General features: G+C 52.8%; 3 protein-coding genes across 5 annotated transcripts; 2 read left to right on the top strand and 1 right to left on the bottom strand.

Moving 5' to 3' along the window:
- The first annotated feature begins 32,421 nt into the window (after positions 1-32,421).
- Positions 32,422-55,617, top strand: MFGE8 (milk fat globule EGF and factor V/VIII domain containing). 2 transcript variants are annotated; one of them, XM_026510448.4, is made up of 10 exons: positions 32,422-32,875; positions 42,702-42,842; positions 45,406-45,552; positions 45,933-46,064; positions 48,391-48,572; positions 48,981-49,136; positions 49,828-49,972; positions 53,393-53,577; positions 54,535-54,690; positions 54,814-55,617. In XM_026510448.4, the coding sequence occupies exons 2-10, from the start codon at positions 42,770-42,772 to the stop codon at positions 54,949-54,951; spliced, it is 1,314 nt and encodes a 437-aa protein (XP_026366233.1). In that variant the 5' UTR covers positions 32,422-32,875; positions 42,702-42,769; the 3' UTR covers positions 54,952-55,617. The 2 variants fall into 2 exon arrangements, with proteins under 2 accessions (XP_026366233.1, XP_026366232.1); XM_026510447.4 differs by having other exon boundaries at positions 32,608-32,875; positions 45,427-45,552.
- Positions 55,618-58,532: 2,915 nt separating this feature from the next.
- Positions 58,533-74,116, top strand: HAPLN3 (hyaluronan and proteoglycan link protein 3). Of its 2 annotated transcripts, none has more exons than XM_026510446.4 (5): positions 58,533-58,721; positions 66,976-67,158; positions 70,212-70,595; positions 72,081-72,383; positions 73,178-74,116. In XM_026510446.4, the coding sequence occupies exons 2-5, from the start codon at positions 67,035-67,037 to the stop codon at positions 73,462-73,464; spliced, it is 1,098 nt and encodes a 365-aa protein (XP_026366231.1). In that variant the 5' UTR covers positions 58,533-58,721; positions 66,976-67,034; the 3' UTR covers positions 73,465-74,116. The 2 variants fall into 2 exon arrangements, with proteins under 2 accessions (XP_026366231.1, XP_044244337.1); XM_044388402.3 differs by having other exon boundaries at positions 58,552-58,721; positions 70,212-70,580.
- Positions 74,117-75,921: 1,805 nt separating this feature from the next.
- On the bottom strand, positions 75,922-138,309 carry ACAN (aggrecan). The gene is made up of 18 exons (XM_026510275.4): positions 138,011-138,309; positions 112,686-112,762; positions 109,893-110,276; positions 108,827-109,001; positions 107,052-107,179; positions 105,467-105,760; positions 103,637-104,062; positions 101,627-101,801; positions 100,947-101,074; positions 99,661-99,954; positions 97,645-97,857; positions 90,273-94,685; positions 82,109-82,222; positions 78,855-79,013; positions 78,397-78,479; positions 77,606-77,750; positions 76,860-77,042; positions 75,922-76,422 (listed from the first exon to the last, which is right to left on the bottom strand). The coding sequence occupies exons 2-18, from the start codon at positions 112,753-112,755 to the stop codon at positions 76,346-76,348; spliced, it is 7,461 nt and encodes a 2,486-aa protein (XP_026366060.2). The 5' UTR covers positions 112,756-112,762; positions 138,011-138,309; the 3' UTR covers positions 75,922-76,345.
- Between the last annotated feature and the right edge of the window lie 1,811 nt (positions 138,310-140,120).

The following is a 140,120-nucleotide window of genomic DNA, read 5'->3' as shown; positions in this document are numbered from 1 at the left end:
TTTCTGGTTGCTGTGAGGAGGGCTATGTTCCTCACTGCGTGGACCTCACCATGGGGCTTCTTGAGCGTCCTCATGACATGGCAGATGGCTTTCCCTAGAATAAGTGTTTCAAAAGAGTGAGAGAAAGGAAGACCTTTATGATGCCTTTATGACCTAGTCCTGGAAGTTACACACTGTCTCTTCCATAGTCTATTTATAAGATGTGACTCAGTGAGTCCAGTCCATACTCAAGGAAAGGAGAATTCATCATCTCTTCAAGAGAGGATTATCAGAGAATTCATGGACATGCTCTATAACCACGCCATGTACTAATATTCTCTCCTAGTGTTTGAAGATTGTTATTTAAATTCTTATTAATTGGCTTCATGTGAATATTTTGTTCCATTTTCTGCATGTGTATGTTCCTTTTTAAATGGAATATGTACTCCTCCAGTGCCGGTATTTTGGCCCATGAACCCTTGTTGCCTTGTCTTTGGGGATGGTCATGCCCTTTTGTTGCTGGGGATGTTCGTGCCCTTCGGGGATGTTGCATCTCCCTGTGAGTTACAGACGGGCTTGCATAAAGCCAGGCGGAGAGCCCCAGGCACCACACAGTCGCTGCTGAGCCCTGTCCTCCCCTCCCTGTTTGCTCCCGGGCCACCAGGCTAAGCCTCCAGTCAGAGATTCACTCCTAACTCTTAGAAGGAAGCAGTACCGTAAGAGGGAAGCCTCCCCCATGGGGTGCTACCAGCCCTGGTGGTGGGATGAAGAAATGGGGAGAAGCAAATGTCTGAAGGAAGCTGGTCAGCCCACACCTGTTTCCACTATTTCACAACTGTTTTCATTATTGGGGCACTGCTGGGGTGCCCTGATAGTAAGCCTGCCAACACCTGAAACCTGGACTATTGCTCCCAGCTTCTGTCACACAGAGGCGGTGGGGAGGCAGTGACTGTCCCAATGCATGTGGAGGGGCGCCTGGGTGGCTCAGTCAGTTAAGCATCGGACTCCTGGTTTCAGCTCAGGTCATGATCTCAGGGTTGTGAGATCGAGCCCTACATGGGGCTCCGCGATCTGCGCGGAGTCTGTTTTCTCTCTCTCCCTCTCCCTCCACCCCTCCTCCCACTCATGCACGCTCTCTCTCTCTCAAATAAATAAATCTTAAAAAAAAAAAAAAAAAAGAATGAGATCTTGACATTTGTGGTAACACAAATGGACCTAGAGAGTATTATGCTAAGTGAGAGAAGTCAGACAGAGAAAGACAAATAACAGATGATTTCACTTATATGTGGAATCTAAAAGACAAAACAGGGGCACCTGGGTGGCTCAGTCAGTTAAGTGTCTGCCTTCAGCTCAGGTCATGATCCCAGGGTCCTGGGATGGAGCCCTGTGTGGGGCTCCCTGCTTAGCGGGGAGTCTGCTTCTCTCTCTTCCTCTGCTCATGCTCTCTCTCTGTCTCACAAATAAATATTAAAAAAAAAAAAAGACAAAACCAAACAAACAAAAAACAGAAACAGACCCACAGATACACAGAACAAACGGATACCGATGGCTGCCAGAGGGAAGAGGAATGGGTAAAAGGGGTGAAGGGGAGTGAGAGGTTCAGGCTTCCAGTAGTGGAATGAATAAGTCATGGGGATGAAAGGTACAGCATGGGAAATATAGTTAATGGTATTGTAATAGCGTTATGTGGTGGCAGATGGTAACTGTACTTGTGGTGAGCATAGCATAACATACAGAATTGTCAAATCACTATGTTGTACACCTGAAAGTAATGTAACATTGTGTGTCAACTATACTTGAATAATAATAATAATAATAATAATAATAAAAACCCTTTCATTACACCCTCCCACTGATGTACCAGGTTGCTCTATCCCCAGGCTGATGCCCAGTCCTCCCAAACTACCACCACACACATACTAGTTGGTCTTCCTTGGAGTTCTCATGGTTTTTAGGTTTGTTTCTCAAGTTCAGGCTTCTCTTTGCTTCTATAGCGTCTCTAGTGTTTACCTGGTGGACAGGAGCCCATGCTAGATTGCTGTTCCATGGGGAATCAGAGATTCCTCTGCCCCACTTCTTTCCTCAGAGTCTCTATAAGATAATGTGGGCAGATCAGATCAGGGTCATACACTCAAATGCCCTCCGGAGTAGAGAGATTACGATAATGAATGAAGCTGGCTAAGGGTGAGGCAGTAGGGAATGATGAAGCCGGGGGTGAACTGGAGTGTGCATTGCCAGGCAGCAACGTGGACCAGTGTCATCATGAAGCCAGAAAGGCAGACTTAACGGGAAATTTCCCCATTTATTAAAAATGTCTGAGAGTTCATGGCGCCTGGGTGGCTCAGTAGGTTGAGCATCTGACTCTTTTTTTTATTATTAAGATTTTATTTATTTATTTGAAAGAGAGAGAGAATGTGTGGTGGGGAGGGGCAGAGAGAGAGAGAGAGAAAAGCGGACTCCCTGCTGAGCAGGAAGCCCAGGACCCCAAGATCATGACCTGAGTCAAAGGCAGACGCTTAACTAACTGAGCCACCAGGTGCCCCTGAGAATCCAACTCTTGATTTCGGTTGAGGTCGTGATCGCAGGGTCGTGAGATGGAGCCCCACATTGGCTCTGAGCTCCGTGGGGAGTCTGCCTAAAGATTCTCTCCCCCTGCCCCCCTCCCACTCATGCTCTCTCTCACTCTCTCTCTCAAATAAATAAATAAATCTTAAAAAATAAAATGTCCAAGGGTTGAATTCAGCTGGGGGGTCGCTAGTCTGCCTCCCCTGGTTTTTTAAACCCAAAAGGCTCTTTTCAGATTTAACAAGCCAGGAGTCTTGGGGTCTAGAGTATTCCCCTAAGTGACCTGCCAGGGCGAGAACTTCCTCAAAAATGGAAATGAGGCCTGTCTGGCATAACCTGTTCTTAACAAGCCCACACTGGAGCCTTGTCCAGCTCGCCAGCTTGCGCTTCTTGGAATATGCTGGTTCCTCTTTTGGAAAGTCAGAACATTTGCCCATCTCCAGTCAGGTGGAGCCTCGCCGTTCTTAAAAATTCCTCAAAGATTATAAACGCTGGGGAGGCCTTGGAACTTAACCAGAGTGGCCCTTGTTGACTTTAGAAGTTTTTACAAAAATTCTACCGTTTAAAAATAAGCCTCACCACATTCACAACTTTTGCTTTCCCCAAACTCCTTCGTGGCAGGACTCTGTCATCACTTAGACAACATTTGTCTTGACTCTCACATTCACACCAGGTTTCGACCGCTTCTTCTCACATATACCCTTCCTCAACCCACATCAAATCAATATGGAATCCTGTCATAGTTGTGTGGTCTTAGGAAAATCACCCAAACTCTGCACCTCAGTATCCCTTCCACAAAATGGGAGAAGTGAACTGGGTGGCCATCAAGTTTACTTCTACGGCAAAGTTTTCGGGTTAGGGAGCTCTTTGACAATTCGTTAAAAACTATGGACCCCTGGGGCACCTGGCTGGCTCAGTCAGTGGAACATGCAACTCTGGATCTCGGGATCATGAGTTTGAGCCCCACAGTGGGCATAGAGATTACTTTAATAAAAAAAAAAAATCTGTGGATCCTCATTAAAAAAAAAAAAAAAAGATTACGTGGCTTACACTGGTTTACCTTGTCGTGTTTGCCAAGACCAGCATTCTGTTCTCTTTCGGGAGACATGTCTCCCCAGTCCAGCTATTTGGTTCTAGAAGGGCTGCCAATAAAAGTGCCCCGCACTCTGTGCAGAAGAGTGGGCACATCAAGTCCTCTTGTGTTTGTTTCTCTTCTTTCAAATGGAACCAGAAGGGAAGATTTCTTTTCCTCTTTGGTAGAAAGTCAAAGGTATGGGTCCAGATCTGCCTGGGGCCATCTTCCTCCTTTGCAAAGAAAGCCCTTCTGTGTAGGCCATGGGGAGAAAGGGGCTGAGAGATTGGGGGGGGGGGGGTTGGAAGAAGAGGATTGGTATTTCTCCTGGCATTTCAGTCCTGGATCTAGCTGTCCCTGAAGCCCATTCCTACCCTTTCTATCATTTGGTTCAGTGAACCCACAAATTCCTTTCACTTTGTTTAGTTTAGTTTATGTGAGTTTGAGTTGACTAAACTGGCATTTACAGCAAAACTAGTCCTGTTCAGTATAGGTACAGCCTTACCCTCTTTTATACCATTAACCCTTATTCTTTAATACTGTCCCATTCCTTGTCCTTATTGTCTTCCCAAAGTCTAACTTCTTTTAAAGCACCTTTAAAATGCATTATGCAATACCCAAGTGCTCAACTGGTTTTGCTGGAATTAAACAGAATTTTAGTTATTTTCTTACAAGGACACTGATTTCTATTTCTTAAAAGTTCTGAAAAGTGCTCTGCACATAGTCGGAACTCACAAAATGCTGGAAATTGTGATGACAATATGGTCACCTCATGAGAGGAGCCCACTGACCTCATGCACTGTAACATTCTTAAACATGCCACGAATGCTGGCACCACTTGGATCCTGAGTCACACGGATGACAAGGTCACACGGCAACAGAGACCTTTCTGCCAGAAGTCCTAGGGTCCAGCCTGGAAGCCAAGAGTACACACGTGACTCCCCACAGCGTCCCTCTTCCCCTGGGAATTTCAATGAGCCATGACTAAGGAGGACAGCAGCTTCTAGAAGTTCCCCAGTGAAATGGAGCAGCAGCAGTAAGAGCCTAAATACTGACAGGAGTGGCCATCATCACCATTAGTTTTTAACCTGGGAGCCCCTGGCCTGGCTAGTGGGTCCCTGCCCCGAGGCCAGGGAGCTGGGTGGGCAGCACACAGCACACCCAGGCTCTTACACCAGGGACCTCGTTAGCAGACACATAGCGTGCTTTATTTACTTACGTAACTGCAGTTTTTCAAAAACATTTTCTCAAGCAATGGATATGAAAAGCACATTTGCTGTCAGGAGCATGCGGGGAGCTGGGAAGTGTTTTGACTCCGAGGGAGGGTCCTTTCTATCCAGGAACCACAGCTTGGGCGGTGGGAGGGGAGGCGAGAAAGCAGCAGGTCTGGGCAGCCGCTAGAGGGTGCTGGGGAGGCAGGACACCACGAATTTGGGCCACACGTTTCCCTCGCCCACCTCTCGAGGGCCAGAGATGGGGCCACTTCTACCGATCGAGACCGAGGCACGTGGCCAGGGGGGCTGCGTGGGCCCGGACCTGCCCCACCCGGTCGCGTGCTCTGGGCTTCTCCTGGCTTCCGTTACCAGGAAAAGCCGGGGAACTCTGGCCCCGTGGGTGAGCTCCAGCCGCCCCAGGGATGTCTCTTAGCTTCATTACAATTCTAAATCGGGCTTCTTTGTCCCGGCCACTGCTCCCGCCCCCACCCCCCACCCCAGCCGGCTCTGTGTTCCTTCCCCGCTCTCGCTGGGGCACCGAGGGGGTGGGGTAAGAGTGGGGAAGGAGAGGGGAGCCAACCACCTCTCCCTACAAAGAGCTTGTTGTCTCCCCTGCAGGCAGCGGGAGACCCACGTCTGGACCGGAGCCACCTCAGTATTTCCAGGTGAGTGGGCGTCCAGGAAGTACCCACCGAATCGCCTCCAACAGAGTGAGTCACTTTACTGGGAAAATGGCACAAGAATGTATTCGCCAAGACCACAGAGACATTTTGCCCAGGACCTGGAAGTCTCTTTTTCCGATGCTTCCTTGGTGTTGTCTGTCACTGGCAAGGCGACCCACTGCAGAGGCCAAGGAAAAGACTGCTGCCCCTTAAAGAGCCCTTTGGGCCACAGAGCATGGGTGCAAAAGGTTAACACACCAAGGGGTGCTCCCCTGCACTTAGAAGGGTCAACCGAAAGGTAATCCCCTTTTAAATCCTCAACCCCACCCTCTTCTACAGCAGCAGAGCCCATTGCCTTTTTTTTCTTTTAAAGATTTTATCTTTAAGTAATCTCTACCCCCAACCCAGAGATCAAGAGTCAGGAGCTCCACCCATTGAACCAGCCAGGTGCTGCCCCCCCCCCCCCCCGCCTTCCTGATAAATGAGCAGCTACGGAGCCTCTGCTGGGTCAAGAAGCATTTATTAAATGCTCTGCACAGAGCAGATGGGTCCGTGGAATGAATGTTTCCATGAGAAAATAAAAGACCTGGTTAAATTAAATTCTTCGTTTCCTTCCCTTCTTCCTCAGTTTTTCCTTTCTTCCCTCCCTCCCTTCTTCCCTCCCTCCCTCCTTCTTTCCTATCTCTTTTTCTCCTTCCTTTCCCACATATCATCCAATTCACCCTTTTAAAGTGTACAATTCCATGGATTGTAGGGGCGTCTGGGTGGCTCAGTCCCTTACGCATCTGACTCTCGGTTTCATCTCAGGTCATGATCTCCGTGTCCTGAGATCGAGCCTCACATCAGGCTCTATGCTGACATGGAGCCTGCTTAAGAGGCTTGCTCTCCCTCTGCACTTCCCATCCCCCCCCCAAAAAAATAATAAATAAAGTGTTCAATTCGGTAAACTGTAATATTCACAGAATTGTGTTGGAATCACCAATGTCTCATTCCAGAACATTTTTATCACCCAAAAAAGAAACCTCGTACCCATGAGCCGGCACTCTCTACTCCTCCCTCCCTTCAGCTCCTGGAAGCTACTAATCTTTTTTCTGTTTCTGTGGATTTCTGGCTCTGGACATTTCATATGAATGGAACCATACAGTATGTGGCCTTTTGGGACTGGCTTTTTTCACTTAATATATTTTCAAGGCTTGTCCGTGTTGTAGCGTGCATTATTACTTCACTCCTTTTTTGCTGGTGGATAGCATTCCACTGTGTGGATATACCACTTTGTGTATCCATTCATTCGTTGATGGACGTTTGGGTTGTTGCCACTTTTTTTTTTTTTTAAGATTTTTTATTTATTTGTTGGACAGAGAGAGAGACAGCCAGTGAGAGAGGGAACACAAGCAGGGCGAGTGGGAGAGCAAGAAGCAGGCTCCCAGCAGAGGAGCCCGATGCGGGGCTCCATCCCAGGACCCTGGGATTAGGCCCTGAGCCGAAGACAGACGCTTAAGGACTGAGCCACCCAGGCGCCCCTGTTGCCACTTTGATTTGGCTACTGATGAATAATGCTGTCGTGAACATTAGTACGCACGTTTTTGCAAGAACATATGTTTTCATTTCTTTTGGGTATGCACTAGGAGTACATTTGTTGGGTCATATAATAACTCTATGCTTAATCTTTTGAGGAACTTCCAGACTGTTTTCCAAAATGGCTGCCACCATTTTTCATTCCCACAATCAAAGTATGAGAGTTCTAATTTCTCCTCATCCTAACACTTTTTCTCATCTGTCTTTTTGGTTATAGCCGTCCTACTGGGTGTGAAGTGGTATCATTGCAATTTTGATTTGAATTTCTCCAATAGCCGATGATGTCAAGCATCTTTCCATGTGCTTATTGGCTATTTGGATGTCTTCTCTGGAGAAATATCGATTCAAATCCTTTGCCCATTTGCCAATTGAATTGACTTTTTGTTGTTGAGTTATAAGAGTTCTTTGTATTCTGGGGGTGCCTGGCTGGCTCAGTTGGTAGAGCACGTGACTTTTATCTCAAGGTTGTGAATTTGAACCCCACATTGGGTATAGAGATTATTTAAAAAAATTTTTTTTAATTCTTTATATTCTCGATATTAGACTCCTATCAGGTATGTGATCTGCAAGTATTTTCTCCCATTCTGTGAGTTTTTTCACTTTTTTAAAAAAGGATTTTATTTTTAAGTAATCTCCATACCCAACATGAGGCTCGAACTAAGAGCCCTGAGGTCAAGGGTCACATGCTCTACCAACTGAGCCAGCTAGGTGCCCCTCACTTTTTTGATGGTGTTTTCTGAAGTACAGAAGTTTCTGGTTTTGGGGCGCCTGGGTGGCACAGCGGTTAATCGTCTGCCTTTGGCTCAGGGCGTGATCCCGGCGTTACGGGATCGAGTCCCACATCGGGCTCTTCCGCTATGAGCCTGCTTCTTCCTCTCCCACTCCCCCTGCTTGTGTTCCCTCTCTCGCTGGCTGTCTCTCTCTGTCGAATAAATAAATAAAATCTTTAAAAAAAAAAAAAAAGAAGTTTCTGGTTTTGATGAAGTCCAACTAATCTATTTTTTCTTTTGTTGCTTATGCTTTAAGCGTCATATATGAGAAACCGTTGTTTAACCCAAGTTCACAAAAATTTACCACTATGTTTTCTTCTAAGAGTTTTATGATCTTAGCTCTTCCATTTAGATTTTGATCCATTTTCAGTTAATTTTTGTATATGGTATGAGGTAAGGGTCCAAACTAATTGTTTTGCATATCAACCTGCCCTAGCGCCATTTGTTGAAGAGACTTTTCTTTCCCCCATTAAATGGTCTTGGCACCCTTGTTGAAAATTAATTGCCCGTATATATATTTCTGGACTCTCAGTTCTCTTCTCTTGATTTATTTTACTTCATATAATGCCCTCGAGGTCCACCCGTGTTGTTGCCAATGTCAGGATGTCCTTTTTTATGGCTGAATAATATTCCATTGTGTATAATATACCACATATATTTTACTCATTCATGCTTTGATGGACACTTAGATTGTTTCCATGTCTTGGCTATTGTGAATAATGCTGCAGTGAACATGGGGATGCAGATATCTCTTTGAGATAGTGATTTCATTTCCTTTGGATAAATACTGAGAAATGGAATCGCTGGATCATACGGTAGCTCTATTTTAAATTTTTTGAGGATCCTCTATATTGTTTTTCACAGTGGCTGCAATTTACATTCTCACCAATAGTGCACTGGTGTCTCCTCCTCTTATAAGGGACCAATCCAAGGGCTTCAGCGGGGAGGGGGCTTGGGGGATTGGGATAGGCCGGTGATGGGTATTAAGGAGGGCACATATTGCATGGAGCACTGGGTGTTATACGCAAACAATGAATCATGGACACTACATCAAAGACTAAGGATGTACTGTATGGTGACTAACATAACATAATAAAAGATTTAAAAAAATAAAAAACAAGGAATTGTAACAACAACAACAAAAAAGGGACCAATCCTATTGAATTAGAGTCCCACCCGTATTAACTTATTCAACCTTAATTACTTTCTTCCAAGCCCCATCTCTAAGCTATTCTGCGGGTTAAAGCTTCAACATATGAATTTTGGGAGACACAAGCATTCAGTCCCTAATATCACCTGTTTCTTTTTACTTTTGTAATGTGGCTACTAGACCATTTAAAACTACATACGCTGTTCACATTTTATTTCTATTGGCAGCACCAGTCTAGATGTTGGTTTTAAAAACGTAGAACCAATTGTAGTGGGCTGAATGGTGTCCTTCCCCCAAAATCTATTCATGTCTGAAACCTGTGAATGTGACCTTATTTGGAAAAAGGGTCTTTACGGATGTAAAATTAAGCTAAGGATCTTAGATGAGAGGGTCATCCTGGATTAACAGGGTGAGCCCTATTTCCAATAACAGGAGTCCTTATAAGGACCCACAGAGAAGACACAGAAGAGAGGAGAAAGCAATATGGCCACAGAGGCAGAGACTGGAGACACACAGCCATAAGCCAAAGAACATCGGAGGTATCAGAACCTGAAAGGTGCAAAGAAAGACGAGCCTTTGGAGGGAACATGGCCTTGCTGACACCTTGATTTCAGATTTCCGGCCTTCAGACCTGTGAGAGAAGACATTTCTGTTGTCTTAAGCCACCAAGTTTATGGTCATTTGTTATAGCATTTCTGGGAAACCGATATACCGATAAATATCACTTGTAATATTCAGACAAAAATTTGTTCTTGGATCCCTAAAGAAGGAAATGTGGTTTTTTTGCACTATACTTGTGTGGCTTGAAAGAGCTGTTCGAAGGACAAGGTCAAATGGACCCTTGTTTATTACATTCCATCTCAGTATTAACTTGTCTCAGATCGGTGGTTGCTTCTGCGTGGAGAGGCTCAAGGAGGAAGAGACAGGACCGAATTTCCTGGGGTGATACTGATGTTCTTCATCTTGATAGTGATGTAAATGAGTGATGTTACATGAGCATTGATGTTGGTCACAACCGAGTAGAACTCTTAAGATCTGAGCCTTCTCCTTCATGTAGGTTGTATCTTAATTAAAAAAGAAAAAAGTATGGGGAGCCTGGGTGGCTCAGTTGGTGGAGACTGTGACTCTTGATCTCCAGGTTGTGAGTTGAGCCCCACGTTGGGTGTAGAGATTACTTAATAATAAAATCTTTTGGGGCGCCTGGGTGGCTCAGTTGGTTAAGCGTCCGACTCTTGATTTCGGCTCGGGTCATGAGCTCAGGGTTGTAGGATCGAGCCCTATGTTGGCTCCATGCTCAGCATGGAGTCTGCTTGAGATTCTCCCTCTCCCTCTGCCCCTCCCCTGACCTGTACACTCTCTTCTCTCTCTCTAAAATAAATAAATAAATATTTAAAACATATGTGGGTCATAACTTTCTTATACAACTTTTTGATTTTCCCGGAGTTTTTCTTATTATTGGTTTCTTTGTTTTTAAGTGAGGTGGAGACAAAGATTATCCTCTGATTAATATTATGGGTTTTTTTTTTAAGTTTATTTCTCTTTTTTTAGTAATCTCTACACCCAGTGTGGGGCTCAAATACAACCCCGAGATCAAGAGTTGCATGCTCTTCTGATCGAGCCAGCTAGGCGCTCCTAATATTACCTGTTGATTTGAATCTGCTTTCTCTTTGAAAGCATTCTTCATGTAATTCCCTGACTTCCTACTCCAGCTGAGCCACTAATTTACAGATCTGTGGACAGCTGCCATTCTGGGATTTTTATCCCCTTATTGTGTTCCTCAGTTGATTTCACTTTCCTTCTCCCGAATTCCATTTTCATTTCACTAGGGAATGTACTGGGATTTTTTTTTTTTTTTCCAGAAAAGGCATGTGGGAAGTCAATGTTGGGTCCTTCTACATCTGAAAATTTTTTATTTGATCTTTTGGCTGGGCATACAATCGCAGGGTCAAAACAACATTTCCTGAGAAGTTGGAAGGTATTGTTTCAATTATATTCTGGAACCCAATATTGCTGATGAGAAGTTTGAGGCTCATTGGATATTTACTTTGCAGGCGACCTGTTTTCCTCTCTCCAGAAACTTTTAGGATGTTTTTCGTTATCCTTAGAGAGCTAGAATATCATCAGGCTGTGTCTAACGATTTTACTGGGCTTTGATTTTGTTTGCTCATCTTACTTGATACCTGAGCCTTTTCAATCTGAAGATTCAGGCCTTTCTTCAGCTTATGGATGGATATTTTCTTCTATTATTTCCAGCTTCTCTGTCCTTCCTTTCTTTCTTCTCTTTCTCTGGAACTTCCAGATGGGCTGCCACTCCTGTGCCTTATTTTTTTCTCTTTTCTGGCAGCTCTCAATCTGCTAGTCCTTTCAGTGCCGGAATGTCCCCAGCAGTCAGCCCCAACACCTCCTGTCACTCACCACTTCCTCTCCGGCCGGTCACATGGGCTCCCACAGCTCTCCCTCTCCCGTGTGTTGAGGCCTGTCCAAACACACCTTCTCCACCACTCTCATGAGCTGCAGACCCAATCATGAGCTGTGGACCTCAGTCCACACTGATGTCTCAAGGTAACTTAAAATCTTAACCACAGTCAGGGTGCCTGACGGGCTCAGTCCATAGAGTATGTGACTTTTGATCTCAGGGTTGTGAGTTCGAGCCCCACTTTGGGCGTAGAGGTGACAATCAATCAACCAGTAAAAAAGGAAAAAAAAATCTTAACCACAATCACTTTCTTCCACTTGTAAAAATAAAACACTCCTGTGTGGGTCACCTGGGTGGCTCAGTCAGTAAAGCGTCTGTCTTCGGCTCAGGTCATGATCTCAGGGTCATGAGATGGAGCCCCGCATTGGGCTCCACGCTTAGTGGGGAGTCTGCCTGAAGATTCTCTCCCTCTGCCCCTCCTCCCACTCCTGTGCTGTCTCTCACTCAAATAAATAAATCTTAAAAAATAAAAAATAATGGGGCACCTGGGTGGCTCAGTCAGTTAAGCATCTGCCTTCGGCTCAGGTCATGATCCCGGGGTCCTGGGATGAGCCCTGCATTGGGCTCCTTGCTCAGCAGGGAGTCTGCTTCTCCCTCTGCCTGCTGCTCCCCCTGCTTGTGCTCTCTCTCTGACAAATACATAAATGAAATCTTTAAAAAAACCCAAAACACTCTTGTATGTCTCCTCTACCCTCAGTACCCCACTACAACTGCTGACACTTCCAGTCATCAAATATGTGTGTATATGTGAGGGATGGGGTGAGGGAGCCCCACACTGAACAATTCTGCGACCCCAACCAGATGTCCCACAGTTAACTTAGTTCTGACACTGTCCACCTGGGAATGACATCAGTTGCCACAGGTTAGGGGCTCAGTCCCAAAAGACCGCCCCCTCCTCAGACACCAATCGCCAATCATGGGTCCAGATTATTACCTATGATTCTGACCCACTGGCTATAAATCAGGTTCCCACGACCCCTTCCTCAAGTTTGATGATTTGCTAGTGTGGCTTACAGAACTCAGGGGAACAGTGCGCTTACTAGATCACCGGTTCCTTGCAAAGGATGAAGGAACAGGTGGGTGAAGAGAGAATACACAGGTGAGGTGCAGAAGGGATCTGAGCACGGGAGCTCCCGTCCTGTGGGGCTGAGAGGACCACTCTCCTAGGGTGTGGGTGGGTTCTCGTTCACTAACCCACCCTTCTGGGTTTTGCGGGGCGGGGCGGGGGGGGGCTTCGTTACAAAGGCACAATTGCTGAAATCATTCACCGTGGGCGATTAAACTCGGTCACCATCCGTCCCCATCCCCAGAGGTGGGGGTGGGAAGGTGGGGCTCTAATCTGTAAGGTTGGTTCCCCTGGCTACCAGCCCCCTTGTCCTTAGGGGCTTTCCAGAAGTCACCATTAACATAAACTTGTGTGATTGAAAGCAGCTTGCTATGAATAACAAAGGGTAACCTTATTGCTCTTCTCACTTTAGGAAACTCCTAGGATTTTTTTTAGGCGCTAGGTGCCAGAATGCATGAAAACAAAATATGTATTATTATAAATTACTGTGTCGGGGCGCCTGGGTGGCTCAGTCGGTTGAGCGTCTGCCTTCGGCTCAGGTCATGATCCCAGGGTCTTGGGCTTCCTGCTCAGAGGGGAGCCTGCTTCTCCTTCTGTCCCTCCCCCTGCTTGTGCTTTCTCTCCCTCTTCCAAATAAATAAATAATATCTTTTAAAAAAATAAATAAATCACTGTATCACATAACCCCTTCACCAACTCTCTCCCTATCCTTTGTCTCCTGTGTCAGTAGAGGGGTTCACCCCCCAGCCAGGCTCTCGGACACTGCCAGACCCTGGGTTCTGTCCCCTGCGTTTCTGGAGTATCTCCAACACCTGTGCCTGTCCCTACCTTTCTGAGCCGGGGGGGCTGGCTTGGTTCCCACCCTTGTTCTTTACGATCACCTCCCAGAGCACTCCATTTCTCAGCCCCACCATATTGATTGTCCTCACTTTTGTGTAAATGAGAGAAAATTTGGAGAAGAAAGAGGGAGGAAGAAAAGGCAGAAGGAGGCAGGGGAGGGAAAGACAGAAAAAAAACAAAAACAAAACAACCCAGAGACTCAAAGGATAGGTCATTCCCTAAAGGATAAAGGCTGCCCATGAATCTTTGATCAGAGACTTGCTTTTAGGAGAGCCTGGGTGGCTCAGTTGGTTCAGCATCTGACTCTTGATCTCAGCTCTGGTCTTGATCTCAGGGTCATGAGATTGGGCCCCATGACCCCACGTTGGGCTCCACGCTTGGTGTGGAACCTATTTAAAAGAGGTGGTGGGGGGGAGACTTGCTTTTATACTGATGAAATGAGGGTGCAATCACATTCAAGGACAGTTTTAAAGGGGAAAAGAAGTTAGCAAAGGGTGACTGAATATGGAAGGAGGTTGAGGAGGGAGCAGGGAAGAGGGGGAGCGGGTCCCCAGCTCACTCGGTGCAGAGCTTTTCCGGAGGCAGGGGAGCCCCTCCTGGCTCCCTCACATCCCCCAGTGTAAACAGTACAGGCTGAGACCAGGGGCCTCAGTCCCAGAAGCCCCACACAGAGTGAGAACAATTCACATCTGGTAATACAGCAAAACCTGCATTGGTTCGTGATGGGGAAGAATGGGACGAGGGAGAGAGAGAGAGAGAGAGAGAGAGAGATTGATTGGAAGGACCGGGTTGGTTAGTCTAAAATCCATAGGGCAGCCTAGAAACTCAGGCAGGAATTGGTACAACAGAATTCCTGCTCCCAGAAAACCTCCGTTTTTGTCTCGTGGCATTTCACCGACTGGGTGGGGCCCACGCGCATAAGCAAGGATCATACCCTTTCCTGAAAGGCAGCCCCATCTACAAGACACCTTCACCGCGACACCTAGGTCGGTGCTGGATGAAGTAATTTCGCTACAGCCTAGCGAAATTGACACGCAAACCTTACCGACATCGGCACAGGAGTAAAACTGAGCCCCAAAGAAATGACCAAGGCAGGCAGCTTTTCTGCTTTTTGAGACAAAGAAACAGCAATCTTTGAGGAATTGACAACAAAAACAATCCCAAACCACGTATATTTGGGAGTTTCCACTAGTGAGGAATCCTAAACAAAATTTGGCCCTGCCAAGTGAATGGCCAGTAAATGAATAAAAGTAACAAGGTCTGTGTAAATGGACCTCTTCAGCTCTGGATTGGCCTTCTCCCATGGTACGGATCTCTCTTCCCGGATCTCTCTTCCCATGGGAGGAAGATTTCTTGCTTTCTGGAGGCGAAGGGGAGCCAGAGCGTTCTTCCTGCCCCCGGCTCTTTCTTAAGTAACTCACATTCAAAATAATCAATATACCACCGTGACAAATTTGGGGGTGACCTTCCCCAGGCTGCCACAGAAGGTAAGATGGGAAACAGAGCAACCAGATTTTGTGTTTATGTTGCAAGAGAGCAGAGAGTCGTGTGGAGTGGAAAACAGCACTGCCCTCACACGACTCACCATTCTGAATCGAAGTAGGGCAGGGTCCTGATGTTTAGCTGCTGTTGATTTGAACGCTGGTTAGAGTTGCTTTTACAGAAGTCCTGATGCTCCTATGACCGGTGCTTCCCAACCAGGGGTCGAATAATGATGAAATGGGGACTCAGATTATTTTTGGTGATCACATTTTCTATGTTCAAATCCTTTCTCCTATTTCACCCATCCCCCCACCCCGCCCCTCTGGCAACCACCAGTTTGTTCTCTGTATTTTTCTTTCCTTTCTTCCTTTCCCTTTCTTTTCTTCCCTCACTCACTCCCTCCTTCCTTCCTTCCTTTTTTCTTGTTTGTTCATTTATTTTGCTTTTTATGTTCCACATATAAGTATTTGTCTTTCTTTGACTTATTTCACTTAGCATGATACCCTCTGGGTCCATCTGTGTTGCTGCAAATGGCAAGATCTCGTTCTTTTTTATGGCCGAGTAATATTCCACTGTGTGTATGGACCACATCTTCTGTATCCATTTGTCTGTTGATGAACACTTGGGTCCTTCCATATCTCAGTTATTGTAAATAACGTTGCAATAAACACAGGGTATATGTCTCCCTTTGAATTAGTGTTTTCCTATTCTTTAGTGAAATTACCGTATCACAGGGTAGTTCTATTTTTAATATTTTGAGGAACCCCATACTGTTTTCCACAGTGGCTGCCCCAGTTTGCGTTCCCACCCACAGTGCACGACGGCCCCCGTTTTCTCCACATCCTCGCCAACACTTGTTTCTTGTCTTTTTGATTTTATCCATTCTGACAGGTGTGAGGTGGTATCTCATCGCGGTTTTGTTTTGCATTTCCCTGATCATGAGTGAGGTTGAGCACCCTTCCTGTGTCTGGTGGCCATCTCTAGGTGTTCTTTGGAAAATGTCTATTCAGGTCTCTGCCCATTTTTTAGTCAAATTATTTGTTTTTTTGATGTTGAGTTGTATACATTCTTTATCTATTTTTGGTTACATATATCAATATTGATATATACTAATAATATATTAATGATATTAAGATTTCTATTAACCCTTTCTAGGAGATATCATTTGCAAGTATCTTCTCCCATTCAGTAGGCTGCCTTTTCATTTTGCTGATGGTTTCCTTTGCTGTGCAGAAGCTTTTTATCTTGGTGTAGTCGGTGTTCAAATTTTAACATCAACGATCAGGACCGAAAAATTGGCAAGTCCTGATACTGGCTTGGGGTAACATTGCTGGGTGAGTCAGCTTATGCTAGGTTATGATGCAGTAAGAAATACTCCCAAATCTCTGTGGCTTCTAAGAAACACGGCTTGCTTCTCACTCACATTATGTGTTGGTGGCCACAGTTCTGCCTCATATGATCTCTCTTCCAGAATGCAAGTTAAGGGAGCTGCTCTCTGGAACCTGGTGTTCCCCAGGCAAAAGGAAAGAGCAAGACTTCCGGAGGAAACGTGCAATGGCTCTTAGAGCTTCTGCTTGGAGCTGGCCTATGTTAGGTCTACGCTCATCTCTCGGGGCATACGAAATCACATGGCCAGGCCTGACGATGGGGTGGGGAAAATCTGTCCTCAGGGAGGTGCCACCAATCTCATGGCAGGGACTAGCATCCTCCCAGAGGAAGAGGCAGTGGATGATGGGGACCGTTACCACGCCGGTCAGCTTTCCTTTCAGAGTTACAACTGGCCTTCGACTAGCATTATTTAATTAATGCCCCTGACAGTAAAGAAAGTCATTTTACTCCAAGGAGGCCATGGGAGCACAATAATAGAAACAGGCACTGGGGTGAAGAGGTCAGAACCTGGACGAGAGGGTCTCTGGCCAGTTCACGGTATTCTATCTGCGGCATCAGAAGGGGCCTAGCCCTCCCTAGGCCACTGGGGTTTCCTCTTGGCACAGACTCAGGTCACTGCCTTCCCTGAGGTCACGGGTTCAGCCTGTCTGGGATCTTGGTAGTAGGATTTTTCGGTGGTTTTTCACCCCCACTAATAAACAAAGCCAGGGGTCAGTTGGGATGAGCTGGCTGCGCTGAGACCTACGGAAGAGCTGTGGTTTCAACTGTTGTAAACATCGGCGTGCAGGAGGTGGTGTGGGCAGAAGCAGGCTGAGAGGCGAACCACCATCGCCAGAAGCCACAGGCCCCCGATTTCTCTCTCCCACACCCCCTTTGTTTTGTCAAAAGAGTCAGATTGTTCAAATACTAGCATTTCAGATCAAAAATAGAATTATACAGCCACAAAATGTGGAAGGGACCGTGGATATCATCTGGGTGCACCCTGTTGAAAAATGAAAGCCCAGATGTGGTTAAGTGAAGAGCCCGAGGTCCCCCAGGAAAAGTTGGGCATGCCACATCCCCTTGATGACATTGTGCAATATAGGTGAGGTTCAGTGAGGTGGAGTCCGGAGCCAACGACCAAGAAAAAATTCTTGAGACGTTTTTGGTGCAAAATGGTGGGTTATTAAAGCACGGGGACAGGAGCCCTGGGCAGAAAGAGCTGCTGCCCCGGGTTGTGAGGGGCGGCTGATTATATACCATGGGGTTGGGGGAGGTGAGGAAAAAGGGAGGTTGAGAAAGGATTTTCATATGTTAAAGAAGACTCCCAGGGGCGCCTGGGTAGCGCAGTCGTTAAAGTGTCTGCCTTCAGCTCAGGGCGTGATCCTGGCGTGATCCTGGCGTTCCGGGATCGAGTCCCACATCAGGCTCCTCCTCTGGGAGCCTGCTTCTTCCTCTCCCACTCCCCCTGCTGTGTTTCCTCTCTCGCTGGCTGTCTCTCTGTCACATAAATAAATAAAATCTTTAAAAAAAAAAAAAAAAAAAAAAAGAAGACTCCCAGGATACGGAGGCCTTGCCATTGTCAAGTTAAGGCTGTTTACCCCTCTAGTAAGGCATTAACATGAAGATAGTTGGGAATTTACTGGATTCCTGGAAGCATCTGTCTATGGCCTGCAGGTTATAAGGACATTTAATTGTATTTACATTCCCTCTGGAAGCTGGGTTATTGATAGAAATGCTTTGTTCTTGTAAACTGCTGAGACACTTGTAAACTGAGGGAGACTCGAGACTTGCAGGAGTGTGGTCTCTACAGGTTAACTATTTCTTTGTCTTTTAGGGCAGCCAGGAGTGCCTGCGGAACGTCACACACATCCCATGGGGGGAGGGGTTTGCAGGGTGCCAGTTTCTGCTTTGGCCTTAGCTTGCCTTCTGTTCCCGCATCACCCTCGTCCTGGGCCGGCACCACGGGGCACCTGGTGAGTATTTGCTCCACGAGGGGAGAACATCGAAATGGACTCATCCACAGACGCCACTCGAGGATTTCTAGGTGACAGGGCTCCCATGAAAGGTCAGGTAGCAGTCTGAAGGTCTTCAAGAAAGGAGATTGTTCTGTTCCGCTAGTGTGTGGGGGAGGGGCACCGTCACTGCAAAGCCTCTACCGGTTTGTCACTCCAGTTGTTCAAGGTTGTGCCAACTTAACCTAAAAGCATTTCTGAATGCCCTGGGAGGAGTGTGTGACCCACACAGAGAGCAAGCAAATCAGAACATAATCATTCTTGGGCCCACAGGTCTGACATTCCTGCTGGGAAAATGGCAGGAGCCTAGTGGCATGGTCCAGTGGAAGTGAAACTCCCGAGACTCCTTCTTTCCTTCTTCCAGACTTTCCTAAAGCTGAGACTCTGAGATGCCACTTCAGAAGGAGGATGTGTATAGGTGTGAATGGAAGGTGCGGAATGCCAAAGTAAGTGGAGTTCAACCGGTCGTACTAACAGTACCAAAGTCAACCTTTATCGAGCCCTTACTACTCGCCACGTGTTATTCCCAATGCTCTAAATGTGCTTGCCTAACAAAACGCCCAGGAGGTAGGGAATGCTGTTAAAACATTGGGGCACAGAGAGGGTCAGCAACTTGTCCAAGGTCACATAGCTAGAAACTGAGAGCTGGGATTCAAACCCAGGCAATCTGGTTTCAGAAACCCTGTTGGGGAGGAAGAATTTCCTCTGCCTTCAAGGTCCTTCTAGCTGGGCTAAATCAAATTGACATGAGACAGATTAATAGGAGAAAGTAAAATTTCATGGCATATGTATGGGGAAGCTACATGAACACGACAATTCCAAAGACAGTCGGGCAACATGATGCTTATATGAGCTACAGAGAGGGGTGGGGGTCTGAAGCTACAAAGGGGAGGAAGACCATTAGCAGGAAGGTGAGAGCTGTTTGTTAGACAAAGGTTACCCTGTTATGCAGAGACATTTCTTAGGTAAACAGGAATTTCTGTTAATAGCTCTCTTCCTGGTACAAGCAGGCCATGGAGGGGGAGGTGAAGAGCTGTTCCTGAATCTGCTGGGTTTTGATTGCTTTTGACGCAAAGAAACGTTCATGCCAAAGTGGCCCCTCTTGGGGCAGTCTGCCCTGGGCCCCTGCACCCCACAGTCCTAGCCTCTAGCACAGGTTGTCAGTAATGATTGGGCGCTTTGTTGGGGACATTCAGGTAGTGCCTTAGGGCTACCTTATTTCGTTTCCTGCGGAACAAGGGGTTCTCAAGGCGGTCGTTCCCAGGTATTCCCACGGAATGCATCAGGAAGCAAAGATTAAACAACTTGCCCAGAGTCTCAGCGCTAATTCATGGTAGGACTGGAGCTGGGACATCGAGTTGGTTCCTAAATCCCTCCTCCCTCCTGTTCGTAAATACGGATAATTGTTGAAGCCAATTGTTGAATCCAAAGGGTTTATTTTACTATTTACTCTACTTCCAGGTATTTGAAAATTGCCTTTAAAACAACCCCAAAACCAAAAACTGCAACTACGCCCTTAGTCACCATGTCGTCCCAACCCCGCAGGTTACTGTGTGTTTCCTTGACAGATGGGAAAGGGAAGGGAGAGGAGGTTGGATTTGGGTCAGAATTTCCCGAACTTTTCAACCATAAAACTGCTTTTTCTCCTCCTCCTCCTCATTCCTCTTCTATGAGATGTGGATTCTCACTCTCTGGGAGGCTGCTGGGCCATCGGAGACTTGCCTCCTGGTGGCTCTTGTCCTGGGCTGGGTATCAACAGGAAGTTGGAGACATGGCGGGGATGCGTCCCAGGGAAAGGACAGTCAGTGAGACCAAGGCCCCAGGCACTGTCCAACCCGGCACTGAGGAAACCTCTCTGAGCATTGATTGGCCTGGCTTGTACAGATAGACCTCGGGGGGTTAGGGAAAGGGCCCATGCGGCATTTCCAGGTGGCTGCAGGCGACAGAAGGACGATGTGCCAGGTCAGGCTGGGGCTTGAAATTTCCCAAGTTTATTACCATACTCTATCTTCGTTACATACCCTTCCCTTTGCAAGGCACTTTCCCACATAGCAGCTCACTTCATCTTCACGACACTGAAGGTGGGCCACGTGGCTATCACTCCCCCCTTTTTATGGCGCTGAGGGACTGTCAAGGTCATACCAGGGAGAACACCATGCAAGTCCAAGGCATCAGTGCCCGTGCTGCTCTGTCAACCGGCATTGCCAGGGCTTGGAATCATTACTTTTGGTGGATCTGTTTGGTCTAGAAAATGTGGGTGCAGCCCAAGGTCCTGTGCGCATGTCAGGAGGTGGTCACACAAGCCACAGGATGCTGGGTATGAAATGCCCCCTGTTGAAAGATGGGTCCTTCATGCAGGCTCGGGTTTAAGAAGCAAGAGGCTGGACTCATGAGCTAGGGGTGGCTGGATGTGGAGGAGGGAGCCATAGTCAGAGAGGGGACAGAGAATAACAGATCCAGGAGGGGATTCCAGGTTTATCAGGCCTGTCTCTGCTGAGAGCCCTGCCTCCCCAAGGGCCCGCTGGGAGGAGGGGCCACCAAGCCTCCAGGCTGACTCACTGCCTGGCTGCCCCTGTTTTGGATCCTCTCCCTCCCACATTCCATCGGCCACTGCTCCTTTTACTGGTGTTTACTCCTGGCTTTATTTACCCAGTCTTAACCTCCTCATCATCTTGCATTATCCCCAGGAGTTTTGCTAAGAGCGACACCTACCTTCTCTGGTTCTTTGCTTCATTATTTTCTTTAAAAATGTTTTGGAAAGAAAGTCGTTTGGATGTTTACAAAAAACAAAAACAAGGCAGGGTCCTGTCCTCGAGGCTTGGGAAGCTGTGGCCACCCACTCCGCCCCTCCTCCAGCTTTGGGTCTGCAGGTGTGGTAGCACTGGGTACCAAAGGCCTGTCTGTCCCTCTGTTCTCTGCACTTCTCAAAGCACTTCCGGTGTCTCAGTAATCCTGTTTGTCCGGTGGATGGATTCCTGCTTTTCAGACATCAACTAAAAATGTAGAGCCCGGGGTGGGGGGTGGGAGGGGTGTTGTCTGACTGACTCAGTCAGTAGAGCATGTGACTCTGGATGTCAGGGTTGTGAGTTCAAGCTCCATGTTGGGCATGGAAATTACTAACAACAACAGCAACAAAAGTAAAGTGAATGAGTCATTTTATAAGTAGAATGATCATCCTCTGTTTTCTCTTCCAAAATTTGGGTGTTTGTAAATTAGGTTTCCTAAAATGGTAACATACGTATAAAGGAAGAAAAGGAAGAAAGCAAGTTCTAGTCTCCTATGTTCTTACTATATACTAGGCAGGGCTTTCTATGTGCCGGACACTATTTTAAGTCATTAAACACCTTGTCTCATTTAATTTTTATAACCCCCCCAAATGGCATCGCCCTTCTTAGGAATGGACCCAGGTTTTTGAGGCCTGGAAGCTTATAAAATTGGGGGCCCTCTTTTGCAATTATACATTTGCAAATTATATGCAAATTGCAATGATACAATTATAAATCCTGTGCAAAATTAGATACAGAACCTTGGCAAATGAGGGTTCCTAGCTTCATAGCCTGGTTTGCAAATGCACAAATTGAATGTCTGAAAGACTAAGTCATTTGTCCAAGGGCACACAGCTCATAATCGGTGGAGGGGGATTTTATTTATTTATTTATTTATTTATTTGATTTTATTTATTCATTTGAGAGAGACAGACAAAGCACAAGCAGGGGGAGAAGCAGAGGGAGAAGCAGACTCCCCACTGAACTGGGAACCCGACATGGACTCAATCCCAGGACCCCGGGATCATGACCTGAGCTGAAGGCAGATGCTTAATCAACTGAGCCACCCAGGCGCCCCTTAATGGAGGGGGATTTTAAAGCCGGGTCTGCTCAGCTCTCCATCATCACGCTATCCTTCTCTGAGAATGAGCACACACGCCCATAGCACTGTGCAACAGTACTGTTCTGAGCACTTTACATATTTTAAAATCATTTAATTCTCACATAACACTATGATGTGGGTATTATTTTTACCCCCTCTTTTATATATGAGGACACTGAGGCACAGAGAGGTTAAGTAACCTGCCCAAAGTCACACAGCAGTCAATGGGAACCCTAAGAGACAATGAGAAGAATGAGTTTGCTGAGACATACAGTTTGAGTGTGTAGTAAACAGAACCTAGAAGGTGTACCCTCAGCTCCTTCAGTACCAAATGGAAAATTGAACCTGAACTTCTTGTTTCATGGCTTCTCTAAGATCTAACCTCTGACCCCAGCCAAATCCTTGGCTCTCAGCATGACCTTATGGCAACTTTGTTGACTTGTCTGGTCTATAGCACTGGGATTTAAAAGGATTCGAAGAGGCAGGGTGGTGGGTTTATCATAACTCGTACTGTCAAATGATGTGTGTCATGTTCTTCGACCCGATAATTCTTATGGAAATAAGCTCTAAAGAAATCATCTTAGGGGCGCCTGGGTGGCACAGCGGTTAAGCGTCTGCCTTCGGCTCAGGGCGTGATCCCGGCGTTATGGGATCAAGTCCCACATCAGGCTCCTCGCTATGAGCCTGCTTCTTCCTCTCCCACTCCCCCTGCTTGTGTTCCCTCTCTCGCTGGCTGTCTCTATCTCTGTCAAATAAATAAATAAAATCTTTAAAAAAAAAAGAAATAAAGAAATCATCTTAAATATGATGCTTTAGGGGCGCCTGGGTGGCGCAGTTGGTTAAGCATCCAACTTGGTTTTGGCTCAGGTCGTAATCTCAGGGTCGTGAGATCGAGGCCCGCACTGGGCTCTGTGTTCAGTGGGGAGTCTGCTTAAGATTCTCTCTCTTTACTATGGACTATGAGAAACAAACTGAGGGCCTCAGAGGGGAGGGGGGTGGGGGAATGGGATAGACCGGTGATGGGTAGCAAGGAGGGCACGTATTGCATGGTGCACTGGGTATTATACACAACTAATGAATCATCGAGCCTTACATCGGAAACCGGGGATGTACTGTACGGTGACTAACATAATATAATAAAAAATCATTTAAAAAAATAAAAAATAAAAAATAAAACAAACAAACAAACAAAAGATTCTCTCTCTTTGACTCTGGCCCTCCCCCAGTTTGTGTTCATGCTCTCTCTAAATAAATAAATAATATCTTAAAAAAAAGATGATGCTTTATTCACCGCACAGTGAAAACTGGGAAATAATTCAAACGTCCTACCACAGCAGGATGGTTAAACAAATTATGGATGAAACATTACACAACACCGGAGCACGACGTTTGCAGAGAGATAGGTGCTTATGTTGTTATGTTAGGCTTGAACAGTAGTTTATAAAATAATACACATAGTTTATTAATTGTATATTGCTGCATAACACATTATTCCAAAGCATAGCAGCTTAAAACAATGCACATTTATTATCTCACACTTGGTGTGGGTCAGGAATCTGACCCCAGCTGAGCGGGTCCACCGCTTCTGATATCTCACAAGGCTATAAAGTGTCAACTGGGGCTGTGGTCTCATCTACAGACTCACTCCTGTGCTTGTTGGTAGGATTCAGGACCTCAGCGTTGTAAGAATGAGGTTCCCATCTGTTCCTTGCTGGGCGGTCCTTCCTACAAGGGCAGCCCGTGAAAAGAGCCAGAGAGAAAGAATGCTAGGAAGATGGACCCTCATCTCAAAGAGGACATTCTATCACTTTGGCCACATTCTTCTTACAAGCAAGTCACCAGGTCCAGCCCACACTCAAAGGGAGGAGATCACACGTGAGTGTGACTTCCAGAAGGTGGGGATCAGTGAGCCATTTTAGAAGGCTGCCTATCACACATGGCACAATTTTTGAATTTGTCAAAACTGCATGCATAGGACAAAGGTTGGAAGGACATACATGGTCAAAAGACGACTGAGGTTCTTTTGGGTTGGAGGATGAAAGTCTCTGTTCTTTTCTTCTTAAAGTATTTCTGTGTTTGCCAAAGTTCTAATAATGAGCATGTATTACTATGAACAGATGGTGCTCAATTTTATTGACTGCCCAAGCAGAGGAGAGTCTGACCACCGTGGAGCCATGCTCCTGTGATGGGGACAGTCACTGTGAGGACAGTGGGCACAGAGTCAGGCTGCCTGTACCCACTCGCCTTTCCCAGGATCAGGAATGGAGCATTCCGACTTTGAGTTTGAAGCCTGTGAGGCAGTCTTGGGCTTGGCAGCTGGACCCAGAGAGAGGAGGTACACTGATAGCAGTGAGTCGAGAGCAGGAATTCTGGGCGGCCTCTGGCCCAGCCTGGGTGCTGCCAGGGGAGGGCTGCCGAGGCTGGCTTCAGACCCTGGTGCTTCATCTACAGGCCAAGGGGCTAATTCCCCAAAGACAAAGCCTGCTGTCTTGCTTCCCTCCGGCCGCACTCACGCTCACCTATGCCACACTGAGTCTCTTCCTTGGAATATCATCTCCCTTTTTTTTTTTTCAAGATTTTATTTTTGGGGTGCCTGGATGGCTCAGTTGGTTAAGTGTCTGCCTTTGGCTCAGGTCATGATCCCAGGGTCCTGGGATCAAGCCCTATGTCAGGCTCTCTGCTCCGTGGGGAGTCTGCTTCTCCCTCTCCCTCTGTCCTCACTACTCAAGCTCTCTCACTCGCTCTTTCTCAAATAAATAAATAAAATCTTTAAAGAAAAGATTTTATTTTTAAGTAATCTCTACACTGAGCATGGAACTCGAACTCACAACCCCAAGATCAAGAGTCGCACTCTTTTCCAACTGAACCAGCCAGGGGTCCTGGAATGTGGTCTCCTTTTTCCCCTGCTTCAAGGCCCAGTGCAAGCTCCACTTGCTCATGGAGCCCTTCTAGCCTACCCTGGCATTCCCTCTGGGAATCCCAATAATGATAATGCTGGGGCTCCTGGGTAGCGCAGTCGTTAAGCGTCTGCCTTCGGCTCAGGGCGTGATCCCGGCGTTCCGGGATCGAGTCCCACATCGGGCTCCTCCGTTGGGAGCCTGCTTCTTCCTCTCCCTCTCCACTGCTGTGTTCCCTCTCTCGCTGGCTGTCTCTCTGTCACATAAATGAAATAAAATCTTAAAAAAAAAATAATGATAATGCTGTGTAGGCTTACATCACTCATCCACACATTGGTCCTGTCTGTCTTACAATGCATCTTTCCCCTTTCTCTCTTGCACGACAGTAGTAGCTGATAGATTGACGGCCCGGCACTTCCAATGGACAGTTTACATGCCTTCTTAATCCTCAAAACAAGCTAGGCAGCTGCTTTTTTTGATGCCCATTTTACAGATGGGTAAGCAAAGGCCACAAAGATGCGAGGTGGTCACACAGCTAACGAATGGGAGGGCCAGGGATCCAAGAACAGATATTTGTCTGCTCTTCACTTCCAATTAAACTGGAAGCTCCAAGAGGTTCCTTAGACTTCTTGGTGTCCCCATGGCCTCGCTGAATGCCTAGTATACAGTAGGCATGCCATCTCGGTGAGGAGGGGCCTGCTGGGTGAGGGAGGGGCCGGGGGCATTTTGAGAAGGGATTCCTCTCCAGTGGATGCCAAGTGTGGGGCTGGGTAGAGAAAGCACAGAAGTGTGTGTTCTCTCAACGAATGGGCCTCTTGGGGTGGACCAGCTCTGACAGGGGGCTAGATTCTAAGTCCAGGTCCCCTGCCCTTACACCCCAACCCAACGTTCCGCCCTGATCAGCCAAAGGCCCCCCGCTCTTCTGAAGGCCAACCTTGAAAGTCAAGCCATCTCAGAAGGGTCTGATTTTCACCTGGTGTTCATATCTCCAGAGATCTTAGTTTTTCTAGTTTCTACACATATTCCTAGGCTCCTTCTGGGAACAGAATTCTAGTCCAAGATCCATCATCCATCACTTGCAGCTGTGTGACCTTGGGCCTGTCCCTTCTGGACCTCCAGGTTCCACCTGCACCCTTTCGTGCCCAGCAGTGCGGGCTGGTGCCCACGTGTCGTAACCCCTACAGCTCTACCACCACTCCGAGGGCCTGCCACGCACCTGGCATCCTGCTGGCATTTCACTGACGTTAACTCACCCTCGTGGCCATCCAGTAAGATCCATACACAAGGTCTCCTTGTGTTTTGTTTGTCGAATTCAAATTATATTTTTTAATATATAGTTATTGAAACAATTCAAAACTCGAAAGCTCCAAAATGTACACTCTGAGAAGCCTCTGTCCTCTGTTCCTTGGCCGGCCACCCATTTCCCTTCCTGGAGGCAACCCAAACAGCCCATTTCTTGTTTATCCTTCCAGAGATGCTCCCACCCTCTGCCCCCGCCCCCCACAAATGTGCATCAACATTACGCTCCCCGCCCCCGCCTCCTTGAACGGTGGCCTACTAGCCTTGCACTCTGCACCTTGCCTTTTCCACCGTGCGGCAGACCCTATCTTCATTAGTTTAAGAGGACCTTGCCGGTCACAGATGTTCTGCGGCCTGGCTGGTGAACGCGGGTCTCTCAGAATGCAGAGCCCGTGAGGCTGACTCCGGGAGGTCACATCAGCCGGCCAGGGCCTCCTGGATGTGTTTATCCAGGGCCTCTCTCCTCAATGGGCCCCGGGACAGCTCTGATCGCCACACCTCCCCAGAGCTGGGGCAGAACCAACCAATGGCCCAGCCTGGCAGAAGATTCGAGGACCTGGAGAAAAAGGGTTTTGTTCTCCACCCCTTCAAGACTGGCAGAAGTTGGCCTGCCCGGCCACGCTGCCTTTCTCTTTACTCTCTCTATGAGCAAAAATGTTTTCTCTTCCTGCCAAGGCCTGACGGCCGCCCGGCAGGTCCAGCGGTGGCCCGTCTAAGGGCCAGGCTCCCACGCCTCACCTCCTTTTGACGGCCTGCTGGCGACGGGCAGCTGCGGGGGTCCCTGCCAAGGCCTCGGGACCCGGCTCCCTGAGAATGTGCATCTGCTCCCATGTCTGGAGCTAATTGCCGTGCAGGGAAGGAACTCTCCGTGCCCGTGCTCCCTGCCAGCCGGCCTTCTGGGACGGCGTGGGGGCAGGGGGACAGGCAGAGCCCGCCAGCGTGGGCTGATGAGGAAATGTCACCGGTGGTTAAGCGTGTATTTACGCTCTTCTCTACAAAGAGCCCCATTTGCAGCCTCCTCGTTGCCTGGTCTCCGCCAGGCTCTCTGATCCTCAAAAACAACTCGGGCTGGAAGGTCTGCTGGGAGGCTGCAGGCAGCTTCCGGTGCCCCTTGGGTGCTTGCTCCCTGTCCAAGCTTGCCGGCGGAGGGAGGGAGGTCTGGCTGGAGGGAGGACTGGGAACTGCTCACTGCTGACGACTTCTCTTCCCAGGAGAGCCTGTGTCCCAAGCCAGGAGCTCCTCTTTTTGCCCTCAGGGCCTGGGCTTCCAGGCAAAGGGCCCAGCAGCTGGGCCCCCGGAACAAACAACAAATGAGAGGTTTCTCTGTGCCTCGTCCTCCCAACTGTGAAATGGGCACAATAAGGAGATTTGCTGAAGGGAGGGAGCCCCAGTGAAGCAGGAGAGGGGCAGGTGCCACCGCTGGAGTCCCTACTGGGAGAAGTTTTGTTGGAAGAGCAGAAATAGAAGGGCCAGCTGAGGGGTGGGGAGAGGAGAGGCTTTGTGTTGGCTGGGTTCTACCCTCACTCCCAGGGGGCAGTGGGCCCCTAAACCTGGCACCGGGGAGACATGACCCAGGACATCTTTAGCAATGGGCCAGACATTTGGGGGACGATGTAGGGGGCCAAGTGCAGGCCGCCCCAAGATGGGCCACTTCGGCATAAAGATGATTTTGAGTTACAAAGCAATCAAAACCTGGCGGATTCCAGAAAAGCTCTTTACCTCCCCCTCATTGCCTAAAAGAATGGAGATAGAGGGGCTGCCCCAGGAAGAGAGCTATGACCACAGACAGATAACTACATCATAATAAGAACTAGATACAGCTGAAGGGGAGCAACCTGGCACGGCCTAACTCCTCTGCGTCCCATTGTTTCCAAAGGGCCCAGCAAACATTTGTTCACAACACATTTATGCTTTTTCCTCTTCCTATGAATTGCATCCGTTCCCTTTGAAGTCCAGACCCCTGACCTCTTCTTAGGTCAGAATGACCATGTATATACCTCATTTTGCCCGACCATCTTTGGAATGCCCAGGGCTGCATGGATTCTCCGAATGCATGGAACTAAACTTGATATTCTCCGGTTAGTCTCATGTCTGTTTGATTCTTAGTCTGGCTAGAAGGACCTCGAAGGGGGCAGGAGGGGCATGTGGTGCACAGAAGGCAGGGCCTGCCCGCCCCCCTACCCCCGCCCTGAGAACTGAGCGGCGTGGTGGGGGTCAGAGCCCGCTCGAGGGGGGACTGTTGGTGGCAGCCTCGTGGCGGTGGTGCGGGCAGGAGATTTCAATAGCAGCCTCAGGAAAATGGTCGGGGTGCTTGGGGTGAGCAAGAAAGGGGCTGCCGGTTCTCCCCAGGGAGGCCAGGATAGCTGTGACAGTTCTCTGGGAGGGAAGCCAGTGGGGACTGACACCCCAAGGACTCACGAGTCAGGTGCCAGGACCGAACGCCGAAGGAGAGGGCCTTGGGAGATCCCCTCCTCCGCGTTCATCAGGGGGTTCCGGCAACAAGCGGGCATCCGTTTGCTACTTCAGGGAGGAAATGGGCTTAGAGCTCTGTTGGCGTCTCTGGCTTCGAAAGCCATCAGAGCTGCCACCGGAGGCCCTTACACAGAGAGGCAGGGAGCACGGGGTCTGCCGTCTGTCCTGTCTCTGAGAGCCACTGCGGTCTTTGCTAGAACCTGTCATGCGGCCCTTAGCGCAGTTTGCCTTATTAGTCCTGGATGAGCTTGCTTCCCCACTGGGCTTCGCACTCCTTCTGGTCACCCTTGGGCATTCAGTGTCAGGCCTGGCAGATCCTAAATGCTCAGGATGAGGATGGGGAATTTCATGAAGCAGCTGTGACTTTGCAGGCCCACGTCGCAAGTGTGGGTCAGTATCTGGATCAGCCGTGGCTCGTGGTTCCCAGAAAACCAGTCTGACCCCTGCTTGTGTTCCCTCTCTCACTGGCTCTCTGTCAAATAAATAAATAAAATCTTAAAAAAAAAAAAAAGTTCTGCTGTTGTCATCTTGAAATTCTTTGTAATTTTTTTTTTTTAAGATTTATTTATTCGACAGAGAGAGAGACAGCCAGCGAGAGAGGGAACACAAGCACGGGGAGTGGGAGAGGAAGAAGCAGGCTCATAGCGGAAGAGCCTGATGTGGGGCTCGATCCCGGATCACCGGGATCACGCCCTGAGCCGAAGGCAGACGCTTAACCGCTGTGCCACCCAGGCGCCCCTCTTTGTAATTTTTGAACAAACGGCCTGGTATTTTCATTGTGCACTGCGCCCCACACATTATTAGCCAGTTCCAGTCATCCCACTACAGAAATGGCAGAGCCAGGCTCAGTCCCGGTTTGGAGGATTCAGAACAGAACCTCACGGCCTACTCCTGTCCTGACGTTGCCTTATGGCTAGTAGGCACTCAGAACTTCTTTGTTCCCTCCTGCCCCTTCTTCTGCTTCAAGTCTCTGGGGAGTTGGCCAGAGATGAAGGAGGTCATCTTCGCAGAGCCAGGCAGGGGAAAACACATAGATTCTGCCCCTGCCTGTGGCCCCAAGGGGGCACCCCATTTTCATGGGGGGGGGGGCTTGTCACCTTAGAGCTGATGATTTTCTCATATATCTGTTTGGATCAACTAGCTCCCAGGAGCTTTATTTCCAACTGCCTGGATGCCTCCCGAGACATCTCAACTTTACATTCCCAAACACAGAGATCACCGGAAGATTGACTTCCCCTCAGCCCCCAGCCCCAGACAGTGGCAGAGGGGGAGGGCCACCCTCCTCGCTAAAAATGCCGTTGGGCCTTTACGACTGATCATTTCAAAGCTTCGGCCAGGTCTTTGTGTGTGTAGCTGAGGGCTGCCTGTAAAGAGTCTGGGCGCACCAGGATCTTTTCTTGTTTCTGGCAGGACCTAGCGGCAGGAGTAGAAGGGTGTAAAGTACTCAGTATCAGAGGGGCAGCCTGGCTAATTACAGGGCCCTTAGGAACACCGTCCTGTCCTCCCTAACGATTAGGTGTCCTATCTCTGAGGACGAATGTTTGCCCTTCAGAAATGCGGCGTGTCTGATTCAGCAATGACGAGCCGGATTATTGGGGAAACAACAAGGCTTTTCTGCAAGTCACCCTGCTGGTGAGACTTTGAAGGGATCTGGACTCTGTGCCAAAGCTCCTTTGGCCAAAGTTCACCATACCTTCTGGCAAGAGCCCCCAGGGCATCAATCAACATTCTAGATTCTAGAAAGACAAATAGAATCTAGAATCTAATTTCTAGAAAGACAAATAGGCTAGGCCTGTGGTCGTGCTGGGAAAGGAGTGGATTTTGAGCTCAAGACCCACATACCAGGGACTTCCTCTGCTGAGGTTAGTAGATACTTGGAGAGTGAGGACGGCTAGGGAGTAAGGCTAAGGACAGGGACATACCCAAGGGCCCCATGAGAACGGTTTAATGTCTTATGATAGAGGTTGGCAATGCTAGATGAGGGGTTTAGGGGCTCCAGGCCCTACTGATAATTGAAGGGTGAAGAAAGAATCAGTATAAACCACTGCTGGGACAGAAAAAAACTCTTTGCTTCTACCCTCTTAAGTTGGTTCCTGGGGCCCTGTGAATTAAACTGACAAAAGACTGGTTAAATGAAAAGAGTTTATTTACACACTGGAGTGCTTAATGATGAGTAACTCAAAAAGGAAGGTCAGATTTAGGGGCTCCTATGTCTAATTTAGTAGGGGAAAAGGCTCCTATGGGAAGAAGTTTCTTTAGGACAATAAAGGGGACATAAGAATGTTTGTGATAATGTTTGTCTATAAAGGTATGAGTGGTCTTTCTGTCTTCTTTGGGGCCATAAAGCTCCTCCAGAGAGGGAACTTATGGTCGGTTTACTCTTTCCTGGGAGAAGATCTGCCCCAAAGAAGGAACTTATGGCAATCCTTATTTCTTAGTAGTCTTAGTCAAATATGGAAGCTTCCACAAGGCTTTTTCCTTCATCTGTTGAATCTCAAATGTCTTCAGCTTAAAATATTCTTGGGGCACCTGGTTGGCTCAGTCAGTGGAACACGCAACTCTTGATCTCAGGGTTGTGAGTTTGAGGAAGCACTGGGCGTCAAGTTTACTTGAGAAAAGTAAATTAAAATTAGAATTAAAATTAAACGTTCTTTACATCAACTCTGGGGTTCTGAGTGGGTTCTCACACCCTACAACTTGGCACTTGCTCGATAAATATTTTTGAATGAATGAACGAGCACAGTAAGGCTTGGGTAGGGAGGCTGTCGCCTGAGGCCTAAGTATATGGCCCAGGGATTAGGGCAGGAAATGAAGTCCTTATTCCCCTTTCTGGTGAAGAGGTTGCCCCATACGGCCAAGCTGAGCTCCCTCCAGGCTCAGTGGCATAGCTGAACTTTATCAAAGGCTGGGTTGACCAACTTGGTTACCTGGTAGCTTCATGGACGTTCATCTGCTATCTGCTGGGACTCAGGAGGCTTGGAGGCCGGAGCCACAGAGCAGTAGGTTTGGAACAAGAAGTCAGAAATTTTAAGTCTGCCACTCAGTTCATTGAGAGGGTTGACATTTTCTCGGGAGAAATGGCAGAAAGAGTGTCTGACAAGCAGGGCTGCTGGCTCAAAAGGAGGGGGCTAATAGTGAGAGAAGGAAGACAACCAGTTCCCAAACAGGTCAGTGATCTGTGCTTAGACAAGGTTACCAGATCCCTAAAGAGAAGCCCTTCCAGCTGGGGGAGGAGATTGGGGGAGATTGGGTTTTGGGTAGGTGGGGGGGATTAGCCAGTGATAAACCCTCCTGGGCCTAAGGTTTGCTGATCAGCCCCTCAGTCCTGCCCAATCGGGGACTCTGCCTCCAGCCCTCCTTGGGTTTGATTTTGTTCAAAGGAAAACCCTAGGCCCAAAATGGAGTCACTTATGTTAAGGCCTCACATCAGTAAACCAAGACTTATTATGTAATCTAATCACACTTTCAACCCTCCCAGGAATGTAACCTTTAACCAGCCAACATGGAATTTCCCGGTCAGCACTAGGAAATTTACTGATAGATCCTTTCTGAGGAGGACAACCTTGCTTAAAACAGTTCATTCCTTGCTAATAATTTCCTTTTTTCCTGCTCCCTCTCTGCCTTTAAAAATCTTTCCTTCTCTGTAGCTTGACAGAGCTCCTTTCTACTAACTAGGTGGAATGCTGCCCGATTCACAATCATTTAATAAAGCCCATCAGAACTTCAAATTTATTCGGGTTAATTTTGTTTTTTAACAATTTCCAGGGAAGAACTTGATGTTCTTCCGGAAATAGCCTCGCTCTGGTCTCATTCATGAGATGGGTTGTCCAGATGTCCAGCCGGCCCAAGTAGAAAGGCTTTGAGCAGAGCCCTATAAAAATAGATTTTTCTAAAGCATTTCTTCCACACGCTTTCGACTCTGCAGGCCAAAACCCAACCCAGATGTGGACATGTTCCCCGGCAGATGAAGACGCCTAGGACCTCTCTGGGCCCGGGAGGCAACGGTCCCTCAGGTCACTGACCTCCTGGAAAGGAGGCAAGGAGATGAACTTCACATGAAGAAAATAAACGTGCCGAGTAGCCGCTTGGGGAAGATCACCAGGCAGGTAAGATGTGAAGCTGGGGCTTGAATCCAGGTGCCGGGTCTAGATCTTTCTGTACAAGCCCCGGCTGTCTGTCTCAGAGGAGCAGACGATCCAGGTGAGGAGACATCTCAGGGCGCTGCTCCCCTATGAATAGATCTTGGCTGGTTCTGAGTGTCCACAGCTTCCTGTGTTCAGAGGAGGGGAGATTCGTCAGGGTGGAGGGAGTCTCCAGAGAAATCCGCGAGGACAGCAGTGAACTGAAGCCCCAGCCGAAGTATGGAAAATCACATAAAGGAACCTCAGAATCTGGCCCACCCCTTCGGTTTCACTGAGAAAACACTTTTACGTTTTTTAACTGAAAGCATATTTATTCGCCAGCACTGGCCCCTGGCCCTTGGTCTCTGGCTTGGAAACAAAAGGGAGTTGTTTGGTCCCTGGGCTGGGATGTTTGCTCACAGATCATGATGTGTGTTCAGAGCATCTGGTTTGGGAAAGGGGGTGTGCACTTGGAGGGTGGGAGTGTGGGGCCGCCCCGAGGCTCTGCTCAAGCCCACGTGACTCCTGCGTTCACCAATGCTGGAAAGCAGAGGAGGAGGGGCCGGGCCCGGCACCCCGGCCTCCTGTGCACTGGGAGGGTCATCACAAACCAGCATCCTGGAGGTGGTGTAGACCTCTGAGGGCACCTGTCCTCACTGTCCCTCTCCTGCACTGTCCTCCTAACACGTGCCTTTTGCTTCCGTCCCTTCCGGCACAGGGAGCCCACCACCCACGAGGGGAGTCCATCCCCCATTGCATACATAGCCGCCATCACTGGGGAGCACTGCTTTCTCTCACTCTTTTTTAAAAATATATTTTTATTTGAGTATAGTTGACACCCGATGGTACATCAGTGTTAGGGTACAACATAGTGAGTCCACTTCTCACGACGTTATGCCGTGCTCCCCACAAGCGCAGTCCCTTTCTGTCATCACACATCATTACAATATCGTTGACCATATTCCCTGTTCTGTCCCCGTTAATCCCGTGACTAAAGCACTCCTTCTCTCATATATGATCTGCTTTTTGCCGTCACCTCCCACACCCTGGATCTGGTTCTGCCCAAAGGGGGGAGTCATGTCATTCATTCCATAAATATTTTAGGGGTGCTTCCTTTCCTATTGCTGGGCGCTGTGCCCAGGCCTGGAGATAAGGAGCCTCGCTGGTGTGGATGAGGTTAGATGAGTGACAGGCAATTTGTTTCAATAAAAAAGTCGCCGCCATCCACTTAGCTGCTCAGGCCAGAGCCTGGGTGTCATCCTTGACCCCTCTCTTGCCTAACCCCATACAACCTGTCTATCTGCAAGTCTTGTCGACTCCACTTCCAAAATCCTTCCAGTACTTACCCTTTCCTTGACAACTCCCCCCACCACTCACCATCGCCCAGCTCCCAGCCCCCACCGTCCCTCCCCTGGACCACGGCCCTAGCCTTCTAGCCAGTCTCTGCGTCTCTCTCTTGTTTCTCTACAACCCGTTCTCCACAGAGCAGCCAGAGTCAACCTTTAAAAACAATGGCGCTCTTCTTCCTAAAGTCCTTCAATAGAATTTTCTTTAATGTAAAGTTTTCCCAAAGCACAACATATATTCAAAACACACACCTGAGGCATTGTCACATAGTGCACACAGCTGTGTAGCTAGCCACCAGAGCAAGATACAGAACATTTCCAGTCCCGGGAGGCCCTCTACCAGTCCCTAGCCCTCCAGCCAGAGTAACCACTATTCGACTTCTAAGGCATTGGTTACTTTTGTCTTTGTATATGGACAATTACAGCACATGTGCTCTATTGTGTTTGGTTTCTTTTTCTCAGCATTCCATCTTCTGGCCTTTAGTCTATGTGCAAAAGCAAGTACATGAAATCTCTCGGAGGGGTTAGCCACATAGGGTCTACTGTAGCTGAGTACGTGCACGCCTTGTGTTCTAGCAAATCCGAGGTAAATATCCAACAGCTCATCCTATCATTTGGGGCAATGCCATCCACAGGACTTATCGCTGATGCTGTTGACCTTGATCACTGGGGGAAAGGAGAAGGAGAAGAAGGTACCTTCTCTGAAACATCGTTCCACTGAGAGGTTACTTCTCTTCCCATCCTTCCGGTACTTTGGAAACAAGTCTGTGCTCAGTCCATGCTCAAAGTGAGGGGAGGGTCAGGAAGCTCTATTTGCTAGAGGAGGGAGTAGCTACGTAGATTATTTGCAATTTTTCTGTATTTGTTTGTTCATTCATTCATTCATTCATTTGTATGGACCCATGGATATTTCTTTCGTACTTCGGCTTATAGTCCAATAGCACCTTATTTATTTTGTTGCTTACCTTTTTCCCGTTTCAGGTACTGGGAACTCTTCTAGCTTAGGTTTTTATCTGTTCCACATGCCCTCATCCTTTCGTTTTTTAAAGCATTTTCTGGAGGCCCCCGGTTCATCTTGCGTTCTCTCTGCCCTAGCCCTAGAATTGGCCATTTCTCCAAGGAGCCCCAACTCCTTTCATTGGAAACATGTAATACAGACCGAGGTCTGAGCACTGGGCTGTCACGGCTTCTAGTCCCTGTCAGCAGACAGAGCTGGGCAACATGCACACGCATTCTAACCTGTGTGTATGCACATATATACACACACGTCTCTGTAGTTATCTCTGCACCTGTCATCTGTATCTAAATGAAGTTAAGCAGGAACGTGTAGTGACGTCTCTGACAAACCCAGGACCGTGTGCTTTGTTCCAGCCTTGCTCCTTGCTTCCCTCTGACTTCCCTCTCTGACAGTGAGAATCCCGACGCCTCCCACCCACCAGCCACGTCCTTGTCTCGGCCCAGGACACGGGCACAAGCAATTTCAGAATTGTTAACCCATATCCCCGGGAGGAGCAAATGCGCTGCCTCGGGGGTTCAGCGGCACGCACAGTTCCTTTTGTCTTTAGCCTTATGGTTTCTGGTTAAAACACTTTCCCAAAGTTATTTAGGTCAATTCCTCTCCACACCCGTTCCGCCACACCCCAGCACCCCCCCACCCCCCACTGCTTACAGTGAAGTTATTTATACATTTAGATTCTTTTGTCACAGTCTGGACTCTTCCAACATTCTGGATGATTTTTTAAAAAGATTTTATTTATTTATTTGACAGAGAGAGAGGGAGAGAGCACAGGCAAGGAGAGCGGCAGGCAGAGGGACAGGGAGAATCAGACTCCTCGCTGAGCTGGGAGCCGGATGCGGGCTCAGTCAGGACCCCAGGCGAAGGCAGACCCTTAACTGACTGAGCCACCCAGGCGCCCCTCTGGATGATTTTTTTATTTTTTTATTTTATTTATTTTTTTAAGATTTTATTTATTTATTCGACAGATAGAGACAGCCAGCGAGAGAGGGAACACAAGCAGGGGGAGTGGGAGAGGAAGAAGCAGGCTCATAGCAGAGGAGCCTGATGTGGGGCTCGATCCCAGAACGCCAGGATCACACCCTGAGCCGAAGGCAGACGCTTAACCGCTGTGCCACCCAGGCGCCCCTGGATGATTTTTTTAAACGTGCATAGGTTCAAGCTCCATCTTTGGGCGGTCAAGGTCTCTGCATTTGGCAGTTGCTTACGGCTCTGCAGCTACCTTTCCAGGATCCCGCCGTATAATCCCATCCCCTAAATTCCCCCAGGCCTCCCCTCTGCAATTAACCACTTCCCCTTGCCCCAGCCCCGGTCAACCACTCGTCTGGTTTTTTGCCCCCTCCCCCCCCCTTTTGCTTTCCCCAGAATGTCCTGTGAATACAATCACACAACGTGTAACGTGTAGCTCTTTTGATCTGTGTTCTCCCACCTGGCAAAACGCATTTAAGATTTATTCACGTTGTTGTGTGAATCAGTAGCTCAGTCTTTCTATCACAGAACAGTATCCCGCCGTGCGGGTGTTCCGCAGTTCATCCATTCACCTGCTGAAAGACAACGTGCTTGCGTCCAGTTTTTGGTGACGGTGAACGAAGCTGTGGTGAGCACTGGTTTTCAGCAAATAGGTTTCTGTGTTACCCCAAGTTTTAATTCGCCGAGGTAGATGACCGAGGAGTGCGATTGCTTCGGGGTCATATGGCAAGTCTATGTTTAATTTTATAAGAAACTGTCCACCTGTCTTCCAAAGTAGGGGCACCACGGTGCATTCCTCATGAGCAACGGAGGGGCGTTCCCGGGGCTCTGCGTCACCGTCAGCCTTCCGCGTGGTCAGGGCTTCTGGATCTTAGCCATTCCAATAGGTAGGCAGTTTATATTTTACATTTTCTATTATATTTATATTTAATAGTTGTTTGCATTTTTATTTCCTTAATGGAAAATTACGTTGAGCATGTCTTCATAGGCTTATTTGTCATCCAGAGGTCTTTTTTTTTTTTTTTTTTTTGCCTGTTTAGATCTTTCGTCCGTTTTAAAAATTGGGTTGCGTGTTTTCTTATCCTTGAGTTTTTAAGATTTCTTTCCTTATTCTGGATACATGTTCTTTATTAGATTTGTGATTTGTAAATATTTTCTATCAGTTGGCGGCTTATCTGTTAATTCTCTTAGGGGTATCTTTCATAGAGCAAACTGTCAACTTTTTGATAAAGTCCAATTTATATAGATTTTTCTCTCGTGGATTCTGCTTTTGGTCTTGTGTGCATGTAAAACTCATCCCCAAACCAAAGATCATGCAGATTTTCTTCTGTTTTCTTCCAGAAGTTTTATAGTTTTGGGTTTTACCTTTAGGCCTATGATCCATTTTGGGTTAAAGTTTGTACAAGGGGTGAAGTTTGTTTTTGACTTTAATTTTGTGACGTATGGACAGACAGCTGTTCCAGCACCATCTGTCACGAAGATTCATTCTCCACCGTATTGCATGGCTCCTTTGTCCAAACTCAGTGGACTTTGTTGGTGTTGGTCAGTTTTCTGAGCTCTCCGTTCTGTTCCTTTCTCAGAACATTTGCCTCCTCAGATCCTTGTAAGGCTGGCTTCTCACCGTTCAGGGTCTCAGGGCGAGCGTGACCCTTTCAGATGAGGCTTTGCTAGTCACCAACCTAGACTGGGCTCCCTTCTCTCCTCAGTGTTAGGTCGTACAATCCTGTCCTGTCGTCCCTGGAGCACTTGCTAGCGCCTGAAATAGCTTCTCTATTCTCTCGTTTTAAATTGAGGTGTATGTGGGGCATTTGGCTGGCTCCGTCAGGAGAGCGTGTGGCTCTGGATCTGGGGGTCGTGAGTTTGAGCCCCACCCCCTGGGTGCAGAGAGGACTTAAATAAATAAAAGAATAAATTGAGGCGTGCTTGACATGTCACATCATAGTAATGATCTTCTTTTCTTACCTATATAAGGCCCCTGTGGACTGCTGTTCCCTTAGTGGCTCAAATAGTGCTTGGCTTGGGGTTGGTGGAATAAAATAATAATTCAATTCTCTCTTTAAATTTAATTTTATTCATTCATTCATTTATTTATGGACACTCTACCCCCAGCATAGGCTTGAACTCATGACCCCAAGATCAAGAGTCACATGCTCCAGTCAGGTGCCCAGACTCTTGCTCTCTCTCTTTTAAAATTAATTACTTTGTTTTCATTGTGGTAAAAAGCACAAATACAATTTACCATCTAAATCATCTAAGCAGGGTTAATTATGTTTGCGCTGTGGAGAAGCACGAGCTCCAGAACTTCCTAGTCTCGCAGAACTGAAACCTGTACCCTTAAAGAGCAGCTCCCCTCCCCCCCAGCCCCTGGCAACCACCATGCTGGTTTTTCTTTCTATAAATTTGACTACTTTATTTTTTCTTAATTTTAGGGGTGCCTGAGTGACTTAGTCAGTGATGCATCTGCCTTCGGCTCAGCTCATGATCCCAGGGTCCTGGGATCAAGCCCCGAATTGGGCTCCTTACTCAGTAGGGAGTCTGCTTCTCCCTGTCCCTCTGCCTGCTGCTCCCCCTGCTTGTGCTCTCTCTCGTCAAATAAATAAAATCTTAAAAAAAAAATAAATCTGTACCTCCAACGTGGGGCTCGAACCCACAACCCCAAGATCAAGAGTTGCACGCTCCTTCGACGGAGCCAGCCATGTGCCCCTCTATGAATTTGACTACTTTAGATAACCTCATGCAAGTGGAATCATAGGATTAGACATTTTTTTGTCCGTTTCTGACTCAATTCTCTTTCGATTGTTGTCGCCGTGGACGGGCATCCTGCTTGGCCAATGCACATTCTTTCACCTGCAAACTTACGCCTCCTTTTCACGCGTTAAAACTACCCTGTGCTTTGTCTAGCACATTTTTTTAGCTCTTCCCCTCTGGGCATTCTGGACTGTTATCAGTTCGGACTGTCATCAGTTTTTCAGAACCATGAATAGTGGTACCATGAGCATCTTTGTACATTGCTTTTTATTTGGGTAATTTCCTTCCAGTGCATTGGCCCAAAGCAGAATGCAAGGTCAAGTTTTGTAGGTCTTGCTACAGTCAGACTGTGATTCAGACACTGAATCAACTTGTAGCTCCACCAGTTAGGGGTAAATGTTTATTTCCCCACAGCCCCATCAACTTCGAGTTTTGTCAGTGTAATGGATTTTGTTAAGTTTCTGGAAGACAGAGTATGTTCTCTGATTCTGTAGGGGTATGAGTAACTAAAAAAGAAAAGCATACCTGGTTTCCTATCATTTATATGAACAAAATTCTGAAGCTTTTAAGTGGACTACCTGTTTCGATGATTCTGGTAGGATGCTTGTTAGAAAATCCTACCAAATCTTGCACTATACTGGGGTAAGAAAAGTGTTGCACTAGTAGTGGGTAAGAATAGTGTTCAGGCCACAGAGCTACTAGCCCACGGAACTCTACAAGGGTCAGATCATACAAGAAAATCCCCTCCTTCCCTATCCTTCCTTCATCTGTTAACTCCACCCCCCCCATCAGCTCGTGGTCCCAAGGCCAAGGTTTTTTGTCTTTTTCCTCAGTGAGTCTAGCCAGTGGTTCTCTTCTTAGTTTCACATTAGGCTCACCTGGAGAGATTTAAAAAAATACTCATTCCTAGGCTCCACAGGGATTGAGATTTATTTGCTTTGGAATGCATCCTGGTCATCTGTATTTTTATAAAAATCTTCCCAAGTGATGCTAATGTGCAGTGAGGGGTTCCGGCCAATGCTCACCACAGTTACTGCTCAGTAAATGTTTGTTGAGTGACTTACTGATTTGAGACAGAGTTCTGAAGAGTTGTATTCTTTTTTTATCGAGATATGATTCACACAACATAAAACCCAACCTTTTAGAATGTTCCATCGCTTTTAGCATACTCACAAAGTTATGCAACCATCATCACCGTTAAATTTCAGGACATCTTCATCACCTCCAAAAGAAATCCCATACCCATGAACCGTGACTTGTTATTCTGCCCTCACCCCAGCCCCTGGCAGCCACTCATCGACTTACTGTCTTTATGGATTTCCCTATTCTGGACATTTCATGTAAATGGAATCATGGCCTTGGGCGTCTGGCTTCTTCCACCTCGCATCACGTTTTCAAGGTTCAGCTGTGCTGTAGCAAGCGTTAGATCTTCGCTTATTTGTACGGCTGAAGCATAGTCCGTTGGACGGATATACTACTTGGTTTATCCCTCCATCAGCTGATGGACATTTGGGTGGTTTCCAGTCGCGGGCTATCAATGCTGTTAGGAACATTCATGTGTCAGCTTTTGTATGGACATATGCTTTCAGTTTTCTTGGGTGTATATCTAGGAGTAGAATTGCTGGGTCATATGCTAAAACTCTGCTTAAACTTTCGAGGAGCTGCCAAACTGGTTTTCAGTGTCTGCACCATTTTACAATCCCATCAGTAACGTGTGAAGGTTCCAATTTTTCTACATCCTCACTAGCACTTGTTATGATTTTTTTTTTTTTTGAGGATAGCCATCCTAGTGGGTGTGTGAACTGATATCTCATGTGGTTTTGATTTCCATCTTCCTGATGACTAATAATGTTACGCATCTTTTCATGCGCTTTTGGCTATTTGTATATCTTCTTTGGAGAAAGATCTCTCCAGATTCTTTGCCCATTTTAAAATTGGGCTGTCCTTTGTTGTTGAGTTATGAGTTATTAATATTCTAATATTCTGGATATTAGACCCTAATCAGACACATGATTTGTAAATATTGCCTCTCATTTTGTGGGCTGTCTTGCCTTTTTCATAAACATTTTAAATTTTGATACAGTTCAATTAATCTACTCTTTCCTTTGGTTGGTTGTGTGTTTGGGGTCCGGTCTAAGACAACATGCCCAATCCAAGGTCATGATGATTTATACCCGTTCTCTTCCAAGAGTTTTATACTTTTAGCTCTCATATTTAGGTTTTTGATCTATTTTGAGTTAATTTTTATATAAAGTGTGATCTGGGAGTCCAAATTTATTCTTTTGTGTTTCTCCAGTCATTCTAGTATAATTTGTTGAAAAAAATTGCTCTTTCCCCACTGAATTGTCTTGGCACTTTTGTTGAAAATCAATTGACCAACGATGTATGGATTTACTTTGGATTCTTAGTTATATTCCATTGATCCATAGGTCTATCCTTACGCCGGTACCATACAGTCTTGATCAATGTAGCTCTGTAGTACGTTTTGAAACTGGAAAATATAAGTCTTCCAACTTTCTTTTTCCCTACAAGACTGCTTCAGACATTCTGGATTCCATCCATTTCCATATTAATTCTAGGATCAGCTTAACTTCCAAAAAATGACAACTGAAATTTTGATAGGGATTGGGTTAAACTTATATCACTTTGGGGATTATTGCCATTTTAACAAGATAAGTCTTCAGTATCCATGAACAAGGATGACTTTCCATTTATTTAGGTCTTTAATTTCTTTCAGTGATGTTTTGTAAGTGTACAAGTCTTGCACTTCAGTTAAATTTATTCCGAAGTATTTTATTCTTTTTGATGCTATTATAAATGAAGTTATTTTTTTCTTTAAAGATTTTATTTGAGAGAGAAAGAGATGATAAAAAAAAAGAGTCACTTAGATAAAAGTCAAGGTGACCAGCAAGTCTCTCCCCACCCTGGCCCCCTGGCCCCCTGGCCCCCTGGTTTCCTTCCCTTAGGCAACCACTATGCTCATTTCTTGGGAGACTGTCTATAGCTGCTTTCCCGCTACAAGGGCAGAAATGAATAGCTACCCTGGAGACCGTATAACCTGCTAAACCTAAAATAGTTTCCATCTGACCCTTTATAGAAAAAGTTTGTTGGTTCCCTTTTTAGTCTTTTATCATTTCAAATGACGCTGCTATGATAGGCTAGGACATCTTTGTATGTATGTCATTTTACACCGTGAATTTGGATGGAGGCAATGGTAAGCGCAATGGCTACTAGGTCTTAGGGTCTCGGCACCGGTCACTTTGGTAGGTGTTACCAAGTAGCTCTCCGGAGAAGTGGAACCAATTTAGACTCCCTCCAACAGTGCATGCTTGGGCCTGCTCCCCACAGCCTCGCATTAAGAGTGCGCTCATAATTCGACACTTGCCAATCTGATAAGTGAAACCTGGCACTCACTCAACTTTTTAATTTGCATTTTTCTCATTATGGGTAAGGGCTAAGCATCTTAAATCTAAAATTAAAAAAAACCCCGAAACACCAAACAACTCCTCCCGAGCCCTTCCCGGTCTAGGCGACTCAAAGACTCGGGCCCTGGCCATCCGCTCCCCGCGGGGCGCCGGGCGTGGCCGCGGCGGGAGGCGGGGGCGCGGACCCCTCGGTGTCCCCCCACTTCCCGGGCCGGCCGCGGAGCCCCGCCCCGGGTCCGCCTCCCGAGGGCCTGGGCGGAGCACGCGGGCCTGGGCGGTGCTGCGCTGCCTGATTTATTCCCGTCCAGGAGCAGGAGTGAGAGCCCCGCGGCGTCCACGGCCGAAGCGCCCGCTCCCGCGCCCGCGTCCCCACGGCATGCCTGGCCCCCGCCTGCTGGCCGCGCTCTGCGGCGCGCTCCTCTGCGCCTCGGGAGTCTTCGCCGCCTCCGGTGAGTCGATCGCGCCGCCCTCTGGCCCTCGCCCCTCCTCTCCGCGCCGCTCGGAAGTTCGCTGCGGCGCCCTCCCTCCACCTCCACTGTTTACAAACTTGGGCAAAGAGCCGGGGCAGTGCGGAGGGGCTACTTCTCCGGCTGCGCCCCGGCTGCACGCGGGGATGCGCTCGGCCTCTCCTGCGGGCTCTGCGCCCGGGCGTTCTGGGCAGTGAAAGAGGCTTGAGAGTGGGGCGGGGACTCGGGACACCGGGTGACAGCCCAGCTGCCCCCAGGGATGGGGCTTACCCATAACAAAGGAATCTGCTGTGTCGGGCCTCTCTTTTCCCATCTGTAAAATGAGGCCATTGAACTGTGCCCGACTCTGGCTCGTCTTCCACCTGGAAGTTTCTAGGACTCTTGTACTGATAAGCCTTGTCCAGCCAACTTTCCCTGGCTACTCCCCCTCGCCAGCTCCGGCGGCTGGTGTGTTCATTGGAGTTTTGCATCCCCGCTTGTAGGTGTCTGGTGGGATGAGCGAGGGCCGGGAAGGCGGAGGAAGGGGATGGGGCTCTGGGTGGGGCCCAGGAGGGGGGTCAAGAGCTTGGGGAGGGACTTGGAGAGGGCTGCCTTCTGGGCTAGTGGCTTCCGACTCCCTCCCGCGGCCTTGGCGTGCCGCTCTATCTTCCTTTCTCCTCCTCCCCCGCCGAGGCGGCCTCCCGCGCACAGCTGGGCCTCCGGCGGGCTGGTCCTGGGGATGCCCCGTTTCTTCACCGTGGGGCCCACACAGTCAGTTGCCGCCAGGGCTGGGAAGAGGTGCCCATGATCGGCGCGCTTCGGGCACCCCCTCCTTCATTTTCTCCAAGCAAGCAACGCGGGGGGGGGGGGGTCCAAAGCTGAGCCCCGGCGCTGTCTTCCTGTGACAGTCTGACCCCCAGGCCTCGAGCCAGAACCTCAAGGGCCCTCCAAGCTCCCGCTCGCTTGGGAACTCGGAGCTGGTGGCTGTCCAGCGACCCTGAGACCCAGCTGGGGCTTCAAAGCCGCTTTCCACTCCTCTCTGTTCCCACAACCTGAGCCCTGGCTAAATGTTCCTGGAGAAATCACCCAAAAGGCAGGACTCTGAAATCGCCAAGGTAGTTTTGTAGAGGGTGATCTGGCTTTTCCGGGAAAGGGGAAGTACCATGGCTTCTGCGCAAGTGAGTCAGCCTAAGACCTGTGCGTGAGGGTAGGAGCCACCTTTCACTTTACTTTTTCCCCCCAGTGGACCGCTTTGCCCTGGAGAAGAATGGAGAGAGGGTGCGGTTGGTTGGGGAGAAGTGGAGTTGGATTTTGTTGGGACAGGAGCCCAGGACTCTGGCCATTCCCAAGCCTCTGTCTGTGGCAGTGCCCGCAGCCTGCCAGGTCAGGGGAGGGGATTAACCTGCTATTTAAAGCCAATGACTAATAGCTCATTGGGAGACGCCTTAAGCTCCCAGGCGCGGCCGAGGTGGCCCTCTTAGTGCTCCAGTGTTCATTAACGGTGTTCCCTGTTCCCTCTGTTCCTTCTCCGGAGCCGGGCCCAGCTCTCTGGAGCTTTGGGATTTCAGGAGGGTGCCCCCCCACCCCCGCCCCAGCCTGAGGTGGCATGACCCTATGGGGAGGAAAGGCCATTTCTCCTGTCTTACCCCGCATGATGGGGTAGGCCCTTCTGGGATGCGAAGGTCAGGTCAGCTAGAAGATCCCCCATGCGCCTGGCCGTCCTGGTGGGCTGCACTGATGGCTCACATCTGTCCCCCAGGCCCCCAACCAGAAGCGGTGCGCTCCTCTCCAGCTGTCCTCCTCCCTCTGCAGGGTTCCTCAAATCTGCCTTCCTCCTCACCTCTTCACCTGAATTCCTCTCTCACCAGGAGGCCCATGGCAGCCTCTCACCTGAGCCACTCCTGTCACATTCCCACCTGGGAGCCTAGGGATCTTTGTGTAGCCCCCAGGACACCTCCCGGCCCCAGGGGAGCCCATCCACAGCTCTGCAGATGGCCTTTTCTCCATATTCTCCTTCCCAGAATGGGAAATGGCTTCCCCACTCCTACCTCACGCTTGAGAGAGAATCCCTGATGTTTTTGATTTTGTTTTTTTTCCCCGGTAGACAGCGGTGGGCAGCTGAAGGAAGGTTAAGGGCTCCCCGTCTGCAGGATGGAAGGTCTGAGCTTGTCATTCCTAAGGTCCCTGCGGGTCTGGCCCCTACCTACCCTTTCTGCTGTCTTTTGGTTCTCCAGCTTCCCATGGCCCGGTGCTTCTGCCCTTCTTTAGAACATTCTTTCCTCACGACCGGTTTGGGCACACTCCGCTCCATCTCTTAGACCCAGCTCACCTGGCCCCTCTGCGAAACTTCCAACTCTGGCAGAAACCATACCTCCAGTGGCCCTTCCAGCAGGCTTCTCGCAGAGCTGGCGATGCCTCTTCGTTACCCATTGGCCACTTGGCTTTCCTTTGGCTTCTCAAGGCCTGGACCGCACCTGGTTTCCCTGTCTCGGTGACCCAGCATGCACATAGCAGTCACACACCCCCCCCCCCCCCCGTGTTGACTGAAAGACTTGCTATTCTTCAGTCGGAGCTGGTGACATTGCAGGTGACTTCTGTGACTCTAGCCAGTGCCTGAATGGTGGGACCTGCTTATTGGGCCAGGACAACACCCCCTTCTACTGCCTCTGCCCCGAAGGCTTCACGGGCCTGATCTGCAATGAGACTGAGAAAGGTACCTGCCCCGGGTCCCACCTCCCGTGCCACACCCAGCTCCTCGCGCAGCCCGGCTGCTGGGCCCAGTTCGTCCCGGTGGGCAGTGGTCCCCAGCTCCTCTCCCGTTGGTCTGCCAGCATTTCCCTGGAAACTCCCCATGCCACTTGGGAAGCCGGTGCTTCCCTCACTGGGACTGATTCGCCTACACCTGATCCTTCATGGCTCCAGGCTGGCCCAGGCTCCTCTCAGGCAGAGGGGAGAGAGGGAGGGGATGGCAGGGGGAGGCGGGCAGGGGGCCGAGTTTGTGTGGAGGGTCCTCTGGGACATCTGCTGCTGCCTGTCTCTATCCCCGGCTCCTTCCTGATCCCCTGCCCACCTTCCCTGCCTCTCCATTCCCAGGTCCTTGTTTTCCAAACCCCTGCCGTAATGATGCCGAATGCCAGGTGGTTGACGACTCGCACAGAGGGGACGTCTTCACCCAGTACGTCTGCAAGTGCCCTCATGGCTATACAGGTGTCCACTGTGAGACCAGTGAGTATCTGGGTTGCCTGCTCTGACTGGGGGGGCCCTGAGCAGCCCAGGCCACGTGCTGGCCTCATTCCCTGCCTCGGGGCCGCCTCTGGTAGATGGAGTGGGGACAGAGCCTCAGTTGGTGCTTCTGTCGTCCTAGACTAATTCCTGCTTGGCCTTCTGTCCTCAGACTGCAAGCCAGGCCTGATGTCCCCGCAGGGGAGTGAAGGGTGGTGGTGACCCCAGAGGTCATGGGGAGTGCTGCTGCCTGGGTCACCATGAACCAGACACAGGGCGTTAGGGTTAAATCCTGAGCGTTTTCTCCCGAGATGGGGAAACAAACACATTCTTCATCTTAGGGCCCAGGAGGTCCGACAGTAAGGCTGGGGCCTTGCAGTCTGACAGTTCCTGGCCCAAGTTTGACTGCGGCCTCGTCACAGAGCTCAGGGAGGAGGGAGAGGCCTGGGCAGGCCGAGCCGTCCCCTCACGGTCAGGCGGTTGGAGGCCCGGCGTGTGCAGAGGGGCTGACCTGCCTGGCCTGCTGGTTATCCACTTAGCCACAGAATGGCCCTGGGTGGGTGCCCAGCCTCCAGCGCTGGCGGTGACTGTCCACGCTGTCCTCCCTCCTGGCCCAGCTGGAGTCCCTCCCACCAATCTGTGACTCGCCTTCGCCTGCTGTGGGCGGGCGGCTGAGTCCGCATCTCCGGGGTGTCCAGTGTCTTTGGCCTAGTGAGTGGGTCTGCCACTAAGAATCTTGGGCAGGGGCAGGTGGTTCCCCTACGGGCAGATGTGGGGATGCTGAGGTTTGCTGATCTGCAGAAGCAGGAGGGGGTGCTGGGCCAGCTGGGTGGGCGCTGGGGGATGGGGGAGAGCACCTTGGAGGGCCTGTCCCTTGGGCTCGGGGCTGAGGCCAGTGTTTGTTGAGATCCTGGTTGGAGGAATGTGTGCGTGTCTGTGTGTGTGTGTGTGTGTGTGTGTAGTTGGGGGGGTCACTAAGGCAGACAGCCCAGGGTGGGGCCAGGTGTACCCACTAATTACTGTGCTGGGAGCCAAGGTAACCATGGGTGTGCCTGGGTTGGAATTACCCACCTACCCTTTGCGGCCTGGGGTCTACCCCAGGTTGGATGTGGCAGCTCCCGGGGCAGAAGGCAGGAGGCAGCTGCAAAGGCGGGGGAGCCCCCAGAGGGACCCCTGCAGCCCCTCCTTGTTTGTTAGGTGGTGTGTGTCCTTGGAGCCCGCAAGGAGCCCACAGGCCCAAAGAATGCACGGTGGGGTCCCTTAGAGTGTAGACATGTGAGGTGTGAGGAACTGGTTGCTAATCCTGGCCTGTGCTGATCTTGGCTGCGTGGCTGCACTTTCTCGGCGAGACGGTCCTCGTACCGAGCTCAGCAGGAACGTGGGCTGTTGCGGCCAGAATAGATCCGTCCCTGGCTTCTCTGCTTGGGGGATCTCTGGGGGACGAGAGGGGCCCGGCCCCCTGGGACCACATGCCTGGGGTAATGGTGAAGGTGATGGCCCTTGGCCAGGGGCAACTTGGCAAATGGCTGGTTTAAGACCAATAGTTGGAAGGGGCAAACGGTATGAGAGAAATAGGGATGGCATTCACGCCATACCCGGAAAAGTCCTACCAGTGGGACTGTAGAAAATCCAAGCAGTTTTTTTTTTTTTTTACAATTTTACGTATTTGAGAGAGAGAAGAGACATCAAGCAGGGGGAAGGGGCAGAGGGAGAGGGAGAAGCAGACTCCCCACTGAGCAGGGACCCTGACTGACGTGGGCTTCATCCCAGGACCCTGAGATCATGACCTGAGCTAAAGGCAGATGCTTAACTGCCTGAGCCCCCCAGGCACCCCATGACTTGCTTACTGCTTTATGTCCAGTACAAGTACTGTTCGATGCCAGCTGGGTGCCCCTTCTCCCAGAGCCATCCTGGGGAAGCCAGGGGTTGGGCTGGATGTGGTGGTCCTCCTGGTGGGCTGGGGACACTGGGGATCAGGCCACACTGGAATTCCCTCCGGCCATCCGGTCCCTGCCCCTGTTCCCACGAGAATAATGGCTGCTCGACGCCCTCTGAAAACAAGACCGTCTACCACTGCTGGCTGCCTGTCCCAGCGATGCCACGAGTGCCGGCCTGGCCTGGAACCTTCAGGCAGCCCTGGGTCCCAGACCCCTGGCTGTCCAGAACCCCCCCTTCCTCACCATGCACCTTTTCTTGGGCCCCGAGAGTCCTTTGCTGGTCTCTGCTCTGGGTCTCGGCAGAAGCCACACGGTGTTATTTTCTGGGGCTCCGGGGCCCGCGTGCTCGGGTGGCCACCTGACTGCCACCTCCCCCTGTCCCCCGCCTGCAGCCTGCGCCATGCCGCTGGGCATGGAGACGGGTGCCATTTCCGACTCGCAGATCTCTGCCTCGTCTGTGCACTTGGGCTTCATGGGTTTGCAGCGCTGGGCCCCAGAGCTGGCGCGCCTGCACCGCACGGGCATCGTCAATGCCTGGACAGCCAGCAACTATGATAAGAACCCCTGGATCCAGGTACGGAAAGAGTGGCTCTGGGGTGGGCGGAGTGACGGGAGGGGACAAGGCGAGGCTAGTACGCCTGCATTTGGGGGGTCATAACTGAGGTCCAGGTAGCAAGTTCGTGGGTTCCCACAGGTGAAAGTATCTGTAAGTGGAGGGCAGCCTTGCGATGGGGGGGGGCGTGGGGAGGGGTGTGCTGGAGCGGGGGGCCGGATGAGGAGCAGACCCCAGGTTGTGGAGGGGCTGTTTGCCCTGGATGAAGCCTTTGGGGGCCTCGTCCCTCTTCGTGTGCTTCCCTGAGCACTGGACCCAAAGCTCTGAGAGGCCCCGATGAGAAAGCCCCATCCTTTCTGGGTAGGGGGAGTGGAAAGAGTCTAAAGGACCCGAGAGATAAGGGTACTGTGCTCCCTGCCTGGGGTCCAGGTGAACCTGATGCGGAAGATGCGGGTGACGGGCGTGGTAACACAGGGCGCCAGCCGCGCAGGCAGTGCCGAGTACCTGAAGACCTTCAAGGTGGCCTACAGTGTCAGCGGACGCAAGTTCCAGTTCATCCAGAGTACAGAGGGCATGGGAGACAAGGTGAGGGCTCTAAGGGACTGTGGTCCGCACCCCGTGGGGCTCCAGAGCTATTCGAGGGCTCCCAGTGGAGTGAGGGTGTGTACGCTGGATGATTAGCCATGTGGTGGGTCATCAGTTGCCTCTTGGTTCCCAGAAATTGGGAAACCCACGTTATGCCCATGTTCTGTGGTTACAGGTGATAGCTCCTACTTTATAGATGAGAAAAAGGAGACTCTGAAAGGTTCAATGACCTGTTGACGGTGGCTGTAGTGGTGGAGGTCGGATGCATTCTGAGCCTTCAGGGCTACCATGTACAGTTGTGCAGGTTGTATACTGCTCAAGGATGTCATTAGTAAGTGAGCAGCATGCATGATGTAGACATCTTAGGTTTGTGTACTTCTGCTTGTGGGGAAATTAGTATGATAAAGGGTCTTGAGAAAGGAGTGCCTTTTCCTAATTTGCAGAGGCACCCTGTAGGTGATAGGTGACCCTGTGTGCAACACAGGGGTTTATGCCCAGGCCCCATGATGACCAAGAAAGGTGTGAGAAGAGAAAACTGTGTTGAGGGCTGTGGGTGGCCAGAGGAAGAACTGACCCCTGCTGGCTCTGCTGAGCTCATCTCTGCCTCCCAGGCCTGACGGGGGAGGTGAGGCAACGCCGGGAAGCTGGACTGCCCACACTTACCCATTCTTCCAATCTGCTTTCCCCCTAGATGTTTGTGGGTAACATGGACAACAGTGGCCTGAAGGTCAACTTGTTTGACTTCCCTCTGGAGGTGCAGTACGTGCGGCTGGTGCCCATCGTCTGCCACCGCGGCTGCACCCTCCGCTTCGAGCTCCTTGGCTGTGAGCTGAATGGTGAGTACGGGGGCTGCGGTCAGTGCTAAGAAGTGGGCTTCCCCGCCCGCTTCCTTCTCAGCCAGGCTGAGCTGGCTGGCACGGCAGCAAGGTGGGGGACCTGGGCGCCCACAGGAGATGCTCACGGGAGGGGTCACCTGGCCCTCAGGGCGCTTGCCTCTGTGTTTGCGGTCTGCCAACCCTTGGCATTTCGGTTGGTGGGAGAAAAAAAAAATAAAAAAGACACCCCTTCAGTTGTCGAGCTATTTTCTGTTACTCTGATTGGTTTCTTGAGCTTCTAGATCACGTAGCATGAGTTCTGTTTTGCAGATGTCAGCTCCATGAGGTCAGGGAGTTTTGTTCACGGCTGTAGTCCCAGTGCCTAGAACGGTGCCTGGATTGTAGATGTTCAATAAACATTTAATGAACGAGGGAATGAATATGGAAAGGGAGGCCCCGATAAATTATTTATCAAGTGCACACAAGCTGGTAGGTATTAAAACTTGCTCTAGATCCTTGGGCTTTTGACACCCACCCACTTAGTGCTTCCCCCCCCCACCCCCCAACAAACCTACTGTAACTCATTCAAGACAAACATGGGGACTTCTAGAGTCCTGGGGCTGGAGCTGGTCCCTTTCTGCTGCCCTTTCTAGAGAGAGTCCCAGATGGAGTGATGGGAGACACGAGAAAAAGATAGGTTTCTGATGAGCCAGGAAAAAGTCATCCCTGGGCAGGTCAGGCTGAGACAGTGCCTCAGCCCCGGGCTCTCTGAGGGCTGGGTAGTTCCCAGTCTTTGCAGCCACAGCGCCACCTGCCGGCTACTGATGGAACTGCAGGGCTCACTAGGCAGAGCTGCAGAGGGGGGAGAGGTGGCTCTCTGCCTTTCCTGTCTTACTTGAGACCCGCCCTTTTAAAGTATAAATTTAAGTCATTGCATTCCCTCTCCCAGAGTCATTGCCTTTTTGGGCCTTACTGTTTAAATGGGGAGTTAAAGACTGCCTTCTGCTAAAAGGCAGTTTAGGCTGTTGGTACAGGACAGGTCTGGGGACTCTGCAGCCTTTGCCTGTTTAAGTTGCCTGCATGGTTCATGGTCCTATCCCAGCTGGCTCCCTCCTAGGCCAAAAGAGGGAGAACCTGGCAAGTTGTGGAAACTGTCCCGTCTGCTTTCCTCAAGATCTTCTCCTTTCCCTAGTCTGCATTCCAGCTGGGTGGTGAGAGTGTTGGTGTGTGCGTGCTTGTGTGTGTGTGTGTGTGTGTGTGTGTGTACATGTGTGCACATGAGTGGTGCTGAGGTCTGAGTTTGAGGACTCCCCTGTTGGGATGGCTTTTGAGTGGAGGCTTGAATGACAGAGCAAGCCGCATGAAGAACTTGGAAAGAGCATTTCAGGCAGGTGAGGAGCTGGCAAGTGCAAAGGCCCTGGGGCATGCCGAAGGATAGAAGGAAGGCAGGCCAGTGGGGCTGGAGCCTAGAGAGTGAGGGGCAGCTTGCTGGATGAGGAGGCTGGAGAGGTGGATGGAGCCAGATGAGTTGGGCTATATGGGTCATTTTAAGGATTCAGATCTTTATTCTCAGAACAAGGGGCAGCCATATGGGGGTTGGGGGAGTGCTAATAGGACATGATTAGAGTGTGTCTAGAAGGGATCCCTTAGGCTGTGTGGGGAGAATGGGGGCAGAGGGCCATCGTGGGTGAGGGAAGTCTGTGGGAAGATAGGGTGGCTTGGATCAGGGTGGGAGACTCGCTGGGTTGAGCAGGTTACAGCCGTCTACTCAACGTGAGCTCCGAGGACCCAGTAGTATAAGCATCACCTAGGAGCTTGTAGGACCGCGGGCTCCAGCCCCATCCTGCACCTATGGAAGCAGAATCTTCATTTTAACAAGATCCTTGGTTGGTCTATGAGAAGCACTCGTCCATGGGGTCCTTCCCAGAGTGAGGGATGGAGCAGAGAGTCCTGGCCTTTGGCTCAGTGGCCCTCCGACTGGCATTTTCCCTGGAAGGCTGTCTGACTTCGTCAGGAGGCCTAGGAGTGAGGGGGCACGAACTGTGGGGAAGCAGTGGATCTGTAGAGGGCTCCCCCTTGAGCCTAGGATGCCAACATGGCACCCTCTGCAAAGCTGCCCCGGGCCTGAGCCTGCCTGGGAACGACCCGCTCCCCAGCCCAGTAGCCTTTCTCTGTGGGAGGAGCGTGGGGCTGACCTCGCGCTGGACATCACGGGGTGGTGCGAGTAGCAGACATCTGGCAGACATCGGTCTGGCTGGGAGGCAGCGGTCTTCAGTGGCTAGAGTGCAGGTGTCTGGGGAGACGGCGATGTAAAACTCCGTATACCCCAGCCTGCTCCCAGCTGAAGGCATGGCTTTCCACCCCTGCTTCCCCCACCCCCAAGTGCCGAGTGAGGATTCTTCCAGGTGGGGGACACATGCATCGTTCTCCTGGGAGTTTTATCTCCCCCTGCAGGCGGGGTTGCAGAACCGCTGGGCACACCGCTGAGTGGGCAGGCCCACGCAGAGCCCTGGCCAGCTGCCCGGCCCGAGTGACAGCACCCCGAGTGGCCAGTGTTGAGTGTGAAGGCCCCCTGGTGGACTCCGTGGGAGGGGCTTCTGGGCAAGGAGACGGAGCCCCGAGCCCCCCGGGGGTCCTAACTTCTCCCATTTCCACCTGCTGGACGGCAGCCGTGTTGTCCCCTTCATCCCCGGTTACCAGCAGGCAGGCCTGCATGGCTCTGGGAAGGGGCGTTGGTGGTGGTGATGATGTCACAGCCTGGTGTGGTGATTGGGGGTGGGGGAGGGAGGGAGAGTGTGAGTGTGAGTGTGTGTGTGTGTGTGTGTGTGTGTGTGAGTGAGAGAGGGACTTGGGCACAAGGCCTACTGTGTCTCAGCCGGTTTCCTCACGCACAGAATGGAGTTACTGATAACGGCTTTCAGGTTCCTTGTGGTAGATGAAATGGCAGAAGTGAGCGCTGGGTCAATGGGATGCTTGTTCCTGATGTTCTTGGCTAAGATCACAGGCCTCAGCCTTGTTAGTTAGCAGCTGGACCACAGGAGTGAGAGAGAAGTGCTGAGTCCCGTGGAGGCCCAAGGCCCGCCCAAGTGAGGTGGTCAGGGTAGGCTTCTTGGAGGAGGTGTCTCGTGAATCAGGCCCGAAAGGCGTTGGGGACATGGTGGCAGGGCCTGCCCTTGTGCAGAGGGGGCAGGTGGTGGGGGATCTGGGAAGGGCAAGTCAGGGTGGGGGTGGGGATGGAGGGCAGCTGGCCCAGGGGAGGAGTAGGTGAGGTGGGCAGAGAGAAAGCACAACAGTTGGCTCTAAAAGGCAGCAGGGGCTTCTGTCTGTCCAAGAGGATGCCTGGGGCTGGGCAGGATGCACGGCTCCTCCCCGTAGTCGCCTCATGCTCATGCTTTTGGGAGGTTGGGTGCTGATCCCGGTGACGAAGCCCCTTGCTGGCAGGGTGTGCTGAGCCCCTGGGCATGAAGGACGGCACCATCCCTGATAAGCAGATCACGGCCTCCAGCATCTACAGGACTTGGGGCCTGAATGCCTTCAGCTGGTATCCCTTCTACGCGCGGCTGGACAAGCAGGGCAAGTTCAACGCCTGGACTGCCCAGACCAATGATGCCTCTGAATGGCTGCAGGTGGGTCGGGACGCGGGGCTGCGAGGCTGGGGTTGGGTGGGAGCCACGGGGCTGCTGATCTTTGACCTCCGCCCAGCTGGGGCTCCTGTGCCCCAACAGGGAGTGTATGAAAATCCTTGTTCTTCTTCAGCTTTGTTTTTTCTCCTCCCACGTGCCCCACCTTCTGATTCTGCAACTGGGGAGGGGGAGGGTGGGGGAACTCAGGGCTGTTTCCACCAAGACAAGGCCCCAAGCCCCATGCGGAGAAAGGGGTGGGGTGTGTGTGTAGCGGTCGAGCCCTGACCACCAGCTGCCACAAGGTGACAAGGCTGGCCCGGTGTCTGAGAATACACCATGGGACAACCCTTGGATTTCATGAAATTGGGAACCAGGAGAGTCACAGAAAACCGGCGCGTCTGCTGATCTTGTAGACGAGGGAACCGTGTTGGCAGGGCGAGGATTTGCCGGGGCCCCACCTGCTCGTTGGCATAAAGTCGGGTGTGCAAGCCGGGTCTTGAGACTGCCCGTCCAGGGCAGCTGGCAGGCTCCCCAGGGTGGTAGGGACTGGGGGCAGGAGGCTCGTCTCGAGGCCGCCAGTTGGCATTAGGCTGCGGAGCCGGGTTCCGTGAGGAGCTGCCTGCATTTGGACTCCTTCGAGATTCATGCCAGGCTGCGGACACCCTGCAGGACACCTCAGGAGCCGCTCCAGTGTCTCTCCTGTCCTTGTTCTCATCATACCGGGGGTGGGGTGGGGATTGGCTGCGGGTTGGCTCTGCGCTCGAGCTTGACTGCAGTGAAGTGTGTGACAGAGTCTGACCAAGTAGGTGATGTGACTTACGTCCGTTGTATAGATGAGAAGCTTGTGCCAAAGGCAGTAGCTTCCCCCAAACTAGAAGTCGTGCCCCGGCCTGTCTGCCTTTCCCACCTTACTGCGGAGAACGGTCTACACAAAGAAAACGTGGTTGATTTTCCCTGTAGGTTGACCTGGGCTCCCAGAGGCGAGTGACCGGCGTCATTACGCAGGGGGCCCGAGACTTTGGCCACATCCAGTACGTGGCAGCCTACAAAGTGGCCTACAGTAACGACAGCACGAACTGGGCCGAGTACAGGGACCAGGGGGCCGTCGACACCAGGGTGAGTGTCCGGCCGGCTGACCTGTCACCCCTCCAGGGGTGCACTTCGAGGCTGGCCGGAGGCTCTGAGGGCGGGGGCGGGGGGCTGGCCCTGGGGCCCTCCTGACGCCCCCTCTGCCTCCAGATCTTCCCTGGCAACTTGGACAATAACTCGCACAAGAAGAACATGTTCGAGGTGCCCTTCGTGGCTCGCTTTGTGCGCATCCTGCCCGTCGCCTGGCACAACCGCATCACCCTGCGTGTGGAGCTGCTGGGCTGCTAGTGGTCGGCCTGGCCGGAGTGACCGCAAGGGCCCTGGGGCGCCTGCCCCTTACCTGGTCCTCCTGGCCTTCTGTTGGCCTGCTGCCTCCTCCACCCCACCTCCTGATTGTCGGCGACAGGGGGTGGGGGTTTCAGCCACCTCTCCTTCCTGCCTTCCCACCCCCTCCTCCCCCTCCCTCCTCCCCTCCCACGTGGCCCTGGCACCCACCCCTCCTGCCATCCCGTTCTCTTAGGCGCTGTGGGAGTTGAGTAGGTCTGGGATGGACAGGGAAGGGTGGAGTAGGGAGTGTGTGTGGGGGGGGTTACCTGCACCTCCCCGGATCCTGGTTCTAGTCTCTTGTGTTTTCTGGACACTCGCTCCCGCACCCCCCGTTCTCACAGCCGCGGAGGAAGGCCCTGAGGCGCCAGGCTGGAGATAACAGTCTCCTGTCCCTCAGCACAATGCTGCCACTCCTGCTGCTGCCACCTGGCCCCTGACGTGTCCCCCCCCTTATCTCCCTGGAGACCTCTCTTGACCCTTGGCCTAAAAAGAGACAGAAGGGGGTGGGGTGGGCTTATGGAGAGATAGGGGTGGAGGTGGGTGGCCTGGGGTGGTACCCTCTGTGCTGGTTCTTTACCCCAGAGTACACAGGCAGCTTCCAGAATATATTTATGTCACCCCCTGGAACTCTTGCTGTGGTTCATCATTGCCCCGTCCACATGGGCTTTGGGCTGGGCTGGTGCCCCCATCCTCCCCCCTCAGTCCTCTCAGAGGCCAGCACGCTCGTGTCACCTGCCAGCTATGGAGAGCTTAACAGCCGGAGAAGGGAGGAGACTCCTGAGGGGTCCCACTTCCAAGTCCCCATGCCAGGCCTCTTCCCCTCGGTTCTCCACCCCCCAGACTCATCCATGCAGCCCTGGGGCCCATAGCTGCTGCCCGGTGAGGGGCTCAGGGGGCGCCTGGCACAGAGGCTGTCTCCATGAGTGCCTCTGCCTTCTTCCCACACCAGCACCACGTTGCTAAGGCTGTTGGTTTTCCCCTTTGGCGTTTTTCTCTGCATCCGGAGTGGTGGGCTGCAGAAACGACTAGAAGCTCCATGAGCCTGGGCTGCTTTCAGAGCTGTGGGAGGCTCCGGGGTGGGGTGCAGGGTGGGAAGGAAGCAACCAGGGCTCTGCCGAGTGGTCACAAGGCCTCCTGGCTGACCACACTGGTTCCTGGGGGGCTGCTGGCAGGGCGGAAGGGCTGTGGGGCTCGGAAAGCTCCAGGGGTACCTCTCTGCCCTCAGCACCTTGCCCCCTGCAGAGGCCATCAGGAAATAGCCAGTGGGGGGACAGTGCAGGTCAGTGCCCTGGTGATCTGGGAAGGGGACTGGCAGGTGGAGGAGGGACTGACTAGCTGGGAAACTACCCTAGTAGCCCAGGCCTTCGGACACAAGGTGAATTTTCTGGAACAAACTTCGGGAGCCCTGCAGTGATACACAGAGGCGCCTCTTGGCAGCAGATCCTGGCCACGTGGCTGCCAAAGGGAGGGTGTGGCTTTGCTGGAACTCGGTGAGGAAAATTAGTCTGGAAGTGGCTCCTTCCTGAGAGCTGCCCTTGCCAGGGATTCTTAGCGGGGTAGGGACAGAATGAAAGGCCTGGCTGTGGTCTCTGAGTAAACTGGGGATTGGGTCTCCCTGGGGGATCTTTCGGCCCACTCCTTCCCGTTTCAGAGATCTTTTCTGTGGAACTGCATGGATTGTGTCTGGGGTCAGTCTTGCTGGGGGGTTGCTGGTCTCCGGACACCCTTTTGGGAGCATTTCCTAGCCACAACCCTGTTCTGGCCTCTCCTGGGGACTAGCAGACAGTGGGAGAAGCCGCTTTCCCCTGCACCTGTGCTCTGGGATGGCTCCCCCCACCCCCATAATGAACTGCACTCGGGGCCTTGTTAGAACCCAAGGAGTCCCACTTATATGAGGGGAAACAGAGTTTCTCTCCTATCTGTCCGCAATCCCGGTTTGTGGCTTTGAGTGTTTGCTGCGGGCCCGTCTTACCGGCTGTAGTCACAGGTCCCCACCGGGCCCAGGAGCCCTGAGGCCACTCTGGAATGGCCTAAGCCACGCAGGCCCTTCTGCTCATCTCTGTGACCTTGGATGAGTTGGCCATAGTCTTCTGAAAGTCCCCCTCCGGGGAGCCTGGGGTCCTCACTGCTGACCCTCCCCCTGGGCAGCCTCCCCCACTCCCACACGCGTTCACCATCTTCTCCCCAAATTTGCTTTTTTGTTCCTGTCTGGGGAGCCAGTACTGAGTTTCCACCTGCTGGTGCATGAAACTTGGGTTGCTGGAGCAAAGCTGCCCTGCCCTGTGGTCCCTCTCCCTTCCCCTGTGGCTCTCAGCCCTGGAACCCCTCCACCCACCTCTCCCAGGAGTTTGGTCTGTTTCTGGTCTAAATGGGGTGGAGTGATGCGTTCAAGGTCTCAAGTTGGAAAACCTGAGTTCACATCTTGGCTCCAAGCGGCCTTACGCAATTTACTTAAATCTCTCTGGGCCCCAATTCCTTCATCTGTAAAATGGAAATAACAGGACCGGCTCCGTGGCCTTGTGGGGACTAATGGAGAAGAGGCCCGGATGCAAAGCCTGGCTCGTTGGAGGCCTCAACCACGGGTCACGTCATCATCGGAGATGCTTGCAAGAGTTTCCTTGGTAGTACTTGAGTCTTACTTCTCCTTCAGTCCATCTCCACGCGGAGGTCAGTCTCTCCTCTCCATGGAGGAAACTGTACTGGCTCCCTGACGCCTGGCGTTTGCTTCGGCCACAGTGTACCTTCTAGTTCCCTGCAGCTCTTTGTGCTCTGATGTGCTCCTGGCTCTTGTGTAACACACACACACACGTACATATGCACACACATATGCATTCAGGCTTTTTGAAGCGTGTTTAGGAATAGATTCTGCACTCAGTGACCTGTGACCCTTCTCCCGGCCAGGGTTGTAGGACCTCTAGGCTTTTCTGCTGAGGCAAACTGTCCAGCCCAGGACCCCTGTTGACCAGGGTGGACACAAAACACCCTGTCCAAACAAGTCCTGGGAGGTGGTGCCTGCCTGATGGCTGGACAGACAGATGTCAGGATTATAAGGGAGGGCCCTGTTCCTGTTGGAGTACCAGTTAGAAGCCTGGTTGCCCCTGCTGGCTGCTGGGAGCACCCCTCACTTTGCCTTCCCTTCCCCCCAGACCACTGCTTCAAGCCCTTCCTACTAGGGTCAGCATCCTTGTGCCTGACTGAGTTAACAGTCGTTCTGGGAATTTCATGATGGCTAAACTCACGGGCAGGAGGGAGGTCAGCGCCCCCTTACCTTATGCGGGGGTAAACGTACAGAACGTTTACCCTTCCTGCTCCAGAAAGTGGGGGGCAGCCATAGCCCACCTGCAGAGTGGAGAGGGGCTCCCCCCCGTTTAGTCCCACCGTTTTTGGTAAACTAGAGTGCTCTAATGGGACCCTCAATAACGCACCTCTTCCATCTCCCACTCACCCCTCTCCCAAGATGTGACAGCAGCTCCTGGACATTCATTCCCTTTACGGCGCGGCTAGCATCTCAGAGTTGGAGCCAAGTCGGCAGCAACTCTTCCCTTTGGGCCCAGCCCTTGGAGGGAAAGGGGCGTGTGTTCCTTTAAGGGGCTGGCCCGGCGGGAACGCGGGGGTTTGTCCGCAACCGCTTCCTCTCAGGCGATTCAAGAACCCCCAAATCCGCCCGCTTCCTAGAACCCGGACAGTCTTGGGCTGGAGGCGCTCCAGCCGTCCAAAGCCGCCTGGGGACGGTACGTAGCTCGGGGGTGGCCGGGCTCCTGGCCCTGCGGACCGTGTTCCCCTTCCCCGCTTTGGGTCTCCTGCGGGGCCCCACGTCTCCCAGGGTAGGGTCGGGGAAGTGGGCAGGAGGAGCGCGCTGGGCACTGCGGGGCTGGGGCGGAGCTGGGTTGTGATCGCCCCTGGGGCGCGCCCGGGGCGCGAGTTCGGGGGTGGGGGGAGCAGCGTCCGGGCGCGGGCCCACTTGCGCGGGACCCCTGGGCGCGCCATCGGGAGGCACATCCCCAGCGAAATCCGATGCCGCTGAGACCACCGCCAGGTCCAGCGGCTTTGCCAGCGGGGCCCGCCGGATCCCTGCCCGTCTCGTGCCGTCTGGGTCCTGCAGCCTCCGGCACGGTGCGCGGCAGGCCGCGCTCTGCCCCGCGGCATGTGTCGGGTGCTCTGGGGTCCACGGGAGCCCGGGGGTGGGGGTTGGGGGCAACCCGCGGGGCGGCTGGCGGGCCGACCTGCGCCTCTTGGTCTCTGCCGCCCCCTCGGCGGTCCCACGGAAAGCGCAAAGGATGCCCGGGGGTTTCAGGCCTCCGTTCGGGGGGTTTCTGCCTTAGGCAGCGTGACCAGAGGCGCAGAGGGAGGGCGGCGAGCAGCGCTCTGGGTAGGAGATGGGGTCGCTCAGGGAGGCATTTAGGGCCGGTGGGCGGCCAGGAAGGAAACAGCGCGGGCGCTTGGACCCAGCTCTGTCACCAACTCGCAGGAAGGCCCCAGCAGTCTGTGTGACCCGGCCTGGACCGCCCAGCGCCGGGTGCCCAGCGCGGACCCCCGGGAGAGCCTCTGCTCTCTGCAGCAGGGGGAGGTGATTGAGAAGCGCCCTGGCCTCCTTCCCGCGGCCCTGCGTGGGCCAGCGGGCTGGGAATGCTGATAGGAAACACCTCCAGCTTCCACTTTCCGGGGGCCGCAGGTTTCAAAGGCCCCTGTAAGCCTTGTCTAAGCAGGGGGCACCGAAGTCAAATTTCTCCTCGGGAGCCGGGGCTTGTGGAAACCTGGAGGGCAATGCTGCCCCCTGCTGGTGGAGGGGGAACTCTACTTTCCGCCGCGCAAGTGAGAGCTTGGGGGGGCTCCATCTTCCTTCCATGTAGGCGTTCCCCTTACTCTGCTGTGGGGAGGGGTCCCGAGGAAAGTGGTGCTGGGAAAAGCAAAGGATGGGCGGTCAGGAATTTTCTCTAACCTCTGCCTGTTTACCAAAGATAAAGCTTTGGATACTTCACTCACCTCCGTGCCCTTGGCCTCCGTTTCCCCAGCTGTAAGGAGAAGGCGATGGTGGCTGCTTTCTCTCCTTGGCAGTGAGAGGGGAGAAAGATTCACCGAAATAAGGGGAGGCTGCACTTTTTACAATAGTAATAACCGCTTAGATTTTGTGAGTGCCTGCCCTCTTGCCAGGCAGCTAAGGGCTCTGCAGACGGTCTCTCCCTTCGTTTTTATAGAACTCCTTTCTGGTTAGAATTATTGTGACCCCCATCTTACAGATGAGGAAAGCGGAGCTCAGTGACTTGCCCGCTGATACACTGTTAGTAACTGGGGGAACCCAAACCGAATCCCGGTGGCCTGATTCTAGAATCCGAAATCTGCCACTCTGCTCTTCTGCCAATACATATTAGCACCTGTTTGGGGGAACATCTGCTATGTGTTGGAGCTGGACATAATTCACCTTATATGATCCTCAGCCCTAGAGTGAGGTTCTAGTGTCCATCCTTCCCCCATCCTCCCCAGCCGAGGTCATGGAGGCACAGAGAGGTTGAGTAACTTGATCACGGTCACTCAGGGTGCAGCTGTGTCTTTGCCCAGGCAAAGCTCCAGCTGATTTGGGGGAGCCTCCTACAGCCACCAGGGTAGCCAGGGTCGGGAGCCCAGGCTGTCCATTGCTTGCCTGAGTGGTAGTGGTTAGCATTTGCCGAACATGCAGGGTGGTCATTGTCTTTAACCCCTGAGTTTCCCTATTAGTCTGCTCAGGAGACCAGGAAACTTCTGTTCCGGGAAGTGAAGTCAGCCAGCTGGCAGGTGGCAAGTCTAGCTGGCTGTCTCAGGCTTTGTGGGCTGCACTCCTGTCAGAGAGGGCTGGGAGAGGAGGGCCAGTTTCCACCTGGGTGGGAGCTCCTGGACACAGGGCTGATCTTTCCTTCAGGACTCACTTTGTTTTTCTTGGCACCCCTCCCCTCATTCTCAGGTTGCATGACTGCTGGGGATAGCATCCAGCAAAGAGAGGTGTCACCAGATCACACCTCTCCATTTGTGGGAGGGGTTTGTTGGTTTAAGTAGGGTCCACCCCAAGGTGGGGCTCTAACTCCCGACCCTGAGATCAAGAGCCCCACGCTTCACTGACTGAGCCAGCTGGGCACCCCTCGCAGTAGTGTTAATAAACCGGAGAGTAGACCTAGGTGGGTGTCCAGAGTGGAGAGGGGCCGAAAGTGATGGAGAACTAGGGCTATTTTGGGGTGCCTGGGGGTGGGCTCAGTCGGTTAAGTGTCTGCCTGCAGCTCAGGTCATGATCTCAGGGTCCTGGGATCGAGCCCTGCACCAGGCTCCCTGCTCAGTGTACAGTTTGCTTGTCCCTCTCCTTCCCCCCCTCCACTCGTGCTCTCTAAAAATCTTAAAAAAAAAAAAAAAAAAAAAAGCAAGAACTAGGGCTGCCTTTAGCTGGAAAGGAGAAGCCAGGAGGAGGACATGCCCTGGAGCTAAGGGTGGAAGATTGCCAGAATGGTTCTTTTAGAATGTAAATCAGATTCCGGGCCATCCTCCCCAGAAAGGCCCCCCCCCCAAGGTCTTCCGTTCAGCGCCGCACCCGGTCCTGTGCCTATGGCCCGGACATCATTTCCTGCCTCCCTCCCTCTTCCTCCTCATTGGACTTGAAGCCGTTCCTGCCTTTGCAGTTGCCGTTTCCCCAGAATTCTCAAAGCTCACACCCTCAGTTGGTCTCCTTCTCAGGGAGGTCTTCCAGATCCACCCTGTCTCCGGGGGCACCCCTCCCCTGCTTCAGCCTCTTGCAACATCCTCTCTCACTTGCAACACTTTGACCACATGGATGTCCCATATCCTATTTGCTGTCCGTTTCCCTCCCTGGAATGGGAGCTCTGGCAACTTCTGATTTGCATCCTGCATGGGAACTATGCCTGGCCCGTGGCGGATGCAGGATAAATACTTGCTGAGTGAATGAGGCCACATTCCAGCTCCTTCATCTATTTCCTTTTTTTTTTTTTTTTTTAAGATTTTATTTATTTGACAGAGATAGAGACAGCCAGCAAAAGAGGGAACACAAGCAGGGGGAGTGGGAGAGGAAGAAGCAGGCTTCCAACGGAGGAGCCTGATGTGGGGCTCGATCCCAGAACTCCGGGATCACGCCCTGAGCCGAAGGCAGACACTTAACGACTGAGCCACCTAGGCGCCCCCCTTCATCTATTTTCTGGGTAACCTTAGCCATGCAACTTAGCATTTCTTTTCTTCTTAAAGATTTTAATTATTTTTTGAGAGAGCGAGAGAGCGCGCGCCTGTGCACGCACGTGAGTGGGGGGAGGGGCAGAGGGAGAGAACCTCAAGCAGACTCCCCGCTGAGTGTGGAGTTGGACACAGGGTTCGATCCCGTGACTCGGAAATCACGACCTGAGCTGAAACCGAGGGTTGGCCGTCCCACTGATTGAGCCACCCAGGCACCCCCGCAACTTAGCGTTTCTGAGCCTCATTTTCCTTGTTTGTACAAGGGGGATAAAAATTCTGACGTTGTGAAACCCGCAGACAATGACATTGTGCAAGTGCATGGACAAGCGGAGGGCAGGCCTTCTCTAGGACAGATCCTTATGGGGTTTGGCTGAAGAGTTTACAAGAGAGTCCTGCCGCTGCGGTCTCGGCCATGTGACCTTCGGACGCTGGCTTCATGTCTTTGTGCCTCTGTTTACCTGTGGATTAATTGGGGAGAATAAAATTCTTGCTGACCGGGGTGGGAGGGGTTCTTGGAAGGGTCAGGGGAGCTGCTAGACAGGGAAGCCCTTTAAAACAGAGGTTATGAATGTGTGCTGGGGTCTTGGAGGCTGGGAAGGGGTGCCTAGGAGCTCGCTGGAGGACCCAGAAGGTGCTCCAGCCTTTCCTGGCTCAGTGCATGTTTCTAGAGGATGAATGACCTCATCCACGATTGGTAAGAACAGTGGGGGACTGAGGTCAGTGTATCATGGAATAGCGTTAGGCCAGTGATTTTTCTCAGCGTGCTGACGTACTGGAGCGACTGTAACAGGGTCTCTCACAAGCAAAGAGCAGGCGTTAGCAAGCTGTGGACTGTAAGATAAATGCCGACGGTCCTGCCGAAAAGTACACATATGAATGTCTATGATCCGGTCTGTTGCTGTTGAGTGTGCAAAACTCAGGAACCAGATAGATTTGGATCATGCAGCATCCCTACCTACCAAATTGTCCCACCTCTCAGGATCCAAACTCGCACCATCTCAAGGACACAATGGATTTGCGGAGAGAGGGGTCCCTATATGGCAGCTTCACGCAACGTTTTCGGGTAAGCGTAGCAATCAGAGGATGACACTGCAAAGCCATTAACTTGGAGTTTAAAAAAAAAAAAATTGAAAGAGATGGCTCCACCCTGGGTCAGATTCTTAATTTTGGCAAATGTGGTTTCTCTGGAATCCAAGGCCCCCAAAAACCTACATCTCAAAGGAGGAAGCCCTTGCCCGGGTGGTGAAGGCTGCGAAGGGCTGATAGGGCGTTGGTGCCAAGGTCAGTGGAGAGTTCACGGTGCTGGTGTTTGTTTAGGAGGACTCTGCCTGGTTTTGTGAACACTCTGGGTACAAAGCCGCATAGGTTTTAAGTTATCTGTCCCAGCCTTATTTCCCCTCACCTTATTTAATGCGAAAGTACACATTTTTTTCAGGCACCCAAGTATCACTTTGTGGCAGAAACACCTCCGTTTGATCATCCCAGGGAAGCCCTTTCTCACTGGGGGGCATCGGGGCTGCGAGGAGCTGCTGTGAGGCAGGGCACACGGCAGACGGGGACTGGCCAGCCCTACGCAGCCAGAGGCTGCGGGTGCCCAGGGACACAGTGGGGCCTGTGACAACCAGGTCCGTACCAACAGCCTCTGTCCTCGTTCCTCTTCCTTCCTGGTTCCAGACGTGGGACCTCAAGGAAGGGAAAGGAAACTCTCCTAGGAGGTCCTGCTGTGTGCCAGGCCCTGAGCTGTGTGCTTGGCATGTCACTTCCCTGAATTTGACATGGCCATTCTGGGCTTTAGAGCCAGAGTGGGTTTAGATCCCAGCTCTGCCATGTCCTCGCTGGATGACCTCGGGCCGATGATTTAATCTCTGTGCCTTGGTCTTCCCAGCTGTAAAATGAGGCTACTAAGAGGTTCCACCTGCAGGGCTTGTGTTCAGGAGTCAATGAGCTCGTAAGTGCTCGTTAAACTCAGCCGTTAGTACTTTTGTGCCAATGAGGCCAGTCCAAGTGAGGCTCCCCAGCTGGGTTCACAAAGAGACCCAAACGGGGCGGCTTAAGAACGCTAGGACTTTGTTTCTCTCATGGTACAGTGCAGATGGGGGAGGTCCAGGGCTGGTGGGACATCTGTGAGACTATGGTGACTCCTCTGGTCGCCAGCAGGTGGAGGGAAGGAATCCCAGGAAACGGTATCCCTAACTGTTTTGACCCAAGAGCTGCGTGGGGCGCGTGTTATCGCTGCCATTGTCCAGCACGGAGCCCCAGGGCCCCTCCTCGCTGCAGAGGGAGGCAGGAATTACAGCTTTCTGCTGGCCGGTCATCACCTTTCTAGAACCACGTTAGGGTAGGAGAGAAGTAGAACACTCGGGTGAAACATAGGTCAGGGGATTTTAATGAAGTTCATTCCGCAAGTGAGGAAACCTGGCTGGAATCACACAGCTTGTAAGTAGTGGAGATGGGGTTTGAACCCAGATCCTCCTACCCCCAAACCTGTTAGGTTGCCCAGATTTAAGTCCCTGTGAGGCTTTATGGGGGTCACCTGGGGACGCTTCTTAGCCAAGAAGCGAGACCTCAGAAGGGCAGTGTCCTGCAGTGCTTGGCACAGAGGGCAGCTGTGGGCCTCAGGATCTCCGCAAAGGGGTTTAGGAGGGCAGCGGATTCTGTCGACTTCCTCCATATTTGCTCCTTCCTCTCCAGCAGGGGCTCCTAACGGTTGTGAAAACAAGAAGGTTCCCTGCTCAATCCCACTGCCCTTCCTTACAGATTCCATGCTTTCCTTTTTCTTTTTAAAGTTTGTAAGAGAGAGAGCGCGCGCGCGCACATGAGCGGGGGGGGGGGGTTTGGTAGAGGGAGAAGGAAAAGCAGACCCCCTGCCTAGCAGGAGCCTGATGTGGGGCTTGATTCCAGGACCCCAAGATCACGATCTGAGCCAAAGTCAGACACTTAACCGACTGAGCTCCCCAGGCGCCCCATTTTTTTCTTTTCCCTTCCCTCCCTTCTCCCTCCTTTTGCTGTTCTTTCCCATTCTGGTTTACATACAACAGGCATTCACGGGGCCACAGCCTTACAATCATAGCAAAAGGGCAGTTCTCCTGTTGTTTGTCCATTTTAAATTACACCCTAGGCAGTGTTTCCACGTTGCTGCATGATAATCATAGTCATATTTCCAGACGCCCGCTGTGCCCTGGCCTTTACTGCCCCACTGTCCCCCTTCAACACAGCCCCTGGAAGGGTGTTTCTGAGAGGTTCTTCTGACCCTGTGGCTCCTCTGTTTACAGCCGTCACTGGCACCCCAGGGCCTTCGGGACAAAGGAGAGGGAAAAGCCTGAGCTGGAGACCCAAGGGCATCTAGACGCTGGACCGGCTGACCCCTCTCATGGCCTCTCCCCTGGATCAGCCAGGGTTTCAGCAAGAATTCACCCTGGGTGTTTCCAATAAAGAGGCTCTAATTAGGAAGGAAAGGCTGGCTTCTAGAGTGGGGATGGGAGGCAATGCAGAAGGGAGAAGACAGAAGCAATGGCAGGCTCTCCCCCCAGGCCTGGGGTGGGGGGTGTGGGTGGGAAGGGGAAGAAAGAGTGTTACACAGCCCAGGAGAGCAGGTGCTGGGGAGAGGAGCCAGCAGCAGGGCTGTGGTCACTAGGGGGACGCAGCTTCTCCTTCCCGCCCCCATCCTGTGGGTGCCTCCCGTTGGAAGCCAGAGGCCAGGGCGCCCGGAGAAGCGAGAAGCGTCCCTGGGACCAGAGCAGAGGGAAGCACAGATAGAGAACTTCCAGCACATTCCCAGCCCCCCACATGCTCCCTTTGGCCTCTGGGCCTTTGCATTTGCCGGTCCCCTGCTTGGCCCACCCCAGTGCCCTTTCCACCCGGCTAACCCGTTTTCAGTCTTGTTTCCTGCTCCTTTTCTCTACCCCACCTCTATACTCCCCACACAGCGTCGTGACTCTGCCCCCTCTCTGCATCGAGTTCTTCCAAGGCTGCCGGTCTTTTAAATCCTTAAGGGCTCAGCAAATGGCAATGAGCAGGGCGGGGCAAAGGTGAGGGGGAGGTGAGTGAGGCCTTAGCCTTGGGAGCCAAATACACGAGAGGAGGGGGGGTGTGTGCACCAAAAAAACTCAATCATCGAGGTATAATATTTAAATGCAATATTTAAAAAAACCAAATAAACGCACTCCAGCCCAAGGGCTAGCTGCCTATTTTATTTGTGTGTCCACAGAAACTGGAATGGCCCCCAGAAGTGCTCTAAGCACGGCATTTAACATTTTTTTTGACCTTGACTCAGGATAAATCAATCTGTGAACTCCCCGTCACCCCCGGAGACCTCTTTAGACCTCTCGGGACTGAAACGAAAGCTCAACAATGCAGGCGTCCTCTCACTAAACATGAATACACCCTGAGATTTTCTAGTCTAGTCTAGGCTCTTCCGTGTCATTAAGAAAATGCTGCTCACAATCTTTCAAATCCAAGCGTGCCATCTGAAAACTCGATACCGCCTCCTCACCCTGTGTAATTTTCTCCGAGGACGTCGTGCCTCCTCCTAACCCCTCCCTTGGCTTTGTTGGCTCGCTTCTGGCCCATCTTGCCTGTGGGATGCGGTTCCCCAGAGGGCAGGACCTGGGCTCGCTCCCCTCTGTCTCCTCTGCTGTGAGATCAGGGCCTGCGGGGGGAGGGGGGGTGGTACAGAAGATGCTATGTAATGATCTGTTGAGTGAGTGAGTGGGTGCTGGAACCCAAGGACCCTCGGGCCCCCTGCAGCAGGCTTCTCTCACTGGCTTGTTTTTCTTCTCTTGCCAGCCTGCCCCAGGCTCCCGTCTTACCCCGGACACCCTGGCGCTGCAGCCGTGCCTGGCGCCATGGGCCCGCTGCTGCTGGTCCTGCTGTACCCCCTGCCCTGCGTCTCTGGGCTGCCTTTCTACAACGGCTTCTACTACTCCAACAATCCCAACGGCTGGAACCTGGGCAACGGCCACGGTGAAGGTGGGCGGCCTCCTGGCTCTGGCTCTATGCTCCCCGGGGTGACCAGGACCTCGCCTGGCTCCTGTTCTGATATGCAGGTTCCAGGTCGGGACAGGGGACAGACAGGGCGTGGAGCCAGCAGCCCCTTCCCTACCTGGGCCCTTGCAATGGACTGGGCTCATTTCTGAGATGAGTGCAAGGGATGGTTCAGTTACTCAGTGTTTGCTAGTCCCCCGGGCTTGGAGTGGTCAGAGCCAGAGGCACATAAAGACAATCAGCTGTGCACTTAGGGACACTCCCAGAGCCCTGCCAGTTTTCCAAGATCCAACTGCAGTGGGACCTCCCCGGTGTCCCCAGTGGAAAGGGGGTTTGGGATTAGATAGATGAGTTTGAATCTTAATTTTGCCACTTAGTAGCTGCATGGCTTTGGGCAGGTGACTTGGGGGGGAGGGGCAGAAGGGGAGAGAGAGAGAATCCTAAGCAGGCTCCATGCTCAGCATCGAGCCCGACTCAGGCTGGATCTCACGACCCTGAGATCATGACCTCAGCCGAAATCAGGAGTCGGATGCTTAACCGACTGAGCCACCCAGGCGCCTCTGGGCAGGTGACTTTGTAGTTGGCAGTTGTGCACCCACTATGCGTCAGGCATGCTTCTAGGTGCCTTCCGTACGTTGTCTCATACGATCCTCGCAAAAGCCCTGGCACACAAGCAAGGTTCCCAACCAGCACAATGAGGGCACCCACCAGGCCACGCTGGTGGCGGCCACCCCCGCAGCCCCGAAAGCAGATACTATGGATTATTTCAGTTCATGGATGAGGAACCCGAAGCTTGGAGTTGAGCCAGCCTCCCAGGGCGCACAGATCGTAAGCACCTGTGCCAAGATTTGTTTGTGGCCGGACTGAGAACGCAGCCCACCTGGCCATGATGCGAGCCTCCCTCAGGCTCTCGGGGAGAAGGTGTTCCTTGCCTCTCCCGGTGTCCCATGGCTACTGATGGACCTGAGTCGCTCCCATCTGCCTCTGGGTCACATTTCCCTCGGCCCCCTCACTAAGAAGATACGTGTGACTGCAATCCTTAATTTAGTCCTCTTTCTCTGCCATAGAAGGCAACTTTCTATGGGCCAGGGATTAGGACCTGGCTCTCTCGGGGCGCCCTTATTTGGCCTCCCACCTTCCTTTCCCCCCAGAATTTGTTTTGTTAGACACTCACGACTTCAACGAGTTTCACGGAAACTTAAAGACTTAAACTTTCTACCCATAGTTTCACCACTTTCCCTTCAGTCCCTGAATACGTGCGAGCAAAATCACAAATGATCCCCCCCACCTGGGGGAACCGTTGCCAACATGTCAGGTGGGGCCCTCTAGCCTTTGATAGAGGGGGCTCTCCCTGTCACTTCACAGAATACAGTTTTTCCAAGGTCACTGAGTGGGTATCTAGCTGCCAGGTTCTTTTACTCGTCTGTATAGTGTTGGTCATACGGAGGTGTTAGGATTTAGCCCAATATTCTCATTGTCTTCGGGGTAAAGCTTCGAACACGGCTTTACGAACGAGCATCGGGGGAAAACAAAGGACGTCGTAGCCGCTCCATGATAGGCCTGCCTCACGTCTGTTGAGCTTTTTCCAGACGCCCCACCTTACCTGATTTGAGCCGCAGCACAGCCCACTGTGGCTACCGATGGGACCCCATTCTACAAATAAGGAAAGTGGTTTGGAGAGTCAGCCGATTTCTCTAGACTCGACTAGACTTGCGGAAAGTTGGAGCCAAGATTCCAGCTTCTCTGACTCCAGGCCTGTGGTCCCAAACCTCTGTGCCTACTGCCTGTCCGGAACAGCCTTCTCCAACTTCAGTGACCGGCAACGTCACCTGGAAAGCCGTTCAAACACTGATCACGGGGCTTTACCCCCAGAGTTTTTGATTCAGGGGGTCTGGGGTGGGGCCTGGGAGTTTGCATTTCTGACAAGTTCCCAGTGCTGCTGCTGCTGCTGGCTCAGGGACCCCCGTTTGAGAACCACGGCACCAGAGCACCTGGCTTTTTCAGCATGGAGCCCCAGCAGGGAGCCTCCTGTTTGCTGCTTACCCCGGAGAACGACTGTCCTCCCCTACCCTGTGTCCCTCCAAGGGTCTAAGTCCGGGCCCAAGAGCATGAGGTAGTAAGACCTATGTCGGGGGTCTCAAGTTACAGATGAGCCAGCCTTAGCCATACCTGGTTCTTGGTGCCACTGTGGGGGGCTCTGTGTTTATTTGTACCCAGGAGCCCTGCGTGTACATAGTCTCGTGTAGAAGTCCTCACCTCATCTCACCTGCGTTGCTAGGTATTTGGGGAGCATCAGGGGGAACGGTTGGACAGAAAGGGCAAGCTGTGCTCTCCCGTGGCCAGCGTGGTAGGGAAGGACCCTCGGGGAGAGCTGAGTCCTAGCCCGCCACCTGCTAAGCGAGAAGCCTGCCACATCAGGTCGCTTCTTACGCACAACAAACTGAATGGCTTAAGACAACAGCCTTTTTGGTGTTTTTTGGTTTTGTTTTGTTTGTTTGTTTTGTTGTTTGAATTGTGATTCCACGGGTCAGCATTCTGGGGCTGCCTTCCATGTCCTTGGTCCTGGCTGTGCTCACTCAGTTGATGGTGCCTGCGGCCGGTAGGACGGGTCAGCTGGGGGCTGGTTGGCCCAGGATGGCCCCAGCTGCGAGGGCTTGTCTCTGGTCCCTGTGGGCTCTCCTTCTCCAGCATGTGAGCCCAGGCTCGTTGTCGTGGGGGCTGGCAAGGTTCCGGGAAAGAGTGGACCCAGACTCTGAGCAGGCACAGGGGAAGAGTCACTTCTGTCATGTTCATTTGGTCAAAGCAAGTGGCAGGGCCAGCATGGATTCAAGGGGGAGGGGAAATAGTGTCCCTTCTGGATAGGAGATGCAAGGTCATGGTGCAGAGCGTGTGGATACAGACAGGGGTGCAGCATATGGCCGTTCTTGCAATGGGTAACTTCCGAGCCTGGCGGGGGCTGGGGATGAGCTGGGGGTGGCCCTTGCAGGGGCACAGATGCGCTGGAACACATCCCCATCAGCATCCTACCTCTCTCCCAGGCATTTTCAATGGGGTGAAGCTGGTGGTAGAGACGCCCGAGGAGACCCTGTTCTCCCACCGAGGGGCCAACGCAACCCTGCCCTGCCGCTACCACTACGAGCCGGCCCTGCTGTCCCCGAGGCCCGTGCGCGTCAAATGGTGGAAGCTGTCGGAGAATGGGGCCCCGGAGCAGGACGTGCTGGTGGCCATTGGGCCGAGGCACCGCTCCTTTGGAGACTACCGGGGCCGGGTGCGCCTGCGGCGGGACGGGGAGCGCCAAGTGTCGCTGCAGATCCGCGGCTTGAGGCTGGAGGACTCCGGGCGTTACCGCTGTGAGGTCATTGATGGGCTGGAGGACGAGAGCGGCCTGGTGGAGCTGGAGCTGCGGGGTGAGGCCCCAAGAGGTGGGGGCATGTGGGGGCCTGGGCCACGGGGAGAGAGGGCCCCGAGAAACTTTCTAGAACTCTGTGCTTTCGACAGCCATGCAGTCCTCAAAACCACCCCACGGGGAAACTACTGCTCTCATCGCCCCATTTTACAGATGTGGAAACAGAGGCACAGGAAGGTCAAGTAACTTCCTAAGGTCACACTGCCCATAGATGGCAGAGTAGGAGTTTGACCCCAGGTAGTCGGGCTCCAGGACGCACTACTCCCTCTGGCTCACACCTTGTTCAGAGCGAGGAAAACAGGAGCTGAGACTCCAGCGGAGTCGGCGGCAGCACAAACCAAGTGTGCGTGGGAGGAGTGGTGGGCACCGGGGCACGTGGCTGAGCCGTCGTCCTGGCCCAAAGGAGTGCCCTGCTCAGGCCCAGAAGCAGACCCCACGCAGCCAGGTTTTCTGATTTGACAAGAGAAGCATATACTTTTATGTGAAATCTCTGGATTTTTCTGTAAAAATCTTCTAATGAAAAAAACAACAACAGTCAACTCAGTGTTGTCTAAACCACCAGGGCCTGCGCTCCAGACCTTGTGTGTGGGCTCCCGGGGGCAATCGCTAGGGGCTGTTACCTCCTCTGTCTCTAGGACGGGCTGTGTGTCCTCATACCTCCCCTACCTGCGAGGGAGGCAGCTGGGATGTGTAGAGAGGACCATGTCCTGGCTCCATACCCACCCCAGCTGGGCTGCCCGGGGTAGACGCCTCATCCCCTTGGAGCTCCCGTCCCCTGCAGTGTGAAATGAGGGCCTCGTCTGCCTCCTTGTGAGGAGATGAGGATAAAAGGCAAGTCAGGGACCTTTATCATCAGCATCCACCTGTCTAGTCCAGATGGCGGCCAGAGGGGTCACAGTCCTCATCCCTGATGTTGAGTATGACGGGAATGGGAGGGTGCCTGTGTGGTCAGGTGAGAGCCCTCTATCAGGTCACACAGATGGCTCTCTGTGTCCTCACGTGGTGGAAGGAGTGAGCGACCTCTGTGGGAGACGCTAATCTCATTCACAAGAGTGCCACCCTCGCGACCTAAGTACCTCCTAAAAGCCCCACCTCCACAGACCATCACATTAGTTCAACACCAGTTAGGGGGGCACACTGAGACCACGGCACTGGGTTCTTGCAACAGCCCTGTGAATTCGGGGGTGTTCCCATTCTGTAGTTGGGGACATTAATTGGGTGATTCATTCATGACCTTAACATGGTTTCTGAGTGCTGCTGTGTGCCAGCCTCGTCCCAGGAGGGTGGTGGAGAGCAGACATAGACTCTGCTTCGGACCCGGACAGGAGATGACAGGTTTGCTTCTGTGAGGGACTGTGTGTGTGTGTGTGTGTGTGTGTGTGTGTGTGTGTGTGTGTGTTGGGGGGAGTATCCTTCCCAGTGGCGTGGGGGGCAGGGACTGGGGTCTCCAGCCCGCTGGGCCCCTGCCGCCCCTTCAGCCCCCTCCTTCCTCCCTCCCCAGGTGTGGTCTTTCCCTACCAGCACCCCCGCGGGCGCTACCAGCTCAACTTCCACGAGGCGCAGCGGGCGTGTGTGGAGCAGGATGCGGTGGTGGCCTCCTTCGAGCAGTTGTTCCGGGCCTGGGAGGAGGGCCTGGACTGGTGCAATGCCGGCTGGCTGCAGGACGCCTCGGTGCAGTACCCCATCACGCGGGTCCGGCAGCCCTGCGGGGGCCTGGGCCTGGCGCCTGGCGTGCGCAGCTACGGCCCGCGTCACCACCGCCTGCACCGCTATGATGCGTTCTGCTTCGCTCCCGCCCTCAGGGGTGAGTGCGCCGGCCCAGCGCGGGCCCGGGGGTGGGAGGCAGCTTTAGGACCCCTCTGCCTGCCCTGCCGACACCTTTACGGGGAGGTTTGGAGTGCCTGCAGGGGTGGAAGCCACGTCTGGCTGAGTTTTGAGTGTTTTGCTGCGCTTCAGACATTCTTTGAGAGCCTACTGTGTGCTGGGGCCAGCACTAGGTTCTGGGCATCAGAGACCAATAAAGCATGGTCTGTCCTCACAACGGGGATCATTTCACGCGAAGGTAAATAAAGACAGTAATTGGTTCATTGTCTCATCCCAAACGTTCAGGAAAGTATCCTGGCACATAGTAGGTACTCAGTAACAGATTTTTTTTAAAGATTTTATTTTTAAGTCATCTCTACATGCAACATGGGGCTCGAGCTCACAACCCCGAGGTCAAGAGTTGCACGCTCCACTGACTGAGCCAGCCAGGTGCTCCGGGACTCAGTAAATGATGGGGTGGGCAAGAGACTCTGGTGCGGCCTAGGTGGGGTGCCCACCCAGGGTGCAGTTAGGGAAGGGGGAGGTGGAGTACAGACATGATGGGAGGGACCCTGGCCCTCTGGCAGTGGGATGGAACCCTCAGAGAGGGGGTCAGAACTGGGGAGGGACCTCGCCAAGGATGCATGGCAAGTGCCCGCAGCCCGGTGGCTCCCTGGGCTCATCATTGCCAGGTCTGCTAGGTGAGGTCCGATGGGCTGCCGTTTCTGCAGGCCGCACTGTCCCCTCTGGGTGCCCGCCTCCGCTGCCCAGCCCTCACAGCCCGCTTTCCCACAGGGCAGGTGTACTACCTGGAGCACCCGGAGAAGCTGACGTTGGCGGAGGCGGAGGAGGCCTGCCGGGAAGACGGCGCCCACATTGCCAAGGTGGGCCAGCTCTTCGCTGCCTGGAAGTTCCGTGGCCTGGACCGCTGCGATGCTGGCTGGCTGGCGGATGGCAGTGTCCGCTACCCTGTGGTCCACCCGCGTCCCAACTGTGGGCTCCTGGAGCCTGGTGTCCGAAGCTTCGGCTTCCCAGACCCGCAGGGCCGGGAGTATGGCGTGTATTGCTACCGTCTGCGTTAGTCCCCCGGAGTGCACTCGCCACCAGCCCGCCCCCTCCCCTCTCGCACTGTATTTATTGAATGGTTCATGTTCCCTTGCGGGTTGGGGCAATTTTTGTATTGTTTTTATACTTCTCACGTTAAATTTTTTTTTAATTACTTTTTTTGGGGGGGGTAAACCCAACATTCCAAATCCTCCCTTTGTTCAGGTGGACACCCCAAGACTCCCCCCTTTTGGGAATCCCTCTTCCCTTCTCCTCTAGGCCATTGGAGGTTCGGGGGCTGACAAGGGCTCTACCATCTCTGAACGCAGCCCCTCTCCCTGCCCCAGGGAGGCTGGTGCCCAGAGCGAATAGTGACGCCTGGTGGCTACAGCTCCCCCTTGGCCTGGGGCAGGGGGAGGGTATCCCGGGGGCCCTGGAGCTGGGCGTTGTGGTCTCCTGCCTCCTCTTCCTCCTCGGAGAAGCTGCTGGCCCACAGTGCAGCTGAGGAGCTGGGGCTGGAAGCAGGTCCCTAGGCTTCTGTGTGAAGTCCCAGGAAAGGGAGAAACTTCTCTCCCTGTTTTTTCCTTCTCTCTCCAAAGAGTCTGTATTTTGTTCTCCTTTGTCCCTGCTCAGGGAGCGGCCCTCAGGTGTGTGTACTTTCTTTGGACAATAAATGGTGCTGTGACCCCCCGTCCCTGTGTCTGGCTCTCTGCCTCGTTCAGTCCGGGCCCAGCTCCCTTTCCAGGGAGAGTGGGGGCAGTTCTATTTCCGGGGGCTCCGTGGGCTGCACCTTCAGGCCCCCCGTGGTTCTGGCTGCCTGCCCTGTGGCGCCCCTGCCTCGGGTGCTGGCCTAGTCGCTGGAGGCTCCAGCCTGCTTTCCCACCATCTCCCCTCCCAGGCTGTGTGTCAGCTCAGGCCCGGAAGAGAAGGAGGTGCCTCTCAGGACACACCCCAAGATCTCAGAGACCAGCCCTCTCCATGTCTCACCCTCTGCCCCTGCCCCGACCCCAGCTTCAGGAAAGCAGGCCTGCCTCTGCTCAGGCACACTTCTGCCACTCACACTGCTACGGAGTCCGTTCTTCACGTCTCAAAGTGTGACCAGGCAGCACCCCGGCAAATTATTAGAATGGCCAATTTCTGAGCCCCACCCCAGACCGTCCATAGGAGAAGCTCTGGTGCTGTCACAAACCCTCTTGAGTCTAATGCAGGCTCAAGTCTGAAGACCACAGACGTCGCTGTACTCCCAACTAATCAGTTGATCAATTAATGACATAATTATTGAGTCTCTTCTATGTGACCATCACTGCACCCTCTCTACTTTTGTCCACTCATTTCCAGACTCGTAGGTCGTCTGGACACATCTCTATATTCACCGACAAATACTATACCGCACATATACACACCTGAAAAGATAGCGGCAGGCTCACAGCACGCACGAGCCGCGCCCAGACACAGTCGCAGACACAGATGTGAGGGCCCACGGGGCCACTGTGATGAGCAGAGGTGGCACGCACCTGGCCTCTGAAGGAACAGGCTGGTGGGGGGCTGCCCCTAGTATGCACGCTCGGGTTCCACTCAGGGTCTTTCGAGGGAGTCCATAAGCAATCGAAATTGTTTCCGTTGATATCCTATAGCCTCCTCGAGGGCAGGATGCCCAGCCCTTTTTGCTAGTGGCCAGCGAACTAGCTAGCCGCAAATACGTGTAAGCAAGATTCACTGTTCCCAGGCTGCCTGCAACTGTTTTGTTCCCTCTTATAAGCCCTGATGTGTCCCTGCTCTTGACTCTACCAAGCGCCTCCGATGGGAGCAGCGTGCGAGCAAAGAACCAAACCGTGCAAAGTTACCAGATGCCTCGTTTGAGTTGTAAATGCAAACACCACACCCATCGGCCCTCACACACACACACACACACACAGTCCACCAAACGCACAGGTACCCTCACAAAAATAGAGTACAACAGGTGTGACTGTTCCAGGCTTTGTGAACAGACAAGATTCACCCAATTTGGGGTCATTTGATCGAAACATGTCCCAACTGGCCCATTCTGAAGAGCCCCTTCGGTAGACCTCTTTAAATTAAAAAAAGGGAAAAGAAAAGAAAGAGATCTCTTCCAATGTCTTTATTATTATAATTATCATAATCTTCAGTTTTCAAAAATATAAATAGGTGCACGGAACTCTGGTGCCTGCACGGTCCCGGGGGTGTGGGGGGAGGGGGAGGGGTGGGGCCGCACCCCCGCTGGGCAGGAAGTGACCCTCCCCCAGCCCTGCCGGGATGGACACCTGCTAGGGTGGCAGACCCGGGTGAGCGGATGCTGGAAGAGGGACCCTGGGAGGGAACCCGACCCCCCATGCAGCGGAAGATCCCTCGACGGCTCTCTCCTGCCCCCTCACCCTCGGTGGAGACCCCCCTTCTCCCAGAGGCTTCTCCCCCCACACAGATGGTGCAGCCCTCCTGGCCTCTCGTCCAATACATTCAGTTGCGGCCGGTCCCAGCTCTTCGCGTCCCTTCCTCCCTCCTCCCTAGCTCTCCCTGGAGGTGAAAAAACCAAGGATTGCACTGCTCTTGGATAAAGTCAGGAAACAAAAAATAATCTTCTTTATTTAACTTAACCCCTCCCCTTCTCCCCCTGTCCCTGCACTGGTCCCTGGAAAAGGCACAACGGGAGATTGAAGAAATTCTCTGAACTCAGTCCACGGGTTACAATACGTTTGCTTTGCTTTGGCATTGGGGGGGAAATCAGATGCAGTTTTGGCGATTGGGGGGGTTGGGGGGGCAGGTGCATACACAATGTGGGATTTGTTTTTTTCCTTCTTTAATGGAATTCCTTATATGACAGAAAGCGACAAGAAGAGGACACCATCCGCATGGGCTGTCAGCCTGGCGAGGCTCCTGGGCTCAGCGTCCTGGAAGCATCTCTCAGTGGGCTGTGCTGGGCCGGCTCCTCCGGGGGCCCCGCGGGCTCCGCTTCTGCAGTCTGCGCTTGTACGTGGAGGCTGCGGTGAAAGGGAGACCGGAAATCTGGACTGCTCGCTCGAAAGCTGGGGCAGCCAAGCCTCTCCCTCCTTGCCCCTCTACCGCTGGCCCCCCTCCCTGCAGAAACGACGGGCTGAAGGAGGCAGCCTGAGGCTTTACCCGCTTTCTGGTTTTGATTTTTCTGGGCACCCACTGGGGCTAAGAGGCTTTGAGGTGGTCTTGAAAAGGAAAGCAGACCACCTGCTTGTTCCTTCGTCCTCTCAGTGAAAGCGAGAGCGAGCCCTCACTGAGGGCAGGGGGAGTGAGTGTGACCGCGCCCCTGGAGTGTGCAGACAGCTGGTGCTCAGGAACCCCAGGAGAGGGCCAGCCACCGCCCGGGCTCTGGGAGCAGGAAGGAGGGCCTGCTGGCGGGATTTGGCACTGGGCCCAGCCGGGGGGTGGGGGGGAGGTTGCTCACGGTCTGTGCAGGTGATCCGAGGCTCCTCCCAGTGCCCACTGGGCTGGCACCGGATGGTGGGCACGTGGCGCTGGACAAAGCCTTCTGTGCACTGGTACCGCACCAGCGAGTTGATCTCGTACCGGTCCTTCTTCTGCCCGAAGGTCCTGGCGTGTTCTACCACGGGGGGGTCTCCGCAGGCCACTGAGGGGCAAACACCCTTGAGAAAGGGCCCTCGGAGGGTTTCCCGTGATGACCCATGCTTGTGATGAGCTGGTGTGGCCCCCTCTGGCCGTGGGGAGACAGCCCAGAGCCCAAGGAAGGGGCACCGAGCCTGGACACCCGCTGCGAGCCCTGGCTGCTGGCAAAGGGGCATTTTTACGCTGTGCTAAGCATCTGGAAACCACTGGTTCTAACATCTGGATTCCTATGTGATTTAGAGCAGCAGGGCGGGAATAAAAGGAGGGTCTTGAGGGGATGAGGGAAAGACAACAGTCTCCTAGGGAGAGTGGTGCCCAGGGGGCTGCATGTGTAGGGGCCGGTCTGTCCTCTAGCCTGGGACCCTCACTCTCCCTAGGAGTGGGCCTGCTCTTGCCATTGGCCCTGGGATGCGGGCGGGGGAGAGCACCTCCCCCAGCGCCAGTCTGCCTGCTGGGAGGGTGAGGGGACATCAGCAGCCAGGAGACCAGGAGACGCCTCCCAGGTCCCACAGCAGGAGCCTCACGTCCTGACTCCATCCAAGCGGGCCCCTCCGGGCAGCTGCTCACCTGTGCCCTTTTTACACGTGAAGGGCAGGTAGTAATTGCAGGGCACGTCGTTCCACTCTCCCTTCTCGTGCCAGATCATCACCACGCAGTCCTCTCCGCTCACGAAGAAGTTGTCGGGCTGGTTGGGGCGCCAGTTCTCAAATTGCTGGGGGTGGGGGGGTGGGGCAAGGGTGAGGCTGAGGCAGGAGCTTGGCCTGACCCCGCCTTCTTCTCCCTCCCTGATGAGGGGCCCATGGCACTCCTCTTCCATTGGGCCAGTAGTGGGGGGGGGGGGCTCACAGGCTACCTCGCTTGGGTAGGACTGGGCGATAGAGAAATGGCTCCCAAGTCCAGACTGTCTCTCTAGGCTTCTCCCTCAGGCCTGGCTCTGGGACAGGGTCCCCTTCCCCGACCCACGACCCTGTTCCCATCCACCTCTTCCAGGAAGCCTTCCCTGACTTCCTCTGCTGACCTGCAGCATTTACTATGTGTACTGTCCCTTGGCATCTATGTTGCTTTCTGTCAGCCTGCCTCCTTGAGTAGACCGAATCCTCTGTGGGAAAGGAAGCCCTCGAAAGCCTCCATGTACCCCTTCTGATGGTGTGCCTGCATTCCGTCCTTGTCTTCCTCACCCCTGTCTTCATGAGAGCGTTCACTTGACCCACCTGGCCTTTGCAGAGAGCACCGGAGACCCAGTCCCTGCCCCCAGGGCTCCCAGCCCAGCAGCTGCTCAGTGGGTGTAAGAGGTCCCGGGATCTCTATTGCCCTCCTCTGGGCCGCCACCTCTCCCCGGTGCCCCTGGCAGAACTCACCAAGGAGTGTCCATCTGACCAGCGGAAGTCTCCTTCGATGGTCCTGTCATTCAGGCCGATCCACTGGTAGTCTTGGGCGTTGTCTAGAGAGAGGCGTGGAGGGTGTGGCTGTTAGAACTTGAGCTCGCAGAGCCAAGGGGGTGGGGGCGTGGCAGGGGGTGGGGGCGTGGCAGGAGGTGGGCGGGCTCCTAGGAACATGCCACCTGCTTCTCTGGCCCTGACAAGGGTCTCAGCACAAGCACGTGCGGAGTGCACTTGGGACCACCACCCGAGCTGGAGTGGAGCGGCGAGAGCCCCAGGGTTAGTCTGGGGCATCAGGGCGCAGCCCCAGCGATGGAAACCCCCTTCCCCCCACCCCCCACCCTGCAGCCTCTCTGGGTCCAAGTCTGCGGACTCCTGGTAAGTGAGGCCCCGAGCCCCCCCCCCCCCCCCCGAGCCCCCCGCCCCCCCCCACTCACTGTTGACGAACTCCTGCTCCTCGGGCGTGACGATGCTGCTCAGATGTGCCTGCTGTGCCCGGCACCTGCTCTCGGCATCCACCCAGCTCTCGCGCTCGGGGAAGTAGCGGTAACAGTGGCCCTGGAACTTGGTCCAGCCTTCCTCACACAGCTCCTGGTCTGCAACACAGGTCAGGGGCGTGAAGACGGAGGCCCCGAGGCCGCCTGGGGGTGTCCGGTGCGGCCAGTCTCATGCCAGCGGCCTACGTTCACCCCGACTTCCATGTCCGTCCGTGAAGGAAGGGGCCCCTTTAGACGAGGCTCAAGGTGGGAGCCGGGAAGGCCTGGTCCTGGAGCCCCCGAGGCTCTGGGCATGTTCCCATCCTTTCCTTCCGTGATGTGCCCCCCCCCCAAGCTTTTCTCCTGTTGTTACCTGCTCTGGGGGATGTTGAGGTTAAGATGGGGAGAGAGGGAGGGAGCTGTGGGAAGCGTGTTCTCCTGTTGTTACCTGCTCTGGGGGGTGTTGAGGTTAAGGTGGGGAGGGAGGGAGGAAGCTGTGGGAAGCGTGTGATGGGGCAGCAGCAGGGAGCGCTGGGGGCATGAGATGGCACTTCGGGTGGGCACAGAGGAGCAGGAGTCGGTCTGCTCTGGGTCTACGGAAGGCTCAGGGCTCTACATCTGTCCATCTGAGCTGGCTCTGGCTGGGCATGGGATACCGGACTCTTGGAGGACGAGGTAGCCAATGGGGGGACCATGATCCAGGGGCCTCGGCTGTTTATATAATTTCTCGGTGGCAGAGGAGAAGAGGGAGGGGCGTCTCTCCTCACAAACCGATATGGGTTAGGGGTTCTGAGTTGGGAGAAGGGGCCGCTTTGGAGCTCTTGGAGCAGCCCGGAGGGACCGACAGAAGCAGGGGCGGGAGCCGGCCCCTTCAGGCTTGGGAGAGGCATTATGAATGCGTCTTCCCATCTCTGCCTTCAGTGACCTCAGGATGGTAGCTGTGAATTCCTCAGCGATCGCAGACGCTACCCATCAGGGCTCCCTCTTCCCCTCCAGGAGCCGGTTGTCAACCGCCAGCCAGCACGCCATGGACAGAGAGAATTCCAAGACCCTCTCTTCCTCCCTCCCCTGCGGCCTCCCCGGTGAAGGGCTGCCCCTCAGGCCTGTGGGTCCTGTGAGTGCAGGGCTGTGAACCCCTCGGGCTGTATGGAGCCTCCCTTACTGGGTGCGACCCACAGTCTGGCTGACCCAGGAAGGGAGGACCCGTACCTGACGGGGCGGAGGCTTAGGCTGAAGGGGCGGATGCTGGGCAGGGTTGGAAGAGAGACACTCGGGGGAAGGCAGAGACAGAGGACACGCAGAAGCCAGCAGCCTGCGGAGAAGAGGACGAGCAGCAGGAGGGCTGAGGAAGAGGCTGCTGGCCCCTGCAGCCGATGCCTCCTCCAAGGAGCGAGGCAAGGGTCTGGAAAGAAGGCGGCAAGGCCTCTGAGGTAGCTTAGCACCTGAGGAGGCCAGAAACATCATTCCAGGGCTGACAGTGCTGAGGGCTGAGCTGAGCAGGCAAACCTGGAGGGTGGAGGGGGGGGTGCGTGTAGCAGCTCTGGGAGCAGCCAGGGCATGCAGGATGGAGGCTCTGGAGAAGCAGGAACAGAATTCCAGCAAGGTGGGAAGCTGCAGCGGCCCAGAGCCAAGCCGTGGAGCACCTGCCGGACGGAAATGGGAGAAAAGGAGCCTCGCTTTGCTTAGCTGGGCGACCTGGCCCAGCACCTGGCTGCGCTGTGCCAGTACCATCTCTGCACCCCGCCAGAGCACAGAGCCCGGTGAGGGGCCCTGCCTCCACACTGGCAGAGCACCCCCTTTCCTAGTCTGACATCCAAGAGCTGTCATCTGTGCGGATGTTCCAGACATTTCTCCCTTGTGGCAAACATTTTGGCAGCCTGGGGAAAGAATCCTATAACCCTCCGTTCTCCCCCCAGCCAAGACCCCATCCCCAATTTCTTGGTGTCTCAGGGTAGAGGTGGAGGGTGGGAGGCTGCAGGGAAGGAAGAGGGTCCAGGCCTTTTCTCCCAGAAGCCTTAAGTTCCTCCACCAGTCTGTAATCTTGGCGGTGCCTCGAAGGAACATGCAATCCCAAACTACCTCCCCACCCTGCTTAGGACCAAAGGGAGACTTCCCAGGAGTTTCATCTGCTTCCTGGAGGTTTCTGGGATATCTAACTTGAGAGATCATAGAAAATGGTTTTGAACCCCTGCATGCTTCTAGGTCTGCGTGGGTTATTGCTACTAGTAAGTACAAGTCCCTTCTCCCCCTTTCTGAGTTGGGATGGCCCTGAGGCCCAGGAGGATGGCAGGGGGGAGACTACAAGCACCAGAGGTGAGAGAATGGGGGGCTCTGGCTTGCCCTGGGAAGTTCCTGGCTCACAGCTCCCTTGTCGGAGCCTGGCCCGGGTGCAGAAGCAAAGGGGTTGGCGAGACCCAAGAGGGGAAACTCAGCCCCCATCCCTTGTAGTGAGGCTCTGTTCTCTCTGGCCAGCCTTTTGACTTGCACAAGGGCGGGGAAAAGAAAGCACGGGCCGGAATGGCACTGACATGGCAGATGTCACTGGTGATGGGAAGGTGACAAGCAGCAGTCCCTGCTCATGCACGTCCTGCTGGTGACACGGGAGCTCTCAGGCAGGCAAAACAGAGCTCTTGCCAGAGGAGAAAGAGGTAGCATGGCCATTGTGGCCTGGTGGCTCCCAAGGCCATGGAGGGGCCACAAAGGTCCCATGGGCCATGCAGCAGGCCAACGCATGCTCATGACCTGGAGTTTGGTTCATGCTGGAACATCTGCGGTGTCCTCCGGAGAGAGAACCGATGACTCCCACCCCTAGCCTCCTTCCACACAAACGCACGGGATCAGCTCTGTCTGTCCTCTTTGGCCTGATGCATGCACTGACCTCGAGGTGGCATCAGTGGGTCTGGAAGCCCTGAAGAGGGTTAGTGTTTTAAAGATTCCCCAGAGCCCCACCTTCCAAAGTGCAGGCTGGCCCGGCCTGCGTGTCTCTCCTGTGGGAAGATCGGCCAATGCCCCAGAGGAGGGTTTCCACAAGGAACAGCAAGAAGAGTGGGAGTGAACGAGGCCAGACTTCTCAGGGGTGGCCCCTGCCATGGCTGTCTGGATGGACCGTGGGGGCTCCAGCCAGCGCCGAGAGACTGCGGTTAGACGGAGGGGTGATGGAGGAGGACAGGGTGTGCGGCAGTTAGTAACATTAGCTGAAGCCGAGGCGGCCGTACCAATCTCACACAGGTCCCCTCGGTAGCTGGGAAGGCATAAGCATGTGAAAGAGTCGATGGCGTCCACGCAGGTGGCTCCATTCAGACAAGGACTTGAGAGGCACTCATCAATGTCTGCAAGAAACCAAGGGCCACCATTAGGACTCTTGCCAGCCACTCCAGCTTTGCAAGCATTGTGGGTGCTTTATGGGTGGCCAGCCCTGCTGCTCTCCGGAGCCCTGGGAGGGGTGGCTGGACTTCCTAAGCGCTGCTGCTGCTGCTGCTGCTGCTGCTGCCGCCATATTGGAGCGCTGAGCCAAAGATCCAACAAGGGTTTTCTTGGATGCGTGTGATTCTTGACTGGCAAGTGTGGAGCACGGGAGCCAGGTTTCCCTGTGGGTGAAGAAATCTGGTGCTTCTGAAGGTGAACGTCCACTGGAAGAGCGAACACGTAGCTCCTGCAAGACGCCTTCTCTTGTGACTATTTCAAGAGGCCTTGGGGTCTGAACTGGCTCTGAACAGGACGCTGGTGAGCAAGGACACTGGACGTCAAGTGCCTGAAGTTGGTTAGAGCTCTTTCTTTTCCTGTCTTCCTCTGTGGTTCTGAACCGAGGCAAGAGGGCAAGGCATGAACAAGCCAGAGGTGGTCTGGAGAGTACAGAACCATGAGAAAATGGCGGCATGCGATAGGCACATGAGACTCATTTGATCTTTGGGAGTCTCAGACAACTTTGCCTTTGGCACATCGGACTCCAGAGCATCTTATAAAGATGGAGCCAACATCATTCTCTTGGGGAGTGGAAGAGAAACCAGCCCAACATGTTCCTGTGTTCCTTCCAGCGTAGGGCCTCAGAACATGGACATCTCCAGTGAGTCACAGTTTCCAGAGAGGCTCCATTCTGGCCAGTGGGAGACTAATATTTGAAGCTGGTGAGCCACTTAGTAAGTGGCCAGCCACCCCCCTGGGGTACAGGCAGGTCCCCAGCTACCTCTTCTTCCCAGGCAGGCTGTTCCTCCCTTCTGTTCATCTGGCCCAAGATGCTCTTTCTGATCCAACTTCTTTGTGGGACTGGAATTGGTAAGTCATCGGCCTCAATTTTCATCCATCAGCCACGAGGAGAAGTGAATTTCCTAATCCACTCTTTCTGCCTCTTTCTGAGAAGCCAGGAACCTGGGGATCTCTCACTCTCTTCGTATTTGTACTACAAAGGCTCCTGCTGGTTTTCTCTGGATACCTTCCTCTAGATACCTTCCTCTGATAACAGGTATACTTGTGAAGCTCTTTTTCCCAGATCAATAAGATTCTGCAAAGAATGGGTGCCACTGGCCCATGGGGCATCGTGATAGATGGCTAAGCCTTGGTATATGTAGCTGTGTTCATAGAACCTTCAGGACCCACATGTCTATGGGTGGTGTCCACGTGACCAGCATCTTAAATGCATTCAGCAGACTAGACCTTGAAGTCCATCCCCTCTTAAGAAGGCAAAAGCATTGTCTTGTGGATCCTTTTTGCTAGCTGGTGCATAGTAGATGTCTTCCGGACCAGTGTTGGGTTTGGGCAGTGGGTGGCCTGAAAATCTCAGGTCCTCAGGCGTCTCTCTGTTCCCACGGAGCTCTTATTTTCATCTCAGGGAGCGCGCACCACGGATTAGACACCAACAGTTCCAAGGCCGGAACTGTTCCAAGCAAAACCAAAATGCATGGAGGAACTGACCGGAGTCCCAGCATGCACTTGGATTCCCAGCATGCACCAGGATTCCCAGCAGCAGCAGTAGCAGCAATAGGTCAGGCCGGTGGGCTGGGCGGAAGCTGGGGGCTGCTCAACGGGAGCCCCTGTTCTCTTGTGTCCATTAGCGTCATTATGGGACGTGGGAAGCACCGGGCGAGGAGGGCTTAAGCAAATCTAGGCGCTAAAGCAGTTGTACAGAGCAGGGGACAGGAGTGGTCTGTGGGCAGAAGAGCCGGACGTCATCCCTGAGGCCTCTGGCCCACCGTGGGGGAGGGGCAGGGAAGTCGGAGGTCCCCCGGGAGGTCGAGCCAGGTGGCCTCCCTTGTCCCAGAGGCTTATTTCACATCACTAGCCCCCAGGTGGCTCAGAGACCGGGGTGGGGGGGGCAGTGTTGCTTTCTTCCCGGCTTTGGCACCCAATCTGAGAAGGCTGCGGGGTGGGGGGAGACCCAAACTCAGGGAACCACCTGTTCCTGGGTCCAGAAGGTGTTTTGGGTGCGGGTGGGATTCACAGATGAGAAGGGAAGGAAGGGCCAATATGCTGAAGACCAGAGAGCCTGTCAGTGCCAGCAGGGCAGCTGAGAGAGGCCTTTAGCTGTAGGAAGAGGGCTGAGGTCCTGTGTGGGGCTTTCTTGTGAGCCGCTCACGCCTGCAGGCCTCATCTCCTCTCCCTCTGGCCTTGCAGTGCCCTAACCTCTTTCTGTGAAGGGCAACTGGGAGATTGCTCGTCTTCTGGAACCACGAGAGGAGTTGAGCTGGGCTGAGCACAGAGTGGGACCCCAGACAGGCTGTCAGTAGGTTGAGGGGATGGGAAGGGCTTTGGGCAATGGGTAGACTGCATGAAGAAAGAGAGCAAAGAGAAGGAACTGATCTCTTTCACGAATCTTCGCTGAGCTAGACACTACTATTCCCACACACTTTACCCTTCCAACAGCCCCAAGGCACAGATGTCATGTGCCCTAGTACAGGTAAGGAAACAAGGGAAGTGGCCTGCCCACGCCTGTAGGCTGGGGAGATAGACCAGAAGAGACCAACGGAAGGATCAGACACTGAGGCTGGAAGTTGGGCCTCTGTCCCCTGTGAAGGGAGAGAGACACTGAAATCTTGGATCTCAGCATCTCATTATCATTTCTGCTGCACCAGGCCAAGAGCTCCCCTGTTGTCTCTAAGCAAGGACCCTGGGGAGTGTCAGAACTCTGAGTCTTCTTCCCACTACTATAACCAAAAGGGATGATTTGTTCCTGAACCAGACCCTAACTTAGGGGAGACAAGAACTGAGAGCCCCCTGGTAAAGGTGAGGGGAATAAGATACTTCCAAATGATCACTTCTGAATTGGAGAGCTCAGGCCTCCACCCTGAATAGGTCTTGCCTGGCTTTTGCTTATGTCAGAGCTTAGGACCTCCAAGTGAGAGAGTTTATTTGGCTCATAGGAAAGGCCGAATGAAGAGTGACAGCAGGTACTTTTGCTCAAAGGATATCCAACTAAAGGGGTTAGTATCCTAACCTAAAGTTGGTATCCTTTAGCCAGTCATAAAGAATATATGAATGGTATTCAAGTTGTTCAGTGTACAACCTGTGCAGCTATATGTGGTGACCCTGGACATAACTTTCCTGGACAAACATGGGAGAAAATCCCCTCAAGAAGCACAGAGACAATTTCTTAACTCAGTGGATGTCCTACACTCTGCAAAGACCCAGGATCAATCAGATAGACAGACCTGAGTAAATACACTTGCTTTCCGTGGAATCACGATTGATAGGAGGGTTATAAGAACATATTTATCAATTCCAATTTGCTTTTAAAATAAACATCATTAAATTAACCAATATGCTATAATTATACTATCAAGTCTTTTATATTTTTTAAAGTTTGATCTAGAATGTTACTTTAATGTCAATCTTCTTAATTCAATTACAGTTGACCTTTGAACTAACATGGGTTTGTGTGTGGGTCCACTGGTATGCAGAGTTTTCACAAAAAATTACAGTACTGTAAATGTGTTTTCTCTTTCTCATGATTTTCTTTTTTTTCTATATGTATATTTTAAAATTAAGTAAGCTCTACGCCCAACGTGGGGCTTGAACTCATGACCCCGAGATCAAGAGTCACATGCTCTCCCTACTGAGCCAGCCAGAAGCCCTCCCTTTATGATTTTCTGAATAACATTTTCCTGTCTTTAGCTTACTTTATTATAAGAATACAGTATATAATACATATTCAAAATAAGTATTAATTGACTTTCTGTTATCACTAAGGCTTCTGGTCAACAGGAGGCTATTAATAGTTAAGTATTTGGAGAGTCAGAATTTATATGCTGATTTTCGATTTTGCGGAGGGCTGGCACCCCTAACCCCCAGTGCCATTCAAGGGTCAACTCTAGTTCCCTGTTCAAATCTGCCCATAGACTTTTTTGGTTATGTCAGGTCATGAAGGTGTGATTTGTATTTGCACTTGTAACCCTGTATTTTCACTTGCTTTGACAGCGTCCCCCTGCCCCGGGGCTAAGATTTCACTGAAATTCAAACCTCCCCACTCCAGGGGAAGAGACAGTGTCAGATCATAGATCAGAGCCTCAAGCCTACAAAGTGAAGAATGCCAGTAAGACAGAAAAGAGGCTGATTGAACTTTAAGTTCATGCCCTTCTAACCCAGGAGTTGAGAGAAATCCACCCAGCACCAGCGATTGCTGGAAAATTGGACGTGAAATCTGACTAGAACAGAATGTCTCAACCTTAGCTGCATATCGGAATCACTGTGGTAGTTAATAAAAATTTTTAAAAGATTTTTTAAAATACCAATGCCAGAGTCCCTCTTCGGACCAATTCTATTGGGGTAGCTCCAGGTGGGGCCCAGGTGTGGTGCTTTTTAAACATTAAAAGCACCCAGGAGATTCTAAGGAGCAACGGGGACTGAAACCTCAGAGCCAGAAATCTCGGCAAATGTCAGCAACAGAGGCGGGGAGGAAGCTGCTGCTTTTTAAGTGGATCGGAATGGGGCCGCTAGCTCTGCTTTTTCAATCGCTAAAAAATCTGAATATTCATTAAACATGTTTATTTTGACGTCAAGAGTGTAGATGAGTCACTTATCAAGAACTTGTTTACGGAATGCCGACTTAGCAAGATGATGGTAATTGTCAAGTATTTTCTCTTAAGGACTAAACAGAGCCTCCAGCCCCATTTACCAGGCAGAAGGTTACCCCGAGTATTCAAATATGGTCACAGGACTAATGCTACATTATGCTACCTCAAGACCACGGCGGGTCACCTGAGGAGACAGGATGCTATCTGCAGGCCTTTTGGAAGCATGCTTACCACCTGTTCTCTAGAAATGATAAAGCTTTCCCTAACCAGTGTTGCGAGAGGTGGGGAAGGGGGAGTAATCTTTATTGATGCCTCTTGGGGGGCCAGATGCTGTACACAGATGTTCTTAGTCCCGACAGCAGTTTCTCAGCCCTGGCTGCACCCGGGCGGACTTAAAAACCCCAGTGCCAAGGCCCACAGGACCATTTCAATCAGAATCTGGGGGAGTGGGACCCCAGGCATCAGGAGGTTCTTAAAGCTGAGAACTACTACTTTGACCCTATTACAAATGAGGTATGGAGGGCTTGGCCGAGCCCCACTTCTATAACCCTCTCCATTCTGCTGGCTCTGAAGCTCAGCTCCCGAGTGAAGACCAGCCACTGATTCTTACGTTAAACAGGGAGCTGCTTATGTAGCGGAGTGTGTGACACAAGCGAATGAAGACCCCAGTTCTGGATTTGACTCTTTCGGAGGAGAGAGGCAAATCCCTGAACCTCTCTGGGCTGTAGTTTCGGATGGGGATAACTGCCAAGCTACCCACAGAGCTGTCTGGGAAGAGATCGTGGGGGCAGAAAGCCCCATGGGGATACACACAGAGAAAGGCTGTCCTTCCAGCAGTTAGGGTCCATTGCCAGCCACCTCTCCCGCCAAGGCCGGGAGCCTTGCTGTGGCTTCTGGTACAAGTGTCACATTTTTGCTTGGGGAAGGACTTGCTAAGCAGGGAGTGAGGTGTCAGAGGACACAAACACAGGGCAAGGGAGTTCTGGTCCTGGTGGCTGTCCCGGAAGTCCTGCTGGGCCCTGAGTCTGCTCTTCTCTGCCTCGGGCTATGTCTACGATCGCGTCACCCAGGACAGGCGCCCCTGCTGCTCTCCACCAGCCATACCGAGAGGGAGGAGGTGATGTGCCCTCCCATTGGGGCGGACGATGGAGGGATGCGGCTGGAGTCCCAGGGGTCACCGAGGCCCCGTGACATACTATCCGCTAGGCGGTAAGGCCGGGACCCCCTAGGAGAGCCCACCCCTCTGGCCACAGAGGCCCACAGTGCCCTTAGTCACGGCCCCACCACGTGGCCAGAGGCTGACCCCAGTGGTGGAAAGAGTGAATCCATAGTCACCCTAGTGCCTGTTTCCACGGAACGTTTCCTGAGTAAGTGCCAAGTAAATAGCGTATTTACTTGATGGGAGCATATATTCTGAGGTCTTGATTTGCACATGTATTAATATAAGCAAACACAGAATCTTTCTCTCTATATGATGTAACAGCTATCGGAAGGAAGATAGCTCCCTGGCCCTGTTTGTCTCCTGGGATCTGCTCTCCCCGGGGATTCATGGCTCTGATTCTGCATGTGTCATAGGAACGAAGCCCTTCTATGAAAGACGCTGGGACAGAGGCTGGGGGAAGGGCGTGGGGGCAGTGCAGAGACCTACCCTGGGAATATGGGCTTGGAGGTACTTGGGTGCTGATCTGATGAGAGGAAACGTCCTCATGGCCACAGGCCTCGACATGTTCAGGGAACACAGGCAGATCCTCGTCATCTTGTTCTGGGGACCACCTCCAAACAGAGGGTCCCCTGGGCTCCTCACCTGTCCCACAAGCTGCTTGACCCATGGCGAAGGTCAGAGGCCCCAGGGTGGTGGGTGCCAAGGGGCAGGTCAAGCTCACCTGTAGCTGGGGTGACAGGCACTGCCCGTCATTTCCTTTAGGGCAAGAAGGGGACCCAAATCCCACCCAGGTCCGAACAGGGAGGGGTGTGCAGGGGCTTTCCTGGAGAGGGCGACTCTGCACGATGCCAGACAGCCCTCTCGGAGCTTCCCTCCCGGGGCCGTGAGGTGTCACCGGCTCTACCCCATTTACATCCTAGCTCCACACTCCCTGGAAGTCACGAGGATTATCTTCAAAATTTAAGCATATTTGGCATTCGACTCATAAAACAATCATTGGCTTAACAAAAAACGAACTGATTCTCGGTTTAATTACTTGAACATTTTCCCCCCTAAAGTGCCACGTAGACTACACTCTCTAGAGAGATGCGCCATGTTTATCCTGCAGCTTCTACCCTGAGGCGTCGTGCGCACCTCTCCTTCCCGGTCTGGGAAGCCTGAGCCTCAGCTGGCCTTGGTCGCCTCCTCCTACCTGTGTTCCTTTCTGGGGATAAAGGGGCCCACCCTCCTTGCCCTGCCTGTAACCCCACAGCCGATGAGGGGCTTACCTATGTTGCAGTGCTTGCCAGTGTGGCCAGGGGGGCACAGGCAGGAGCTGTGTCCCTCCACCCCTGGCAGGTCCCGCAGGACGCCTCGGCCAGGACCTGGTGGGGCAGCAGCTCCCAGGGAGACGATGAGCGTCAAGAACACAGCGGCCTGCCTGGGGTGCAGCCTCGCCCCCGAGACCTCAAGTTGGGGCACAAGGCCCCTGAAGCCCACGAGGCTGGCTCTGGGTCAGCATGTTTCTGGGGACTCTGTCCCTCTTGGGCACCTGGCCCCAGCATCTCGGGTCGGGGGCGGGGGGGCTCTGACTGGGAAAGGTCTCTCGGCCCAGAGGGAGGTGCAAGGGGTCCCCAGGCAAAAAGAGAAGGAAAATCACCAGCTTCCTGTGCCTGGGTTGTGTCAAAGTGAGACAGTCACTATCTTAGAGAGCAGTCACCTGTGCCGGGTGGGGGCAGGGGCTACAGTTAGGACAGCCAAGATGACACTTCAGAGCTCCTTACATTGTGCAGGTCATAACCCTACACGAAGTGAATATTCGGGCACAGATGTCATCAGATTCATTCTAGCATCTCACATTAACTCCACGGGAAAGGGGCGCGAGTAGAATTTCTAGCACCATCTCAGTCGTCACCCTTCTCTCTCCCTGTGCCAAGTACAGACAGTTGGATTCACATATAACTGCTCTTGTGATATGACACAGCAGCCACCAATCTCTATGTGTGTGCTGTGTGCAAAGTCGGAGGCTAAGTGCTTGTTCGATACATATGTATATCCTGTTTAATGGTCCCTGGTACTCTTCCCATCTTCCAGATGGGGCTCAGAGAGGTTAAGAAACTTGCCTGAGGCTGCACAGCGGGCTGGGCAGTGGAGCTTGAGTTTACACTGCCTCCCACTACACTGCAGTCTGAACTCCCCGAACACACTGAAAGGAAAAAGCAATCCCGACAATACCTGGAACGGTTGGTGCAGATTCATCGGTCCTGGCTGGAGACGCGGGGATGGAGACATCTGTGGGGGACGTCGCTGTTTCGGCTGTTTCGGCAGTTTGGGTCTCTTCTCCTGAGTGCAAGGGGCTTGAGGACTCGATTTCTAGAGGCGCCTCTGCAGGGCGCTGGCTCTGCGGGACCCCCTCGGACTCCGGGACGCTAGTGCTGATGACAACATCCAGCCCTGACGTGTGACCAGACAGGTCTCCGCTGACTTCAGTCCTGTCTCCAGATGCCACCGGAGTGGCTGAAGGCCAGCCTGATGCCTCTGTGCCCACAGCGTAGGCGCTGGTGGTTGGCTCCTCCCGAACTTCCGGGCTGGCCGAGCCCTCCCTGGGGCCTTCAGGAAAGGCTGAGGTGCCGCCGCTCACTCCCAGGCCTGAGGCTCCCTGCACATCAGCTTCAGGGAAGGCGGAGGTGGCTTCACCCACATCAGGGGCCCCGGAAGCTTGTCCGCTGGCCTCAGGGGCAACAGATGCCCCCACCCCAGCCTCAGGAAAGTCGGACGTCTCGCTGCTGGATTCTGGGATGGATGACGCTTCTAGCCCAGACCCGGGGAACCCTGGTGTAGCCCCACTAATTTCCCCAGACGCAGAGGCTTCTCCGCTGGGCTCCAACAGCTGGGGGGTGTGTGTCACAGGGGGTCTTTGGGCGAGTTCCAGGGAAACAGTTGGTGCAGTGACAGCCTCCACGAACTCAGAAGTGATTAAAGTAACTTCTGGAAGTCCTGAGGCCTCCCCGCTGGTGCTCGTGGCTGCAGAGGATTCTCCACTTACATCTGTGGTGCCAGAAAAGTCCCCACTAAAATATGGAGTACTTGACGGCTCTCCACTGGGCTCCACCAGCCTGGACTGCTGCCCACTTAGGTCCAACACTCCCGAATGGTCTCCAGACACGTCTGGTGCTCCAGAATGGGCACCGCTGAGTTCCAAAATGCCCGAAGGCCCTTCTCCTGCTTCTTGGGCTGTCGGAGCCTGGGTGACAGATTCCACCAAAGTTCTGTCCACAAGAGACACAGTGGGGAGACCGGATGGGAGTCCACTGCCATCATAGGCTCCTGAAGGCAAGCTGCTCCCAGTCTCTGCTCCAGAAGATTCTCCACTGACTTCAGCTACTCCACTTGACAGGCCACTGAATTCTGGAGGCTGGGATGTCAGCCCGCTGGAGTCGATTGCTCCAGAAGACTGTCCACTGACATCCACGATCCCAGATGCGCCCGAAAGATCTGCCTCCCCTGAAGGGAGTCCACTGACTTCCACAGACCCTAACCCTTCTTCTTCTTTAAATGTAGTTGGGGTCACTTCCATCAAACTGGTGTCCACAAACGTAATGCCAGAAGACTCACCACTACCGCTCACAGTACTGGAAACCAGGTCAGGGACTCCAGAAGTTGTCCCGCTGAACTCTGGCAATCCTGATGGCTGCCCACTGATATCAGGGACCCCAGATGCTTCCCCACTCAGGTCGGTTATGCCAAATGGTTGACCACTGCCAGAAACAACTCCAGAGGCTTCTCCACTGACATCTGGTTGTCCAGAGGGCAGTCCACTAAGCTCGGTCACTCCAGATGTTTCCCCAGAAAACCCTGATGGCTGCCCACTGACCTCAAAAAGCCCAGATGCTCCCCCACTGATGTCAGGAAACCCCGATGGCTGTCCATGGACACCAAAGAATCCAGATGTTTCCCCACTGATGTCAGGAGCCCCAGATGCTTGGCCACTGAGTTCAGCTCCTGAAGGGAGTCCACTAACTGCCCCACTAATGTCCAGCTCACTGAAGGGCAGCCCAGATGTTTCTCCAGCACCACTGATGCCAACAGTTCCCCTCCCTTCCAGTTCACTTGCCCTGGTGGTTGTGACCACTTCCACCAATGTAGTATCCACTAGGGAGACAGTTGGGAATCCAGAAGGAAGTCCACTAAAATCAGGTAGGCCAGAGGATGGGCCACTTCCAAGGTCCACCCCTGAATACTCACCACTAAATCCAGAGGGAAGGCCACTTGCTTCTGGAGCTTGCCCACTTCCCAGAGTTCCAGAAGGTATTCTGCCAAAGTCCAAGGCTCCAGAAGCTGACCCAATCAAGTCTTCTTTCTCAGAGGGCGACGCACTGAGATCCTCAGCTCCAGAAACAGAGGTCTCTAGACCCTCCCCTCCGGAAGGAAGTTCACCGAGGTCCTCTACTCCAGAAGCAGAAGTCTCTGGATGACCCTCTACTCCAGAAGGCAATCCACTGAGGTCCTCTACTCCAGAAGCAGAGGTCTCTAGACCTTCTCTTCCAGAAGGAAGTCCACTGAGGTCCCCTATTCCAGAAGCAGAGGCTTCTGGGCCTTCTCCAGAAGGCAACCCACTGAGGTCCCCTACACCGGAGGCAGAGGTCTCTAGACCTTCTCTTCCAGAAGGAATTCCACTAAGGTCCTCTACTCCAGAGGCAGAGGGTTCTGGAACTTCTCCAGAAGGCAGCCCACTGAGGTCCTCTACTCCAGAGGCAGAGGCTTCTGGACCTTCTCCAGAAGGCAACCCACTGAGGTCCCCTACACCAGAGGTAGAGGTCTCTATTCCTTCTCTTCCAGAAGGAAGTCCACTGAGTTCCTCTACTCCGGAGGCAGAGACTTCTGGACCTTCCCCAGAAGGAAGTCCACTGAGGTCCCCTACTCCAGAGGCAAAGGTTTCTGGACCTTCTCCAGAAGGTAACCTGCTGAGGTCCCCTACACCAGAGGTAGAGGTCTCTATTCCTTCTCTTTCAGAAGGAAGTTCACTGAGGTCCTCTACTCCAGAAGCAGAAGTCTCTGGATGACCCTCTACTCCAGAAGGCAATCCACTGAGGTCCTCTACTCCAGAGGTAGAGGTCTCTATTCCTTCTCTTCCAGAAGGAAGTCCACTGAGGTCCCCTATTCCAGAGGCAGAGACTTCTGGACCTTCTCCAGAAGGCAGCCTGCTGAGGTCCTCTACTCCAGAGGCAGAGACTTCTGGACCTTCTCCAGAAGGTAATCCGCTGAGGTCCTCTACTCCAGAGGCAGAGACTTCTGGACCTTCTCCAGAAGGCAGCCTGCTGAGGTCCTCTACTCCAGAGGCAGAGGCTTCTGGACCTTCTCCAGAAGGCAGCCTGCTAAGGTCCTCTATTCCAGAAGCAGAGGCTTCTGGACCTTCTCCAGAAGGCAGCCTGCTGAGGTCCTCTACTCCGGAGGCAGAGACTTCTGGACCTTCTCCAGAAGGTAATCCACTAAGGTCCTCTACTCCAGAGGCAGAAACTTCTGGACCTTCTCCAGAAGGCAGCCTGCTGACGTCCTCTACTCCAGAGGCAGGGACTTCTGGACCTTCTCCAGAAGGCAGCCTGCTGAGGTCCTCTACTCCGGAGGCAGAGACTTCTGGGCCTTCTCCAGAAGGTAATCCACTAAGGTCCTCTACTCCAGAGGCAGAAACTTCTGGACCTTCTCCAGAAGGCAGCCTGCTGAGGTCCTCTACTCCAGAGGCAGAGACTTCTGGGCCTTCTCCAGAAGGTAATCCACTGATGTCCTCTACTCCAGAGGCAGAGACTTCTGGACCTTCTCCAGAAGGCAGCCTGCTGAGGTCCTCTACTCCAGAGGCAGAGACTTCTGGACCTTCTCCAGAAGGTAATCCACTGATGTCCTCTACTCCAGAGGGAGAAACTTCTGGACCTTCTCCAGAAGGCAGCCTGCTGACGTCCTCTACTCCAGAGGCAGAGACTTCTAGACCTTCTCCAGAAGGTAATCCACTAAGGTCCTCTACTCCAGAGGCAGAGACTTCTGGACCTTCTCCGGAAGGTAATCCACTGATGTCCTCTACTCCAGAGGGAGGAAATTCTGGACCTTCTCCAGAAGGCAGCCTGCTGAGGTCCTCTATTCCAGAGGCAGAGACTTCTGGACCTTCTCCAGAAGGCAGCCCGCTGAGGTCCCCTACTCCAGAGGCAGAGGTCTCTAGGCCCTCACCTCCAACTTCAGGAATGCCGGACCATGTAATTTTATCTTCATCCCCTGAGGCCAGTCCACTTCCCACAGGCAGGCCTGAGCCCACAGCAGAGGTGAGCCCACTGGAGTCAAGATCTTCAGAGGGCAGTCCACTTGCACTTTCCCCTGAGGGTTGGCCACTGAAGTCCAGATGTCCTGAAACTTCTCCGCTGCCTGTGAAGTCACCACTGACTTCAGGTACCCCGGATGGCTCCCCAGAGCCCGGCAGCTCAGTCCCACTGGGCACTGGGGGTGAAAGTGTGGACAGTTCCTCCCAGGGGAACGGTTCCTCTGAAGGGAATGGCTCTTCCGAGGGGGACGGCTTCTCTGAGACTGAGGGCACTTCCGTTCCAGAAGGTCCTTCTGTGCTCTCCTCTGTTGCTGCGCTGGTGGGAGGCCATGTTGGAGGGATCCCTGGAGGAAAGGAAGAAGATGAGGTATGGATTTAGTAACTCTGCTTTATTTGAAGCTCACCCATTCCTTCCACAGTAAAACTTTTCTTCAGAGGTGTGTGCTCAGACATTTTTTTTTTAAAGATTTTATTTATTTATTCGACAGAGATAGAGACAGCCAGCGAGAGAGGCAACACAAGCAGGGGGAGTGGGAGAGGAAGAAGCAGGCTCATAGCAGAGGAGCCTGATGTGGGGCTCGATCCCAGAACGCTGGGATCATGCCCTGAGCCTAAGGCAGACGCTTAACCACATTGCCACCCAGGCGCCCCTAGACATTTTCTAATGGAACCTTGCATCGTGTCTGGGGAAGGAAGGAGGGAGGGGACCAGGAAACTGTGTTCTTCGAGACTCCAGGTGGCGCCAACCACACAACCCATGCAAGTAGGGGCCTGGCTCTCATGGAAAGTAATCAAGGTCACCTATCAAGTACCTACACACGATCATCTCATTTATCTAAACCCATGATTTGCAAAGTGTGGTCCCTGCACCGGCAACATGAACAGTACCAGCAACACCAGCATTACCTGGGAGGCTGACAGAAGAGCAGATTCTCAGACCCCACCGCACTCCCTCTGGGGACTCTAGGGTGGGGGCAGCATGGTGTCTTTTTTTTTTTTAATTTTAATTTTTTTTAAAAAATTATTTGTTTATTTTAGAGGGGGGGAGAGAGAGAACGTGAGTGGGGGGAGAGGTAGAGAGAGGGAGACAAATAGACTCTCTGCTGAGTGGGGAGCCCAACACGGGGCTTGATCCCAGGACCCTGACATCATGACCTGAGTGGAAACCAAGAGTCAGACACAACTGACTATGCCACCCAGGCATGTTGTCTTTTAATAAGTCCCTTCCCCACCCCACCCCCACCCTGGAACCCTCACAATGCCGATGCCCCCTCGAGTTTGAGAATCATTCATCCAAAGCCATCCCTCTGAGGCAGGGGAGGGGTAGTACTGTTTGCAAAAATACATCAACTTTTTCAATTCTGAGCGTGCTATTGCAGAGGGTTTGGAAAACAGAGTGAAAAAGTCTCATCATTCTAAATAATCATGGTTGCATTATTTTCTTTCCATCTTATTTCCTTTGGCATTTAAAAATAACCTAGCTGGCTGGAGTGCCTGGGTGGCTCAGTCAGTTGAGGATCCGGCTCTTAGTTTTGGCTCAGGCCATGATCTCAGGGTCATGAGATCAAGCCCCACGTCAGGCTCCGTGCTCAGCACAGAGTGTACTTAGGAGTCTCTCTCTCCCTCTGCCTCTCCCCCCCCAACTTGCCCACACACACTCTCTCTCAAATAAATAAATAAATAAATAAATAAATAAATAAATAAATCAATCTTTAAAAAAGCACAAACAACAAAATCTAGCTGGGTTTGGACCTTGCATGTTCTTTTGGGTTTATTTCTCAGGTAGAGAACCTGAGCCAGGCAGGTGCTGGTCCCACTGGTCAGGCTCACAACCTACTCTGGCTTATAGGAGAATCCTGGGGGGGGGGGTGGTTCAGGTAGCAGTGGCGGCTTGCAAGAGGGCATTAGGTGGAGATAGATATGTGTGTGTGTGTGTGTGTGTGTGTATCAGAAACACTTTGGAATGGCCACTTACAGTCATGATATAACATTTCTCTTTTAAATAATTTTAGGTTTCTTTTTAAAAGCAAGTCAATTTAGAGAAAGAGACATAGAGTTAACGACAGTACAGATGGTTCCTGATATGGCCAAAGTGGTAGGGAACTGAAGTATGGAAAATATTTCTAGGGGCCCGTTGGAGTCCCTTCCCATGGAAACTCCCACTAGTTGCTGCCAGGATCCCGTGCCAAGCCACACACTCGGGCCAAACAGGACTCGGTTATTCTTGTCCTGGTGAAGGGTGAGGGAAGGGTCACAAGCAGGTGTGGCTGCTGGGTGAGGTCTTTGGGCCAGAATCCCACCTCCTCCAATATTCCCTCACCTTCTGGCGTGGAGCGAGGCCAGGCTTTGCATTTCCAGGACCCAGAAGAGTGCCTGGCATGGCTGAGTTGCCTGGGAACAGTGCACTCAACGAGTGACTACATAAAGTAGTGGGAAGCCTGATATACTCATTTCTTCAACTGAAAATGTCCCCGGGCGAGCTGACTCTACTGAGCACACATACATGACTGGGCTTTGCTTTAATTCAGCCTTACCCACGAATGCTCCATGGGGAAAAGAAAGGCCCTTGGTCAGATTCATTTGGGACACTTTGAATATATCACCCCCTCTGCATTACAGCACATATTAGCATATCCAAGGCACTGAGAAGGTCTGCAGTGAGAAAACCTGTTAATCTTTCTGTAAGCCAGCATGTCCCCAGCCTTATGGCCACAAAACACTTTTTCCGACACGGTTAGGGGACTGAAGTTTTCATCCCATCAAGTTCCATGTGATTTGATGAGGACAGATGGGGCTCAGGAAGTGCTGGCTGGGATGCCTGGCTCATAAGAGGGACATAGAAGGAGGAGCAAGGCAAGGGGACAGGTCACAGTCACACTTCCAATGACCCCTCTAGGTCTTTTCCTCTCTACTGGAGATCTTCCTACAAGAGAGTTTTTAAAAGGTTAGAGGGTAGAGGTGTAAATGCAGGAGGACAGACTGACAGCCCCCTGATAGGCTCAGTGATGAGCATCAGAGTGTGTAGGGGGGAGAAATAAAAAGAAGGGCGAGTTGGGGGGTGGAGAGAGAAAGAGAGAGGGAGAGAGGTGTGTTTTATCAACAAGGCTGACCCTTCCTTCCCTTGGCGGTTGTCCTAGAGGCCAGTTGAGGTGGCTGACATTGCCCACGGCAGCATATCCAGCTAGTGTCAGGGCTGGCGAAACAGAGCACAGGTCCCGGGCAGAGAACCACCCCTGGGCCACAGCCTAAGCAGACAGGCACGTGTGACTTCAGGACACGCCCCAGCGCCCTCGCCTCACAGACCTGGTGGTGGGGAAGTGCCCGCTGGGCTGTAGGCTGGTTCCCATTCCGTCTGGTTTTCTGGCTCAATGGTGAAGACTGGGATTGCGGTCGTCTCCTCCCCCACGGGGACAGCAGCCACACCAGGCCCCACTTGGGTAGCGATCCAGTCCTCCACGACAGAGGGCGTGGGTGTGCCACGCTCTTCTTCTCCTGGAGAGGGCGCTGCTGAGACACCTAAAGAGAGGTGGGTGGTGAGCATTCCCTCCTGCTAGCGACCCATCCCAGGCTGGCCCTTCTCCAGGGGGACTAGAGGATTTTGAGGGGGGCCAACCTGGTGCAAAAACCTTGCTGGACCTCGACCTCCCCCCCGACCAAGCCCAGTGAGATGGCTCCTTGTCTTCCTCAATACGAGCTGATTGTATCACTTACACAATATTGATATGCACACATCATCAGCACACACATTATTTCAGGGCAGTCTGGGGCATCCCTTCTGCAGAATGTATTCTACGTGCCAGGCATTGTTGAAAGGTGTTATGTATATGACATCATTTTATCCCCCAACAGCCTTATGAGATAGATACTTGATCTCATGTACAGGTAGGAAAACTAAGGCACAGTTAAATGACTTGCCCAGGACCCCGGCTTATAAGTGGCAGATCTTGTCTTCGAAGGCAAGTATCTGGTGCGAGACTCTGCTCTCAACGACGGCACGATGCTGTCTTTCTTGGGGATAGAAATTAGGTTCCAAGTATGTCTGGGTCAAAAATAGGAGGCTGCTATTTAAAATTCATGATCGTCCTGGCACTGGAGGCTGAAGGCGTGATTTAGGGACCGGGGGACCGGGGGGGGGGTAACTCTTTTGGTTTAGGGGAAACCAGCGGTGGGCTCAGTCGGGAAGGAGGCCAAACTTCCGCAGTTATAGAAAAGCCAGAGTTCACGGAGGGTCGGGGCCAGTGGGGGTGCATGGCTAAGAATTTACTGGGAGGCTAACTGGTTTGGCTTCTGCTGCCCAGAGCAGGGAGAAGGGGACCAGCACAAGAGCTTCCACACATCCTCTGAGAGGGGTTTGGCTTTCTTGAGGCTGCAAGTGGGGCTGAGCTTCCTTTGAACTGGGTTTTCAAAGGTGACTCCGGAAGTCGGAGAAGCTCGGGGGAGCTCAGGTTTTATTTTTTTGTCACCGTTGTTTTGAAATAATGATATATTCATAGCAAGTTACACAGACACTCAGTTTTGATACATCAGGTATAAAACGTGGCCCAAGCTGTAACTACAATCTACATTGCAGGAGATCCAGACCCCGGGGTTCTCCTCTAGGCAGAGCCCAGCACGACCGTGGCCATACCCTAGCCACACCCCTGGGCTGTTTGACGACCTCACTCTCAGAACTCACAGGGAATGAAGATTGCTGGATGAGGCAGTGGGTCCTCAGCGTGGGTCAATTAAAACCACGAATTTCTGGTGCTCAGTGAAGAGTAAAAGAATACCTTCCCCCAACTCATCACAAACATATTTACAAGCAGAAGAAAAGTTGGCAAGGGTCTACAAATTAAAACAGTATATATATGTGTGTGTGTATGTGTGTGTTATTTATAATAATAAGGCTAACATTTACTGAGAATTTACCATGTCCCAGGCACAATGCCAAGTGTTTCGTATGCACTATCCCGGTTTATCCGCACAGCAACGCTTTGAGGTGGGACCTATTACATCATTATTTTATAGATGAAACAGAGGAACAGAGAGGTTAAGTGACTTGCCCCAGGTTACACAGCTACGAAGCAGCAGAGTTATAATTAAAATTCAGGTCTGCCTGATTTGAGGGCCCCAGTTCTCACTCACTTCTCTCTGCTGGTCTCTGGGGACCTTTAGAAGGATGTATGTGCCTTGGGGTCAACGCCTAAGGTCATGCTTAGAGCTGACTTCTTCCTCCTTGCTCTGACGGACGGGGCAAGTGGACAGGGGCCAGAAGGGGTGAACCCAGGGGAGTGATGCGCCAGGCAGAAGGGAGGCTGGAGGAGAGGTGAGAAGGCGTACCTCGGAAACAGAAGGCGTGGTGCCGGGACAGCGGGTCTGGGAGGCCCGTCTGGTTGGGGTAGAGGTAGACAGTTCTCACGCCTGGCTTGTCTCCACCGCAGGAGGGCCTCGGGGTGACGATGGGGTAACGGAGGCTGCCGTCCGACAGCCAGCCGGCATAACACTTGTCTAGGCCTTGGCTCCAGGCGGCGTAGAGCTGGCCCGTGGAGGCCAGGGTGGCGTTTTGAGATTCACAGAATGCCAGGGCTTCCTGGAAGGTGAACTGCTCCAGGCGTGTGACGAAGAACACCTCCCCTGGGGGCAGAAGCAGGTGGCAGGTGTGACCCTTGTGCCCACAGCCAGGTGAGGGGCGGGCAGGGCAACTGAACTGAGATCAGTTGGTCGCTCTAGATGGAAACAACCTTCCCTCCTTCCGTCTTCTCTAGATTGTCCGGTCGCGCTTGGGCAACCTCCCTCTGACCCCCTGGGCTCCCCTCCACCACAAAACTCAAGCATAGAGCACCCGGATGCCGAGGACCAGCAGCCCCCCACCCCCACCCCTGGGAACTCATCGAGGGGAGGGGCAGGTCCTGGGGCCATTCTTGGGGTTTGGGTCCCCACACCCAGACCAGTACCCAGGTGCCTGTCTGATTTGGGGGAAGGAAGTTCACGTTTACCGAATACCTACTTGTACTGGGCACTTCTCATACGTATCTCATTGAATGCTCACCAAAGGCTCTGATATGAGCACAATCAGCTCATATTTTATAGATGAGGAAACTAAGGCCCAGAGAGGTTAAGTAACTTGCCCCAAGTCACAAAGCAAGTGAGTGGGTATGCTGAAATCTTTCCAGAACACCAGCATTTCCAAAATGGGGCTCAGTGCAATAGTAATTTGGTGATTATAATTGAAATTAAAAGAAATGAAACAAGAACAGGTCTGTGGTTAAATAAGGTTGCGCTGCTCGGTTAAGCAGAGTTAAAGAGGTTTTCTACTGCAGGATTTCTCAGAGCCTTTGATTTGTTCCTGGGTATCGGGACTCTCCACAAGGCAGATGGCATATGTAACATTTATTTGTAATAAGTAAAGTCTCATTTATCAGCAGAAATCACTGCTGTTCTAAGGAACCAGTGCTCTCCTGCAGCTGGGGGAACTCACATGAACCACACAGGAGGGAGAGAAGGAGCTTAATCTGAGAGAGGGGCTGGGCCAGCTTTTCTTAAACAGGAACAGAACTGGGTGGATGGTAATTCCCCCTCCTCTTTGTGTCTCCCCAGGGCCCAAAATGCGAGAACATGGACCATACCCTCGAGCCTGTCCACATAGCAGTAGACATCATAAGTTTCTGATGGTGGCCGCACACCGTAGGTCCTGACCCCTGGGCTGCTGTCTTTGTCACCCACACACGGGGTCCGTGGGCTCACAATGGGGTATCTGCAAAGGAGGGCAGGAGGGGGGCATGAAGGCCTGTTCCAGAGGCTGGGGGATGCAGGGCCCAGGGAGATGCTGGCAGGTCTCTCGGGGACTTGGGCAGGGTGTATCTTCACTTGTCCAGTGAGATCCAAACCAGGAAGGAGCCCCTCATGCAACAAGCTCCCTGTGTGGCTGTGGGAAGGGTCTGGAGGCCCCTGGGGGATTCCTGGCTTCAGAAGAGAGCCCATTATATGGAAGGACATTGAGTCAAGCTGGAAGGGACCTAGGTGGGGGGCCTTGAGGAGAGAGTCTCCCTCTCTGTCCCTTGGGGATAAATGCCCAAGGACTTAATGTCACCTGGGGCCCTTCCCCACCTGCTCAGAATATGCCTTGATTCTGGGGGAGAAATTAAGGGAGGAGCCACGGAGTCATTAATTCATTAATTACTGCACAGCGTAGCAGGTGCCCACTCTGCTGGGTGCCGTGACAGGTTCTGCTCCCCAGGCCCGACCTCTCATGGTTGGTTTGGGGATGGGGGGAGGGGGAAGGCGGGGGCGGGGGCTCATCCTTCACCTGACAGTCTGGTCCTGCAGCCAACCAGCGTCACATTGCTCGTAGCCTGCTTCATAGGCGGCCTGGAGCTGCTCCGGAGAGGCGATGACGGCCCCAGTGCGCAGACAGGCCTGCTGAGCCTCCTCAAAGGTCAGTGAGTAGCGGGCGGAGCCTGGGCGGTAGTGGAACACAACCCCTGCGTGGGGAGGAGAGGAAGAGAAGGAGAGACATGGTATGGACTGGGTACTACAATGCCGGGGCCCATGGGCCTGGTTCTTTGGTTTTGAGGGCAGGGAGGGAGCCCTGGCTCCGTCAGGAATAACTCCCCTTCGTCCCCTCCTTCCTTTCCTACTTCCGATCCTATTCTCAACCAAGTTGGTTCCCTCTGCTTGTTCAAGCTGCTCCTGAAGTCCATCTCCCTGAGAGAGCCGTGGAGGACTCTTCTGCCCTGGGTGTCCCCAACCCTTCTCTTTGGGCCCCTTACTCCTAAGCTGTTCAGTTGTCCCTTTTCTCTTTAAAACAAATGCATTTTTTTCTCCTTATAACAAGAATAAGCATTCATTACAGAACATTTGGAAAATACAGAAAAGGCTAAGGAATATATCGAGCAATCACTGGCATTTCTTCCACCTGGCCCAGGGCCCAGGGGGTGAGTGCCTGCCCCGAAAGAGCCGGCCAGAGTTTTCGTGGGTGTGCACCGGGCACATTCTGGGGAGTGGCCTCGTGGTTTTTGCCAGGTTCTCAAAGGGGCAGAGCCCTGTCCTTGAGCTGCCCACTTACTCTGCCTGTCCCGTTATATTCAGCTGCATACACATTGGCCTCTGCTTCTGACGCTTCCTGGGGTGATTAGCCAGGTTACGTCAGCTTCAAATCACTGGTCTGACACTGTCCCATGTTCCTTGTCCTGTGGCCAATGCTCATCTGTCCCTTGGCACCTTCCCACAGGGAGCCAGTGGGGCTCTTTCCAGTCCTGGACTAACCCTGGGAACCAGCCATCGGGGGGGGGGGGTTTACCCCAAAACTTCTAAACAATTTCTCCTTTCCAACAGATTGTATTCTTCTGGGCAAGTCAGGCTGAAATCCGACCTGATGACATCCTGGGTGTGATGGTGGATGGCAGTGTCCAGCTGCTCTTCCCCAGGAGGGGACACCAGCTAGGCCTTTATGAAAGCCACCCCAGAATGTCCTTCCTGTTCTTGGACTGGAGTTTGGGGAGCGGCTGAGCTCCATAACATCCCAAGCCTCCAGACCTCTATTAAACACCTGGAACACCCCCATCCTAGAAGAGGGGCTGGCAGGCATTTTCTGGAAAGGGCCAGATAGGACATAGTTTAGTCTTCGTGGGCTCAATGGTTTCTGTCACAACTACTCAACTCTACGGTGACAGCCCGAAAAGAGCCACAAGATAGCACACTGAGGAGTAACTGCGGCTTTGTTCCAATCCGACTCTATTCATGGATGTTGAATCTTGAATTTTATGTCACTTTCATTATATGCCACAAAATATTATTCTCACTCTGACTTTGTCCCCCAACTATTTAAAACTGTAAAACGATCCTTAGTGTGCGGGCCATAGAGAAACAGGTGGCAAGCTGATGTGACCGTCAGAGCTTGCTGACCCCTGTCCTGGAAGGTCAGCTCTGTGAGGAGTCCCAGGGTCACCTTGTACAGCAGTTTTCAAGTGGCTCTGTTCTGTGGAGGTACCTGATGGGGCTAAGGGGGGGCCCTGGACAAAAGAGCCCCAGTTCTTGGCTCCACTTCACTAGACCCATGTGGCATTTTTACCTGCTTGACATATACTACGGTTTCCACCTATGACTTCATTTGAAGGAAACTCTTCGTGGCAAAAGAGCATGGAGGTCACTCTCTGGCCCACCCCCTTGTTTTGTAAGTAAGGAGAACCGAGTCTGAGAGGAGGAAGACTTGGCCCAGGTCTCAGGCTAAGTTGAAGGCATGGATCCTTTAGGTAGGCCAAGTTCTTTCCACCTGCCCCCCAGCCCCCATGCAGCCCCCCAAGGGGCAGGCACTTACCCCCTGGCAATCGTGGCCGCCCCGAAACCTCGGTTGCGCCTGGGACTGCGGTCACCTGCACGACATGGTCCTCACTGGTGAAGGCGGTGAAGGCTGGGCCGGGCGTGGGGGGAACACCCCAGGGCCCAGCGGTCTCTCCAGTCCTGTTCTCAGCCTCAGGGAAGGCAGTGGCCCCTCTATCGGGGGCAAACGTGAAGGGCTCCTCGGGCTCCGGGACAAACGTGAAGGGCTCCTCGGTCTCCGGGACAGTGGGGGAGACGCCAAAGATGGGTTTCACAGTGAGGATCACGTTGCCTCGGGCTTCACCCTCCGTGACGTTTCGGGGCAGGGGCAGCTCCACGTCAGGCCAGGTCACTGTCTGGATGGTGATGTCCTCCTCGCCGCCCACCCCGAAGAAGTTTTCTGGGATGTCCACAAAGTCTTCACCTGGAGCGGGGAGAAAGATGAGTTTTAGGAGCTCAACCTGAGGCTGGCTTGAGGGAGACGAGCGTCGGATCCTCCTTCCCTGCCGGGGAAGGAAAGCACCTACTGTGCGCCTGGCGGTCTCGACTCCGCGAGTACTCATTCTAGGAGGCCTCGGATTCCATGCTGCCGAAGAGCGCCAAGGCATCACACCGCGAGATGCTGACCAAGCGGCTCACCGCTTATATGACCAGGGCAGCTCCAACATCCCTTCCTGATCAACACCCGCCACCTCCTTATCTGTCTTCCGGGTACCGGATGTTGTAAGTAGCCATAAATCAGCTACGAAGTGGAATAGAGAACTCATGCTAAAGATGTGGGAGCCCATGACATGGAGGAAAGTGACCTAAGACCCCTGCCTGCCTCGGTCACCAGCCAAGGAGGGTGTGGCAGGAACAGGCCGGTCAATCACTTAAGAAAGAGGAAACCCACAAGCGTGCTACCACTTGGAAAAGGCTGGTTAGGCTATGGGACGGTTAGGAGAGGCTTTGGGGGAAACCCTCATTACTTTTGCAAAAACGCCCCTCTTCCTGTGAAGTCAGGCTATAAAGGCCAAACATGAAGGAGCTAGGCCACCATGCTGTCCCCAGTTTTGTCCTAATAGGGATGCCCGTCTATAGTATCCGTGTTTTTTTTCCCTTTAAGAATTAGCATGTAATTGTAATGCTAACCCAGACGTGTAAAATGAGATAAAAATCTTTTAAAAGTTTTAGTCTAAATTTTTTTTTTTAATTTATTTGTTAGAGAGAGAGCATGGTAGGCAGAGGGAGAAGCAGACTCCCAGCTGAGCAGGGAGCCCGACGCGGGACTCAATCCCAGGACCCTGGGATCATGACCTGAGCCCACGGCAGATGCGTAACTGACTGAGCCGCCCACGTGTCCCTAGTCTAAATTTTCAAAATAAATTGCCTGTCAAAACTGCCCCCACCAACTCTTTTCAATAACCACGTGGCCCTTCTTTTAAGCACACTGGATTCGAGAGAGTGGGTAACGGTGCTCGCCTGGAGGGGGCATGGTTTCGTGCCGGCCACTTGCTCCTTAGACAGATGGGGACATCGAGGCTTTGCCCGGCTGCACAGTCGCCCGGGGCAGAGCTGTGATTCCAACCTGCGCAAACACAGACTCTGAAGGTCGTGCTTTTAACCCTCTCCTGAGCTGACAAGACAGGGCTGGATCCTGCCGCTTACGGTGCTTCTCCCTTGGCTGTTCTAGGAGCTGGTGAAAACAGGGGGTACTGAAGCATAGGGTTTGGGTACCTGTGGTCCCTTGAAGGGGTAGAAACCAACCCCGTTCCCAGCTCCCCTCCTCTGGGCCCCCATTTCTGTGGCGCAAACCCCCCTCCCAGGCCCTGCACCCTCCCAGCCCCACCTGTGTAGCAGATGGCGTCGTAGCGGGACGAGGGGTCGGGGTAGCCCGTCTGGTTGGCGTGCAGGTAGACGGTCCGCACGCCCAGGAGGTTGCCCCCGCAGTTGGGCCGAGCCTTGGAGATGGGGTAGCGCACACTGCGGTCAGCCAGCCAGCCAGCACTGCACATGTCCATGCCGCCCTGCCAGGCCAGGTAGAGCTGGCCCGTGGTGGCCAGCCGCGCGCCCAGCCGCCGGCACTCGTTGGCTGCCTCCTGGAAGGTGAACTTCTCCGGAGATGTCGCATAGAAGACCTCGCCTGCCAAGGACAGGGCCGGCAGGGTGAGGACCTCCTTCCCCGCTCCTGCCCCCGCCTCCCTCCCTAGGCTCCAAGCTCCTGCTCCAAAGCATTCTTGCTAGCCCTCTGCTGTGAAACCGCCCCTCTCCCTGCCCCATCCGTCCTAGCAGTTGAGCATTGCCTATGCAAGCAATCCTTTTAAAAAAATTGAAGTTGTGACGGGAAGAGCAGGCATTAGACTTTGACCCTCAAAGCAGTGGTTCCCAAATGGGGGTCTCTAGGCCCCGAAGCATCTATAAGGGCATTAGTGGGGCCTTGTGAGCGCTTTTTACTATTTCTGCAAACCTAAGCATGTTGTGTGGGGGGTAGGGGTGGGTGGTGGGCAGGTGTTTCCGGGGAAGGCACTGGCAGTCCCCGCTCAGTGGCAGTTCTGATTGGCTTTGTCTTTGGTGAGCCAAGAATGGGAACACAAATACTTGCTCCTTAATAGGCCCTGGGCCCAGAGGCGAGAGTGAGGAAAGGGAGCCTGGGGGTGAGAAAGCAGGGGACTGTCCCAGCCTCAGAATGAGCCAGGTTGTTTGGGCTTATCTCCAGCCTGGGGGAAGCTGCGAACTTGGGTGGGGGCGGGGGCCCGAGGCGGCAGGGCCTGGACTGTCAAAGGGGGGGTTGGGTGCAGATGGGAGAAGTCGTATCTTCCACATGCCCAGGTAACTCGGGAAGCTCTGCTTGTGATCAAAATTAGTATCCTTTACAAAGCAGAGAAGGACTCTGGGTTCCTTCCCGCCACCACTGAGGCTCTCCAGAACTGGCCCATTGGGACAGCCTGGGTGGCACTGGGGGCTGGCTGCAGCGGAGCTAGAGAGGTCAGAAGGGCAGTCGACTCTCCTGGGAACTACACTTCTGATGGGCCCCACCCTGGAGTGGCCTGGGGCATTCTTTGTGAGGGTGACAAGGCTGGGCTAGGCTTTACTGGTGCAGTGAACCTTGGGACAGCAATGGGCTGGTCATGGCAGCAGGAGATGCTGACTGGGAGGGGTGGTCCCAGCAGAGAGACAGAGACAAGCATTCTTGGGCCCAGTAGTGGTGCCAGACAGTTGGGGCGTGCTCGCGGCTACTGAGGCTCTTTCCAAAGTGGGGAAGGAGGGGATCTGAGGGCCCCTACCTTTCCCCCACCCTCTCTGGGCATGGTAGGGAGGGGTCTGGTGTGTGCTGTCCTGGGTTCGTGCTCTGCCCTAGAGGAGGCCCACGGAATCCCTAGTGTCAGTGGGGAGAAGGGGACAGGTAGGGCTCCTGGGAAGGGGGCAGGCCTCACCCTCCATCTCCTCAGCGAAGCAGTAGACATCATAGGTCTCATTGGTGTCTCGGATGCCGTAGGTCCTCACGCCCGGAAACTCATCCTTGTCCCCATAGCAGCCTTCCCTCGGAGTGTGGATGGGGTACCTGCCAGGAACCCAGAATGGGTGTCGTGTGACCTTCAGGGGACAGAAGGGGCCTGTGGCCTGGGCCCTTGTATCCTCCTCCCACGTGGGAGGAAACGGGGACTCACTGATGTGTTTGCCAGTATCTGCCCTGGGTACGTGGACTGCTCGTCTTTATGGCTTTTCCCCCCAAGCTTTATTGAGATACATGTTTTCACAGTTATCGATGATTACAGGCAGCCCCCTTTGCTGAATATTTATAAGAACCAAATATCCAGGCCTGCAAACCTTTTCTGTAGAGAGGCCAGAGAGTAAATATTTTAGGTCTTGTGGCCCCTAGGATCTCGTCTTGACCCCTCAACATTGCCGCTGTAGTGTGAAATAGCCACAGAGGTCCTACACAGCTTTATGTACAGAGACAAGGGTGGGTTGGATTTGGCCTGTGGGCCACCATTTGCTGACCCCTGCTTTGCCTCATTTGAGTCTCACGTCAACCTAATGAGGCAAGTGCTAGCAACACTCCATTTTAACCTGGAAGAAACTGAGGCCCAGAGACGTGAAACAATTTGCCCCAGGTCACACAGCGTCTAAGTGTCAGAGCTGCGGTTTGAGCCCAGCTCTTCCTGAGGCCGCAGTGTGGGCTCTTGCACTATGCTAGGCTGCTGTCTTGTCCTGTTTTCTTGTTGGTGGCGTTTGTGTCCTAAGATCTGAAAGATCTACCCCAAGATTGCAAAGATATTTTCCTTTGTTTTCCTCGGGAGGCTTTGCGGTTCCAGCTTTTCCGTTCAGAGCTCTGATCCGCCCCGAATGAGTGTCTCATCTTGCCTTAACAGGCTCGCTCTCACGGACTGAGATCCCTCGAGGGCAGAGCTCTATCTGTCCCGCTGGGCTACCCATCCCTCAGCAGCTGCACTCCAGGGGGAAAAAGGCCCCCAAAAGCTTAATTTATGGATGTCTCGCCTTATTAAAAGCAACAAAAAAGGCAAGTGGTTTACAAAAATACACAAAACACTGAAGTTTCAAGAAACAGTGAAGAAATCATGGCAAAGGGGGGCCAGGGGTAGGAAGGGTAATGATGTGTAATGTGCTCATGCAGCCGAAGTTCCCAGCAGCTCCTCACTCCGCTGCAGGGTGGAATGACAAGGACCTGGACAGGTCACGAGATTTCTATCAGCAGAGCCACCAGACATTCCAGAATGCGTCCCGGCCCCCCGGGAGCTCCCACATGAGGCTGTCTGAGGTGGTCGGGGGCAAGGGGCACAGGGCCTTTATTGCTCATGTTCCATCTTTCAAATGAATGCAATAAGCCCCCTTTTAAAAAATAAGGCACGAAAAGGCCTTCTGTGCAAGTTCTCTATTGTTTTAAAATTCCTAGCGGCCACTAAAAGTATTTCCACTGGAGCACTGGAGCTTTCTAGAAAAGCACGTGATGAATTTTTTGCACGCAGAATACCTGACACATTATTATGTCCTTCCTCATAGCGCAACCAGATGGCCCCAAATCAAACGTTGGCTTCTGAACAGTGATGTAAGGATCGTTAGAGCCGGCGAAGGTGTTACTGCAGCCCCAGCCCAGGCTGGCCACGGCGTCACGCTGGCCCCGGCTCCAGGCTGGCCCGGTGCCCTAGCCCATCGTCTCCCCAACTCTGCGCGTGGCCCGGGGGCTCACCTGACAGTCTGGTCAGCCAGCCAGCCGGCGTCACACTGGTGGAAGCCGTCCTCGTAGGCGGCCTGCAGCTGTTCAGGGGTGGCGATGATGGCACTGTTCTGTAGGCAGGCCCGCTGTGCCCTGTCGAAGTCCAGCGTGTAGCGTGTGGAGATGGCTCTGTAATGGAACACGACGCCTGCGCGGGTGGGAGAGCAGGTCAGGCACAGCCTCCCATCTTCAAAGTCCTCGAAGAATTATGGTTATGGTCAAAGGGGCCTTAGGGACATCTGGTCTGGGCCTCTAGCTGATGCACAGATCTCCTCCCCACATTCACATGTGATCCTTCTGCCTTTGTGGAAATACCTCCAGTGATGGGGACCTCACTACCCCACAGAGTGTCTGTTTTGAATTTCTCTGATAATTCTGATAATCAGAAAGTTCTTTGAATTGAACTAAAACCTGCCTCCTTTTACTTTTTTGTTGGCACTCTCAGGCCCCATATTTTCTTTGGGGAAAGAGACACTTGAGCCCCATGTATCCTCAGCCCAGGAGCATCCTAGTGGGAACCCTGTCCTCAAGCCAACCAAGGACACAACCATTCTCCTTGGGCCATCAAGAGAAAAGGAACCAGGGAGGCTTCATCCCTTTCTCTGACTTCTGGAGCTGAGAATGGGGCTGGGGTGGGGGTGGAGGAGGGAAAAGACATCTGGATGAAGAGTCAGGAGACCGCTCTGGCTCGCTTCCAGAGAAACTTCAGGCAGATCGCCTAACCTCAGTTTGCTTATCTGTAAAATGGGGATGATCACAGGGCCCACGGAATCATGGGATGGTGGCCAAGCGCAAACTTTCATTTACATGTGCCGATGGCCAGGATGTGTTTAATTCCCTCAAAGTCCAGAGAGAATGATAGTCCCAGCTCCGTGTTAGAGGCACAACTGAAGCTAAGTGACTTGACTCCGGTGGGTGCAAGCCAGCCGGCGGGGAAGCAGCTGGGATTTGAAAACCAGCCTGCCTGAGTTCACTCCCATGAGGATACCATTCTGGTTCTTTCCCCAGGTGAAGCAGTGTCCCTGTGGGACGTTCTCACCTTTCACCACGACCTCTATGGTAGCCTCGCTGTCCTCAATGCCGTGCATAACCTCACAGCGGTAGATCCCCGAGTCATTGGAGCGAAGGTTCTGGATTTCCAAGGTGGCGTCACTGGGGATGGCCGGGTAGTTGGGCAGCGAGACCTTGTCTTGGTAGGCGCTGTTGACCCGCGCCTGCCCTTCCGTGGCTACCAGCAGCACCACCTCCTTCTCCTTGGAAATACGGCTCCACTTGATTCTCGGGGCGAGGGGGGCAGTGGAGGGGGCGGTGGTCACAGGGTGCGTGGGGTCGATGAAGTAGCAGGGGATGGTGAGGGAGCTCCCCAGGAGGACCCGCAGAGGCGACGGTTCAGGGATGCTGACACTCAGTGAGTTGTCAGGGTCTGTGGGGCAGGGACAGAACTGTTAGCGCCTGGAGAGGACCACTCAGCCTCCCTGTCAGTCCTTCTGGAAATGACAAAATCCCGTGAGCTCGTCTGTATTTGTGGGGTGGCGGGGGACGGGGGCACTCCTGTGCCAATCGGAATTCCCGGGAAGCTCTGCAACACCTTATCCAGAGCGGTATTCCTCAAGACCCCTGGTCTCTGCACCTCAAGACAGGAACTAGGGAACTGGAAAAGGGTTGCAGAGGAGGGCAAGGAAAACTTTAGAGCTGAGATCCCCCTCTCTGTTTCTCAGACTGGGGTACTCCAGGGGTTACCAAGCCGTAAGAGAAACAGGACCCATCTTCCTGGAGTGAGAGCTTGACTCAAAGACTTTTGGGAAAAATCACTTTGGGGCAGGAAAAGTTGTAAAAAAAAAAAAAAATCCACACAATGTTTAAAGCTCAGATGCAAAACTACACAGACATGTCCCACTTGAGGTCTGCTTGGGACTCCATCCTGACTTTGCTGAGGGACAAGGCATTCTCTCTTGCTGTTGGGGAATCGGGGGAGGGGGGCTGGCTGGAGAAGCATCAGAGAAGAGCAGACATTCATGTACTTCTGCAAAAAAGTCAGACGGGTGGGGGTTGGGTGTGGGGTATGACTAGCTCCACGAAAAATCATGGAGAGTATTGGTAGGGAAGATGCGGCATGTTTACCAAATCCAGTTAGAAGTAAAAGATCTTCCTGAAATGGGAAAGAAACAGCTTTTGCAAAAATAGCACCTTTCACGGCAAGTCATACACTTAGGGGACCCCCCCTTTTTCTTTCCGGGAGAGCTTACAGGTTGAAAATAAAACTGTGTCAGATATTTGTGGGTGGTAGATACATAACCGGGCAAGGAAGGGGGAGCCAGGAATGTTTGGGGGATCCAGCCCTAAACTTTGATGTCCTGGGCAGCCACTACTAGGTCCTTCCACAAAAATCTCCCTCCGAATACTCAGCCCTTGCCCCGAAACACAGCATGGTTTTAGAGCGGGCCGTTCTCCAGTTCTCCAGGGAGAGCTAAGAGTGACTGCAGTGCCCAATGCTGCAGTTTTTAAAGCTCTCAACCAGCCTTACGGACTGGTTTGCCTGTGTGGGCAAACCACCCGGGTTACAGCCTGGGGCTGGATATCTGTGGGTCCCCAAGCCGGAGTACAGATGGACACCCAGATATCCTACGTATACATATTTAAAAGTTATAAATCAAGTCCACAGATTGTTAAATCAAATATGTTCTATCTTCCTATTTGACAATGGCACCTTTCAAAATGAAAAGCCAGGTTCCAAATTTAGAATTCTTGGATTCTTTAGAGATTTGCACGGGGTCCGGTGGCCAAGCAGCAGGCCGCCTTCTTCTCTGCCAGTTCTCTGCACCATGAGGGGCCTGTGCTTATCCCAGCCCTCACACCCCAGCTCTGTCCACACCCCCTGACCTCTCCCTCAGGCCCGGCGTGGCTCTCACCAAAGGCATGGTGCTCCCCCCGCCATCCCCAGGAGGATGGGTCCTGGAAGTGGCTTGGAGTCACTTGGGCAAGGAATTTGGGGGATCCTGGGTATCCAGAGTGTGGTCTAAAGGGAGAGCATCGATCTGTGTGGACATGTCCCTACAGATCCCTCATCCTTTAAGGAGCACTGGGGCTGGACGAGGGCCTCCTCCAGGGAAGCCTCTAAAGTGCGTGGCCCAGAGCAGGGGCTCTCTTGCCTAGGTCTAAGGGAGATACAGGTTACTCTGGAGCAAACCCATCCTGCAGTCAGTGGAGGGTTTGCTCACCTGATTGAGGGCTCGATGATCAGAAACCCACCTCGGCCTGCCATTTGCGAGAGACCACGGGGGTCTTCCCAAGGAAGGCGTGCCAAGAAAAACAAAGACCTGTGTGATATATTGGGGACTTCTTTCTGTTTCTCAAGGAATTTTCTCTTCTTTGATGGTCCAGCTGTTCCTCCCTTGGCAGCTTTTATTCTTTGGGCTTATCTGTAATCCTGCTCCGACCCCAAGCTCAGCGTGTGGTGGTTTTGGGTAAGATCCACAGAGAGGAGATGGGAAGATGGGCGCCTGCCAGGAGCTCTCCCTCTCGGCTGTCCATGCGAGAGGGCAGCCGGGAGCAGGATTACCTGAGCCAGGGCTCCCAGATGCATGTGTGTGTGTGTGTGTGTGTGTGTGTGTGTGCGTGTACATGTGTGTGTGTGTGTGTTCACACACATGGGCGTTCTCCCCTTGCAGCTAGGCTTGCCTTCGATAGAAAAGGGGCAGGCAGGGCCAGAAAAAGGCCAGGAGAAGGGAGATTATATCCCTGGGAGCAGCAGCACGGAGTCTGGGACTCAGTACCCCAAATCCAGTCTTCTGTGGCTGCCGGATCTGTGAGGCACGCATGGGAGTGTCCTTACCTGAAGCTTCTAGTGAGCTGGCTGCTGTGATGACCCTCAGAGTCACAAACACCAAGAGTAAAGTGGTCATAGTTCACCTGGAAGGAGGGAGGCAGAGGGGTTAGCTGGAGGCTCAGACACGGTGGAGTCGAGGGTCACATGGCACACAACACAGGGTGATTAATTCCATGCGCAAGGATCTGAAACCACATCAACATAGAGGCTGCGTGTGGTTTGAGGGATGTCTTCCCCAAGAGTCCTCTCTTCACAAAGCCTTCCCAGATTTCTCAGTTTAATTACACGTGTTAGGCTGGAATCCTCCTCCTGTCTCTTCGAGGGCACTTCCCACCTTCTAACCTATAAAGGCTCCTTCTGAAGGATCCATGCAATGGTTGATGTTATGTCGACTTGACTAGACCCACTGGCTGCTCAGATATTTGTTCAAACATTATTCTGGGTGCGTCTGTGAGGGTGTTTTTGGACGAGGTGAACATTTAAGTCGGTACACTAAGCAGATTGCCCTGATAATCTGGGCGGGCCTCATCCAATCAGCTGAAGGCATGAATGAAACAAAAAGACTGAACCACCTCCAGGAGAGAGAGAATTCCCCCTGACTGATGACCTCCAAACTGCCTTCAGATTTGAACTGAAACATTGGCTCTCCCTGGGTCTTGAGTCTTCAGACTCAGCCTGGAACTACACCCTGGCTTTCTTGGGCCTCCAGCTTGCCTGATACTTCCATGATCATGTGAGCCAATTCCTTACAGTAAACCTCTTTCTCTATAGATGCACAGATGCAATCGACTCTGTCTTTCTGGAGAAGCCTACTATTATCCCCCAGGCCCAGAGAAATGAAATGAATTAGCCAACCTCCCTGACGGAACCCAGGCCTGACCCAACTTCTAATTCGGGAATCTTGTGTGTTTTAGGATGAAGAATGCTCCAAGCTTTCGAGCGCAATTCACAGGGGCCTGGTTCAAGCCAGGGGAAGGATGCCCACCCAGCGAGCTCTTGAGCAGGCTCTGGGATGGACAGATTAATCATGGAGGGGAACAGTCAGAGCCCAGGACCCCCAAAGCCCTCCCACTGGCCCAAACAATGACTTCATGTGAATCAGAAAAGACTTCCTTACTGTTATCTGCTGTAAAACTGTCACGTCAAGTGTACAAATACATGACAACCACAACATAGAGGCCTCCCCTGCACAACTGAGCCCCTGACTCCACGTGGGCCAGTGCAGGTAGACCCCAAAAAGACCCCATTAAACTTACAAGAGATCAACCAGAACACTGATCGTCAACTTTGGCTGCACATGGAAATCACCTGGGCTTCGGCCTGATCTTCAGGCATTTTTAAAGCGTCCCAGAAGGTTCTAATGTGTGGCCAAGACAGAGCACACTGGCTAGAGGATGAATAGTCCCACGGCAGATGCCTGCGGCTGGCACCCCATGGCATGTGCCCGATGATGCTTCCTGAGTTGTTCTTTTGGTGGGAACTGCACTGGCGCCCACCCTGCCCTCCTCTCCAGCCTGGGACATTTCATCTTGGTTTAAGAAGTGTCCGCATCACAGATGCTCCTTGCGGAGGTGGGAGGCGGAGAGGATGGAGGACCTGGAACTAAAGACAAGCAGGGAGCTTTGGGAGGCTGGGATGGAGCCTCCTGCGTTCCCCGCTGTGTCACAGTCTGATGGCCCAGCAGGTGTCGCTGTTGGCTCAGTCACCATCAGTGGGGGGGGCCTCCTGGGCTCCCTTCCCAGGAATGTGTGGGGGAGGGGCAGGCGGGGCCCAGGACTCTGGGGAACCCTTTTGGGGTGACCTGGCCTATTGTTTAGAGTGACCTTTCTTTCCATCACTGTCATTCATGCCACATACGTTGGTCACCTGAGAGATGGAAGAGCTGCCTGTGTGGGCCCCGCTTGGGGGACAGAGATGAGTGTGTGAGTGTGTTTCCCTCACACTGTAGGACATCTGGAAAATTCCAAAGACATAACAAGCAGCCCCCTGCTTCTCCTCAGAGATTTTTCTCCTTCGATGCTGCCTTCAAAGAACAATCTCTGGGGTTCCAGGTCCTGCCACCGTGAGAGGCCGCTGAGTTGCGGCACTCTCGTTCAGGCCCAGCGTGACCAGTCACAGGGAAATAGTCCGCCCCCCCCACACCCCGGGAGCCTAGAAGGATAAGGTGTCCCCTCTAGTCTGGGGAAGGGGCTAGACTTGTGGGCTCCTCTCTTCCCAGAGCCTCAGGGATACCGTGTCCAGACACAGGGCCCGCCTGTTCGTCTTCCCTCAGAACACCCTCCACTGGGAAGTTCTGTGTATGTTTTTGGAGGTGTGTTTCTTCCCAAACTCTGTGAACAAGCCCGCCATTGTCCGGGATGCAGTGGCTCTCTGTGGGGCTGGGGCCCGCTCTGTTTTTCTCCCTGGCCTCCACCAAGAATGGAAAGGGCAGGGGTTTGGGGTAGGGGTAGACTGGGCAGAGAAACTAATTTTATTTCTTCTTCTTTTTTTAAGACAAACTTTGGGACAGAAACGTTGCAATAAATATGGTCCTGTGTTTGTGTTTTCTTAGCTGTAAAGAAAATAGGGAGAAATACCATTCTGTCCAGCTTCCAAGTGTCTCCAGGACTCACTGAGTCTTTTATGGGAGGAGAAGGACTCTGCCAGCCCGTCAACAGGGAGGCCTTTCTCCAGCGAGGTGGTGGTGAGGGGACAGGGCTGGGGCAGATGAAGGGGACCGGGGTGTCCGAATGAAGTGAAACGAGGAGTTTTGGGGAGCAGGATGGGGCTGCTGGATGAAGGCTGGGAGATGAGGGGTTCCGTGTGTGGTTGGGTTGGTCACCAAGGAACTAGCTTTCTTAGGAGAAGTACTAGGAGACCTGACAAGGGAAAGTAAGCTTAGTAGCGCTTTTGAACTGAGCTGAGGGTGTGTGTGCACGAGCGCGTGTGCCCCATCGTTGGAGATAGGAAAACCCTCCATCTTCTCATCAGCTAGACTCAGTCTCATGGTTGCCAGCACGGCCAGGGCCCTAGCCTCTACTCCACTAAATTAAGAAACTGGACGGGCAGGTCACTCTCTTGCCTTGAATCCCTCTTCCAGCAACATGCAGTGGAGACCCCAGACCTGAGACCCCCCGCCTCCCCCCAGACCGGAGATCCCCAGTCCCGGTCCTGGCTTGGCCACCTCGTCTGTTTAATACCCCAGGACCCACACCCACGGCTGTTTCAAGACTGAGTGAGATAATGTGCCATTCAGGCTCCCCTGTCCGGGGCGGGAACTGTGTCTCTGGCTTGGAAGCTGGCAGGGTGTGGCACCCAGCAGGCGGCCATCAGTGCTGCTCTCCCCCCACGTCCCTGGTGGCAGGACTGGGGGAGCCTCTCAAGCTGTGTCGACTGGAAAAGGGGCCAGTGGCTGGGGTTTTATAGCCATGACCTCCCTGCCGGGGATCCTGTCCACGTGACCAAGGCAGGTGGCCTTCAGTCTCTAACTGAATAGGAGAGGCCCGTTCCTTCACAAGGCGGCTCGTGCCGTGGCTGGGCAGCTGGGATGGTGCTCAACATGTTCCAAGCCGGAGGCTGATGTCCCACCCCCATGATAATTTCCACCCCTGAGCTCCTCCTTCAGGGACCACACTAAGCACGTCCATTCCTCTTTCAAGGGACTCATGCCAGACCTCCAGGGGTCCCATCTGCTCTCCCGTCTGCCATCTTGCACAGAGCTGCCCGTTCCTTTCACTCTTCCTCGCGTGCCTTCCTGGAGCCACAGAAGGTCAGAGCTTGAATAGACATTCGTGAATGTCAAGTTCAACTCCTTCCATTTACAGGTGAAGAAACTAAGGCCCCAAGAGGTTAAGCAATTTGCTCAAGGCCACACAGTAAGTTGGAGATGGAGCCAAGACCAGAACCCAGTGCTAGGGGTCCGGTCATCATCGTCCCGTGTTGTCAGCTCTATGCATCTGGCTTGGGTCTTGCTGTCTCCACAGCCCTCCGCAGATCGCCCAGCACAGAGAGAGGTCAATCAGGAAATATATGCCGAATGAATGAATGAACAAATGGAGGCCCAAGCACCCCAGGCCTCTGAGGGAGGAGAAGGGATGCTGGAGGCTCACATTTGTAGAGCCCCCGTGAGGTGCACAGCTCTTTGGGGTAGACCACTCCCATTTTGCCTTCAGTGAATCTCAGCTACAGAGATACATCGCTGGTGATGTACATGGCCATGTTACTTCACGCCAGCACGCCATTACGGCATGTGACTTTGGGAAGGTCACAGCCCATGTGCAGCCCAGGGGTGAGACAAGTAGGGTCTTCCCTTCCCGGGGCCCCAGGGAAAACCAATGGGGCATCAGAGCCAGCCTGCCCTGGCTGGCCAGAGATAACTTCCCATATCTCCTCCCAATTCCGTGTTCAGGGATGTCACATAGGGAACTTGAAATGTGTCCAAATGGGACTATCTCCAGCACGGAAAACGAGAGAACATTACAAATGAGGGCTTTTGTCTTTCTCTGCCTTTCTGGGAGTGGGCTTACCAGCACGCTAGTGGAAGCAACTAACGCTAAATGCCGAACCAGGCTGGTTCGCCTCTCCCAACTGGGACTGCTCCCACACCCAAGCTACCACTTACATTTTGTCCTGTGTATGCTAGCTCTGCCTCACCGTGCAGACTGTGACCTCCTTAAGGCTGAAGTCAAGGCTTAAGTTAAAAAAAAAAAAAAATTCTCTCCATGTTAACTCATGCAGTCCCGGGAACAACAAAAAATGCTATTCGATGCCTACTTATGGATGAACCAGTGGACACTGGAATTTGGTAGACTGGTTGACCAGTAGGATTAGTCAGTAACTAAGTGGCTCTGTGTCCATGAGTTCAGTACCGGGAGAGGGATGTAAAAAGACCGAGGCCATCCATTCCCCCAGCCCCTGGCCTCCAGCAGACCACTTATTTGCAGGCTAATCTCACAACAGCGCCTCTTTTCTTGTCATTCACGGACAAGCCCCATCCTACAACTGTGTATAGTGGTGTCGGCATATGCACTTAAGACTGGATTTCAAGCCCAGCATAGAGAAAGGGGCAGGGATCCCACACCAATGACCCATCTAGCCAGCGGGACCCAAGTGCAGCTGCTAATTTCCCACATACTCTAAACAGACATAGTGGAATGGTGTGGAAAGGGGGAGCCAGACAGCTGAGTCCAGTCCTAGCTCTGTCCTAACTCACCGGGGAACTCATGGACGCCTTCGGTTTTCCCATCTGTAAAGCTGGAATCACAATGCAAGGTTCACCCCCGTGAGAACTGTGAAGGTATTTTTTGTGAATGCGAAGATTCTTTTTGTATTTCCTCCTCTTTCTCCTCTCTCCCTCTTCCTCCTATTCTTTATTCTCCTGTCTTTTTTTCATATCTTTGATTTCCTTATTCCTATTTTGTTATTTACTCTGTTGTCACTGAAGCATCTGGAATTCTTGACAATCAGTAACGCAGGGTCCATTCTGGGGGCGGGTGTGAGTTCCCAAGAGAGAGTCCTAACCCACTCCCGGGCCTTCCATCAGTGGGGAGGAACCCTGCGGGTGTTCCGAGTCCTGGCTCTCCTGGTGCCCCCAGAAGCCCAAGGAGAACTGGTTCCTGCAGCCCAACATGGCGGCTCCTCCCCAAAGTCTGTCTTTCTGCCTGAGGGAAAAGGAGGGCCACTGCACAAATCCACATCTGCTCTGCCGGGCTGCAGGCAGTCCTTGCTAACTTCCTCCCAGGGATTTTCAGGGTGGATTTTTAAAAAGCTCTAACCAAGCCATTCCTGATTAAAAGGGTCATGTCTCAGCCAGTACCTGCAAAAACATGAATATCACTTGCTTAAGAGTGTCTGGATTCCCATCAGCCAATTGAGCAGAAAAGCCAACAGAGCCAGCCCTCCCTTGAGCTGGGTCTTCTGGATCTTTCTAAGGTCCCACCCTCACCTTTGGCAGCTGGAAGCGCTGGCCAGCTCCTTGCTGCTTCCCGTGCTCCTGATCACAGGGAGGGGGCAGCTAAGGGAAGGAAGCCCTCTCTCAACTTCAGCTTCAGAAATTAGCCCAAGGACATGTTTCTGCCAATGTCAATCTATGGCCAACCTCACCATCCTAGTGAGGGACGAGGAAGGTGCTGGTTCCACAGTTAAAAAAAAAACACAAAAAAACAAAAACCTGGCCTGGGTTTACTGAAGGCCCACATGGTACTGTGGGCCCTGCCTGTGGAGGTGGGTGGTGAGCATAACAGGGAACTGGGAGGAGCAGACCCTGGTCAAGGGCATGGAGCACATACAGTACCGTAGAAGGCATCCATTTCTTTCCTCTCTGGGCTTTCTGCCTTGATTTCCCTCACCCACTGATACATGTCCTTGCTAGGGACATTTAGCTGGTAACTGTTGGACTTGGACCTGTTGTGACAAGAGATATGCTGTTCTTCATCTGCTCCCTGGGGTCTACTATGAACACAGGCTCTGTGCAATTTCCTGAAGTGGCCTCTTCTCAAGTTTTCTGGGAAACATATGGTATGGGAGAAGATGAATACCTTAAAAATACAACCTGAATTCATACCTTGGACCTACAACTTGCTATTTGGGGGAAGTTGGGCAAGTTTCTTGGCATCTTTGGACAAAAAATCCATGGGTGAGGCCTCTGGGAATGGCTTTTTTCCAGTTCGGAGGAGAGGCAGGGAACGATGTTCTAAACTTCCTCTCATTCCTTCCAAATCACAAAACAGAAGTTTCTATGTCCCCGAGGCAGCATGATCCTGTTGGGTGAGCTGGCAGGAGGAGTGGGGAGAAAGGCAGCTTTTATCCCATTGAAAGCTTAGGTCAGAAGGGTTAGCTAAAGCAACGGGAAGCTTGGCCTGGGTACTTCATGGCAGGACAGGAGGAATGTTCTTGGACTGAAAACCAGCCGTCCTCTCCCATGGCCTGCAAGGCCCTTCATGATCTGCCCCTGTTCCTGCTCACACCACGTCTCATACTTCCATTTCCAGCCATATTCTAACTGGAGCACAAAAACTTGTTACCTCCTAAGGGCTTTTTGTACCTGTTCTTCCTTCTTTCTGGCACATACTTGTGGATCTTCCCCTAGCTGGCCACTTTTCAACATTCCAGGCTCAGTCCAAAGGTCCCTTCCCTGACCACCCTGTTCCTTCACCCCCACCCGGTGCCTCCCTGATATTGTTTATTTATATTATTATTATAATTGGAAATTATTGCCCTTTCCTGTGTGTTGATTATCTGTTCCCCCTACTAGAATATACACTCCATGAGGGCAGGGACTTGTGTCTGTTTTGCTTACTGCTCTATTTCCAGTGCCTAGAACAATGCATGGCACATAGCAGGTAAACAAAAAATATTCATTGAATACATGAATGGATGGCTCTTAATGAATGGGTAATGTACTTTCCGGATTAAGTTTGGGAATGCAAGGAGTGGTAAGCTTAAGATTGATCTGTAACCTTTGGATGTCACCTGATTTCAAAGCATTCCTGCCTCCTCAGCCTTGGAGACCATTAGAAGACCTCAGAGAAAGGGTAACTGGGAGCAGGGGCTGTCAGGGGAGCTGGGGGCATTCCCGTAGCCCATGGAAACATCCATACATGGCCCTTGGAAACACCCATTCATGTTCCTCTCCTGCTAGGAGAGGACCGGGAGTAGGGCAAGATGGTCATTCAGGGAGCGGGGAGGGACTCCAAAGATCCAGGGACAAAACAGAACTTGGAGCCATGCTGTCACCTGACGAAGGCTGCATTTCCAAGGGGCTGGGAGGGAGGCTGGGTCCAGGAGCTGAGAAGAAAGGCTGGCCATGGGTGGTGCTTCCTAAGGGTTGGATGCCTGCAGCCATCCTGGCCCCGGGTGGGTGGGGCGGGGGACGGCCCTTGAGGGAAAAATTCAACTCAACACCACCAACCTTTCCCCATTATGCCCACCTGTCCCACTCTCCGTTGCAAATTCCCAGTAAAACCAGTTTAAAGTGGAGGGGCACATGGCATGATTAATGGTTCCTATTCACTCACCCAGGGACACTTAGCTTTGCCCTGTTCTCTCTGTGGAAAAAACCCTAGGACTTGGGACCCGCCCCTTCCTGTTCTCAGCCTTCCCTTCCAGCTGGGCACTTAGAGGTTTTCTCTGCATTAATTTCAGACGTTGTGTAAATATCGAACCTGGGAGTTTGGAAGGGAGTGTCCTTCAGCCCAAACTTTCCATCAGGCACAAGCACCTTTTTTGGGGCAGGGATCCTGGGCCAAGAGCTGAGTTCCCTCCACTCGGTGTTGACCGCCAACCTGGCAGAACAGACAGCTCCTTCCTGCAGGGATTTGGGAAGGGGCTAGGGGGCCCAGTGTGACGCCTTGGCGGGCTCCCTGGCTGAGAATGGAGCCCAGGTTTAGAAAAATGATCTTCGGTAGAGGTGTCTGGAAGCTGAGTGTCCCAGTGAAAATGCCTGCTTGTCAGAAAGGGCCATCAGGTGTTTGGGGTGATAGCCGAGTCCCTGGGCAGGCAGACAGCCAGGTGCCTGGCTTGTGGCTGACGGGAAACAGGGGGCCACTGTCTCCCTGGGGCAGACACTCAAGTTCTGTGACTTTATTCCCGGGGTCTAGTCAAGGGTAAATAAGAAAATGAATTACTGGAGAAAAAAAAATCATTCTTTTTTTTTTTTAAAGATTTTTTATTTTTACGTAATCTCTGCACCCAGAGGGCAGAGTTTAGGACTCGAACTCACAACCCTGAGATCAAGAGTCACATGCTCTACCGACTGAGCCAGCCAGGTGCCCCAAACCTCATTCTTTTGACCCTAGTTTGCCCACCTTGGTTCCAGGTCTAGGCAAGACTTCATGGTGAACATCCCTTTAAGTTCTTTTGGGTCGTGTTCCTCTTCGAGAGCCAGTGGGAGCTGTGAACCCAGGTTCTAGGAGGTGACCTTTAAGCCTCCATTCAGTTTACTTGGGGGCCTCAGGGCAGACCAGATCATCTGTGCTAATAGTGTGATCTATGGTGGGCATGTTGGGTGCTGGAGACTAAGGTCAACCATGTGGGCAGTCAGCCACATGACCAATCCCCCAAGAAAAACCCTGGACACCGAGGCTTGGGTGAGCTTCCCTGGTTGGCCACATTCTGTGTCCACGTAACCCCACTGGGTGAGCGCAGCTGGAACCTCTCTGTACCTGGTCACCTTAGGACACCTTCCTACCAGGCAGGTAGGAAAGTGCTTTGCTGATTTTGATCCGTATCATTTTGCTGTAAAACTGTGAGTATCACAGCTTTGCTGAGGTCTGCGCATCCTTCTAAAGAATTTACTGAACGAGAGGTGGTCTTGGGGACCTCCTGAAACGGCACTATACCAGCTCCTTCGGCTTAGCCTGTCCTGCCCAGCACGGTTCAGGGTTGGCTGATGGGACAGTGGACAAGACACCTTCACCCCATGGCCATCCTTCACCCACACTGCTTTCCCTTCTAGGAGTGTGTGCTCTGAAAACCAGAGGATTCTTTTTCAGCTCTCCTGTGGAAGGAATAATTGCCTCTCCTCTGGAAAAGTTCCAGCCATTTCTTCCCTTTCCTCCTTCCCTCCCTCCTTTCCTCTGTCAAACTCCCACCACATGCTAAGTTCTATAGTACGGTGCTGAGAAGGACTCAGGAATGGACCCATATGAATCCACCCCCAGGGCTCACTGTGTGGGATGGGAGAGAAGATGTATGAATAAATCGTACAACACAAGAGAATTCCCTCAATGAGAGAATTCTGGGAGCTGAGAAGATGCAGAAATCGCTCCTGTCTGGGGGGCCTGGGAGAGCTTTGAAGAAGAGGTGACGTTTGAACTGAGCCTTGACAGACAGGGACCCTATGGGAGAGGGAAAGGGCATTCTAGGAGGAAGGGATCACATGAGCAAAAGTATGGAGAAAGGAGTACATCCAAGTGGTGTAGGATTAAATAAAGTTAGAAACAAGGCTGGGCCAGATTCTGAAGAACCTCTGTAAGTAGGCTACTGAGTTTTGCTTCATTCTGTAGGTGATGGGGCGGCTCTTGGGGGGGGGGTTCAGGAATGACCTGATCCGAGGTGTGCTTCCAGAAGGAAACCGAAGTTTCTGCTCTAGCTGTCACTGGCCCCACCTCTGGGACGTCTCCCCAGTACCCCAGTGTGACCAAGTTCACCCTTCTCCATCAGATCAGGATCACAGGCTGCCTGCGGCATTTGTCTGCCTCTGCAAGGAGACAGCGCCCACGGGGGTGTGCACGAGACTCGTCCTTCCTTGGGTCTCCCGCATGCCTGAGCACCTACCACAACTACTTCCTCTAAAAATGACCACGTATTGAAAGCCGACCCCAAGCCAGCATCGTGCCCAACAGCCGTTTGGACAAATGCATCATCTCATTCAATGCTCACAATTGTCCCGGGAGGGGGCGCTGTTGCTAGTCCCATTTTACAATGGAGACAGAGGCTCAGAGCAGGTCAGTAACTTAACCTCAAATCCCACAGCCAGGGAGTGGCAGGGCCAGGATTCAAACCCTGGTCTGTCTGACTCCTAACCTGTTCTCTGCTTCCCACATATAGGCTAGCAACGGGGGCAGGTGCCGAGGACGGACCCTATCAGGAGTTTGTTCTCGTCATTCAAAGGCCTTTGAGCATCTGTGGACCCAGCCTTGAAGCATGGGTTCCATTCACAGACATTCCCTGCATGCCTGCTACAGAAAGAGTTTTCCCATGGATGGGGTTAAGTTTCAAAGTCTGACTCAGAGCACCCAGCCACCTTGGGGCTGTAGCATAAGGCTGAAAACCCCAAAGAGCTTGCTCTCTGAGCCCGTCACAGACCCCCTCTGACTCTCAGCTTACTCCAGAGTAGTTGGCGACATGAGCATTGACATATTATGCTGTACCCCGCCCTGTTCCCTCCCCTTCCAGCTGTCTCCAGCATGTCCCCAGTCCTCGGCCCGCCTTCTCTGGCTGTGCAACTCTGCCCTGCACGGCCGTCAGGATTACGGTGCGTAATAGCCTCCCGACAGGATGTCAGTGCAGCCGCCTTCCAGAAAGTGCCTTCCAGGGACTCCTGCCATCCACTGCCTCCTGGCTCCTCCCTGCCAGTGTTTCTTCACAGACATAGTCTTCTCAAGAAGGCTGCCTTTCCTTTTGTGTTTAGTTGTTTTAAATTCTTTTAAAAAGAATTGCGGTAAAATACACATAACACAAAATTTACCATCTTTTTTTTTTAAAGTAGGCCCCCAACATGGAGCCCAATGGGGGGGCTTGAACTCACGACCCTGAGATCGAGACCTGAGCTGAGATCAAGAGTCAGATGCTTAACCAACTGAGCCACCCAGGCACTCCACCAAGCTTACCATGTTAACTATTTTTAAGTTCATATTTTTTACAGTTCAGTGACATGAGGTACGTTCTCATGTCACATCACTGTGCAGCCATCACCACCATCTGCCAAGCTGACACTTTGTACCCATTAGACAATAATTCCCCTCTCCCCTCCCCCAGCTCCTGGCAACCACCATTCTACTTCCTGTCTCTATGAATTTGACTACTGCCTTTCCTTTTGAGGAGGAAAATCAATATCCCTATCTGACCCAGTATCTAGAGATCCTTATGCGCTATTCCAATTGGACAGGTTCCTTTTCTTTTTCCTGGAGTGCTCTCTATATTCAAGGAGGCCTTGGCGCACTCAGGGCCCTGCCGGGTACCACACTGCCTCTGGCATCCTGGGACACTTACATCCTCCTGGAATTGGGCTCTAAAGCCACACAAGGCGGAAACCAGGTATGATCCACATTTTCCTTGAAAATTTCTTAGGAAGGCGCCATGTCAGGGCCCCTCACGCTCCCCCTGAATGAATCACACACAATTGTTCTTTTTCCATTTCTGGGTTCTTTCTTTATCTGAGCAGCAGATGAATTAGTGAGCTTGTTGGAAGGGCCGTGTTTTAGGATCCATACTTAGCATTAAAATGAGAAACATGCTTGGCTCTTCACGAGGCTCATGCCATGAGAGGAACAAGGGACCCGAGCCCTACTCTGGGAGCAGCAAATTCGAGTCTCTCGTCTCTGGCTTGCTGGGGACACAGACGCACCAGGCGGAGGGGCGTCTGCAGACTTTCCCACTGAAGTGTGCTGTCTCTCGGTAACTACCCCTGCACCAGAGCTGAGCCTCAGACCCATCTGAGCTTGGGGGAAGCAGCTGTGCCCATCTTCCTGGACGGAAAAATTCGCCCACAGCTACACAGACAGCAGTGGTGCTGGGACGAGGACCTGGGGATCTCTGTTTCCTACTTGGTTTTCACTGCAGACATGGCTTTCTCCCACCTGGATTGCGGGCTCTCCTTGAGCGCAGGGCAGACTTCCTCTCGTCCTGTGTATTCCGGCTGTGTCCCGTGAAGAGCCCGGCATGTGGAATATTCTAATTATGGAAAACTGCTTACTGACTTGGAAACGTGTTCACACAAAAAGCCAACTGCAAAATGTTACGTGCAATGCAACGCCATTCCATTTTTGGGTGTATCTACTCGTGGGGGAAAAGACCCGAAGGATATACATAGATTTAACTCTGGTTATCTTTGGGTGTTAGGTTTACAATAGATTTTTATTTTTCCCTGTCTAGTGTTTATAGTTCCTCAGCTTTCTGTGATGTCCTTTAACGTGTTTCAAAGGAAAAGTGTTTCCAAAAAAGAACGAAATTTTATATCCTTTAAAAATAAAATCTACATTCAGGGCAATAAACTCCCCAGTGACCAAGGTGCCAGCCAGTGGGGGGAGGGGTAGGTGGGGGATGGGAAAGGACTGAGGTGGGCATGGAGGAGAGGAGAGAGTTCTCCATGTACCATAAAACTCTTGGGAATGTGCCATAACCCACAGCCATTACCAGAAGCTGGGGAGAGGCAGGGAAGGGTTCTCTCCTGCAGGTTTCAGAGGGAGCATGGCCCTGAAGAGACCTTGATTTTGGACTTCTAGAACTGTGAGATGATACATTTCTGTCATTTTAAGCCCCCTGTTTGTGGTGCTTTGTGACGGCAGCCCTAGGAAACGAATATAATGGCTAACTTTTTATTTTACTATGACTAAAAACACTTCTAAAAAAGGAGATTGCCCAACCTTACTTGGTAGTCAACCTCAGGATGATTTAGATTTCTTTAGAAAATTATTTCTCATGTCTAATCTAAATCTCTCTTGCCTTTCTTTTCTTAGTGGAGAAGTGCCCTGCCTTGGGATTGTTCTCTCTCTCTTTTTTTAAAGATTTTATTTCTAAGTAATCTCTACACCCAATGTGGGGCTCAAACTCGTAATCCTGAGGTTAAGAGTCGCAGACTCTACCGACTGAACCAGCCAGGTGCCCCGGGATTGTTCTTGATGGATTTTTCTAGATCTTTCTTGGCTGCTTTGAACCCTATCTTTGTGACTTCCTCAGTTTGGCTCCTTGACCCTCATGCCATCATCAGGCCCTTCCATCTCCCTCCCGCTCTCACTGATTGCTGATGGTGGCTCTCTCTATTTCTAGGAAGCCAGGAGAAGGGAGAAATATATCCCAGATCCTGGTCTGGATTCTGTCTTTTATTAACAAAAACCCAGAAGTGAACGTTTCTTTGAGGTTCTGGCCCATCTGGACTCAGCATCTTTTCTCCTAGGGTCCACGTAGGACCAAAAAACACTGACGTTTCAACAGAGGCACAACTCAGGCTGCTCAGCTACCTTCACTTGCTCAGAACCATCGAAGGTTCTCTTGGGACAGTTAGACTTCCTGACTCCCCAGTCCCAGGAGGGGGGGACAGGGCATAGAGCAGGAGATTGGGGGCCGGGGTGGGGGGCAGAGGCAGCTCCTGGTCCTGCACCAGCTCCCCCTCCCCAGCCCACATACTGAAAGCACAGTCAAGCTGGTAGCAGTCGGAACTCCTGAAAAGGAATTTCTTGCTGGTCCATCCTTTGTAGGTATGGTGCAGTCCCAAGGGATGGCTGAAGGAATGAGGTACGATGGGGGCTGATGGGTAAAGCCACATCAGCCGTGCCCTGTACCACTCCAGGGGACAGTCTACACAGGGAACCTAATGGAATGGCACCCCCTGAAATTGCACAGTGGGGGGCTCTTGGTACAATAGGGCTTGCTGTAGCTACCTGCTGTCAAGTCTGCCAGGGGACCTGCCCTTTTCTGCAGTTAGCTTCCAGGTGGCAGAAAGCATAAGGCTCTTCTTGCATTCCCCACGTCCCTCCGTGCTCCAAGCTTGCATGGCTGCCTGAAGAGCGTAAGTGCTGAGGAGAGCAGTGAGGAACTTCAGGTTGGGCAAGAAGAGATAGTCACATGACCACCCAACCCATCTCTACAAAAGGTCAGGTTGTCAGATACCAGGAATGCTCCAGGAATATTCGTGATTAAGAGCTGTCACTGCTTGGAGGGCATTTGCTCTGTGCCAGGTACCTTGGTTTAGTGATGTTATTTTATCCTCAACACATGAGGATATCCACAAACTCACGAGGTCAGAGACATTATACCTGATTTACAGATATGGAAACTGAGGCATGCAAGACTAATCAGCTCTGGCAAGGTCACACGGCTGGCGAATTGGAGCCCATCCACCTGACTCCTACTCCTCCAGGACAATGGCCCGATGGATTCTTTTGTGAGTCCAGCGGCATCAGGAAGGGGGCTGGGAATAAAACATAGGCAACCATGGGCTGGACCCTCCATCACAAAAGAAAGACAGGACAGGGCCGGAGGCTCCAGGGAGGCCCCCAGCAGGGAATCTGAGATGACAGGCACACAGGCGAGCTGGAGGGGACATGCTGTTCGGTGTGGACGGTGAAGGCAGAGAAGGGTTGCCTGCTGAGGTCTGCAGAGTCATGAAGACCCTGAGCTCTTCCAGGCCCGGGAAACCACGTCTTGTGCTCTGTCCTCACCCTGGTGTCTAGCCTGCTTCCTCCATGCCATAGGGAGGGCCAGGACCCCACAGCTTGAAAAAGGTCAAGGAAACAAGATGACAGAAGGCCCACGGTCCATGTTGGGTAGCCCAGGGATAGAACTTGGGGCTCAAAGGTGGCAGAACCTAAAAATATACATTTATTCCTAAAAGCAGCTGCTCCCCCTGGATGCTCGAGTCATCATGAACTACTAGGGGAAGCTGGGAAGAGGGTATTGGCCTATGGAGAGCAGCCACATCTCTCCTCAGCTGGGTCCCCTTGGTGCCAGAGCCTGAGCTGGCTCACGCAGTGGCTGTTCTGACACTGCAGAGCGTGGCCAGGGTGAGATAGGGCTGCCGAGGTGGCGGGGATAGGTGGGGGCTGTTTTTAGACAACCGCCCAGTTCAGTGGAAGTTGGTCCTAGTTCCAGCTCTGACACCATCCAGTGCCATACCCCTAGGCCGGACATATTCTTTTTTAAATTTAATTTAATTTTAAGTCTAGGATAGTTAACATACAGTGTTATATAGTTTCAGGTGCACAATACAGGAATTCAACACTTCCATACAAGCCCCAGTGCTCATCACAACAAATGCCCTCCTTCATCCCCATCCCCATATCCCTATCCCTGCTCCCACCTCCCCCCTGCTAACCATCAGTTTGTTCTCTACAGTTAAGAGTCTGTTTCTTGGTTTGCCTCTCTTGCACTTTTTTTCCCCTGTTTTTTTTCTTTTTTGCTCGTTCATTTTGTTTCTTTTTCTTTTTCTTTTCTTTTTTTTTAAGATTTTATTTATTCGACAGAGATAGAGACAGCCAGCGAGAGAGGGAACACAAGCAGGGGGAGTGGGAGAGGAAGAAGCAGGCTCACAGCGGAGGAGCCTGATGTGGGGCTCGATCCCAGAAAGCCGGGATCACACCCTGAGCCGAAGGCAAACGCTTAACCGCTGTGCCACCCAGGCGCCCCTATTTTGTTTCTTAAATGCCACCTAGGAGTGAGATCATATGGCATTCGTCTTTGTCTGACTGGCTTATTTTGCTTAGCATTCTACCAGACATATTCCTTTCTAAAGGTTTCGGTTTCTGATCTCTGACAAGAGGAGAAAGCACCATATCAGTGGCTTTCAAGACATTAAAGTGGAGTTGTTCTGATCGAATCTGACATGGGGACCCCTAAAATCACTGCCCCTCTCTACTCACCTCTGTGGGTCCCGTGGGGTGTCATAGACAACCCCCGCAGACTCTGCAGCACCGTTTGAAAAGTACTGGGCTAGAAAGTCATTTGTCTGGTCAGCACACTTTTACTGAGTAGCTACCATGTGCTGAGCATTTTCTAGGTGTTGGAGATAGAAGAAAATCAAGACAGACCATCTGCGTGATGGGCGCCTGTCCCATACAGCTTTTGATTTGGGGGGACGGGGGTGGGAGGGGTCAGACAACCACCAAGGAAACCAACCAACCAGCACTTTTTAGACAGTGGCAAGCTACAAAGAAAGTATGGCACAGGGCTGCTGAGACGTGGGGGTAGGAGTGTTTATCTTTAAATTGGGTGGTCAAGAAAGGCCTCCTGGAGGAGGTGACATTTGGACCTGAATGACCAGAATGAACCAACCTTGCAAAGCCAAAGTGGGAAGAGCTTCAGGCAGGAGAGACCAGGAGGGCAAAGGCCCTAAGGTGGGAATGAAGTGGGAGATGGTAGAGGTTGGTGGGGGAGGGGAAGGTGCATCTGGATGCTGAGGCGGAAGGGGAAACAGGTTCCGGAGGGTCCTGTGGGCCAAGGAAGAGAACTGGGCTGTATTCCAAGGGTAAAAGGTCTTCTGAGAGCCTCTGCTGTCCCCAGAGGGCTGAGAAGGGATATGTAAATTACCCGAATGATTGCCGCAAGCATCTAAGGGTCAGTCACTCATACTATACTTGCAGTTGCGAAGGAGGGGGCTGGACTGGTTACAATTTTCCAGCCACTGAACGTTGCGGGAGCCTTATCTGGCATATGTGAGTCTTGCTGACCCCTGTGGGCAGCCCCTGGAGACCCTAAGGCATCGAGATGGCAGCCGGAGCTCCTAGAGCGAAGAGAGGATGGGAGGGCCCTGGTGGAAAGGGGAAGCGGTAGGAGGTGAGGCTCTAAGCCCATGCTAGGTCTGCCCTTGGCTAATAAAACTCCTTCCACCTCCAACGCAGCCCTATAGCACTCTTCTCTCTCAGGATGGGGTGTGGAGACAATGTATGCAATCAGGTCCCCCCTCCCCACACCAGAGGGACTGTTCTGCTAAAACTTTAACAAAGCAAGATCAGCGGAAGCCATCGCAGGTTGGGCTGAAGAAGGGGGAATCACAGAATGAGGCTACCTTAAGGGGAATTAATGGCCCAGAGAAGGGTGAAGATGCCGCCCTGGCTAAACCGTGTGTGGCTGGGGTGGGGATAACACTCACGGATGTAGTGACGAGGACAGCGGACAGACACAAGCATGCAGACAGATGCAGCTTTTCTTTGCCCAGCTCCAGGGGCAGGGGTTCACTCCATGGGCAGGGGTTGTCTGTAGAAATGGCTATGAGACTAGCGCCCCCTGGAGTCGCATGGCTAGTAGAGCACACAGGGTTGGCCTCTGGTCCATGGAGGGGAGGGAGGTTCCCATCCCCAGCCCCCAGTAGACCACACGGAATGCCCCACTTCCCTCCCATGTTTTTCAATCCAGGAACCAATGGAACTAAAATGAACATCCTGAGTGGCCAACCTTTAAAGAGAAGGCAGCAGGTATCAGGTGGGAAAGGAGAGGGTGGGCCCAGTCTTGCTCTGAGGGTGGAGAGGGCTTGCTTGTGACCATGTCTTTGATTTAGGTTCTGAAGTGCTCCCCAGTCCCTGGGCTGCCCCTTGGGCCCTGGTGCAGCTGCCTCATTCCTGCTGCAGGATCAGAGCTGGCTGATTGCTTCGATCAGCCTCTCTATAGACCCTCAATCTGCTCTAGGAGAGAAGAGCTCCCTGGAAAATTCAGTGTAAGAAACTCGGAGATTTCCAATATCCATCAGCATCTGGAGAATTCTTGCAGAATAGGGGGTACATTTTGTTCTGTTGGACCCCTGGGGATGAGGCCCTTTCTACATGTAATGTCCATTGGCCGTCCCTGAAACAGATGTTCTGGGGAACCCACTTTTGCAAACCCTGGCCTAGCTTCATCTTCCAGGGACAAATGTACTTTAATCCAGGGTCAAGGACAACTATGGTCAGGAAGCAGGGCTCCCATCTCAGGCAGGAGGGAGGAGACACAGAAGCAGGCTGTGACCTTCTCATTCCCCTAAAGGACAAACTGGGGGCAGAGGCTGTACTTCTGCCTACAGGGAGGGGAGGGCAGGTGACCCCAAAAGGCAGGGCTACAAGAAAATGGCTTAGAACCAAAGGCACCCAAAGAACTATTTGGGGCTTTACACTAAGAGTTCAGAAACTGGCCTGCATTGGAATCACCTTGGGTACGTTTGAAAAGCACAGATTCTTACCCTGCCCCCCAGGCAGAATCTCTGGGGGTACATTAGGATTTGGGCATACTTTTTTCCCCAAAGCTCCTCCAATGCTTTCGATTCTAGGGACAGAGGCTACTTCTGATGATGGCTTCCGGGTCCCTTTTTCAGTGTCTTGTCAAGCTGACAAACATCCACTATATTCCTGAGTCATCCTAAAATCCAGGTGTTTCCCTGAGCCAGCTGGATAGGAGGTCAAAGTGAGGGCGGTTTGGAGGGGGGGAGAGGAAGGGAACACCTGAAGGGGAAGGTCAGGCCAAGGTCCAGATTTGGTTGGGAAAACCCCCTCCCTATGATCAAGGGGGGAGGCTGGGATAAGAAAGCCCAGGGGTTCTGAGGGAGATGGGAGGCTGGGCTCTCCCTTGCCTTGGACATTTCTCTCACAAAGGCTTTCTTCCCCCAAACATCCCGGGAACCAGCAAGGACTGTGGAGGCACAGAGTCAGAAGGTGGTCCAAGGGTAGACAGTGGGTGGCCCCAGGATGAAGTCTATCTGCAGCTGGGTTCTTATGGGATGGCACAGTGTTTCTGTAATCAGGCACCTTCTTTTGCTGGTTTGAATGTGACATGTGATGTGGAGGGAGGAGCCTCAGCAGCCCTAATGGGAGCTTTGGCTCCGCTGAGAGCAGCCTGAACGCCCTCTCTGGGACTCCGTCGTCTCATCTGTGTAATGAAGGAGGCGGGTGATTTAGTCCCCTGGGTCCCTTTCTGATCGAATGCTTCGTGACTCTGAGAAACAGAGGCTCAGGGAAGCTTGGCAATTCCCAAATCCACCCCTTTGGCTAGTGACTTTCAATGAGGTCTTAATATATGGTTGAGCTCAACTCCGTGTGGTCGAGCAAAGGCCTTGCTGTACAGATGGGAACATGGATGTGCCCTGCACTGAGATAAGGCTCCAGGTTCCTGATCCTGACTGGGTCCTCTTTTCAGCAGCTTGGGCTTTCTCTGTTCTGATGTCTCACCCACACCTCCCGCTTCCAGTCGGGCTCCCTTCTCCGGGTTAGCACAACTCAACTGCTATGACTGAAGTGTCCTCTAGAGGGCGCTGCTGCCAGCGCTGTAACCTGGGCCTGGCGCCCGACGGGAACTAGAGGTCCGGGCTTCCTCCGGCTGGCTTGGATGGAGGAGCGGCCAAGCAGAGGACAGCCCATCTGAGTATCGGTGCTCTTCTCGTCAAGCATTGAAAGGAACTTAGAGTGTGGGGGCTGCTCATTCATTCATTCATTCATTCAGCCTGTCTGTGTGCTCCAGGCCCTGGATTAGGTATAGTGCCCCCCCCCCCGGCCCCCAGGTATGAAAGATTCCTGCTTAGGCTTCATAGGGGCTCCCCCGACCCCACAAGGCACCTTCCCAGAAGTAATTTCTGCCTGGATCTTGCCCTGTGAAGGCAGGCCTTAGGATGTCCATTTTACAGAGAAGAAAATCGAGTCTCCCGGAGCAAAGCAATTTGCCCACATCCTGCAGCCAGGCAGTGCCTGGTTCAAGTGGCTGCAAGCCCAGCAAGCCTCCCACTGCCCATAATGTAGGATGCCTTCTCTGTGGAGCAAGCCCCCCTCCCCCTTGCAGGGAGCTGTGTGGGGGGAAGGTGCTGACCCACATGCCACCCCACAACCAGAAGGCATTACTTTGGTCTCGACATCACACGTCCACAGCTGCTGATGCTGTGATTTTCCAGAGTAGGACCTCGAAAAGCTTCCAAGACAATAATAGCAATTGTCATTTTATTGTAGGTTCACTTTGTGCCAAGTCCCTTATTCACTTTATCTTGAACTGCCTCAACCATCAGACCAGCCTCATTTCACACATGTGGAAAGTGAGGCTCAGAGAGGATAAGTGACTTGCCCAAGGGCACACAGCTGGGATTTCAATCTGCATCGGGGCTGCCAAGGTCCACGTTCTTTCTGCTTTACCACTGGGGCCCGGCTTCTTATTTTCTTTTGTTGTCTACTCTTTACCGCCTGCCAAACTCTCCCTTCTTGCCCTCCCACCGGCAGTCTTCCTGCTGGGGCGTACAGCGTGCTCTAGTCCCACAACTAAATGAAGATCTGGAGCAGGACTTCTCAATCTTGGCACTACTGACATTTTGGGCTGGATCATTCTCTACTGGTAGGAGGAAAGTGCTGTCCTGGGCATTTTCAGATGTTTAGTGGCGTCCCTGGTCTCTACCCACCAGAGGCTAGTACTACCACCCCTCCCCCATGGTGACAACAAAAAAATCTCTCCACAGAAGGCCAAATGTTCCCTGGGGAGCAAAAGAGCTCCCCAGTTAAGAACCACTGCTTTATAGGAATGCAGGGTCAGGGTCAAGTTGACCCTCAATAGACCATGAGTAGCTGGAGGGCAGGATGATTGAATTGTTTAGCCACACCTAGTGCAATGCCTGTAGCATGTAGCCAGTGGTGCTGCAGGAAGAATGAATGAATGCTTTCCATGGATATGGTATGTTTCAGGGTGAGGGCCTGAAGACCTAGGTTTCTGTCTAGATCCTCACTGGTCTGCTCTGGGCCAGCCTGGGGCATGCACTTTCCCTCTTCTGGGCCTCTGTCCCATTTGTGATCTCTTACACGAGGGTCGTTACAGGCAGGCCCTGAAGGCCCCGGACATCCATGGTCTGGGAATTTCCATGTTCCAACTCAGAGGCCCAGAATCCGGAGGCTGAGGAGGGGCTGTCAGCCAGGCTGGACATTACGCATCTGCCCAGTCCTCAGTTTCTCCTTTGGACTCTTGCCTCTCGGCCAAATCAATCACAGACAGACGAGCCAGCCCTCCCACCCCCAAAAGCGAGAAAGGTGGCTCCTTTTTTGGGTGTGTGTCTTAAAAGGGAATACATGTAACCTCAAAGGTAACCAAATATCCAAATCGTGATGGCCAGCATTGCACACCCCAAATCCACCTATTCATGAGTTTAACAAAAAGCTTCTTTAGGATACACTGTAAGGCCATTGAGAGGGAGAAAAGTCGCCTCTCACAAGCCCAGGCCAGCCCGCAGGGCCCGCCCTCCTAGCGTGCGCTCACACACACACACACACACACACATACACACACACACTCAGCCGCTTACAAGGAGGCTCTGAGTTTTTAAAAGTAAACTCCATGGTTTCCGTTCTTGCCCTGGATTCAACTTTTGAAAAAAGGAACCATTTTCCCGTTTTTCCTACAAATTCCCCCTCTCTCTGGTCCTCCCTCTGCCTCACTCCTGCTCTCCCTCTCTAACCCTGTCCCTGCCCTGCACCCCCCCCCCCCCACCAGCTGCTCCTCCCCACAACGTTGACTCCATTTCCAACCACGCCCAGGGGCCCAGACCTCCTCTCAGGGATGGGGGTGTCCTATCAGGTCTGGGGGCAGGACAGCAGCCAGAGGAGATGCCACAGCCCCCTTTCACTGGATAGAACAGAACTTTCTCAAGGAAGGAGGGTAGGAGTGAAGCTCCCATCAAGGCCCACAGCATGGCCAAGAGGCCCACCTAGTGACAGCAGAAGAGCTTGGCTCCTGTTTCAAGATGTTCCTCCCCCCCAACCCCCCAAGCCTCCCCCCCGCCCCCACCATAGGGGCACCTGGCTGGCTCAGTCAGTTGGGTGTCTGACTCTTGATTTCAGCTCAGGTCATGATCTCAGGGTCATGGAATCAAGCCCCAAGTCTGGCTCTGTGCTCAGCACAGAGTCTGCTTGTCCCTCTCCCTCTGCTCTTCCCCTGTTCACTTGCGCACACTCTCTCTTTAAAAATAAATAAATAAATAAATAAATAAATAAATAAAATCTTTAAAAAGAGATGTTCCCACCCATAGACACTCTTTTCCAGGGCAGCCCATTGGCCCTGTCACCCCTCCTGCTCCACTCGCAAGCAGGCCTGTCTTTCATGCACTGTTTCCTCTCTGAGTCTGGCTCCTCTTCCTGGAACTTGCCTTTCCCTTCCACCCCCAGGTTCCACCCCTCGCTGCCTCCACTCCCGAGATGCTTATGGGTCCAGTCCAGGTGTTAGCATAGGGGCAGCAAGGATGCCCCAGCACCTGCCAGCTGGAGCCACGAGGCAAGAATTTCTCAGAGACAGAAACATTATCAGGATCAGTGTCTTTCAAATTTTTTGACCACAACCCGCAGTAAGAAACTCATCCTATGAACATCAAATTTGTATATATTGTGTATATGCCTATATATTATAACCACATATACACTAATTTAGGATTGCCAAATATATAACAGAAATAAAAGTTTCTGGAAACAATACTTACCTTTACTACATGGGAGGCACTATGAGATTACTTTCCTATGTCATTACACTCCCCTAAATTGGTTTTACAACCTGCACATAGACATGGTCTGTGCTAGATGTCCCTGCAGGAGCAGAGACAGACTAAGAGTGAGGCTCCAAGCAGGGGCCCGTGGGCCTCCCCTGGCTCAGTGGAGGCCCTCCTTGTGCCCAGCAAGAAGGGTCTTGGGAGGGACCAGGTTCTAGGAGGCATCATGAAAAAAATCCACATGAAAAGTTGGGACACACAGTCTTTTCCTATTACAGAATATTCTCAGTAAGTATTCTCCTGAACTTACAGTTTGTGACCCCAAGGGGGCCTAGAAGCCGTTAGAGGAGAGGAATTAAGGTTTCTGGTGCCTGCTGAGAGCCAGACAAGGACTTCTTCAAAATCCTGTAGCCAGCAAGTGGCTGAGTTGGGATTCGAACCCAGGTCTGCCCTGCCCGGCAGGCTCCCACCCTCATGGTTCTCCCCCACCATCTCAGGAGTGAGGGCTCTCTTGGAGCTTCCTCTCCAACTGGGGAGTTGGACAGTCTGTTCTGGGCATGTGGGGTGGAGGGCGCCCCACTTGGCATGCAGGGGTGCAGGCTGCCTGGGATGTGGATGTGTGGGAGATGGGGAGCAGGGGCAAAGTGTGGGCCTGGGTGTGAGTAGGGGCATGGAGTCAGGTGTGGCTCAGACAGCACAGAGTCTCACCACTCAAGCTCACAGACACTTCCTGCAAATATGTAATAATACTTCTGTCATTTTCCCCTCTGGATTCTTTACTCCTATATTGATCAGAGGGCTTTAAATTGTAAAGAAAGAATCCCAATTTAAGTATGATTTTCATGGAAAATTCTAGGAAATGAAAAATACCTACTTAGTATTAAAATTAGTCATTATAATAATAAACGATATCAGTTATTGAGTACTTGCTTCCATCCCCACAGCTCCCGTTTATTCAGACCAGCGATGGGCCAGCACGGAGCACGGAGTTACTAGGTGGCACTCAGTACTTACTGGAGAATGAATGAAGGTACCCGGGGATCCACTAGAAACTGCACATACATACATCTCATTTAAACCTCACTTGATGTAACCTGAAAAATTCCAGCATTTCTCTGAGAGGTATTTTCTTCCTCTTGATAATTCCTTCATCCGAAACTTTTGAAATTGGAGGGATCGTTGCTTTTGGGTTAGAAGCACCCCCTCCTTCGGGTTTTCTCCCCTATGGTCTTGGGGTTTTCTCCCTGATTGCCCTCCCTTTCTGGGCAGTCCCTTCCAGGCTCAGTGATGGACAGGCCAACGTTCCTACACTGATCTTCAAAGCACATCCTTAGCTGCCCTGCCCAGGGGCACAGGCGCTCTTCCCCTGGGCAACCCAGAGGCAAGGAAGGAACAAGGATTGGAACCCAGACTTCTGGATTCTTAAATCAGGACGAGCAACCGACGAGGGCCTCAGAAAACCCAGATTCTACTCCTGCCCTTCCCCTAAGTCACGTGTGACCTTTAGAAAGTCATCACACCTTTCTGGATTCACTTTCTTTTGAATGGGTTTCCAAGGCCCAGGGTTCCCCCAAACTGTCAGATACCCACTCGCCGCAGTGTCCCAGACCTGAAACACCACATTAACCCATTCAGCTTTGCCTCCTCCTTCCTTTCTTCCTGGCAGCCCACCCTGACAGAATGGGAATTTACGCACCAAGCAAAATGCTGGGACCTGGGCTCCTTAGCGGTGAGACCCTAGAAGAATCCTATCAGAACCCTGCTCATGACTACTGCAAGGAGTAGAATGGTGGAGAAGTTTGGGTTGGATACTGTTTTCCAGCAGGAGACAAGCCCCCACCCCACAGTTTGCTCTGGCCTAGAATGTAGGTTCAGTTAACACAGACAACTGACCACCCAATCCCCCCAGGGTTAGAAAGGCTCCACCATCACTGGCTTCAACTGCAGAGGAACCCAGAGACTGGAAAACTGTCCCTGGTCATGTGTCCTCATTTCCCCTCCTCTTCCTTGAGAGATGGCCCTGCTTAGTGGTGTGTTCTGAGTTTGCTTCCCTTGCTGGCAGCTCAGTGGCCCTGCCCCAGGTTCTGCCAATCTCCCCCCCCCCCCCCCCGCAGCTTTTCCCCATCCTTGTGGCTCCCGGAGTAGGCCAAGTGGCCAAGGAAGTGGGACCAATGGGTTCTCCCATCCTCTGCTTGGGCACCTGCCCTGTACCTGACACCCTGCCCGTGCCCAGCCACCCTGCCAGTGCCCAGCCACCTTGCCAAAGAGCCTCCTCCTTCCCACTGACAGCCCAGGCCAAGGCTCAGAACCATGAAGCACCCCCTCCAGCTCAAAAGTAGCACAGGGGATCTGAACCCACATTTCCCCGACTCTAAAGCTGCTAGTCTGTCCACCAAGGCTCGTTCCAGACCCTAGGACTTGAAAACACACGGGAGTCGGGAGTAAAAGCTCTCTCTTCTCTCTTCCTTAATTTCGGGGGACCAGCGGACAAGAGCCCCTCGTCACGTGTTTCTTTGCCCCATTCACGCTGCGTCTGCAACAGCCTGAAAGTTTGCTCAACTCCATGGCGGACGCAGCGGTCGGGAACCCCCAGCACACGCTTCCCCCACAGGGGACACCGAGGCAGCGCAGCCCCCGGCGCGGAGCGGGGCAGCCGCGGCACCGCTACTGGCTGACCGGGGGACCCCACCCCCCCGCCGGGAGAGCCTCTCCCTGGAGGGAAGGAGACAGTTACCTTGAAGAGTTGGACTCCCTTCCGCGAGAACTTCAGTGCCACACACCTGGGGAGGCGGCCGGGGGCTCCTGGGGCCGGAAGGCCCGGGTCTCGCTGCGCAGCAGGGGAGACGCTCTGCGCGCGCGCTGCGCACCCCTCCTCCCGCCGGCGTCCTGTCCGCAGGTCCCCTCAGGCGGCGGCCGCGGCGGCAGCGGCTGGGTTGCGGAGTCCCGGCTGGCCGAGGGAAGGGCCACTGCAAGGTGCCCGGAGCCCCTGGCACCCGCGTCAGATGCCGGCCGGTGAGCGCGCGGAGAGAGAGAGAGACCTTGAGCGGCGCGGCGCGCGTCCTCAGCTCTGCGAGCCCCCTCTGGAGCGGCTGGGAGGTAGGTGGGCGGGCGGGCGGGCATGGCGCGTGGTGACACATACATAGGGGCGGGCGGGGGAGGGGAGGGCCGGGGGGGGGCGCGGAGGGAAACCCCACCCCCGGGGGACCCGAGGGGCGGCCGGCGGGGGAGGGGAGGGCGGAGGCGTCTGGAGCGCGCTGGACCCCGGCTCCGGACCGGCGCGCCGCTGGGGAAGCCGCCCGGGGCGCAGGGCGCGAGAGGAGCCGGCAGCCCCGGGGCCCGCGGGAGGCAGCGGCGCGGGAAGGGCTGCAATGCAGTCGGCGGCTCCGCAGTCCGAGGGGCCCCGGAGGGCTGTGCCCGCACCCGCACCCTCACCCGCGCCTGCGGTGGCGGGACCGGGCTCCCGCGCGCCCGGCGCGGGGTGTGCTGCCGACGGCCGGCGGCAAGCGAGAGGGCAGGGCGCGCCCCCTGCTCCCGGGCCACGCTTTGGAAGAACCCTCGGGAGGAACTGGCTGAAAGTTTTTGGGGATGGGCTGCGCCGGTATGGCAGGGAAGACGGGGACAGAAGGAGGTTAGGGGGCAGCCGGGAGGCGTGCTGGGGACTGGGAGCCAGCCTCAGGGCAAAAGGCTGAGGGTCTTCAAAGTCTCGGAGAGATCAAGGACATCTCAAACGAAGCAGGAATTCTCCAGTACTTCTGTAGCTCCAGAGACCACCCTCCTTAATAATATTTTTTTTCCAGTCAAAAGAGTAAGAGAACCAACAGCGTCTGAACACCTTCCCTGAGCTGGCTGCTTAGCATACATTAGTATCTCACTTAATTTCCCCAAAAGCCCAATGAGATAAATATTAGGATTCCCCCACCCCCAAAAGATGTGAAAACGGAGGCTCAGAGAGGGATGGAGTTACCTACTTAAGGCAGGGTCTGAATTCAACCCCAAAGTCGTGCTCTCTCTGCTACACAAGCTGCTGGTTTAGCCACAGCAGTTTTGGGGGGGGGGGACCCAGGCTGGTTGGTGGCCTTCAGACCCTTATGGAGGAAGCTGGTGGGACTTGACGCTAAGATTTAGTGGCCTCCGTCAGTGTGGTAGAAGCCGCTTGACTCTCTCACTGGGCATGGACTGAATGAAGAAGAGTAAGAAGTGGGGTCTTTGTGGGCTGCCCATTACAGAGATAATACACTAAGCTTGTTCTTGATTAAAAGGCATGGCAGTGGCTCCGTTTCCCAGGGGTGACAACTCTGGAATTGTGTGGGGTTTTTTGGCCATCTCTGCTAGGGCGCCCAGCACATTCTCTTGTCCGTTCTCTGCACCAGGCAGTGAAGCCTGGGGAGGGTGTGGTTCCCACTCCACCCACTGGTGTCCAGGAGCTGTGGCTGAGGTGATCCACTGGTGGGCAGTTCTTGGCTTCACCCCTGTTCTCCCTGAATCTGTTGGTTTCTCCCGGTCAGGTCTTTAAGTCACAGAGCATCTTGGGCAGAGCTGACATGATTGACCAGAGCCCCTCTGGGGGAAACAGCATCTTGTCTCTCTGACAAAGCAGTGGGATGAAATCTTATTAGTTACTGACCCCAATGCTTGGACCAGGGAAAATGACTCTTCTAGAAAAAAAAAAGTCCTTAAAATTCCAATAGGAGGAGTCATGGGTACTCATGCCAGTGTTTGCCTGATGCTCTAGGTGAGAACACGCCCTCATCTGTAAAACGGGGTCATATCTGACTTACATCCCAGCACATGTGGGGTTAGTGAAGGACAATTCAACTCAAGGACAAATATTAATTAGGTAATTA

The sequence above is a fragment of the Ursus arctos genome, unplaced genomic scaffold (assembly GCF_023065955.2).
Source record: "Ursus arctos isolate Adak ecotype North America unplaced genomic scaffold, UrsArc2.0 scaffold_28, whole genome shotgun sequence".
NCBI classification, from domain to species: domain Eukaryota; kingdom Metazoa; phylum Chordata; class Mammalia; order Carnivora; family Ursidae; genus Ursus; species Ursus arctos.
The sequence above is the reverse complement of the archived record's forward strand: the minus strand, read 5'-3'. Positions and strand labels throughout refer to the sequence as shown.

Coding starts and splice junctions, on each gene's coding strand:
- MFGE8 (XM_026510448.4), top strand. CDS start 42,770: ATGCCTGGCCCCCGCCTGCTGGCCGCGCTCTGCGGCGCGCTCCTCTGC. Junction 45,553..45,932: donor CTGCAATGAGACTGAGAAAG/GTACCTGCCCCG, acceptor CTCCATTCCCAG/GTCCTTGTTTTCCAAACCCC. Junction 53,578..54,534: donor ATGCCTCTGAATGGCTGCAG/GTGGGTCGGGAC, acceptor TTTTCCCTGTAG/GTTGACCTGGGCTCCCAGAG.
- ACAN (XM_026510275.4), bottom strand. CDS start 112,755: ATGACCACTTTACTCTTGGTGTTTGTGACTCTGAGGGTCATCACAGCA. Junction 107,180..108,826: donor CTGGCTGACCAGACTGTCAG/GTGAGCCCCCGG, acceptor GGTTCCTGGCAG/GTACCCCATCCACACTCCGA. Junction 99,955..100,946: donor CTATGTGGACAGGCTCGAGG/GTATGGTCCATG, acceptor TTCTGCCCCCAG/GGGAGGTGTTCTTCGTCACA.
- HAPLN3 (XM_026510446.4), top strand. CDS start 67,035: ATGGGCCCGCTGCTGCTGGTCCTGCTGTACCCCCTGCCCTGCGTCTCT. Junction 70,596..72,080: donor GCGGGGTGAGGCCCCAAGAG/GTGGGGGCATGT, acceptor CTCCCTCCCCAG/GTGTGGTCTTTCCCTACCAG. Junction 72,384..73,177: donor CTTCGCTCCCGCCCTCAGGG/GTGAGTGCGCCG, acceptor GCTTTCCCACAG/GGCAGGTGTACTACCTGGAG.